Source organism: Mustela nivalis (assembly GCF_964662115.1).
Source record: "Mustela nivalis genome assembly, chromosome: 18".
In the NCBI taxonomy this organism is placed as follows: domain Eukaryota; kingdom Metazoa; phylum Chordata; class Mammalia; order Carnivora; family Mustelidae; genus Mustela; species Mustela nivalis.
Genome location: NC_139037.1, coordinates 42172184 through 42286845, shown reverse-complemented (window position 1 = coordinate 42286845; position 114662 = coordinate 42172184). Strand labels below are relative to the sequence as shown.

The following is a 114662-nucleotide window of genomic DNA, read 5'->3' as shown; positions in this document are numbered from 1 at the left end:
AGGCAGGGTGGGCGTGGGTGGTGAAAAGAGAAAGGAGAGAAGTGGGAGAAACAGAGATCCTGAGCATCATGGGACGGGAATGTGCAGACACAACTGTTGAGAGAGGGATGAAAGGGGAAGGGGCAGAAGGAGAGGGGGCAGTGGAGAAGGGACGAGGAGAAGAGTGGAAATGAGGTTGTTGGAGAGAGGCAGGCATCAGTCAGCGACACTGGGAGATCCCACCTGTCAGAACAGAGACTGCCAGGCCGCTCAAAGGAAGCGGACCACGGGGCGGGGACTCACCGTGATGTTTCCCCAGTCCTCCCAGTCTAGGTCGAAGCGGTGACCATGAACGCGGAGCAGCACGCGGCGGAGCTCGGGCGTCTGTGGGCCTTTCTCCAGCACCACTTCGAAGGGCCACACACCCCGAAGGCGGCCCATGCCCGTGCTCACCATCGAATAGGTGCAGGCGTCTGTAAGGTGGAAGGTGGTGCCATCGAAGGTGCGGAAGCGGAGTCCGTCTGAGGCGAGGCAGACGCCTGGGCGGCGCCGGGCTGCGCGGCAGGGTTTGCAGACCACCTGGCCGCCAGCGTGGCAACGGCAGCAGCGGTTGGTCGCGGGGTGAGGGGGAGGCAGTGGCGCGCCGGGTTCCAAGTAGCGGCCAGCCCTCAAGCAGCCGCACTGAGCCTGGGGCACGCAGTCTGCGCCACTCAGCAGAAAGCCCGCGTCGCATACGCAGCCCTCGCGGCAGAGCCCAGGGCCGTGGCAGCCAGGCGGTGTCTTCAGCCCCGCGCAAGTGGCTGAGCAATCCGGAGCGCACAGCGTGTAGTGTGAGTGTGCGGGGCACAGCGGGCCTGCAGGAGCAAGGCGGATTGGAGGATTGCTTCAAGGCATTGTCTACTAGGAGTCTCACCCTCCACCTCTGGGGCTAGGATGGGGCATCTGGGGCCCTGCAGGGGTAAAAGTCCACTTAGGCAGAGCTGCAGGAACCTTCAGATAGCAAAAGACCAGGTAGTTAACCATGGATCAGAGGCCTGATTATGGACCAGCCAATCTGTAGGGCCTGGATGGATAAGGGCTGGGCGGCTGGACCATGAACAGGTCTGAGTCCCTGAGAGGTAAGGGGTGAAGGGCTGGTCCATAATCGGGGCTAAGAAGAGGGAAAGATGAGAGCTGGCCTGGACTTTTGTTGGCTTAGGCCTGACACTTTAGGATGGGCCAAGGTTGAGGGTCTGGTGGGGAGTGGAGGGATGGGTGGAACCCAGCGCAGTGGGAAGTCCAGGGTCTCAGGGTTGTATTGTGCAGGGATGAGCTGACATCCTGGGATGGGCAACAGCCCAAGAGCTGGACCTCAGTCAGGAGTGGGACCAGGTTCCCCAGATGAGCAAAGATGGAGAGGCTGTACTGAAGCCCTAGGCACTCACTGCACAGACTCGAATTCCGCCAGGGGAAGACTTGGCCGCCCAGCAGCTGGCAAGTTTCACAGTAGAGGCTGAGCATGGGGCAGGGTCCAATACCCAGGCATACATCCACTATGCAATCTTGGACATAGGGGCCTGGTGCCAGCATCTCATGGCACAGCTGGAAAGGTCCCAGGGGGTCCAAGAGGATGTCACAAATGTGGGCAAAGTGAGCTGGGGTGCTGGTGGTTGGCAGGGTGACACAGGATGGTGGCAGTGGCGGCACCTTGTCAGCAGCATTCAGGCACTCAGTCGGAGAACCCACCAAATAGCTATGGCCAAAGGCCCAAACCAGTGCATCCTCAGGCATATTGGTGCCCAGCACAATTCCAGGCACCTGGAGGTCATCCGAGGGATCCCCATTGTAGTCAGCACACAGCCCCGCCACATGGCCCATATATGCTGCTGGAAGATCCACTACCACGCGGATCCCAGGGGCATAGGTCACACGCAAGCCAAAGGGGCAGCTGATTACAGTGTTCCAGCCATGGCGAAAGATGAGGGTTCTGTTGCTCAGAGCCTGGAATGGTAGATTCTGCCAGTCTCCATTCACCTGTGTGAAGAGGATATGTCAAGCTGGGGCTCTAGGGACCCAGTATCAGTACAAAGGATGCCTATGTCCCTAGGTACAAGCAGGGCCTCCAGAAGGCCTTGTTGAGGGACTAAGGATCTATTAGGACCTAAAACAAAAAAAGCAAAAGCAAACTAAAAGCTTGGGATGCTGTCCATGGTACTGATACTTTTTTCAACAAATACTTGGATGATGAGAACTGTGGATTCTCGGGTTTCAGTCTGTGGATCAGATCAGATCAGATTCCGGGATCAGATTTGGGGAGTGGAAACCAACAGCCTCTAAAAGTGACACAGGTGCACTTAGTCTGTGTTCAATAAATATTTGTTGAACTAATGCATGGATGAATGAGTGAGGCTCATTGGTCAAGTTAGGCTGTAGAGTTCTAGAGATGCTCGGATTTCTAGGTAATGGCAGGGGCTCCAGGGTGCTATGCAAATATACAAATGTTGAAGCTGCTGTTCCTGGTCTAACCATATTTGCCCACAGCTGCTGGGGCTGGGAGTATAAGAATTGGGGGTGAGGGTTTGTAAGTTTTGGGAACTGGGGATTTGGAATTCCTGGACTGGGTCTGGGGATGCCCAGGACTTGGGCTGAAATTGCGTCTGAAATACAGTTAACACATGTAACCTAGAATGGTGGCTGGATCACCATAGGTATTTAATAAGTGATCACCGAATGAATAAATGCGATTCTTGGGTCAGGACTGGAGTTTCAAGAGCCCAGAATCAGGACTGAAAGCTCTGGTATACTGGGGATCACAGTGAAGTCAAGGCTAGGAGTTTCTGTCCCAGACACTCAAAGCCAAGAATATCTGTCTCAAACACTTAGGTTGAACTATATGAAACTGCCACATTTGGGGCACCTGGGTGGCTCAGTGGGTTAAAGCCTCTGCCTTCGGCTCAGGTCATGATCTCAGGGTCCTGGGATCGAGCCCCGCATCAGGCTCTCTGCTCAGCAGGGAGCCTGCTTCCTCCTCTCTCTCTCTCTCAGCCTGCCTCTCTGCCTACTTGTGATTTTTGTCAAATAAATAAATAAAATCTTTAAAAAAAAGAAACTGTCACATTTGTAGGAAAAAACATCGAGTATTGGCAGATTCATATGGTCTGATTTTAATAACTACATGTGAAGTGAGGTAGTTAAGTGCCCTTGGATTTTGGAGTTAAGTTATCTGGGTTCAAATCTTCACTCCTAGTTTGGTTAGCTGTCTCACTTTGGCAATTTAACTTCTCTGTAAAATGAAAGAATAATATTCACTGGAAAAAAATGGAAGGATAAAGTAAGGATTTGTATCCTTCACTGGAAGGCAGTGTTCCTGGGACTAACTGAATTTAAATAAATTAAAATAAAAATAAAAAAATAAAATAAGACTTCTAAAAGCAAAAATATACCATATTGGTGGGCTGGAAAACTCAACATCTCTCCAAATTGGAGTTATAAATCCAATAAAATTACAATGAAAAAATTCCCCCCCAAAAGACAAAAAAAAAAAAGGCAATCAGTGATAAATTTAAAATATAGCCAAGGAAAACTGCTGATGAAAAATAACTGACAGTGTCTGGGTCCTGTCCTCTGTTGGTCGGTGAATACTCATCCCTCATCCCCAAAGCTCCACAGCTGCTCTCCCAATGTCTCTACCCAGTGTCTTTCCCACCTTGATGAGTAAATTTGCCACACTGAAGTGGTGTCAGAATCATTGGAGACTCTGAATTATGTTTCACAAAGGAAGAAGTTGAGGCCATGTGTTGTTTGTTTTGTTTGTTTGTTTGTTTGTTTACTATTTGCAGAGACAGCATAACAAACCCTGGAGCAAAACCGCCAAGGTTTAAATACCAGCTCTGTTATCTATGAGCTATGTGACCTTGGGCAAATGGCCTCATCTCTCTGGGCCAGTTTCCTCATTGGAAAATGGCAAGGTCAATTGTGTCTACCTTAAAAGGACTTTCGTGCATTCTTTGTTATTACAGCGGTGCCTAGTAAGTGTATTCCCTGTAGCCTTTTCAACAACATTACAACCTTTTTCCCTTTGCCACAAGAAGTTATGGGGGACTGGGTAAGAGGCTTCTGGATTTAGAGTTTGGTCCTAAAGACTTAAGGCTTGAGTTCTGATTTGGGGGTTAGTTAGTTTTGGGGGATTAAAGTTAAGCAGCTGGGTCAGAGACCATGGGGCAAGAGGAAAGAGGTGGGAGTCCTGGGTTGAGGGTCCAGTATCATAGGACAAAAACTCAAGATATGACCTTAGCTCTAGGTTAGGGGGATCTAGGGATCAGGGTTTGGGAGTCTTGAGGTAAGGACTCTAGGTGAGAGGTTATATAAAGTGGGATCCCTGGGTGAATGTGTGGGCAGGGTTGGGATTTTCTCACCAGGACATGACCGGGTTCCTTGGGGTCCAGCTTCAGGTGGTAACCAGACAGAAGCACTTCCAGGCTACTTGGGACTCCATCAGGACCAGTGCCCAGGAGCACCCGGAAGTCTGCCAGCTCCTGCGGTGTGGGAGAACTAAGGCCGCTCAGCAGGTACACACAAGAGCCAGGGAAGCGAAAACGGCGCCCATCGAAGGTGATGTAGTGACCTCCGCCGGCTGCCACGCATGTGGCCATGCTCCAGGGCACACAGGTGCGCAGGCCATGGGACAGAATGCAGCGCTCGCCTGGCCTGCAACCACCCTGGCTGCAGATCACGCTCCCTCCTGAAGCTGGGCAGACACAGCGGCGCATGCAGCCCACACCCTCCCATAAAGTCTCGCCTGGTCCCAGCAGAAGTCCCTTGTGTGTGCAGCCACAACCACCAGGTCCCCAGCGCTGCAGGACGCAGTCAGGACCGCTGTGGACATAGCCAGCGTCACAGGCGCACGTTTCCCCGCAGGGCAGCAGGCACGACGCTCCCAACGGACCCATGCACGTCTCGGGGCAGGAGGAGCCACACGGCTCATAATGGCTGTTTTGGGGGCACTTGATGGCTGGGGGCAGAGGAGAAAAAGGTGGAGTGGAGCGAGTGTTCACATCAGGACCTCCCAGTCTGGTTCCAAAGACCTAATTATTCAGCTACCCCCGAAATGGAGACATTCTAGCCCTCAGCTTCGAAGAGTCGTGACTAGGATCCTGAGATCCTCCTTCTTAGAATGGAGGCTTTCCAGAAATCTCCATCTCACAGAGTAAATAAGTTTCTATCATCAGAAAGCAGAAGTCCCCGTTCTAGAACATAAAAGTCTGGCCCTGGGACGCAAAACTCTCACCCCAGAGTCTGAAGTCCTTGTCACCTAGAGGACTTTTCGTCCACCAAATGCAAGAAACTTGCCTTTTAGAATTAACTATTTCTGGACCCCAGGGCCTGGAAGCCTTCACCCTAGGACCCAGAAACCCCACACTCCAAGACCTAGGTGTTCCAGCTCCCAGAAACCAGAAATCCCGCCTCTAGGGCGGAGGAGTCTCCATGCCCAGACCCAGCCTCTGGTGCTTCCGCAGTCCCACCACAGGGACCCTGCAGGCTTGCCTCAGGAATCAACTCCAGCATCAAGGAGTGCCACCCCCTAAGTTCCAGAATCCCCTTCCCCAGTAACTCATAGCCTTTTCCATCTAAGGCTCACTCACGGCAGCCAGTCTGGAATCTCCAGGAGTCGATGTTGACACCCAGGCGCTGACACGCGTGCGCGTAGACCTGGAGGGTTAAGCAAAGCGCAGGTCGGTAGTTGGGAAAGGGGCAGATCCAAGCCCTGCAGCTGATCTCGAAGGGCGCAGGCATCAGCACGTTGTGGCAGGGGCTAAAGGGCCCGTTCAGATCGGCCAGAATGGCGCAGGGCCCTGGGGTCTCGGCTGGGGACGCTGGATTGGCGCAGGGAGCAGCCCAGAGGGCGTGGCATGGGGCGTCGGGTGGCTGCAAGGCCCAAGAGCGCAAGAAAGCGCGCAGGTCCGGACCGCCTACATCGTCTATCGGGTCCTGGTTGAAGTTGCCGCACAGGCCCACCACGTGCGCCCGGTAGCCCTCGGCCAGTTGCAGAGAGAGCGCGTGCTGCCAGTCGTACACCAGGCGCAGCGCTGCTGGCTCTTGCTTCAGACCTGCCTCTGCCCATAGTTCTGAGCTGCGGAAATGCAAACGCAGCCTCCCTCCGTGCAGCGTCGCCGGCAGCCGGATCCGCTGCTGGTCCACCTGCAGGGTGACCCAAGAGCAGGAGTCAGGAGTTACTGGGACAGTGACAGTGACAGCAGGCATTCCTGAGCATTTGAGGGGAAGCGGGGGATGGAGACTGAGGGGCTTGGATTTGGGGATTCGAAGAGAGTGGGAACTTCGGGGAGGGAAGGTGGGAATGAGTTACAAAAAGCACTTGGTACAGAGTCCACCTCATGCTCCATAGGAGGAGGGTCGCAATGCCTCTTGTCCCCTAACACTGGCATCTGGAACCGCCAAATCCTGTGACCTTGAACGTCTCCTAGGACCACATGCAGCCACTGGCATGTCTGAAATATTTCCTCAGGGAAAATTTGGAGCCATTATTCTGGTCGGACGGTCTCTCCATCCACTAACCAGGAATCTTTTTATTTTTTAAATTATTTTTAATATCTTCTAACTAGGACTCTTGTTACCAATACCCAGATGTGACCTCGTGCAAAATCCAGAAGTCTTCCTTCTAGGAATCTAGATAAGTGATTCTACTAAGAAGTCTCCAGTTCACAGGAGAGCCTTCAGCTAGGACCCAATGTCTTTTCCCCAATTACCAAGAGCCTCCGCCAAGAACTTCTGGATCATTCAATATCTCTCCTCCCAATCCATGATTTCCATTTTTTCCCATCCAATCACTGAGAAGGTTACCAACCCATTTTTACTCTCATTCACCACCTCCACCCTGGTCCAACCATCATCTCCTGCTTGGACAATGGTAGCAACCTCCTCACTGCGCATCCTTCACAAGCCCCATGGTCATTTCCCCTCATGGCAGCCACAGAGATCCTGCTCACACCCAAGTGATATTTCACCCTCCTCCACACACAATCTTCCCTTGGCTTCCACCTTACACAGAATAGAAGACAAAGTTATTGCAAGAGCCCATACAGTCTGACCCCATGGTCTCTCCTCCTCCTTCCCACAATCCCTTCTCTTCATCCTGGCTTCTTGCTGTTCCTCTAACGTGCCTGTCAGATTCCTGCCTTAGGCACTTGCTGTTTCCTCTGCCTGGAGTGCCCATGGCTCTCTTCCTCACCTCTTTTAAGACTTGGCTCAAGTTTCATCTTCTTAGAGAGGTCCTCCTACTTAAAACTACACTCTCAGACATCCTGATGCCACACTCCTGATCCATTCTTTCCTGGTGGCAGGTGGGTTCCCCAGAAGTGTGTGGAAGGGAGTGTGGAGAACCATGGGCTCCTGCATCAGGTCCTAGCATCTTGTACTTCCGAGCTTCCCATATATGAGCCCATTGGAGCCCATTTCCACACATGAGCCCACAGTCTGATGAGTGAAATCTTTTCATCATCTTGATTTTCCCAGATGAAGAAACTAATGCCCAGAGAGTTTAAATAATTTGCCTGAGGTAATACAGATAACAGATGGTCAACCAGGGATATGAACTTAGGCCATCAGGTTCTGGAGTGCATTGTCTTTCTTTCTTTTTTTTTTTTTTTTAAAGATTTTATTTATTTATTTGACAGAGAGAAATCACAAGTAGATGGAGAGGCAGGCAGAGAGAGAGAGAGAGGGAAGCAGGCTCTGTGCCGAGCAGAGAGCCCGATGCGGGACTCGATCCCAGGACCCCGAGATCATGACCTGAGCCGAAGGCAGTGGCCTAACCCACTGAGCCACCCAGGCGCCCTGGAGTGCATTGTCTTTCTACAGTGGTGCTGAGGAGTGGCTTAGTACATCCATAACCTCATAGGTTTACTCCCTCTCGCAACCCTGATTAAATATATCCTAGTCCCCACAACCTTGCAGAGTAATGCCTCCCAACCTGAGGAGAAATTTCATACCTTCCACACCTTGGCTGCCTGTGGTCCAAGGTTAAATCCAAAGCTCCCAGAATGTAGAGGTTCCAGTTGTCAGTATTAGGGGACAATAAACCCAGCAAACTCTCCTCGTATGACACTTACCAGGAGGTGGACTCTGTTCTATGCTTTCTGTATTTTAACTCATTTCCACTTTACAGGAAACTGTTAACAGGTTCTAGAGATCCCTTAGCCCCAAATGCAAAAGTGGCCTGAAGACTGAGACGTTTTGTGTATTTGATGTTAAAACGTAATTGGTAGCCAAAGTTGATCTGAATTCGTGGTATGGCTCCTTAATGCCTTCATTTATCCCACTTAGTGTGCATATTCAGACCTTGCACTGCAGAGATATTAATGTTTATAATTATGTACTACTTATTGGGATTATTAATAATATACAGCATTTGTGTGGTATGACTGCTTGAAATTCCACAATCAGAAATGCACTGGGCCCCAAGCATTTTGGATAAGGGACTATGTGGACTTATATAAGATTGCCTCCACCATAGAGCTGACAAAAATGAGGGACAGGAGAAGGATACATTTTCCCAGGATTCCATACCTAATGGTTCTTACCTGCACAAAGCCGAACTCATGCTTGACAGCAGTGATGGTGACACCAAAGATACGCATTGTGACAGAGTGCATGGGCTGCCTCTCTCCAGAGGTGGCGATCCACAGCTGGAAGGCAGGGGGGCCACTGGGTAGGGCCTGAGGGCAACGGCTCAGCATGTAGGTACAGCCCCCAGGCACAGGAAAAGAGTAGCCGTCAAAAGTGTAGACGTATGGCAGTCCAGAAACCCAGCAGGTACGCCCTGTGATGTCCCCTGGCCCCTTACTGGAGATGTCCACTGTCTCCAACTTGGCCTCCGATGGCATTTTGGACTCAGACACAGTTTCAAGTTCTTGCCAGAAAGCCTCTGAGCCTGGTTTAGTCACTGCCATCACCTTGAGACCCAGCTTAGCTGCTGGGATGGTTTCTGTCTTGGGTTTGGACTCTGGTTCAGCTGCGGGCACGGGCAGGGGGAAAGGTGCGGGTGCTAGTTCAGCCACAACCCGGCCTTCAGGAAATGGTTCTTTTAGACCCAGAGGTTCAAGTTCTGGTTTTACGAAAGCCGAAGATTGAGGCTGAAGTTCATTCATGGCCATGGAGACAGGCCCTGGCTCTGCTTCAGGTGTGCTCTCTGCTCCTGGTTTGGGCACTGCCGTGGTTTTAGACCTGGAGATGGGCACCATTTTGGAGTCCTTTGGAGGTACTGGCTTGGGACTGAACATGATCTCGGTGGCTGGGGTGCTGGGCAAGCACTCAGGTTTGTGCCTCACAAGGTAACATGTGGTTCCACTGAAGCATATATGGTCCTTACAAGATCCTGGGAACTGGAGTGGCATCATCAGGGAGGATTCTAGAAGGGGATAGAATTCTGCGGGAGGGTTCAGATCTTCCGCAGTCAGAATATCTGGAGATGAGATGAGATGAAACATGAATGATGATGCAACAGAATCAGATCTTGGCATTTGATCCCATCCCTTTCCTGTCTGCATGCCCTAGGCCTTTAGGGCCCTTGGAGACTCAACATCTATAAGCTAGCAAGGTTCCCAATGTAGAGTGAAGCGGGCCTATATCATCAGAAAGAGAAGGGTGGGGCCGGAAAACAATACAGAAATGGTCAGCACAGGGGCGCCTGGGTGGTTCAGTGGGTTAAGCCGCTGCCTTCGGCTCAGGTCATGATCTCAGGGTCCTGGGATCGAGTCCCGCATTGGGCTCTCTGCTCAGCAGGGAGCCTGCTTCCTCCTCTCTCTCTCTGCCTGCCTCTCTGCTTACTTGTAATCTCTCTCTGTCAAATAAATAAATAAAATCTTAAAAAAAAAAAAAGAAAGAAATGGTCAGCACAGTGTGGGTATACAAGGCTGTGATGAGCTGGAGGGCACAGACTCCATCCAAGAACACTGATCAGTTACTACAAAATCTCTGTGCTGGTAAGTCTAAACACATCTGTGGGTCGACTTCCAGCTTGCCATGTTAAGCAGCCTTAAGAATGTATGTGTGTGTGTGTGTGTGTGTGTGTGTGTGTGTGTGTGTGTATTCTGTTGGGATCTAGCCACCCCGTTTCCTAGGGAGGGGAGTTATTTTTTCATAGCTGTTGAGGCATGATGCTTGACACCTACAAAGTGAACTTTTAAAAAATAACTTTGTTCTGTAGGGGTTTGCATATTTTCCATCAAAACATAATAAGGACTTTTGGTATGGATTAGAATATGAACCAAAGTATCAGCTCCCTGTGGTAGGAATATCTCTGTGTTGTACATTGCTGCATCTCTGGTGCCTAGAACAGGCCTAGCCAGAAGTACATCTAAAAAAAAAATCGTGGAAAATTAATAATAGCCAATGTTTACTGCATGCCAGACACTCTCCTATTAACTTTTTTTTTTTTTAATGCAACAACAACCTTATGAAGTTGTTGGTATGATTATTCACACTTCACAGAGGAGAAAGTTGAGGTTCGGGGAGGTGATGTGACTTGCCTAAGGTCACACAGCTTGTAGCAGGATTTGAATCCAGGCCTCTTGCCTCCAGAATCCAGCTCTGAGCCAATTTTTATAAACGAATTGAAGTCCATGTTTTCATTTCTAAGAAACCCCAGCCTTTCTGACTTCTCCCTCACTTTTCTGTCACCTTCCTTGTCTCCCACTGTTTTGGGGGGGACTGGAAGCAATTGAGTGGGAGCACCCAAACTGTATTCCGGCCCATGGCGACTGTCCAACTACTCTGTAGTCTGGGCAGAGCACTGAAGTGACAAACCTCTTTCTCAGCAGCCTGAGCGGGTTTGGGGTTTGCAGCTGCCACCTGCTCAGTGTGTAGCTTTGGATGGTGATTTCTTCCCTTCAGCCTCAACTGCTTCCTCTATAAAATGGGGAAAACAGGGGCGCCTGTGTGGTTCAGTCAGTTGAGCATCTGGCTCTTGGTTTTGGCTCAGGTCATGATCTCATGGGTCCTAGGATCTAGCCCCACATTGGGCCTGCTTGGCAGGGAGTCTGCTTGAAGATTCTCTCCTCTGCCCTTCTCCCCATTCTCTCTCTCTCAAATAAATAAATCTTTTTTTTTTTTTTAATGGGGGTAATAAAGAGGCCTGCCTCCACAGTGGCTGTGAGGAATATACTGTATAATGTACATACATTATATATAAGAGAATTTACCACTTAGCTTAAAACTCTAGGCTCTAAGTCTGTGTGAAGCAGCACAAAATAAAGCAACACAAAAAGGTGGCTGAAAGCTTGTGCTCTGGAAGCAAGTAGAGCTGGGTTCAAATCCTGACTCTGCCACTTTCTAGCTGTGTGAACTTGGCAAAAGATTTGACCTCCAACCCTTCCCCTCTCCAGAAAAAAGGAATTATTACAATACTGTTATATAGTCAACCTCAAAGACTAGAGGGAAGGTCAAGCACCCATTATTTTATCCCTTCCCCTAACCCTACTGTTTACAATTTATACTGTAGTAAAGAAAAAGAACAAGTGACCTTCAACAATAACTTCCTTTTTGAGCCCAGTGCCTGGCATATGATTTGGTGCACATTTAACAACTTATAACCATTATGATTCATTCCACAAATATTTACTAAGGGTTGAACACTGTCCTACCTTAAAATCATACAATTAACTGTGCATCTTGGAACTTCCTTAAAATTTTTTTTTTTTTTTTTTTAAAGCACTGACCCCAAGGAACTAATGGGAGACAGAGAAAGAGTATAAGTAAGTATATAGAAAGTGAGACGAGCTGTGGAAAAAAAATCAGGGAAGGGCTGCAGTTTTGTAAGGGATAGGGAATTAGGATTTTAAATGGAGTGGTCAATTTGGCCTTGGTAAGAAGGTGGCATTTGAGCAGAGACTTGAAGGAGATGAGGGTGCGATCCATAAAGATATCATGGGGATGGTCAGTGTTGAAGGTTCTAAGAAGGGAGAAGAAAGGTGGCTGGTGTGGCTGGGGTGGAGTGAGGGAAGGCAAGAATGAGAAGAGATGAGATCAGAGAGGTCATGGGAACACATTGTACGGGGCCTTATAAAACACTGTGCTTTTTGCTGGGTGTAATATTAATTGCATGGGAAGATTTTGAGCAGAAGATACCCGAACGACTCTGCCTCTCGGGCTGCTATGTGAGCAACTAAAGGTAGTGTTACGATTTTCCCCATCGCTGATCTCCAGGAATCCCATCGTCTGCTCAACTTCCCACCGCCTTGGGCCCCAGTGCTGCTCACCCACGCTTGGCTGCCCCATGGCCTGGGTCCCGAAGCCCGCGCCAGGGGCGGTGCCGAAACTAAGCACGCCCACCGGCGGCCCGGGAGTCTCCAGGAAGTGCACCACTCCGGGCTCAGGCCCATATGCCACCTCGGTCCAGACGAAACCCGGAGCGGGCTCTTGGCTTTCACCAGAGTGCTGCTCTGGGCCGCCGGGGATTAGGCGCCAGTGCAGGTTGGGCAGCGGCTGCTGATCAAGGAGCACCGGGGTGGGCTCGCGCGCCAGCAGCACCGCCACGTTGGAAAAGCCGGGCTGCGCGGTGAGCGCGAAGCTGCGGCTGAACGCGTCCACCGGAGGCAGGAGAGCGAAGAAGGGATCGTAGGCTACGCCCCCGCGGGCCGCCGCCGCCGCCAGGAAAAGCACCTGCAGGCGGGCGGAGGAGCGCAGCACCAGGGGGCGCACTGGGTCCACGGCGAAGTGCAGCACGGTTCCTAGGCGCAGAGCCCGCGCCCCTTTGGCGCCGCCCCCCCAGAAGCTCAGGCTGCCCAGGCTGTCCGCCACCACGTACACACGGTCTCTGGGTCCGGGAGCCGCGGGCGCGAACGGGGGTACCGCGTAGACGCGGCCCCAGTAATCCTGGGGCAGCAGTTGTTCGGACACGTGGCCACAGGCCTTATCTCTCGCTTGCAGGCAACTGTGGCCAGCCAGCAGCGCGACGGGACGAGTGGCCACGACGCGGGTGCCCGAGAGGTCGCCTGCGCTCTGCACCTGCAGCGCCTGGAACGGGTCGAGGTGCACGAGGAGGGTCCGGCCGGCAGCATGCTCGACGCCATCCAGCAGGATAGGCACCGGAGGCGTGAGGCTCAGACGTGTGGGCCAAGCGCCGGCCACCACCGCAAACTCCTTGTGCCGGTCGCTGGGCTGCAGCGACGGCGTCACCACCACGTAGCGAGTACCCAGCAGGCGGCGCGGAAGCGCTAGCGCCGTGTCTAGGGAGGTGCGCCCACGAGCGTTCACCACTGTCACGCCCACCGGTCGCGACGCCGCTAAGCGCACGGCGCCCCCCGCCGCCCGCCGCGAGCCCCGCAGCTCCACAGCGCTGGGCAGGCGCACCCACGCGGTAGTGCCTGGCAGCAGGTTCAGCGCGCGCCGAAAGGGCGGTCCCCCCACCGGGTGCGCCCTCACTTGCACGGCCGTCGGGGGCCCCTTCAGCGGTGGCGACACGTATAGGCGGAAGTCGGGCTTCTCAGCGCCCCCATTCTCCAAGAAAGCCGTGATGAAGTAACGGCCCTGGAATTCCACAAATGCAGCCGTTGGGCCTGAGGGAACCCGAGGGGAAAGGAGGGAGTCAGCATAATCTGTTAGATTTTGAGGTCAAATGCATCAGGCTCTAATCCTGACTGCTATGTCCTAGCCGTGTCAACATGGGCAAGGTACCACCTTTGGGCCTCAGTTTCCTCATCTGTAAAATGGGGGTGTTGCCTGAGCTATGGGAATATTAGATGAGATAATATATGTAAAGGCCAGGGAACAATGGTAAATATTAACTTAAAATAAAGTTGCATCCTTTGAACCATCTGTCCCAGAAAGTCCTGCTCAGCCTCCTTCCCACCACTGGTTTCTCCAATTTCCCGCCACAGAGTCTACACAAACATCCCTGCTTCCAGCTGGCCAGGGCCCTGACCCAAGAAGCTCCATGGTGGCCAGTCCCCTGTTACAGAACCATGCCAGGCAGCCCCAAACCCCAGTCTTCCCAGCCAGTCCCCTGCTGCAGCCCCAGATCAGCTCACCAGTCTTCTGCATCCCCCGTAAATCACTCACCCCACAGGCAGCCCAGGGCACCAAGGCACAGGAGGGCAGGAGAGACAGCAGCCATGGCCCAGGGAGAGGCTGGACAGATACCAGCTGTGCCGTCTCTCCTGCCAGTCTGCCTCCGGCCCCTGTACCAGAGGAGCAGGAACAGATGGGGGGCACAAAGGGAAGGCCAGAGAAGGGCTGAGGCCTTGGAGCCCAGGGAAAAAGGCAAGGCTGGAGGTCTCACCTGCAGGAGCTGGGCTGAGGCCACAGGGCGGGGGGAATTTATAATCCCAGATGTCTGAACCCAGACCTCCCTGGGTCCGCACGCCGGATGTCCCTATTAGCACCGGTTCCAGTCTGACCTGGTGCCATTGATCGGAATGAGGTCTAATTATGTGGGAGGGGGCAGGGAGACAGACAGAGGGAGAGAGAGAGGAGGAGGGACACAGAGAGAAGAAGGGAGGGGCAGATAGGGAAGGTGAATTAGGAGATCAAAGGGGGGCAGGGCAAGAATATCATGGTTTCCAAGAAAATTGGGACAGGACTCCTGAGCCTGCCAAGGACAGAGAGGCTTCAGGCTTGAACTTTTGGAGTTCCAGGAAGGAGGGGGCCAGGAGCCTGGGCTCCTGGATTCTGAGGAAGGAGGGGAAGTAGACGCTGGACTTCTGTGTCTGAGGGAGGAGGGGACTGGGGATCTGAACTCCTGGGTTGTGTAAGCGGACTTGCTGTGCTCGATGTCGGGGGTTGGCGGATATGGGGTGGAACTGCCCAAGAGAAGACAATGGCTTCCATGTGACTCCCCTCCTTCCAGAACATCCCGAGCTAGAGAACAATGGAGTTGCACCCTGCAAGGAGGATCTGGGACAGGGAGAGTCTGGCACTCCAGACAAGGAAAGATGAGGGAACTTGGATGCTATTTGCAGCCCCTTCCCTTGCAGGTCGTAGGAGCCTGCACCCCTAGTTCCCTTCTCCCCCCCAGAACCCTTCCCTTTGGTAAGGGGGAGGGTAGAAGGAGAATTCAAAAAGGAATTCTTTGAATGGCTTCATTTCTCACCTGCTTAAGATCCTTCTCCTGCTCTTCAGCACAAGCTGGAGAGGTGAAGGAAGGCTCCTCCGAGGGCACAGGGAACAACCTGGGCATGTAAAAGGGTGGGCTTTTCAGCGAGTGCTTATTTTCCTCCAGCCCCAGGTAGGGAACATAGATGCTCAAGATGGAGCTGCGGGCAAGTGGGGGAGGGGGCAAGGCCTGTCCCTCCAGGCTGAGTCGCTGGAACTTTGTCCCAGGAACCCAGGAGAGCCATGGAGGGTTCTATCCAGAGGAGGGTTGGGTTTGGCTTTACGAAGATTCCCTGATCTAGCGTGGGAGACTGAAGCCAGGACCCCAGGGGGAGGAGATGCAGGGACACAGGTGAGTGAGGCAGGAGCTGGAACCAGAGAAGGGAGGATGGCCAGGTAGGAGGGCTGCCAGCAGGCTGAGTGGAGGGCCGCCCTGAGAGGATCCAGGGAAGAGGGGCAGGTTTGGGAAGAAGCTAAGGGCCTGTGTGCCACCTGTGGTTGTGCGAGGCCTGGGGGCAGTCCAGGAAGCCAGAGAAGGAAAGCAGAAGCATGGGGGCATGCGAGATGTGCTGCCCCAGAAGGAGGTGAGTGGAGAAGCAGGAAGGGGGTCCGTTCCCAGCCCCGGGGGAGGAGGGGCCCCCCCACAGCGTTTAGGTCTGTGGAGGAAGAGGAAGTTCCTCAGATCTGCTGTTTTATCCAGAGGACTGGGGAGAGGGAAGGACACTCCAGGGGTTCCACAGAGTTAAAGCCAGAATATACCCAGAATAAAGTCCTTTGAAGTCTTACATTTTATACTCTCAATTCTTGCCAATTTTGCATTCACTTTCATCAGTCTATCCATGTGAGTTCTCATATAAAGATTTTCAAGTATCTATCAGTGACACCCATTAACCTACCCTTGAGCACATCCCCCAACCGTGAAGATCTTCAAGTGCAAATGAAGCTCTGGATTCAGCCTGTGGCTTTGGGTCTCCCTGGCCAGTGTCTTGGTGCCTTGGGGTTCTGTCACCCATGTATTCAAGGATCTTCATAAGCCTGCATCCTGATGACCAGACACTCTGATCCTTTCCACGGGCAGCCCAGCCTCCCACCAGAACTTGTTCTTTGTCATGTGGCCCTAGCCCCCCTCCCCACCACAGACAGATGGATCTTTCCGAAGTTCAGACCTGACCCCATTCCTCCGCAGTGGCTCCTTAGGGCCCCTGGAATGGAGCCACTGCTTGTCAGCCCGGCCGCTGACACCTCCCAGCTTCTGGAACTCCCCGCTTACGCTCCCCCAGCTTTCACTCTGTGCTCTAGCTACACAGAACTTTGGCTAGCTCTTCAAGAGTACAATGCTCTCTCCTCGTGTTTTGCACACATTGTTCTCTGTCCTAAGAAGACCCTTTCCTCTCCTGGCTCTTTTTGTAATATCCCTCAAGGATGCAGGGTCCCGTACAAAGTGCCAATGTGGAGTCCTTTGTCCAAAAATTATTATGAATGTCATGGGGGTGACAGCAGGGCATTCAACCAAGCACAGGGTCCTTCTAAATGTGAGGTGCTGTGGTGGGACTCTACAGGTCACAGTGCAGAAGCTGGCCCGGTCTTCAGGTCACCTCCCAAGCCAGGCACAGTAAGGAGCCCATTCTGGGCTCCCTTGCACTTCGACAGGCCCTAATCAGTCTTCCCTGTGCTTCTGCCATCCCAGCCCTCTCCACTTTGGGGTGCCATTGTTCGGTGAGCATGTATTTCCCCCAAGGCCTGGAGCTCTGTGAAGGCGGGATCTGGGGCTGGGATGGTCCACACTGTGTTCCCAGCCTCACTGTACAGGTCAGGGCAGCACCAAGCACTGATACCCATCCTTTTGTTTTGTGAAACAGGAAGGGGCTACCAGGGAGACATTAGGGAGGAATCAAAGGCAGAAGCCACACTCAGGTTCAACCCAGAATAGAAATATCCCTTTTCAGAGGACCCCTTTATCAGACTCCCCCACATACGTGCCCAGGGAACCAGCTGTGAAAGTTCGGCTTTAGCTGAGGCCTGGCAGGGAAGGGATCCCAGACTCGGGGACACTCGGGGCCTGTGTTAGCTTCACCAGACGCACACACATAGGTTTGATGTGGCAGGGGAGCGTCCTTGTATGAGAACTACAGTTACTTTGAGAAAATGCTCCAGGAGCCTGGAACTTTGGTTCCGGGATACCTGGTCTCAAAAGTGCGCAAGGCATTCTCACAGCCACAGTGGGGTTGGACCATAGGAAGAGGAGTAACCCTCACTGAGCTCAGGAAATTGGTGGACTCTGCTGGGCAGAGTTGGAAAGCTGCGTTTTAACTTTAAATTCTAGTTACATGGGATCATTTGTCCGTAGGAGTATTGTTCCTACATGGGGGTGGGGGACGACCCAGGCCCCCAGATGGAGAGGCAAGGGGGACCATGCTAGAGGAACTAGCGTGCCCCCATCTCTCTCCTCCCATTCTCTTTGCTTCCAAATGCATAATTAGCTACCGCTGGGTGTGTGTCCCCCTTCCAGGCCTATATTTCTTCGAAGGAGATTCCCCCTAACCAGCCATGGTCTCTGCCTTGCAGAACCAATGTCCACTCTCTGTTTGGTACCTAAACCTGGAAAAAGTTAATTCTTATGCTACAGAGAGGTCAACTTCCTCATCTGAGGGATGGATCGTTGCATAGCAGATACCAGGGTCCCACAACTCTTCTTTCCAGTCTCTGCAATCTTGCCCGAGAGCCAGATCATTGGATAGTGGTCCGTACTGTCCTCCTTTGCATAAGGAACAGAGGTCTCTGGTGAGGAAGCCTCAAATATCTCTGCAGTCCATCTACTTCAGGCCCCAACCTCATCTGGGTCAGCATTCTGCCTGGACTACTGCAGTAGCCCCTTCCCTGGTCTCCTTTCTTCGCTTCTGTCCCTGCACATGCAAACAGACCTGACCCTAGAGCTTCCTGAAGAGCAGGGAGCTCTACTCTCCTCCCTGTTCAAAACCTCCAATGGCTTCTCATGCCACTTCTAATAAAACCCAGACTCTTGCCGGCAGCTTACAGAGTCCTGCATCACCTGTCCCCTTCCCTCACCCCACCCCGCCCCCCAGCCCCTACACTTGGGCACACGCTGTACTATTTGCGTTGGATCTTCTTTCCACCTCCGGTGCAGTTAACTCCAACCTGAGCATCCTTCAGATCTCAGCTGAGTAGTCACTTCTTCTAGGAAGCCTCTCTCAACCTCAATTCCTGGGTCAGGTCTCCTGGTTCACGGTTCCGTGGATCTCTCCTTCATGCCGCTCCTCCCTCCCCCCAACCACGGTCACCACAGATGATTTACACTGGACTGTGTGATTATTTAACATTTGTTTCCCCACCAAATGGTGAGATATGTGAGGGCACACCCTGTGCCTGTGTTTGCTCAGTCTTGAATTCCCAGCATGCTGCACAAGTAGGCACACAATAAATTGTTCAAATTTAAAAGTGAGGGTTGAGGCAGGGTGCCCTCTGGCTCCCCCTCGTGGCAGCAACTGGTATTTTGCGGTTGGCACTAGATCTCAAATCTTCCCACTCCCCAACCCCCTTGGCCATCACACCTCACTCACCCTGATGGCTTCACCTGACCTCAGCCACCAAGGGCCGCAAACGAGAAGGACATCATTGTCCTTCTGGAGGACTTGGGAGTTAGACCAGGTCCCTGGGACTCAGATTGTTCCCATGGCTGGTGGAAGCTCATTTTTCAAAGCCTACACCCACCAAAAAAACCATTACAGAATCTAGGATGTTATCCCATGAGGACAAGGTCACGTGCACCTGGTCATGAGAATGGCCAGTCCAGTCTTGGGCCCTCTTCACCATGCCCCTCACACCAGCATCATTCCAGAGAACACCTGCAGGACTTAAGTCCATCTCCCCTACCCCTATTTTCTCTGCCTCTGGACCCACCTCCAAAGGAAGACTAGGGCCTGTTCCTCTTACTGCCTATCCCATTCCTGGATCTCCAATGAGGTGCGGTGTTACCAAGACTCAGGGTTTGGTCTTCCAAACCTCTAGGTTTGTGTCCAAGGGAGCCTAAGGCAGTCCAAGACAGAGTGAGAACCAGCCTTGCAGAGACACAGGGCTGACAGGTCCAGACGATCCAGGCCCTAGGTCCACAGAATCACAGGGACTACATTCCCTAACTATACTTTCTGACTTCCTACCCTCAAATCAGCAGAATCTGGCCCCTGCCCAACCAATCCCCTAACACCGTTCTACTGAGGTCACTATGGCCTGACATTACTGAACACAATAGTTACTTGTGTCTGACTTGTCTGGTTTGCGTCACTCTGTCCCTCCATCTACTTTTCCTATTTAGTAGTCTTTGCCAGGTTTCTCTTTGCCTGTTCCTTAAATATGGAAAGTCCCAGAGGCTGTCTCATCACCTCAGTGGCCTCATTCCCCATCTCTGCTAACGTAGCCTTCTTTTCGGTCCCCGGTTCCAACCTCAGACCAGGGCCCTGAGGCCTCCTTGCCACCACCCCGTGGATGTCTTCTGGGCCCCCCACATTCACCCGTCCCCCACTGGCCTCAGCATATTCCCTAAATCTGTACCTTCTTCCTGGTTCTATATCAGGTAGCTCCCTCCCTTGGCCAGAGACCTGGGCCTCACCTTGTACATTTTCCTCCCCCACAGTCCTTCAGCCCCATAACCTGTCCATTCAGCTTCCTCTCTCACTTACCCCTTCCTCCTTTCCCCTAGCCCTACCCCTGTCCAGTCTTGTCCTTACCCACTTGGGTCCCTGCCTTGGCTTCCCCCACACCCCCAGCTTCAGTCTTCTCCTCTGGTCCACCTCTTCATGACAGCTAGAAAGAGCTTCCTAAAGCCCATTCCTGACCCTGTTCCTCTCCCCCCGCCCCCCGCATAGAATCCTCTATGGCTCCCCAGCACCATCAGGCCAAGGTCTGAATTCCTCAGCCTGGAGGTCCTGTACCCTGCTCACCCCTCCTGCCTTACCTCTACCACAGTACTCCCCAGTGTCTGGCATTTACTCAGTCCTTGCTTGTGCTGGGCCCTCTGCCTGCAACAGCTTTCCCTTTGCTCCTTGTCCAATTATCTCCTTCTGATGTCATGCTCAGATCTCATCTTTCCTCCAGGAAGCCTCCCTCACCACACCCTAGGTTGAGCCAGGCACGTTTCCTGGGCTCCCGCAATCTCCTAGGTCTCCCTCATCACCACATTTCTGCTCACTCTAAACTGTCACTGTCTGAGCAGGGCTTGGGGCCACCTGGTTCATGGCAGCGTAACCCAGGAGAGGGCACGCCCAGGGGGTACCCTCATGGAATTCTGTCAACTGAATGAATGGCCATCCTCAGCCTCATTCAGGAACCTCAGACAGAACGGGGTTGGCGGGGCGTCTCTCCCCAGAGGAGGCTTTCCCAACTCCAGACCCCTGCATGAACCCCCCCAGCCCCCACAGACAGAGACAAGGGCAAGGGCCTAGGCCCCAGCTTAGAAAAATAGGACTTTCTTGTTGTGCCCCGGTGCCCCCGACACCCTCCCCATCAGAGTTTTAAAAACCGTGAGCAATTTGGTGAGTCTGAGGCCAGGTCCCACCGGGTGCCTGGCTCCTCCCACCCTTGGGGCCAGAAGGGCCGTAGAGGTGGGCGTGAGGCTAGGGTCCCGTGGGTTCGTGGCTGGGCCTCCAGGGCTCACAGTCCAGCTGGACCACGGTGTGGGCCCTGGGCGCGGCGGGCTCAGGGGCGGGTGGGGCCGGTGTGGGGCCCAGGGCGCCGTTGGTCTGCGAACAAACGCTGCTGACGGGTGCAGGCGCCTTGGCCTTGCCGGGGGGCTGGCCTCCGTGCACCTTGTAGCGCATAAGCAGCACGAAGATGAAGACCAGTACCGAGGCCACGATGACTCCACCGAGGGCAATGATCATGGTGCCGCCCAGGAAGGGTGCGTGCGGGGACCCGCATGGCCGCAGCGCCGGCTCAGTGGAGAAGCGGGCGCAGCCCACCGGCCGCGTGGCGGTCAACCCCGTGGCGCTGTCCTCGTATACCGCCAGCACGCACAGATCGTAGGTGCGGCCCGACGCCAGGTCCGATAACAAGAAGGAGCGGCTGTCGGCAGGAATCATCCTGGAGAGGGATAGGCAGGTGGGGGTCAGGTCTCTGCTCTGGCTGCCCAGCACCCACCCTGCACTGTGCCGCAACCCCTCCTGTCTGGCTCATTCCCTCCAGCCCCCTGTTAGGCCAAGTTCCTTCCCATCACGACTCAAATTCCCTTCCGTCTAATACCCAGTCAGCCTCCTGACTGATAACCCACGGGTCCTCTTAGGTTCCTGGCGCTTGCCGCTCAAATCCCCGTTTAATCTCCCTCTAGCCATAGTGCCCAGATTCTCTCTGGGGACGCTGCCCACTGCTCCTCTGCTCTGTGGGTTCAGGGCAGCCTCACTGCCCAGCTTCCCTACGATGCAATTTTCTCTCCAATCCCAGCTCTCCGTCTCCCTCTAGACCCCTGCTCAACTTTGCAGGTTTCCCCAAATTCCCCTGGTCAGCCTCGCCTCCATCTGGGGCCTGATTTCCCTTTTCAAGCTGCCCCACGTTGCTCCAGCATCCAGCTAGAATTCTCTCATCTAACCACCCGATTGTCGCACACTGCTGATGCCCGCCTTCTAACCTGCCAATGAATGTCCCCTAGCCCCACTGCCTTCTTATCATTACTGTATGTATACCCTGCTTTCAGTGAGCCCTCTCTGTTCTCATGAAACTGACGTACTTCAGCCATCACAGCTTTCTTTTTCTCCCTGTTGCCTTATTTCTTCCAGCTCTGGCTCTCAATTCCCTTTTTATCTCTGTTGCCTGGTTTTTATCCTTACCTTTCCCATTTCCTTTTATCCCTAGCACCCAGTTCTACTTTCCTTCCTTTGGCAGCAGAGCACCCTGTTGGGGATTTAACTTGTTTTACAATCTGTCTTATTCCTAAACTGCTTTAATGAGGGAGTTACAGGTGATTGTCTCTGAAAGGGTGACTAAGAGAGCATTTGTCTCACCCCCTGCCAGGCAAGGTGGACAGGATTTGTGGGATTTCTAGGTGTGGGCCCTCCATGGAGCCAACTCCCCCACCCGCCTCCAGGCAGTAAGGCCATCCAATAGAGGGAACAGAATAAGCTCGCTAGATTTCCAGGGCTGTAAAGGAAATCAGATGATGACCTCTTGAGATGTGGGCCTCTGGGAAAGAAAGGGGACCCAGGTCCTGGGTTTATAACATGCACACCCCAGGCATTGGGAGGCTGGCTCTTTGCAGCCAGGCCTTAGGGACTGCACCCTTTGCCCAGCCTGGCAGTGAGAAGAGGAAACCACCCACAGCCAGCCATGCAAGGGTAGCAGGGTGAGAAGTGCCAGCAGCAACTGGGTTAGAGCGACCATTCCTGACCACATGGGGCCGGCCACAGCAGATGTTCCAAATGCTCCCCAGCTCCGGGGCAGGAGATGTCCTGATCCTCCTACGCATAAGCCCCCGAGTTTCTTCTATTGCTTGCCACAATTCCATGGAGAAGGGAGTCCCCAACACTGGGCAAATTGAACGTGCCCTTTCACCTAGCAGGTGGAGTATGATCTAGGTTGAATTTGATTTAGAAAATAAAAAATGGAGATGTCACTGTATTGGAACTCTAACATCTGGAGCAGTTCATACTGCACAGACCCAAACCCTGATCTCTGTTCTGCTGCCTCCCTCATTTTGTTTTCCACAAGAACTCTGTACTTTCTTATTTGATCTCCTTTTCTTCTTACAACTTGGCTTCTATCTAATCCTGTCCTCTGGAAGCACCCAGTTCCTCTTTACCTTTTTATGCAATTTGTTTGTACCTCTCCAACCTTGTCCCCCTCCCCACAATTAACTTTCTATTCTTCTGACCTGATTACTTTTTACTCTTGCTGCCTGATTTCTTTTTTGTATCTGTTACCATTGACTTTTGCTGCCTTGTTTCTTTTTATCTTTTTATCTGCCTTGTTTCTTTTTATGCCAGATTTCTTTTACCGTCTCTGCCTAATTTCTTTCACTTCGCTGTCTGATTTCCTTTGTAATCATTTCAGCCTCATTTCTCAGCTGCGTTGCAGCCTGGGGTGTCAACAGATGTATCTCCAACCCTCCCCCCACCTCCTTCTGCCACCCACGCTGCCCACTGCCGGGCTGTGCACCTGTAGACGAGGATGTCGTCGGCTGAGCTGTTGTACTGGATCTGGTACATGCGGATGCCTGGGATGGGCCGCTGGTCCGGCCACTGGACAAGAGCAGCTGTGGCCCCATGCTCAGTCACCTGGACCCCGCGGTCGGTAGGGGGCCCAGGGTCAGCTGCCTTGGCAGAGGCAGAGGCGGCAGAGGGCGGGGTGAGGGCATCAGGATCCCCGTCCCGCGGGGGGTCACAGCTGGTGCTGTTGGCTAGCTGGGGAGGTGGTGGGGGACCCACAGTCAGCTCAACAGCGGCAGTGGCCTCACCGGCTGCATTAGCTGCAATGCAAGTGAAAATACCCCCGTCGCCCGGCTCGGTGACCAGTAGCTCCAATGTCCCATTAGGGAAGGCACGGGCACGGCTCGAGTTGCCCACCAGCCGGCCCTGGGGTGATACCCAGCGCACTCGGGGCTCGGGGTCCCCCACTGCCCGGCAGCGCAGAGCAGCTGGTCGGCCTGCAGGCACCGCCAGGGGTGGTGAGCGGTGAGTCACCACGGGGGGCTCACACACGAATTCCTCCTCACCCACAGCCCAGAAGTAGCGGCCACCCAGCGCAGGTGGGGAGGCGCAGGCCTCCAGGTCGTCCTCCCGGGCCAGGCGCCGCAGCCACACCAGCTCGCAGTTGCAGTGCAGGGGGTTTCCGCCGAAGGCCAGCACCAGGGCGGAGGCGGGGGAGCCGCGGGGCCTGGCCAGCAGCGGCAGGCGGGAGAAGAGCGGGTCGGGTGGGATGGTGGTCAGGCGATTGGAGGTCATGTCTAGCCGTGCCAGCTTGTGCAGGCGGGAGAAGGCGCCGGCGGGCACAGACGCCAGCAGATTGTGGTCGAGGCCCAATGTGTTGACGTTGCCCAGGCGACCCAAGGCCTCCCAGGGCAGCTGCTCCAGGTTGTTGTAGGAGAGGTCCAGGTCCTCCAGCGTCTCGGCGCAGTCGTCCAGGGCACCGGCCGCCAGGGCCGCCAGCTGGTTGTTGCTGAGGATGAGATGGCGCAAATTGACCAGGCCGCGCAGCTGACCCTCGCCCAGCGAGGTCAGCCGGTTTCCGTCCAGGTGCAGGGCCCGCAGGGCACGCAGGTCCGCGAAGGCACCCACGGCCACGTGGCGGATGGTGTTCCGCGACAAGCTCAGATGCAGCAGGCCGGTCATGTTGGCCAGGTCGCGGCGGCGCACGGCCGCAATGAAGTTGTCCGCCAGGCGCAGCTCGGCGGCCCGGCGGTCCAGCGAGGGGGGCACGAACAGAAGGCCTGCCCCCGGGCACAGCACGCTGAGGGGCAAGGACTGCGTCTGGCAGCGGCAGCGGCGGGGACACGGGCTGGGTGTGGCTGGCTGCGATGGAGACGAGGCAGGGGCCAGCGGCAGCAGGCAGAGGAGCAGTGGGAGGACGGCCATTGCGGGCAGGGGTGGCCTACAGGGGAGAAGGGAGGCATTAGGGCAGACTGAGGCCAGAAGAGGGGTGCCAGAAGCCATTGGGATGGTTCAAGACCCTAGAGAAGGTCACAGTGGGCTGGAAACCAAACAGTTGGGTCAAAGAGTGTCAGGCAGAGGAGCAGGAGTGGTCAGACCCATCAAAAGCCAAAGGAGATGGTCCAAGACTCAGAGGGACATGTCATGGAGGGTCAGAGGGAGCAGACACGAACAAAGACAGTCAGAGGAAGGGGAGGTAATTAGAGATGGTCAGAGACAGAGAATGAGACGGTTGATCAGAGTGGATAGAAGGGAAGCCAGAGGGCTTGAAACATGGTCAAAGACATGGTCAAAGACAGCCAGAGAGAAGAGGTGGTCAAGGTGGTGGGAATGACTAGAAGTAGTCAAACATGACCAGAGAAGGGAGGTGGTTAGAGATGGCCAGGAGAACAGAGGTGGACAAAGGAGGGGACATGGTCAGGGTGCTCCAAGAGATCTAAGAGACATAGTCAAGAAGATGGTCAGAAATGGTCAAGAGCCAGAGAGGCAGTCAGATAGAGGAGGAATGGGCAGACATGTCAGAGACAGCTGGAGATGAGGGTAGCTGTTAGGATGGTGGGTGTGAGGAGAGGCGATCAGAGAGAGGAAAGGCAGACAGAGATACTAGAGATGATGAGAGAACTCCAGTGCTCTAGAGAGAGGAGAGGGGGTCAGTAAGGGTCGCAGAGTGGCTGTTGGGACAGGCGGTGGGAGAAGGGCGAGAGCAATGGCAAAGGATGGTCAGAGACAGGCCAGGGCTCAGAGTCAGGGATGGGCAAGAGCAAGAGAGCAAGTGAAAGATGATCAGAGAGAGGCATGGTGGACAGAGATGCCAAAGATGGTCAGTGAGTGAAGAAGCAGACAGGTGGCCTGAGACAGCAGCGGTGGATGGAAGTGTTGAAGATGAACAGTGAGGAGTGGGGAACACGGCTGGTCAGTGAGAGGAGCACTGGCCAGGACAGGCATGTGAAGATGGTCAGATGAGACAGATGGTGGGAAGAAATTGGAGAACAGAGTGCGAGATCAGAGACCTGGAGGTGCCATAAACTGGGGAAGAGAAGGTCAGAGAGGGCCAGTGCTGGTCAAATCAATATCCAGAGAGTGTATGAGGCCCAGCAGGAGATGGGGGCAAACCCTTGGAGGAGGGGGGATGGGATATCTGTTTCCTGGGGAAAACCCAAGGGTGCCCAGGGGGACCTAATCCTCACTTCCCTCTACCCTCAGCCACAAAGTTTCTCCCAAGTCCCTCCCCACCAGCAAGCCTTCCCCGCCCCCCCCGCCCCCTCCCCCGGCCCCCAGTAGCCTTACCTGAGCTGGAAGTCGCCCCAGGGAGCAGAGTCCTCAGGCTCCAAGGGGTCAGGAGTCAGGACTCTGGTGGGGGGACCTGGTCATGCCTTCTCTGTTCCCAAGGCCTCTGTAGAGGGACTGTGTTGTGTCTCAGCCCAGATCTGTGGCCATGGAGTCTCTAGACCTTGATACTTGGGGTCCTAGATCTTTAAATATATGGCCTCTAGGGACCAATTTTAGAGACCCAGGCTCCAGTTCTGGTTGGTCAGAGCCAGTGGCTCCTAGCTCTGGTCTTGGGATGCTAAACAGCCAAATGGAGACTTTAGGTCTGAGTCTCAAGCCCAGTCCTGGGATCCAATACTGGGGTGCCGGGTTCAGAACTGGGGTGCCAAATAAAGATTTGGAGGTCTCTAGCCCTCAATTTCAGCATTCGGGTTTTCAGCAAGGACTTCAGGCTCTAGCACTGGCTTAGGCCCCTTGGAATGCCAGAGTTCAGATCTTGGAATTTGAGGCCTAAATCTCAGGGTTTGGGTCCCAAATAGGGGGTTCCGGAGTATAGATATGGGAATTTGGTCCCAGATTTCAAGGTCCCAGGCACAGCATTCAGAGTTCAGTTTCAGATTTGGGGCTTTAGATGAGAAATCTTGAGGTTCAGTTTCCAAATTTGGAGGTCCATATTCCAAGTCTTGGGGTTCCAAGTCGATGTTGAGATTCCAGCCCCAGATAGTAGGTGTTCAGGCGCCAGGTCTTGGGGTCCCAGCCCCAGATCAAGGTTTCAGGCTCAGGTTTCCAGATCTCTGGATCCAATCTCGGGGTGCAGGCCACTGATGTCGGGGTGCTGGCCCTGGGTTTGGGGCGGCTTGGTCCCAGCTTGCTTCCCTGGCGGCGGGGACTGGCCCGGAGGGAGGGAAGCGAATGCGGTGGGGGGGTGGTGGCAAGGCAGCCCCTGGGGCCGGGGTGGGGCGAGGCCTGGGCGAGGACGGACGGACAGACGGGGACACGCGGGGTGGAGACACCGCAGCGCAGGTTTGGGCGCAGGGGGGAGGGGCCGCGCTCAGAGACCCCTCCCCCGCCGGGGCCGGGGCGGGGGCCGGGCGGGGGCCGGGCAGGCGGGCCGGGTCCGGGCGCTCCCGCGGCCTCCTCGCCGGGAACCCAGGGCCTCGCGCGCGCCCGCGCTTAAAGGCGCAGGCTCCGCGCGTGCCCGTGCTTAAAGGTGTAGGCAGCCCTCATCTTTCAAAGGCGCGCGTCCGGGCCCCATCTCCCATGGAGTCGCTCTAGCGTTGCTTGGGAGCGAGAAAAAAAATCCTTGGATACGGAGGGGCCCAGAGAGAGACCTAGAGACTGAGACAAAGAGACACACAGATTGAGAGAGAGACAAAAGATGGGCAGGTTTAGATCCAGAGACAGGAGTAGAATGAGAGAGGTAGAGAGGCAGATAGACACACGTATTCAAGGATGGAAATACACAGAGACAGTGGGAGAGCCGGAGAGAAAGAGACTAGGACAAGACAGAGATAGACAGAAACAGAGACACAGAAAAAGTCAAAGAGACAGAGACACGGGTGGGCTGGGGGGTGAGGGTGCAGAGGCTGAACAGGGTGTGTTTCCAGTTCTTATTCACAGCTTTGAATATCCCTTCCATCCCAGAGCCTCGGGCCCCCAACCCTGTCTCCTGCACCACCTCCCTGGGATGTCCTTCCTTAGGTGGGGTTTCCTTACTTGGACCCTGCCCAGCAACAGGCCTGATCTTTCAAACCAGAGAGGAGACTCTGCTCCTTCCTCCAAGCCTCCTTGCCCTGGCTGCAAGGGGTAAACTTGGCTTCCAGACCCTGTTACCCTCTGGAATTATAGTTAGACCTCAAAACGCACTGGATATAGATATCCCATGAAGAATGGACAAGATAGGAAATGGGACAGAGGCAGGGGGCTGGACAGGTTGACCCAGAGAAGTGTGTCCACTGCCTTCCCCTCTCCCTGACTCAGGTCCACTGCCCCTTAGAGGACTCTCCAAGAATTATACTAACAAATGACTCACCAGGAGTGGGGTCTGCCTGTCCTGGCCATTGTGAGAGGGTACTGAAAGTGGGGGGGGGGGGATTCCGCAGGTCTTCTGGCACATGGTATCGCAGGAAGAGGGATGTGAGTGGTAGTCTGCAAGCCTGCCCTGAGAACTTAGTGATAACAACACAGGGGGCCTGATCTTTGGATCCCCTGCTCTGAAGGGAACATAGTCTTGGCCTTTGGTCATGGCCCTAACCCTGGGGGAACCTGAATGGTCACATACCATCCTCAGGAATGCCACCCCCCACCCCAAGTAGAGGAGTAAAGCCCCCTTGTTGGGGATAGGGACATGTATGCACATTGCCTTGCATCCCTAGCTCTGCTGAAGGTTTCAGAACAGACTTTTGGCTCCTTCCACTTATGTGTATTGAAAAATTGCAGCTAAAATTAACTCAGCTCTAGGGCCCGCCTTTCCGATCATTAGCAAAGTTCATCGGAGCTCCCCTCCAGCATAATGGACACCAGTTACTCAGACACTCAGAAAAAGGATGCAGAAGTCTCAGAGACACTACAGAAGTGTTGGAGGTGGGGAGATAGACAGAAATACCTGGAGACAGTCTAAGAGCAGATTTGACCCCAGGAAACGGGCAAGGGATTGGGAGGGAATGAGAGAGGGGAGGAAGAAAGTGAATAGACAGTGCGGACAAAGAGCAGATTACCCTTCTGGGCAACAGGGGCTCAGTTCAGCTGGGGAACATTAAGGAACCTTGTAGAACACATCAGAATTATGGTTCCTCCCCTTTCTCCCCCGCCTGCAAAATGTCTTCGCCCTACTCCTGCATTTATACCCTAGTCCTTATGCCTTTGGGTGATGGTCATCTCTTTGGTGGGAGGGAGTGGCACTGAGAGCCATCCGAGCTCTGAGGCAGAGATGCAGAAAGGGATACCTTACATGAACTAAACCAGTTGTCCTCACACTTTAGTTGTGTTGGGATCACCTTAACAATAGATCTCCAGGCCCCAGTCCCAAAGTTTCTGATCCAGTACTTCTAGGTGAGGCCCAAACATTTGCATTTCTAACAAGTTCCCAAGGGCTGCCAATGCTGTGGGTCTGGGGATCTCTGGGCACACTTTGAAAACCACTGGGCTAAACAAGAGCCATCTGCTTACTTGCAGGGAACTGTCCACTACAGCTGTGCTGAAAGCTGGTGGATTGAGGGGATTGAGGGGATTTAGCATTCTAAGTGTGTGCTAGAGAAACCAACATAATTAGAGACGCAAAGCAGGGCCCTGAAACAGAGAGGGTCAGAGGCAAAGATGCTAGTTCGATATTTACTGTAGGTATCTGGCTATGGTTTTGTGCTAAATGACACTGCAGCAGACGTGTGACCAAGGCAGTGTCAGATCCTGCTTTCACTGAGCTCAAATTTCAAAAGCAAAAAAGACACTCCTCCAGACAGCCCAGAGTGATCAGGACTGGGCTGGGAGAAACTTGGGCTGCACAGACTAGGACTGTAATGACAGAGACCCAGACCACAGTGGCCAGAGGGGTGTGATAGGAGACACACAGGGGAAAATAATTAAGGGCTTTGATGGCAAACCACAGGCCAGAGTGGTCAGGGCTCTGACAGAGGAAGCAGAGGGGATCCCAGAGGCAGAGTCTAACCTTTTAGGCTCTCCCAACCCCTGCTGAGACCTGAAGGATGAATACCAACAAAGCAGGTAGGCAAAGGGGCCCTCTGCATTGTTTGTCCTCATGCTATAGGACGTGCAGTCTGGGGGGTCTCTGCAGTACCTGGATAGTCCCGTGCATGTGTCTGTATGTGCTGTAATCCTTCATCAGATCCTGCAAGGGGATCCTGGTGGGATGGTCTTTGGGGTGCTCTGCTTAATTGCCGCATTTACTTAATTACAACATCTGGAGAAGGGGACAAAAGGAGCAGAAAAAGCCCCAGCAGGAAGAATGAGGTTAAACTGCCTGAGAGCTGAAGGGGTCTTGGGGGGAAGGGGACTGCTCATATACACACACAGAATCTGCCTAAACATACAAATACACATGGCAGACACATCCATATTCCTAAATGCACGTCACGTACTCAGAGGCTCACCAAACACAGACACAGCAGGCACATGGAACGCATGTACACCTGGTTTCATGTTCAAAAACAGGGGACATACACAAGTGCACATTTAGTCACACACCTCCAATACACACACGCACAGACCCATACTCAGACATGTGAGAAAGCATACGTGCAGAAACATACTCTGCTCACATTCTTTCTTGCATGCTTGGTGAGCTACATTCTCACACATGTACACGAGAAAAATATTCAGAAAGCCTATCAAACACCTACAAGGGATGGGCACACACACACGTGCATGCACACATGCGTGCACATGGACATTCAAATCAATGATGTCACTCTGTCAGAAAGAGTTTATAAATAAATTCAGGCCCCTTTCAAATTGGGGGTTGTTTGAGCAGTGATGCATAGAGGTGGGGTCTCTTTATCCTCAACTAATACCCACCAACCCAAGTCCAGCCTCCGGTGTTCACTGGAATTAGCTCAGCTTTGTAATTAGCACACGAATCAGTACTGGGGACTAGGAACTCACTTTATTATTTTTTAAAGATTTTATTTATTTATTTGACACAGAGAGAGAGAGAGGGCATAAGCAGGGGAAACAGAGAAGGAGAAGCATGCTCTCCACTGAGCAGGGATCCCGATGTGGGGCTCAGTCCTAGAACCCTGGGATCAAGACCAAAGCCGAAGGCAGATGCTTAACTGACTGAGCCAGACAGGCACACCCAGGACCCTACTTTAAAAATTAGGTCTGGGAGTGCCTAGGTGGCTCAGTGGGTTAAGCCTCTGCCTTTGGCTCAGGTCATGAACCCAGGGTCCTGGGATCGAGCCCCGCATCAGGCTCTCTGTTCAGCAGCGATCCTGCTTCCCCTTCTCTCTCTCTGCCTACTTGTGATCTCTGTCAAATAAATAAATAAAATCCTTTTTAAAAAAATTTTTTAATAGATAAAATCTTAAAAAAAAATTAGGTCTGAAGGTGCATTCCCATACGGATGGGTCAAAAGAGACAGGCAGGAAGATGTGTATATCCTCCCCACCCTCCCAAACATATACCTAGCCACCCTAAATCAGACTGATGGGTTTCTGGCAAGCATGGACTTTTTTTCAGGGCAACCACAAGATCCTGTGTATGAGGCTCTGCTTAATGATGTTCAAAGACCTAACTCAATGCTTGAGGTCTGCTTTAATGACTTCCAACTGTCAGCCTGGAAGAGAACTTCCATAAGTACATGGGAGAAAGTTTACATTTGTGCAAAGAATGGAGGGGAATATACTGGTAATTTTTTTTTTTTTTAAGTTGAACACATTCTTTTTTTTTTTCTTTCAGATTTATTTATTTCATAGACAGAGATCACAAGTAGGCAGAGAGGCAGGCACAGAGAGAAGAGGAAGCAGGTTCTCTGCCAAGCAGAGAACCTGATATGGGCCTCAATCCCAGGACCCTGGGATCATGACCTGAGCCGAAGGCAGAGGCTTTAACCCACTGAGCCATCCAGGCACCCCATATACTGGTAACTTTTAATTAGTAAACATAAAGCCTTTGGGCCACTGTATGAAACTGCTATATGAAAGCCTGGACACCACAACTGGGGATTAGAGGTTCATGTCGCAGAATGACAGGTGGCTGTCCAAGGTTTACTGTTATCAGGGGACTAGAGAGGAAGGGTCAGAGTATCCGTGCGTTCAATGTCAGCTACTGTAACAAAGAACCCTCTTGATTTCAGTGACTTCATACAATAGTTGATTTCTTGCCACAGGTGTCCTGCTTGGTTGGCAGCTGTCCTCCATCTGGTGACTCACACAGCAGACTTGTTAATCTTCTCCCTCCATTTTTTCCTGGGGCTCAGAATTATCTGCTTCCACCTGGCAAATGGGAGGAGACAGGGTGGAGAAGGTTCACCATCTTAAAAAACTGGCCCCAGAAAAAAACTTCAATAAACCTCCCTTCTGTCCATATTTTACTGGAAAGAACTAGTCACATGGCCATCCCGGATGCAAGGAGGGACTAGGAATTTCTTCCCAGGCTGGGTAGCCTCCTCCCAGTCACGATTATGCCGAGTGTATGGGTTATAATGGACCCAACATCAACCATCACCAGATATACAAGCTCAGGGCAGGCAGCCAGAACAGGCAGTGGGATCTCCTTCCACCGGCTACACCAAATCTCACTCCAGGGACACGTCTCGGCCCCACCCTGACCACCCACCCACCCACCTATACTGGGCCTTTGCCTTTGGGCTGGGTGACCACAAATTTTACTTCTTTGAGGGCAAAGTGAATCTGGCTTGACTTGATAAATGTTTAGGTCGATGCAGAAAGAGGATGGTGAGTGCCCCATCCCCAAGCACTCTCTCTCCAAGCATTTATTGAGCCCTTGCTGTGTGCCAGACCTGATGCAGGGAACGTACCTGTGAATCAGATATGGTCCAGGCTTTGGTGTTTTGTCTCCTCATAAGGCAGAAAGAGAATAGGTAATTTCTGAACTGTGTTTGGCGCTGTGATATTCCATTACGAACAAGATGGAGGAGAGGAGAGGAACAAGGACATCCCCAAGTCTACCTGCCAGTGCATGATGGTGGGGTTGGGGGTGGAGGTTCAGTGAAGGGATGAGGACAACATTTAAGGAGGAGGTCACCTGGCCCAGAGGGGGTGGGGCTTTCTAGGTGTGAATATAATCCCAGTATGCACAGATCTGTGTGCTAATCTGAAACTAATGATTCCAGCTTCTAACACAAATGGCTGTTGATTCAAGTGCTAATCAGAAATCTGAGCTCTGTGAATAGATACTGTGCTGATTCATGTGCTAATTATAAATTTATGCTGATTGTAAACTGTCCTGGAGCAAGGCTAAATCACAAATTTGGGCAGAAACTCATAATCCCCAACTCAGAGATCCACATGCAAATGGCCATTTTGAGTTGATTCATGTCCTAATTACAATCTCGGGCTAATTTAACAGAGCGATCAGAGGGTGTTACGGTCTTAGTGAAGAAAAGCACCCACTGGGAAGACTGATAGCCTAAGTTCATACCCCAGCTCTGCCACTGACCAGTTGAACTGACTTTGGGCAAGTTATTCCCTTCTTCGAGCTTCAATTTCATTCTCGCAAGTACCTCAAATGGCTTGTTGGGAGGATTAAATGAGATAATTCATGTACAAAGCTGGAAGCAGTGGTTCACATGTAAGTACTTGCTCTATGAGTACTAGCTGTAATGATAACAATAATATACAGCCAACAGTTCTGTCATTTCTCTCTCTCTTTTAAAGATTTTATTTATTGGGGCGCCTGGGTGGTTCAGTGGGTTAAGATGCTGCCTTCGGCTCTCTCTCTGTCAAATAAATAAATAAAATCTTAAAAAAAAAGATTTCATTTATTTATTTGACAGAGAGAGAGAGTAGACAGAGTGGCAGGCAGAGAGATAAGGGGAAGCAGGCTCCCTGCTGAGCAGAGAGCCCGATGAGGCTCTCCCAGGACCCTGAGATCATGACCTGAGCAGAAGGTAGAGGCTTAACCCACTGAGCCACCCACGCCCCGTTCTGTCCTCATTTCATTTAATCTTCATAGTGGGCCCTACCTCCAACTTATTCACGACTACCATTCTTCCTTGGGCCAGTGGCGGGGCCCCTTCCCTCTGGACTGACCTCCTCAGAGGTTTCCAGGGCAACCCTCAGCGTTCCACGTCCCGGCCGCTTCTGCTCCTCTCAGAACTATTCCCTGGTTTAGACATAACCGCTCATCTGCCACGTGGGGGCAGCAATACACCGCTCAGCCACAACGCGCGTGGTGCATTGTGGGGCACGTAGTCTCGTGCGTGGGTTAAATGGTGGTTCTGGCCTACCAAGCCCACTGCATTTCCCAGAAGGCTACGCGACACCCTCTGCCTCACCTTGCTCAAATCTGGTGGCTGAAGAGGCCTCTCCCCCTCTTAGAGCGCGCCTCCAGAGCGGCGCGGGGGATTGTGGGATGTGGGAACTGAGCCCGGCGCCCGGTGGGGGGACTGCTGCGCAAGCGCGGGGGGCTGGTCAAACCAGATGGACCTTAGCAGGTGGGTATAGGCCACTGTTCTGTCCCAGGAGTCGCAGCCGCTTTGAAGCAGCAGGGGGCGGGGTTATGTGGGGGGAGGGCGGGGGTCCTTTAAGAACCAGCGAGACCCCCACCGCTATATATGTCCTGGAGCCAGCCTGCGGATCTCCTCAATCGCCACTATCCCCTGTCAACTGTCGAGCCTGTTCATAGCGCTTTAGTCTTAAAAGAGGAAAAATCCCTTCCCCTTCTTTTCTCTCTTTTCCTTCACAGCTACCTCTCTACCCCCTTTAAAAGCAAAAAACCAAAAACTGCACCTTATTATGGTAATGTTCAACGATGCATAAAAACAGAATAGTGTAATGATCCCCCAGGTACCCATCACCTTTTTTCAGCAATTATCAACATATGGCCAGTCTTGTTGTATTTTTCTGCCTCCTTCCCCGCAGAATTAGTTTAAAGCAAAATCCCAGACATCATATGCTTTCATCCATAAATACTTCTTTGTGTATCTCTAAAATACACGTTTCTTTAAAAAAAAAAAAAACTTTATCGCACCCAACAACAAATAATTTCTTAATTTTATTTAATACCCAGTTTGTCCCGAAATTTCCCTGATTGTCATAGAAATGTCTTAACTGTTGACTGGCTTATATTAGAATCCAAACAAGATCTATGCATTGCATTTTGTTGGCACCTGTTTAAGTCTTTTATTCCAGGGTGGTTCCCCCTCCCTCTCATTTATCGCACAGTCTGATTTGGCTGGTTGCATTTGTTGGTGTCCTTTATTATGTTCTTCTGTCCCCTTTATGTCCTGCAAACTGGTAGATCTAGAGGCTGGGTCAGATTCAGGTTTAATTAATTAATTAATTAATTTTTAAAAAGATTTTATTTATATATTTGACAGAGAGAAAGCTCACAAGTAGACAGGCAGGCGAGGTGTGGGGGGAGTAGGCTCCCTGCTGAGAAGAGAGCCTGATGTGGGGCTTAATCCCAGGACCCTGAGGCCGCGACCGGAGCTGAAGGCAGAGACTTCACCCACTGAGCCAGCCGGGCGGTAAGAGTAGGGTGGTGATGGGTGATGTTGAGTTCTTCAGTCAGGAGGCACATAATAATGTCTGGATGTTTCTTTTGTGTTTGTGATATGAATATCCAGTGTTGGGTTTCAGTGTTGTCAGCCTGATCCATCCATTATAGTAACACAGCCAAACTTTAGAAGGGAAGTGTCTATATGCTCTCCCCTCCATCTCTTTCCCTCTTTTTTTTTTTTAAAGATTTTTTTTTTAAGATTTTATTTATTTATTTGACAGAGAGAATTCACAAGTAGATGGAGAGGCAGGCAGAGAGAGAGAGAGGGAAGCAGGCTCTCCGCTGAGCAGAGAGCCTGATGCGGGACTCGATCCCAGGACTCTGAGATCATGACCTGAGCCCAAGGCAGCGGCTTAACCCACTGAACCACCCAGGTGCCCTTTTTTAAAAGATTTTATTTATTTATTTGACACAGAGAGAGAGATCACAAGTAGGCAGAGGCAGGCAGGGGCAGGGGGAAGCAGGCTCCCCACTGAGCAGAGAGCTTGATGTGGGGCTCAATCCCAGGACCCTGAGATCATGACCTGAGCCGAAGGCAGCAGCTTAACCCACTGAGCCACCCAGGTGCCCCATCTTTCCCTCTGTTTCACAAAAAATCCCGACACTTTTATGTTGCTAAAACTCTTCCATGTAGCTAAACTCAAGAGGCAATCCTGTCCTTAACGCTGGTTCTGCAACAGCCGGCCTATCCTGTGCTGTCCAGTATGGTAGGCACTAGCTACACAGGGTACTGAAGGTTTAACTAGTCCTAATTTAGATGTGCTATAAGTATAAACACACACTGGGATTTCGAAGACTTATTACTAAAAAAAGAAAAAGAATGTAAAATATCTTAAGAGTTTTTAAAACATTGGTAATAGGTAGGGGTGCCGGGGTGGCAGGGAAGCATCCCACTCTTGGTTTTGGGTCAGGTCGTCATCTCGAGCTCCTTGCTGAGCATGGAGTCTGCTTCAGATTCTCTCTTCTCTCTCTGCCCCTCCTGTTCGTCCTCTCTCTCTCTCTCTCAAGTAAATAAATCGATTAAAAAAAAATTTTTTTTAAAGATTTTATTTATTTATTTGACAGAGAGAAATCACAAGTAGGCAGAGAGGCAGGCAGAGAAAGAGAGAGAGAGAGGAGGAAGCAGGCTCCCCGATGAGCAGAGAGCCCGATGCGGGACTCGATCCCAGGACCCTGAGATCATGACCTGAGCTGAAGGCAGCGGCCTAACCCACTGAGCCACCCAGGCACCCTAAAAAAATTTTTTTTAAATATTTTATTTATTTATTTGACAGAGAGAGAGATCACAAGTAGGCAGAGAGTCAGGCAGAGAGAGAGGAGGAAGCAGGCTCCCTGCTGAGCAGAGAGCCCAATGCGGGGCTCGATCCCAGGACACTGAGATCATGACCTGAGCCGAAGGCAGTGGCTTAATCCACTGAGCCACCAGGCACCCCTGATTTAAAAAAAAATTAAAAAAAACAACAACATTGTCAACTTGCTGAAACAAGAGTATTTGGGATGTATTAATAATAAAACATATGACTGGACTATTTTATTAAAATACTTTCACCTTTTTTTTCTTTTAACTGTGGCTACTGGAAAATTTTATTTTATTTTATTTTTAAATTTATTTAAGTAATCTCTACACCCAACACAGGGCTCGAACTCATGGCTCCCATGATCAAGACTCACGTGCTCTTCCGACTGAGCCAGCTATGTGCCCCCCCCCAAATTTTTAAATGATGCACATGGCTTACATTATATTTCTATTAGAAAGCATCGTTTTACACCTAGTGGTTTTCAAAGTGTGATATCTGGGTCTGCAGTAGCAGCATCATATGACAACTTGTTAGAAATGCAAATTATGTTGCTCTAGACCCACTGAACTGTAATCTCTAGGGACAAGACCCAGCAGTCTGCATTTTAACAAGTCCTCCAGACCAGTCCTGTCTGAAAACTCCCCTTCTGGTTTCTGTGACACAGCTCTCCCAAACCCACCCACTTCTCACTGCTCCACTGTTAACACCCTGGTCCAAACCCCATTCAGTGTACCACCTGGACCACCACAATTGCTTACAGACCGGTTTCCCTGCTTCTAATCTTGTGTCCTATTTGTAGTCCTCATACAACACTTTGTGGTGGTGGCGGGGAATTGTCTTTCAAAAACATAGATCATACTACTTCCCTTCTTAAAATCTTCCAGCGACTTTTCATTGCACTTATATTAAAATCCAAGCTCCTTCTTGTGGCCACTGCACCCCCTCCCCAACCCCACATAGTCCTTCACCCTCCTTTTCACTCCTTCTGCCCCAGCCGTCCCTTCTCGCTGTTCCTCACACACTTCCAGCTCTTTCCTGGCTCGGGGACTTTGTGATGGCCATTCCCTCTTCTGGGAACATGGTTCTCCCAGATCTTCGTCAGCCTGACTCTCTTGTCCTTGAGGACTCTCAGCTCAGATGCCCCATCTCATTGCTGCCATCGTGTCACTGCAACTAAAGCCTGACTCCCCTGTACCCCCATTCACACAATATCACCCGCCTTTCCTTCTTCCTGGCATGTTCCACATGCTGTCCTTTGTCTCCATTTGCTTTTCTGTTTCCTCTACCATAACGGAAGCACACAGGGCAGGGACTCCCCTCTCTGGTTTACCACTTTTTGTCCCCAGCTCCTCACACAGCACCTGCACACAGTACACAGTAGGTTCTCAGTAAAGGTCTGTTCACTGACCCAGTAACTACTCTCCTCGGTCTCTCCTGTCGCTTCTGTCCTCTCTGAAGTAAGAGGACCACTGGCAGCCACAGCATTTGAAAATTCAGAACACCCCACAACACTCTTGGTGTTTGCCTTCTGCCATGTTGGGTTATCTGACAACATGGAGCCCACTTGTCTGTTTGGGCACAGTGGGCAGGAGCTGCTCTACCTCTGAGGGCCTGATGAAGATACAGATATTAGAACAGAGGGATGTTGACGCATGGAGATGGTTATGCACCAGATGGAGGAGATGGGGGGCTAAGCGGGAGCCAGCGAAGCAATCAGAAATTAGCAACAGTGGGAAGCCACTGTCGCTCCAGGCTGGAGGAAGAAAGGGAGGAGGTGGCATCAGGAAAGCCCAGAGACAAAGTCACCTAAAAGAAACTGGAGGCCCAGTGGGACTGTCAGGCTGGCTGGAGCTGTGAGGAGGCACAACCACGGGGAGAGGGATTGAATTGCCATGGCCCCTTGCTCCCACTCTCCAGGCTCCTGTCACTGCTTCCCACTGGCAGAACCCCAGATAAATCCAGATAAAGGGGGAGACTGGGAACTGTGGCTGGGATGCAGGCAGAAAGGGGAATATGAACAGTTCTGGGGATAAATACAGCCTCGATCAGCACAGCATGGATTCCCTGTAAATCAGGGTCCCCCACCATGCTCTGTTATCCCACACCAGGCCCTGCTCACTGGCTTACACTACATGTCTGACTACTGTAGCATGCAGGTTAGGGTAGAGTTTGCAACCCCAGTGTTTCAGTTATCTTTTGCTACATAACAAATTGTCCAAAAATTAAGCAGCTTAAACCAACCATTTTCTTTTTCCTCTGACTCTATGGATCAGTTATTCAAGAAGGGCTCAGTGGAGTTGGGCTGTGCGCACTTGGTGTCCATCATATGGTTGAAGTCAGATGCTGAGTGGGGCTGGAGGCATTTGAAAACTCAACTGGAGGGATGCCTGGGTGGCTCAGTGGGTTAGGCAGCTGCTTTTGGCTCAGGTCATGATCCCAGGGTCCTGGGATTGAGTCCTGCATGGGGCTCCTTGCTCAGCACAGAGCCTGCTTCTCCCTATGCCTGCCACTCTCCTTGCTGTGCTCTTTCGCTCTCTCTCTCTGATAGATAGATAGATAGATAGATAGATAAAATCTTAAAAAAAAAAAAAAAGAAGAAGAAAAGGAAACTCAACTGGTCCAGGTAGCCAAGGTGGCTCACTCATATAGCTGGCAATGTTGACTTCAGATGAAAGGTCAGTGGGCTGTTGATCAGAGAAAACACACGGGGCCACTCCAGCATGGTGCTCTCACGTGGAAGCTGGCTTCTTTCTCCCAGACCATGTGTCCCAAAAGTTCCAGGGCATTTTTTTTTTCTCCTGAATTTATTTGGTCAGAGAGCCTGTATCAGCTGTTGATGGCAACTGTCACTCCATTTCCTTCTTCCACATTCTTTTGACCTCATCGGTTCCCAACACCTGCTCAGATTCAAGGGCAGTGAGGGGGTGGGGGGAGTGGAATAGACTCCACCCTTGAAGGAAGTTGTGGTAAAGTCAGATGGCAGGAGGCAGGGAGAGGGGTGAAAAATTGGAGCCGTTTTTGTAGTCTTCCAGAGTCTCTGCTTTATGGAGTGTGTTAGGTAAGGTAAATTACTAGCTACCATTAACCAAGGAACCCCCAGATTTCAGTGGCTTAGTACAGTCTATATTTCCTTCACACCATAGTGTGATGCAGTCAGGATCTGTGGCTGAGTCACCCAGGGAATCAGGCTCCTTCCATCCGTTGGCTCTGGGCAACTTTAGTTGGCTTGCGCCTCCTTGCCCCCCCCATCCTCTCTAATAGTGGTTGTTGAAAGAAGTGAGGGTCACAAGTGGGAGGTTTTTAGGGTGACACCCAGAGGTCCAATGAAACACATTTGCTGGGGCGCCTGGGTGGCTCAGTGGGTTAAAGCCTCTGCCTTCGGCTCAGGTCATGATCCCAGGGTCATGGGATTGAGCCCCACATCGGGCTCTCTGCTCTGCAAGGAGCCTGTTTCCTCCTCTCTCTCTGCCTGCCCCTCTGCCTACCTGTGATCTCTGTCTGTCAAATTTAAAAAAAAAAAATCTTAAAAAAAAAAATTAAAAAAAAAAAAAAAAGAAATGCATTTGCTCACGTGCTGTTGGCTTACATACCTGACTGCAAGGGATGATGGGAAATGTCCAGCTGTGTGCAAAGGAGCAAAGGGAAGCCATTTTAGTGACAAATTAGCCAGTCTCTGCTGCACATTTTAGAACGTGGTATCTCTGAAAATAGGAAAGTTTTATTTATTTAGTTTTCTTGTCTATTGCCTGTCTCCCTCCACATAGGATGTAAGCTCTGTGAGGGCAGTTTTGTTCATCATTACATGTCTTTCACCCATCCAGGAGCCTGGACAGATAGTGTTGGATAAATGAATACATGCATGAGTGAATAAAAGTTCAAAAACTTCAGAGGATATAATATTACAAACCCAGTAAGACTGATATATTTTTTAAAGATTTTATTTATTTGTTTGACAGACAGAGATCACAAGTAGGCAGAGAGGCAGGCACAGAAAGAGGGGGAGGCAGGCTCCCTGCTGAGCAGAAAGTCCGATGCAGGGCTTGATCCCAGGACCCTGGGATCATGACCTGAGCTGAAGGCAGAGGCTTTAACCTACTGAGCCACCCAGGCCCCCCAAGACTGATATTTCTAAGGGAGTTTTAGAAACAGAAGAAATCTCTCATGGGTAACGAGCACTTAGGTAGGACATAGGTTAGCAGGATATGAACCCTATTACAGAATTCTACATAACAGTGGCTTAAACAAAGTAGAAGTTTATTTCTCTCTCACCAATAAACCAAGTATAAACAGTCTAGGGCTTCATGGTATCAGAGATCCAGGCTGCTTTAACCTATGGTTTTGCCATCACTTGGGGAACAGCCTGACCTTCGTGGTCCAAGATGGCTCCCACCACATCCGCATTCCAGGCAGTGGGAAGAAGAAAGGGGAAACGGACTCACCCCACAGCTCTTTCTTAGCATAGGTGAACTGAGAAATGAAATCTTAGCTTTGGTGCCTGATTTATTTTACCCTCTGTGGTGTGACAGTTGTCTCCTTGGTTCCTTTCCAGGGCAAAGAGCAGAGGTCTGACAGCAAGGTCAGGTCACAGATGAACAGGGAATATAGGTGCTCGTTCCGGGTTCATACAAATAATTTACAAAAAGGGGCAGGACGAAAACTTGTGTATATGATATGGTCAGAAATCTGAAGTATTTGCATGTACATTGTCATATCTATTGATTCTGCTTATTCTTGTTCATGTTGTCTTAGACTTGTAGGAAGACTTTGAAGACCAAATACAGTTATACGTTACTCCAGAGGAGATATTAATCCAGGACAAGACCTAGGTTTACCTGGCTTAGGGCATATAAGGATAAGCTATTAGTTCACATGAAGGCTACGTGACTTCGAGCTCACTCTTACCTTGAGTGTAACAGCATTCAGTGTAACAGCTTAAAATGAAGAGCTTATGTTCAGACTCTCCGGTCAGGGTGGGTCTGGGCATTTACTTCTGCCTCTCTAGTCCCAAACTGTCTTCTGGATTGGAAAATGCCCTTAGAACAATGTGAAAGCATTTCTTCCGAAGGCATTTGTGCTCTGGGTTCCTCTCTTGTTTTATTTTGGGTTTGGGGTAGTATTTCCTTACCCTCTTACCAGTGCTTTGCTACTTAGAGGAACTCTTCCCATATATTTCATCCTGCATTTTCATTTGTTCCTCAGTGAGATGGTGCTTTCTGGTTTCTTAGACCACCATTACTGGCAGCAGAAGTCCTGTCTTTTTATCCCTCTGCAAATTTGCCTTTATGTATTTGTTGTGTTTTCTGAAATTAAAATATTTTTTAATGATTATACAAGTTAAAAATATTCCCTGTATGGGGTGCCTGGGTGGCTCAGTGGGTTAAAACCTCTGCCTTCAGCTCAGGTCATGATCCCAGGGACCTGGGATCAAGCCCTTCATCGGGCTCTCTGCTCCCCAGGGAGCCTGCTTCCCTTCCTTTCTCTGCCTGTCTCTCTGCCTATTTGTGATCTCTGTCTGTCAAATAAATGAATAAAATCTTTAAAAAAATACTTCCTGTAAAAACAGAAATTTTAAAAATAAAGAAAACAGAAGCAACCTAAATCTCACCACCCAGAGATTCCACTGTTGATATTCTCTTGAATGTCATTCAGTTTTTGCTGTGTAGATAAACACAATTTTACATGCATAATTTGATATAAAAGGCATCTTGTTATATACATTATTGTTATCATCTATTTCTTTCAGTTGCAACCCTGTTTTCCTCTTACCCTCCCCGATCTCCTATCCTGACCCAGGTCACCAGTGTTACCAATGGTGGCAGCCTAAGGTGTCTCCTTCCACAACTTTATGCATCACCTCTCAATATGCAAACATATATCTACATGTTTACAAGGGATTCTTCTGGTCACTGTTTGGCCTCATACTATATTCTCTTCTCCCTACCTTACTTTTCTCAATTAAAATCCCTTCAAATGAGCTTAAAGAATTCTAATTCATTTATAATGACTGCATTTATGACATAGATGAACCACAATTAATATACCCATGGATCATTGCTCTAATTATATTTTAAAGACCTTCATTTCACAAATAAAAAGTCAGTTGTTGTGGTCTAGGATGTCTGTCCATGCCCAGTGTCAGGGTCATGTTCCTGCTAAGAGGAAGGACAAAGAAAGGGAGCCCACATCTTTGCCTCGAGGGACACAACCTGGAAGTTGTTTCTTCCCACGTTCCACTGGCCAGAAGACAGTGACAAGGCCTCACTGGCCTCCAAAGAGGCTGAGAAACATAGCCTTGGCTAGGAGACCAGACACCCAATTACAAATTCTATTTTAATAGAAGGGGAGAAAACAATGCCCATCACCGGGATCCTGCTTCATTCACCTTGCAAGTCAGTATTTGCCAGCACTTTCCCAGAAGTCAAAGTGGGAAACATCTGTTTACTTGTTAACATTGCACCTGGTAGGAAATAAAGACATCATGAAACCTCTTTACTAGTTCTTTTGGTGCTTACAATTTTCATCTCTTTAAAACAGTTTGTTTTTTTTTTCAGGTAGAATTTACATAGAGTAAAATACATCCTTTTTAGTATATTGTTTTGTGAGTTTTGACAAGTGCATACAGCCATGTAATCTTCACCACAAGAAAAATAGAGAATTTTTTTTCAATTTTTATTTTTTTATTTGAGAGAGAGAGAGAGAGCACAGAGGGAGAGGCAGAGGCAGACTCCCCACTGAGCAGAGAGCCTGGCATGGAGCTTGATCCCAAGACCCCAAGATCATGCTCTGAGCTGAAGGCAAACATTCTACTGACTGAGCCACGCAGGTACCCCCCCCCCTTTAAAAAAGATTTTATTATTTCTTTGAGAGAGAGAGAGAGCACAGAGGGAGAGTGAGAGAGCGAAGCAGACACCCTGCTGAGCAGCTAGCCTGCCAGGACCCTGAAACCTTGACCTGAACCGCAGGCAGATGCTTAACCGACTTAGCCACCCAGGTGCCCCTCAAGAAATTTTTAATTTAGAGAATTTTGAAAAGATGAAACATAAAAGAGTATGAGGAGTCCTCTACAGTCTATCTGCCCCCCGACAACCATCCAACTTGGGCCCATCCTTTCCCACTCATTCTCCTCCCCTGTGTGGTTATGTAGCATTGTATTTTATCTGGAAATAGTTAGGTATTCACATCAGAATTTTATCTGAAAGTGAGAAGAAGAAAGAGGTGCCTTTTCCAGGCAGGCTACCTGGCTTACAACTGCCCGCACTGTGACTGTCTTAGGACTCCTTCCACAAGTTGAGGCTACCTACACCCACCTCCTGGCTCTGGTCATTAAACCAAGGTTACGCCTGACCCAGATGAGGCAGTCACGTTCTTCACTGCATACAGTAGAAGCACTAACTAACTTAAACAGCAAAGGGGATGTGTTCAAGAATGTTAGGGCCCTTCCACCACGTTCTTTGTCAAAGCAAAATGCACTGAGGCTTCTTCTGTCTTCTCCCTCTTTCATTTTGATGATGTTGCCCTCATCTACTTGTTCTAAGATTCCTACATTCAAATTCCAGGGAATGAGGAAATCAGGAAGAGTGGAGTACATCCGTCCGCAAAGGTTAGGACTTCTAAATTGCTCATTTATTCCCACATTGCTCATCAGCCAGAACAAAGTTCTATGACCACTCTACACACAAATGCAGCCAGAAAATACAGTTTCTAGTTTGGTGGGCAGATGCCCTGCTGAAAATTTCATGGAAGAAGAAGCAGCATGAGGATATTGGCAGACACTAGTATTCTTATCTGACAAGTGATCAATTCAAAAAGAAATGGTGGGCATGTCTGGGATCCCTTAGACCTCTGCAGGGTTCAAGAGCCATCCTTCATCCACCCCATTACTGGTGGCCATTTATTGCAATATTGAAAGAGTATTTACTGAGCACCTACTGTGCTGAGGATATAACAGTGAAGAAGGCAGGAAGGTTCCTGTTCTCATGGAGTTCCATTCTAGAGAAAGTAGCAGACAGGAAAAATGGGATCACACAGTTCAGAGAACTTCAGGTATGATAAATACAGGAAGAAAATGAAATTGATGGTGGGAGGTGGCTTGAGTGGTGGTGGGCAGGAGAGGCCTCTGTGAGGGTGTAACATTTGAGCTGATATCTGGAGGGTGAGAAAGGGCTGACTCTACCTGAACTTTGAGAAAAGCATCGTAGGCAGGGGGAACAGCAGGTACAAAGGCCCTGGGGTGAGAATGAACTTGACTCAAGAAACAGAAGGCCAGTGTAGCTGGAGTAGGGGAAGCGAGGGAAAGAGGGGTAGGAGGGGAGGACAGAAAGATGGGCAGGTCTTTATGTAAGTATATGTTTTTATTTCTCTGGGGTAGATGCCTGCTTCTGTGGGATTGCTGGATCTCTGAGTAGGTGAATATTTACCTTTATGAGAAACTACCAAACTCTTTTCCAAAGTGGTGGTTCTGTTTTCCATTTCCACTAGCAGCGTGAGATTTCCAATTGCTCCCCGTCTCTGCGGACACTCGAGAGGGTCAGTCTTTTTCATTTTAGTCACTCCAGTGGGTGTGTAATGGTATTTCATTGTGGTTTTAATTCGTATTTCCCTAATGACTAATGATGTTGAACGCTTTCGCGCATGCTTATTGGCTATCCGGGTCTCTTCTTCTGTGATGTATCTGTTCACAATTTTTAGCCACTTACAAAATTGGTTCCCTGACTTTTCAAAAAGCCTCCCCTGACCACTATGGGGAGGAGGGATTGTAGGGGGCAAAAGTAGAAGCAGGGAGAGTAGGGAGGGGCTGTCGCTTCCACAGAGACGAGCTTGTCACAGGCTCACCACATTGCCTGCTTTCTGGCAGAGTCAGCCTGGGCCTTGCCCAACTCTTGGGCTGCTTGCCAGGACAGATTAAGACACTTCACAGATCTCATGGGAGGTGAAGCAGCCCTACTTCCTGGAGCCTGGCACTGGGTGAGGGGTGTCTCCCAGTCAGCTGGGTGCCCTCCATCTCACCCTTTTTTCATCCAATGGCCCATCCACCCACGGAGAGCCCAGGCCGACCAGCCTGGATCAGTGTTCTGTGCTCTGTACCAGTACAGTCGTACCAGTTGCTAACATATTTAATACTTTATTTTTATTTATATTTATTTATTTATTTATTAAAAGATTTTATTTACTTATTTGACAGAGAGAGATCGTAAGTAGACAGAGAGGCAGGCAGAGAGAGAGAGAGAAGCAGACTCCCTGCCGAGCAGAGAGCCCGATGCGGGACTCGATCCCAGGACCCTGAGATCATGACCCGAGCCGAAGGCAGTGGCTTAACCCACTGAGCCACTCAGGCGCCCTAATACTTTATTTTTAGTTGGTAAAGAGCCCACCCCCTCCCACCCTCACCCCCACCCCCACCTCCACCCCCACCCCAGATATCTGCCACCACCCGTCTGTTCCTTTGGGATACCTCAGACTTCCCCACATCTCAGCCACTAAAAGGTAGGGGGCTCCAGGACACAGACCCGGCTGTATGGCCACATTTGCTTGATTGGTTGGTGCCCGAGTATAAGGGCTATTTCTGGGGACAGCTCGGGCCTGGCTGGAGTTCGGGAGGACCAGACCGGGAGGCCGAGTCTGAGGGGTTGAGGGAGGTTGGTTATCAAGGTGAGCCCAGAACTAGAGACTTGAAATACTAACAATAACAGTAATGAGGAGGATGGTGATTAAGAGTCACTGAGCAGATAGAACATGCCAGGCAGACATTACTCTGATAGACCTCACAAAATCCTCACAATAAAATTGGACCACAGCAGCCATGCCCCCAACAGTCTGCTCCCCTAGCCCAGCCAGAGTGAGCTCGAGAGCACTGAGTGCTGGAGTCAGATGAAGCCCTTCAGGCTCAGAGTTTCCCTTGCTCTCTGAAAGCCAAGAGGCTCATTCAGCTTCCGCCATCTCGAGGCCCCTCTGGGGCCTGTTCTCTCTGCGCCCACTGCAGGCCTGGTGGTGGTGGTGGTGGGGATGTTGTTTCTTTAGCGACCAGACTGGGCCAGGCCTGGGTGCTCACGGCTGATGGCAGCCAGTGCTGCCTCCGACTGGGCCCTGGCCCTCCTCTGGCTTCCAAATCCCCCCACCAGGAAGGGCCACTCAGAATCTGTCCCATGACAGACATCCAGTTTCCCCTTTTCTCTCCTGAGACCAGGCCCAAGGAGCTATGGGGTGTGACGCGCCGATGGGGGAGGGGAGCTTCCTGCCTTGGGCCCATCCCCCCAGTGCCCTAACCTCAGGTTCCTCCTAGCCAGCCCCAGCTGAAGTCCCAGTCTCCTCCTGGGTCACCTTCCCTCCGTCCTCACTTCCAGCTACTTCCTCATTCGGTGGTGCAGCGCAGCCCAGCCCAGTGGTCTGCATGTTGTCCCCCACTCACCTCCTTCCAAACCCCCAATCCTGTGTCTGTGCTGTCTATATCTGTGTCCCTGTCTATCCCTCTCTCTTCTTCTTGGCCTCGCCACCCCTTTCTCCTTTCGTATCTTTCCTCTTGGCTCTTTTTTCCTTCTCTCTAAGGGTCAGATATCTGTCTTTGTGTCCTGTGTTTCCTTACCAAATTTATTTGCTACGTGACCTTGGGCAAGTGTCTGCACCTTTCTGTACAGTGAGGATGACGATGACAAGAGTGTCTACCTCAGATGGCTGCTGAGGGATTAAAAGGGTTAACACCTTAGGACAGAATGCAGCTCATTAGTGCCCATATTCTGAGGGCTCTCTTAATATCCTGTAAACATCACAAAGTTCTGATTATCAAATAATTATAGCTGGTGCTTATAAAAAGCTGACGAGTGTCAGACCCTGTTCTAGAAACATTAATCCATTCGCTCCCCACAAACCCCTACAAAATAGGCACTATTTTACTCCTTATTTTACAGATAAGGAAACTGAGGCCCAGAGAGGTTGGATGACTTATTTAAGGTTGCCCAGCCAGGAAGAGGCAAAGGTGGCTTCAGTCATAGCTACTAACTTCCTGGTACACTGATGGTTGGCCCCCAGTTGGGCACATGGACCCTTTCCCCTTTTATGTCCAGTGGTTAGGGGCTACAGCATGGCCCCCGGGGGGTGTCTTGGCCTGTTTCTTCCTGGCTTTATCTGTCTCTGTCCCTCCTCCTCTACTGTCCCCTCCTCCCTCCTGCCACCGCCCACCTCAGACTTCCTCCTTCACTTGGACGCAACACCACATCCCACTGGCCCTTGGACTCCGATGTCCAGCGGTGTTGCCTGCGTCATGGGGGTCCTTGGACCTTCCACCAGGCTCCTGTTCCTGCCTCTCCTTCTGACTGTGGGTGGTGAGTTGGGGGCTATCACAGCCACCTCCCCAATCCTTGGGCTCATCTTGGGTCAGAGCAGGGAGCAGGGTAGAGAGAGAACCAAAAAGGGAGATGGGGGAAAGCAGAGCCCCAGCCCCCCAAAACTTATGGCTGTCTCTCAGAGCCTGAGACTCCAAGATGTGGCCTCTGGTAGCAGCGGCGGGGGTGGGGGGAACTCTACTTGGTGTTGCAACAGGACAAGTCGGGGTAGAAGTAACACAGTCAGTGACCTTGACGCTGGCCCACAGGTCCCACCAGACACGGCTTTCCACTCTTATCTCCTGGCTCTCGGGACCCATCCTCCCCAGCTTCTGCACCCACCCTCCAGTCACAACCCCCTGCCTCAATTTACCTTCTTTTTCTCTCCTCAGGTTTCAGCTCTGTCCAGGCACAGGACGGTAGGCCTAGACTCTGTAGTCCCCCTCCCTACCTCCCAAAGAGCTCCCCATCTCTGTCTGTTTCCTAAGCTCTCCAAACCTTCCCCTGTTGACACCTCCTCCCAGTTCCCAGTGACAACCCCCAACCCCTGTCTCACATTCTCAGGATGCAACTGCTCTGTGATGAGTCCCGGGGTGCTGGCGGGGATTGTGCTGGGGGACCTGGTGCTGACCCTCCTCATTGCCTTGGCTGTGTACTCCTTGGGCCGGCTCTTCCCTCGGGGGCGAGGGGCTGTGGAGGGTGAGTGGGGCTGGAGGGGATAGCCTGGGACTCTCTGAGGGAGGGGTAAGCTCCCAAGTCACAACCAGCCAAAGGGACAATGATGGAAGGGCTGATTTTGTAGCAGCAAAAGGATCCCGGTTCACCGCCTTAACTCTGCATTCTGCACTACCCCCCAACCCCCCAACAGTGACCAGGAAACAGCGCATCACTGAGACAGAGTCGCCTTATCAGGTGAGAAAACCCTGCTTCTCTTCCTCACATCTCACTCCTACCCTGTGGGTGTCTGTCTTAAACACTTCCCCAGTCCTTCTAGAACCTAGACCCTAAAGCCAATTTCTCAGCAGCATTTCAAACCCTCAAAGGCTCTTGGAGAGCATCTGTCCAAAACTACTGCTTTTCTTTCTTTCTTTCTTTCTTTCTTTCTTTCTTTCTTTCTTTCTTTCTTTCTTTCTTTCTTTCATTCATTCTTTCTTTTTTTTTAAGATTTTATTTATTGGGGTGCCTGGATGGCTCAGAGGGTTAAGCCTTTGCCTTTGGCTCAGGTCATGATCTCAGGGTCCTGGGATCAAGCCCTGCGTCAGGCTCTCTGCTCAGTGGGGAGCCTGCTTCCCCCTCTCTCTGCCTGCCTCTCTGCCTACTTGTGATTTTTCTCTGTCAAAAAAATAAATAAAATCTTTAAAAAAAAACTACTTATAAGATTTTATTTATTTGACAGAGAGAGACACAGTGAGAGAGGGAACACAGCACAGGGAGAGAAGATGGGAGAAGTGGGCCTCCCACAGAGCAGGGAGCCTGAGGAGGGACTTGATCCCAGGACCCTGGGATCATGACCCGAGCTGAAGGCAGATGCCCAATGACTGAGCCACCCAAGCACCTCCCAAAACTGCTTTCAATGATCAATCATGACCTTATGCTCAGCTTAAAACATGTGAGGAAATACAGGGAGGGCTTTACCTTCGCCAGGGCAAATGCAGGCCTTAGCAAGAAGGCAGGCATGGAATTGTCTGGGACAGGATGATTTCTGGGAGAAGCTCTGGAAAGGCAGAGGACATGATTCAGCCCTAATTTGGTAATCTGAAAAGAGAAGTTTTAAGAATTTTTTGGAAGATCCTGTATCCCTTTGAGAAGCTGACGAAAGCGAGAGACTCCTCAGAAAAATCCACACAAAAATTTATGAAATTGTGAGTATAATCTAGGGGTGGTACAGGGATCTTGAAACTCTTCTTAAGAACCACCATGCAGGGGCACCTGGATGGCTTAGTGGGTTAAGCACCTGACTCTTGATTTTGGGGGTCATGATCATCAGGTCATGATCTCAGGGCTGTGGGATCTAGTCCTGGCTGGTTCTGTGCTCAGTGGGGAGTCTGCTTGGGATTCTCTCTCTCTCTCTCTCTCTGTCCCTCCCCTCCCACTCTTGCTCTCTGTCAAATAAATAAATCTTTATTTATTTATTTTTTAAAGATTTTATTTATTTATTAGACAGAGATCACAAGTAGGCGGAGAGGCAGGCAGAGAGAGAGAGGAGGAAGCAGGCTCCCCGCTGAGCAGAAAACCCCATGTGGGGCTTGATCCCAGGGCCCTGGGATCATGACCTGAGCCGAAGGCAGAGGCTTTAACCCACTGAGCCACCTAGGTGCCCCTAAATAAATCTTAAAAAAAAAAAAAAAATCTCCCCATCCTCTCCTTCCAGGTGTGCACACACATTCTCTCTCTCTCAAGAAAACAAACAAACAAAAAAAAACCAAAAACAAAACCTCCAATCAGAGGTATCTTTCCATTGCTTGCCTCTTTATCAATGCCTTTCTCAACTCTTTAGGGGGTCAAGGGCTCCTGTGAGAATCTAATGGAGGCCAAACAGACCCCTTCCCATAAAGGTGCATATCCAGACCAGTCATTTGCATATGATTTCAGGGACTCAGTCTGAGGGCTGCCTCTTCGGGCCATTAGACCCCTCTTCCCAAAACTGTAAGCCTTGTTCTGTGAAGTCTCTTACTTATTTGCAGCCACCTTTGCTTTGTGTCACTTGTGGATAAAAAGTCTCTTTGTAAAGCATAAGCCTCTTGAGTTTGGCTTTGTGAGGTCCAGAAGAATGAGGGAACTTTTCAGTTATCAGGGACCATGAAACTTTAGGGCAAGACATTATTCCAATTTATTCATCCTTAGGTGGAATTTGTGGAGCCCCTACACAGCAACAGAGTTTACATCCTAGGAGATGGACCTGAAGCAAATTAAGAAATAAGATAATTTGAGGAGGAAATAACAACTGGTGTGACAGGGCCTGGAGTGTGTGTGTGGTGGGGAGAAGTTAGATGACAAAATCAAGAAACACTTCTCTGAGGAAGTGACATGAGCTGAGACTTGAAGGGGGAGAAGGAACCATCCATGGGAATATCCAGGAAAGCGGTGTTTGGGCAGAGAGAACAGCTTGTGCAAAGGCCCTGAGGCTGGTGTATAATGATGAGGCAGAGGAAACAGGGAAACACTAAAAGCAGTTGATTAAAATACAGATCTTTTCCATGGCTGCAAGGTTGAAGAAGCTTCTAGGAGCCGTATAGGCCACAGGGAGAAGGCTGAATTTTTTTTAAGTTTATTCAGTGGACCTTACGCACTAACGGTTCCCACCCTGTCCCTCCCATTAGGAGCTCCAAGGTCAGAGGTCAGATGTCTATAGTGACCTCCACACACAGAGGCCATATTACAAATGAGTCCACATTGCAGCAGTCAACAACCTGATGCCTGGATCCAGTCATTCCTGATACCTCCCCAGCACCCTATTCCTACTCCCACCAAGATACAGATCCTCAGAGTGCCCTACCCGAGGGGTCAGACTTCTCTCCACTACTGCCCCCAAATAAACACGGCACACAAAAACACTGTTGAGTTATTCCAGATCTCTCGGCTGAGGGGGCAGGGCTATGTGGGGTTCCGGGAGATCATGGACCCAGAAACAGCTAAGTGGGAGGGAGGCTTTGGGCACCCTGGGATTCTGTGAGGAAGAATCAGAACCAGAGGTAGTTCAATAGCTTTATTCCACCCCAAAGTGGGGAGTACGTTTCCTGTGTGGCAGCACACGAGGCAGGATGAGAGGGTCCAACATCAAAGGTTTCACTTACAGGGGGGTCAGCCCCTGCCAGGCATGTTGATGTAGACTTTGTCATCTTCTGGGGGTGGGGGAGAGAAAGCATGAGGCCTGACCACCTACCACCCACCCACAGCCCCACCTTCCTGGGGACCCCCTGCCTCAGGGGTTTCCTCCGGAGTTCCCCCCTGCACCGCCCCCAGGGTTTCCCCAGAATCTCCTCCAGGGCTTCCCTGGGGGACCCCTCCCTGGGGACCCCCTGCTCTAGGGACACCTCTCCCTCCGGGCCCCACCCTGTCTCTGCCCTCACCTAGGGTGGGCCGGTGGCGCGGGCAAGCACACGCAAACACGACTGCGATGATGAACAGCGACACCAGCGCTTCGGCGGCCATGAGCCCTGCCAGCACTGGCAGAGAGAGGGGCCCACATCCGGAACAGGAACCTGGAGGGTGGGGGCCAAGACAGGAAGGCGGTTGAGGGAGGTTCCAGACCCTCAGGGCTGCACTTGGGGCCAATGGGGCTGAGGAAGTCCCGGGAGGGGAGGCAGGAGTGTCTAGATACCCTGAGGTTGATTTGGGGATGAAAAGGGAGGTGGGGGCCTGGAGAGAAGCAGGGTGTAGGGTCGGGGGGATCCTAGCACAGAGAGACATACATGGTGCTTTGGGCATAGTGGGTACTCCCAAAGAAGGCTGGGGGGGTGGCCGAGTCCTTGGGGCTTCATTTTGGTGATGAGGGCAGTGAGATGGGGACCCAGAGAGGACTGTAGATCCCCTGCGGGTTCTGATTTGGGGGTGAGAGGGGAGCTGGTGACCTAGACAGGATCCTCAGGCCACACTTCAGGGATGAAAGCACAAGGGAAGGGGTGCTAATTTCTCACCTGGGGTTATCAGAGCGGCTGCCACCGTGAAAAGAGAGGGAAAGTGGATTAGCAGGGAGAGGTGGTGTCCTGAGAAATAACCTCCATTTGGGAGAGAGCAAATGAGAAAGAGGCCAAGAGATAGAAAATCAGAAGTGGAAGTAGAGAAGATCCAGCAGTGAGAAGGTGAGATCAACAGGCTCCAGACTCAGCTTCTCTCCCATAAAGAACCAGACTCTGCCTCCAAAATGGATCTCCAGGGAGGAAGGGGTCCTAGGAAGATGTGCCCTCAGCACTCCTCCCTTCAGAGGCCGCCCAAGCCACCCCTCTCATAGGGACTCTGCCTGCCACTCCCCCTGCCCCCCCCCCCATAATCACTTTTGCTCACCTGGGAGCAAAAGAAGGAGCAGGATGACACCTGAAGGGGCCATGGTGGGCAAAAGGCTTTGGTCCAGAGAAGTCCTGAGGAACAGTGGGGGAGTAAAGAAGCAGAATAGCGGATGTCACCCTGCTGGTGGCAATGTCACCTGCTTCCTGTGTGAGGGTGTGGGAGGGGGAGAAGTAAAAAGTGGGTCCCTGTGACTGCCTTTGGGGATGAACTGGGGGTAGGGTCAGGCAGGAGAGGATGGATGGCCGGGGTTGTGGACATTGAGGAGATACTGGGGATATTTTGGAGGTGGAACCAACAAAACTTGCTGGTCATGTATGTATGGATGTGTATGAGAGAGAGGGATTCAGGATGACCAAAGCTTCTGGGCTAAGCTACTGGAATTACCGAGCGTTCCTTGACAGGGAGGGAGTAGGAGGGGAGAGTAGATTTAGAGGAAAGTGCCAAAGTCTCGGGACACTGAGTTGGAAATGCCTCCTAGATCTCCCTGCAGCACTGAATGACCACAGCTGCATCTGTGAATTTAGGGATACGTTTCTGGCCTGAGATGTAAATTTTCGGGTTGCTGGTTTATGAATGAATAAAGCCACAGGACTGGATGAGATCACCCAGGAAGTGAGTTCAAACAGAGGAGTGCCCCTGGCCCCCAAGAATGGGTGAAGAGGTGGAAACAGTCCAGGAAACTGGGAAGGAACAATGTGTGAGGGAGGAGAATCAGGACAGCCCAAGTCTTAAAAGGCTGGGAGAAATGATTAACATGGCCACCGAGATGGGAACTGAGAACAAGCCTCCCCTGGGAATGTCAGTTGGCTTAAGGGCTGGGAATTCCTGTCCGCTTAATTCACAGCTATACCAAGGCCCCCAGCAAAGGTCCTCCCTTTTTACTTCAGTAAAAAGGGCCCCCCTTATTACTTCAGTAATAAATAATCTTTAATGACGAATGAATAAATGAGAACTGACCTCTGAACGAGGTGATGTGGGGAAAGGGAGAAATTTGCGTCTACCGATGTCACTCTTACCTACAAACCTTCCCTCCCTTGGGACTAGGAGTCCCCAGAATCCCAGCCTCCTCTTACCCTGGGACTAGGGAATACTATTCCCTTCCAGCCCAGGCTCCAGAAATCAAAGCCTCCCCTTCCAACCCAGGCCCCCAAAATCAAAGCCTCCGGTACCCCCTTGGACAGAGACCCAGAAGTCCAGGCCCTCAGTGCCCTCCTCCTTCAGGTGTCGGCAATCCCTGGCCGCTTCACCCTCAGACCAGCTCCCTCTTTCCAGGTAGGAGGCGCAGGAGTCAGGCCCTCAGTATCAGCCCCGCCCATTCAGAGACTGGGCTAGTTCAAGCGCGACACGGGGACTCCCGAGTCTGTGGGAGGGGCCCTGCCCTTGACTGGGCGGTGCCAAGAAGTCCAGTTTAAAAACTCGCGGGGCACAGGTCCTAGATTGGGGACCCGGCGGCGGCTCCGCGGGGGAAGAGCGAGGCTGGCGCAGCGCCGAGGCCGCGGCCCTGGGGGCCAGCAATCCGCGCCACGGAATCCGCGAGGTAATGGAGGGGGTGGGGAGGAGAAGCATGCTCGGCCCCTTGGGAGAGCGAGGGCTGGGAGTCCGGCTCTCACGAACCCTGCGGGACTGAACGGGAGCATTAAGCCTGGGTGCTGTGAGTGAGCGTACTCGGTGTTTGAAGAGGGTAGGGGTCCGGGACTTCTGCTGGTGATGGAGGAGGGGCTGTGATTCTGGGATCCTGGGTCCTGGGAGAGTTAAGGAATCGGGGATTCGGAATTCTGGGTCGGGGGGTGGGGTGAAAGGGCTGGGAGCCCCGACCCCTGGGAACTGTGGGAGGAGGGGGCTGGCGGCCCGGTCTCATAGCTCTAGAAAGGAGCTAGACGGAGTCTTGGGGGCGTGGTTGTTTAAAAAATCAGCCACGAGTCGGTGTGGGTAAGGAGGCGCTCTGCCGTAGGGGGCCCACGCTGGCCTTGACCCTATCCGGGCCCCGGGAATTCCCGAGTCGCCACCCACCCCGGGTCCCCGGGTCCCCGGGCGGAGCAGGAATTCCCCACGTGCGGGGATTCCGAGCGCTCCACGCCTGGCGGCGCGAGCTGACTCTGAGAGGGCCACCTGCCGCGCGCCGCCGAGAGAGGAAGGGGTGGATGGAAGATTCCCTTGCGTGAGCGCCGTGACGTCAGCACGTCGTATCTGGGCTGTTTCCGAGTCCGCCCTCCCCCGCTTAACCCTTCCTCTGTTGGAACCCGGGCTTGGAAGGGTGAGGGTTGAGGGTTCGGACTTCCGGGGTGGTGCGGACCAGGCTTCTGGAAAGGTGCAAGGGAGGGCGAGGCTGAGGGCCCGGACTCCTGGGTCCTGGGGAAAGGGGTGTTAGGCTCTCGGAGTTCCGCAGAATGGGGCCTGGACTCTTAGAACTGAAGAGGGGATGCGGTCTGGACTTCCGATCCCCGACGAGCTAGGGGGCTATTGATTTGTCCTTCCTTGGGGAGAGGGCCCGGGGACTCGGACGCCTGTTTTCCCGGGAAGTGTGTCGAGGGCAGAGAGGTGTTGGGAACCTGAATGTGCAAGTCTCCTGGGAGTGATTCCCAGCGACCCCCAAGGCCTCGGGACTGGGATATCTGGGGGCTGGGATTTTTCACGGAAAGTGTGGGGAGGTGCTGCAGAGGAGCGCCCTCCACCCCCTTCCTCAGTTTCCACGACGCTGGTGGAAAATTGGGTCAGAGGGGAAAGTGCGGAGCAAAGGGAAGGAAACGGCGGAGGCGGAAGCTGCACCTGAAAGCTAAGATTGGCTTTGGAGTTCTCAGGCATCGTCAGTGTGCCAGTTTTTCCGCGCAGGAGGGTGAGGGAGGGTGCCCGAGTCCACTCCCCTGTAGTTGGGTGACTTAAGGAACTCTGATTGCTTCCCTCCCCTCTCCTTCTGCCCCCCCCCCCCCCCCCCCCCGCCTCCCCCGCAGTGAGCCGGAGTGAACGCAGCCACTGCCCATCACAGACCGTGAAGAAGCTCCTGGAAGAACAGAGGCGCCGTCAGCAGCAGCCTGACGCTGGTGGGACACCGGTAAGGCCCACGAAGCCCTCTAAACTGTAACTCGTGAGGCCGTGTCCTGTTGGGCAGATACTTGATGACTTGTGAGCCCTTGACCCTCGGAGCAGATCAGAGGTGTAGTCCTGACTTAGATGCGCTGTGGGCGGGGCATGGATGCTGAGGGATTTGTCCCATAAATTACCCCTTGTTCCTTTTTTTTTTTTTTTTTTTAAATCCCTCTACAGGGACAGTTTCCATCTCCCCTGGCCCAGTCCCTGACCCCATCTGTGAATGAAAGTGAGGCTGGTAAGTCTGGAAACTCACCTGGTTCCCTCAGCTCACCTCCCCAGCTTTCTTCAGGGACTCAAACATTCCAAATCTTAGAACTTTGGGGAACTTGGGAGTCAGACCCTCTTTCTTGCTGGGACTCGGTAGCAGTTTGATCGCCCAGATTCTCTGGAGCCCATAGGTCTATGTACACAGTCCTTCAGTGTTCGAGGGGCCCAGGCTCCCAGCCTTTTGCAGCTCCTGGAGTCTAAGCCCTCAGCCCTCTGAGTCCCAGCCCTTTGGTGTCCCACAAGTACTAGCTCTCAGGATGCTGGGAGATTCCAGGCTCTCACCCCCGTCCTCCAGCCTTGGTCATGACTTCCCCAACCCTGGTAACCAGGCCTGCCCCTGCTCCTCCTCTCACACACAGGCCATTCTCGCTTCCCAGTACACCAAGAGACTCTGGGTTCTGGACTTGGCAGCCTGGCTCCCACCACGGGCTTTCCAGACTGGGACCCCAACACGCATGCTGCCTACACAGACAGCCCCTACTTTTACCCTGCTTCTGCTGCTGAAGGCTTCCCGACTCCTGACTTCTACCCACCCTCCGACCCAGGGCGGCAGTGTCCATTTTCTGTGGGGATGGAGGTGAGATACAGAGTGGAACAGGATGCTGAAGGGCCCCTAAAATTCCCAGTTGCCCTTGTGCTAGATTAAGAGCCCGTTCTTCAGATGGGCAAAACTGAGGCCCCAAGGTACAAGGTCACTCGGTACAAATGGGGCATCCAGCCACCCTACTTGGCGTTCTGTGTGTGTGTGTATGTATATATGTCAAGAAAAGGAGTTCTCAGCTGATTGGCTCTGCCTACCACGTGTATCCTTCAGGACCCTCTGGATACCCGGCTGTATGGAGAACCTTCCCTGCCACAGGCAGGATCCTGGAGAGGTTCTGGACTCCCCTTAGGACCCCCACAGTTGCCCCCTGTGGCCACCGGACCATCCCTGGACACAGCCCGTGCTCACATGCTGGCTCTGGGGCCACAGCAGCTGCTGGCCCAGGATGAGGAGGGAGACACGTGAGTATGGGGGTTGCAGTCTGCCTGTTTCTGGCTTAGCTGGGGTTCTGCGCTCACTGCTTGTCCTCTATCTGTCCTCAGGCTCCTGCACCTGTTTGCGGCTCGGGGGCTACGCTGGGCAGCGTATGCCGCAGCTGAGATGCTCCAAATGTATAGACATCTGGACATTCGGGAACATAAGGGCAAGGTGAGGGCCAGGGGCCCAGACTGCTGGATTTAAAGGCAGGAGGTCTGGGGGCCTGGATTATTGGTTTTTCAGAGGGGAGGAGACCAGGGACCCAGACTGACCTTCTTATTTCCTGCAGACCCCTCTCCTGGTGGCTGCTGCCGCCAACCAGCCCCTGATTGTGGAGGACCTGCTGAACCTCGGAGCAGAGCCCAATGCCACTGATCATCAGGGACGTTCTGTCTTGCACGTGGCTGCTACCTATGGGCTCCCAGGAGTCCTCTCGGTATGACCAGTGGGTCAGTGGGGAGAAGGGGTTGGACTGGTTGTTCAGATCCTGGCTTCCAGGGCTAGGAGGCCTGGGGAGACTCGACTCCAGCACTGTGCCTTCTCCTCCCCAGGCCGTGATTAACTCGGGGGTTCAGGTTAACCTAGAAGCCAGAGACTTCGAGGGTAAGCTGGGTGGTGGGCAGGGTGGGTGTGGCAGGTGGGGCTGGGTGGGGGAGGTCGCCTCAGATGCAGAGCCCTCACCACCTCTATCCTGCAGGCCTCACCCCTCTCCACACAGCCATCCTGGCCCTCAACGTGGCTATGCACCCACCTGACCTATGTTCCCGGGTGCTGAGCACCCAGGCCCGAGACAGGCTGGCTTGTGTCCAGATGTTGCTGCACATGGGTGCTGATCACACCAGCCAGGTGAGCTGGGCAGTGGGCAGCCGGCCTCTAGAAGGGTGTGTGGGATGGGGCACCTGGACATTCGGGGCATTCAGACAAATGTTGACTTTGCCTCTGGCCAGCATGTGAACTTGAGCACATGGCTATGTTTCCCTGGGCCCCAGAGAAAAAGATCACTGACCTTAGGTTGTACTTACTATTCATCAAGCATCGAGTGTCATGGATTAGCTAATCGAATCCTCACCAACCCCCTTTGACAAGTGCTCTGTTATTACTTTTACCGCCTTACTAATAAAGAAACTGAGGTATAGGAGTAAAAAATCTTAGAGCTTGTAAGAGTCAGAGAGGGGATTAGAATCCGAGCCTCATGCCAGACTCTCGCACTCTCCTCTCTCTCAAATAAATAAAATCTTTAAAAAAAAAAAAAAAAGAATTTTGAACATAGATAAAATAGAGAAAATAGTATATCCACAAAAAATTATGTCTCTAAAGTGAAGAACTCTTTTAACCTCAATACCATCATTTCACCTTAAAAAAAACTTAAACTCATAATATCAAGTATCCTGGCTGTGTTCGAATTTCTGATTGACTCTAAAGTGATATACATTTTTTTTTAAGATTTTTTTTTTTTAAATTTGTTTATTTGACAGACAGAGATTCACAAGTAGGCAGAGAGGCACGCAGAGAGAGAGGGGGAAGCAGGCTCCTAAGACCCTGGGATCATGTCCTAAGCCGAAGGCAGAGGCTTAACCCACTGAGTCACTCAGGTGCCCCTGCATTGTTTTTTCATTAAAAAAAAAAAAAAGAAAAAAAACCCTTCAGACCCAAATAAAACCCTCATATTGCCATTGTAAGACTTTTAAAGGTGTTATTAATTTAGAGCTTTCCCCCTTCCATCTTCTGGTCTCCTCTTCATTATCTATTTGGTGAGCCAGATAGGTTGTTTTGTCTTGGAGAAACACAGCATATTTTTAATGAGGGCACATAATAAGGTCCCATTGTGGAAAATATCTTTATTTGCTCCAAAATATGAAGAGAACAACTCAATATGGAAGTATGTATGGGTTTGTTGAGTCCCCTGATTAATGCTGTTCAAGTCCCATCCTTATAGATCAAGTACAGTCTGTGTGAGATGTGGGTACATTTTAGCATGCCTAATGGAATGTGGGGTGGCTAGGGCAGCTGCAAGTGCAGAGTGCCTTTGGAGGATTAGGTAAGAACCTTCTTCTCAAAGACACTTGGGCTGGAAAACTGTCAAAAGAAACATAGTTCTGTGATGCATATGATGTGAATGGCATCCCCTTAAAGGTGATAGTCTTATATAGTGCACAACATAGATAACTGCGTAAGGAACCCCTGGGTGCTTGCAAAGGAGAAACAAGGTGTCTAAAGGCTCTTGGATTCCTTGGGAGGGGCTCTGGGTGTAAGAATTGGCCTGACCTCCGCCGTTCCTTTCTCTACAGGAGATCAAGAGCAATAAGACAGTTCTGCATCTGGCTGTGCAGGCTGCCAATCCTACCCTGGTTCAGCTGCTGCTTGAGTTGCCGCGGGGAGATTTGCGGGCCTTTGTCAACATGAAGGTGGGGACCTAGGTTGGAATGGGCAATTGTGTGAGATGTGACAGAGAAGAGCGGGGGGCTTGGAGAGGCCTGTGGGCTGTGGCAGTGGCAGGGACAATGTAGAGAACCCAGGTGGGGACCAGATAGGATGTGGATGGTTGTAGATTGCAGGAATGTATGGGACATAGACCGAGGGGTGTGTGGAATGTGATTGTGGAGGGGATTCCGGGATGTAAGTAGGGGCACATGGAATATGGCTGGGAAGGCAGCAGTGTTGGACTCTGGAGTGTACTGTGGAAGGCCCAGGCCAGCTGAGTCTGTATCTTTATCAGCCCTCCCCTCACTGTCCCCAGGCCCATGGGAACACAGCCCTCCACATGGCGGCTGCCCTGCCCCCTGGACCACCCCAGGAGGCCATCGTGCGGCGCCTGCTGGCAGCTGGGGCGGATCCAACATTGCGAAACCTGGAGAACGAGCAGCCTGTCCACCTGCTGCGGCCTGGGCCGGGCCCCGAGGGGGTGAGTGCTGAGCCCACCCTGACTGCAGAGTGGCCTCTGACCTAACGAGCTGAACCCCTGACCCTACCCACTCAGGACTTTAGAGGGTCTGTGGCCCTGGCCTCTCTTTTTAGCCTCCCTGACTTCTCCCCTGTCTTGTCCGCAGCTCCGGCAGCTGTTGAAGAGGAGCCGTGTGGCACCCCCAGGCCTGTCCTCTTAGGACTCAAACCCAGAACCTGGACTGATTTTCCAGTCCCCACCGTCCTGTGGGACAGCCAGCGTATGCTAATGTTGCAAATCCATGATAATGTATGTGAAATGTCCTGCCATCAGGGTCTTACATTAAAACCCCAAAATGGCTGCCCGGGGTGGGGGTAAACGATCCCCAATATTTGGGGTGGTGTAATACCCCTACCCTACCCACAAGGAGCCGTCTTGATGATTTCTGTGAAATCGAGGCCCCTTGATTGTTTCTGTGAAACACCCTAGACCCCTAACCCTTCCTCCTTTGGGATCTTCTGGGACCCCCTCCCCTACTCAAGTCCAGTTCAACTTACCTAGAATCCCAGATGTGATTTCCCTACACAGTACTTGGGGTACCCCCAGAATAGCTTCCACTGTCATCTGGTAGAGCTCCCGAGATGACTCCCCAAACCCATACCATTCAGGTCCTTACCCCTGAGACATAGGAAGGACTCTTCCTAGATTGGAGTTCCCTAGGTCCTATGCTTTCTAATTCAGAACTCAACTGGCAGGGCCCCTATCCCAGATCTCCGCATTTCCGGTGAATCCCTCCCCTATTTGAAATACCTTATTAAACTCAGTTTGGACTGCGCTGTCATTGTCTTAATCTCTGGGGGCATTGGTGCGGAGGAACGGCGGTGGTGCTTGACTGAGGAGGCATGTTTGGATGACTGCGTGGGTGGGGTATGTAGCAGACTGTGGGTGCCAAGTCTGCATCCTTCACCCTGTCAGTACCTGGTGGTCTGACTGCCTGTGGACATCATGAGACCACTGGTGTCTGCTCTATCTTGGGTGTGAGTCAGGTAGCCTTAAGTGCCAACGAGTTGATGCCCTATCCCGCCTAACAGCCCTCAAACCAGACTTAAAGGAGATGGTATAGAAGGACTCCAGGTCCCACACCTCTCTGTGAGGGTAAATGTGGAAGTGTGTGTTCTACACATGCTCTCAGAATTCCCCAACAGAATTAAGCTTCAGTTCCCTGTACTGGTTCTGGCTTGATGACATCCTTTCCTGACTGCGTTCCCTTCTCTGTGTCCTTTCCCACCTCTCCTACCAATAGATTGTCCTCAAATCCTGCTTCTGGAGAGACCCAAACTAAGAAGACCTCCCAATGGCCCTTTCTCATAACTGCCCCACAGTCTCTGCTCTGGACTTCATCCCACTCTTATCACCAAAAGAGGCCCACTGAAAGCCCTCTGACTCATCTTAACCCCTCACTGCTCAGAGCCTCTCATAGACAACAAACAAGCCTACTTGGGGGCATGTACCCATGTCTCCATCCCAAAAGTGAAGGCTTGAAACAACCATCACTATTCGCTAATGATCCTACAGTCTGAGCTGGGCTCAACTAGACAGTCCTGCTTTGGTCACTCATGCAGCTGCAGTCAGCTAGGGGCCTGTTTGGGCTGGGCAACTTTGCTCACATATCTGACAGCTTAGCTGGGACCACTGGGAGTGGGTCAAGCACCCTTCTCTCCATGTGGTCTCCAGGAACGTGGGTGGTTCCAAAAGGAAGTGTGCTAAGAGAGTACGTACTTGCTTGCCTCACACTTGCTGACATCACATTGGTCAAAGTCATTCACATGGCCAAACCTAGAATCTGGGGAGGGAGCACTACTCCAGGGCTTGAATATTGGGAGGCGGGGTTTCTGGAGCCCCCTGTGTTAGTCTTCCACATCTACAGCCCTGTACCAGCATGCACTTCTCTTCTGAGGATGTACATTGTGGCAGCTGACCTGTGAAGAATTCATAGGAACGTTATTCTATAGATTCTAAGAACTTAACTGGAATGCATCTTACAGTCATTGTAGGGCAGTTTAATTTCTGTATTTCTTCCTTCGCATAAAGGTATTTTATCTATCTAACTATTTATACACCTATCTGTCTTAGAAAGTGTGTGAGTGGGGAGTGGGGCAGAAGGGGAGGGAGAGGGCCAAGCACACTCTGTGCTGAGTGTGGAGACCAACATGGGGCTCCATCCCAGGACCCATGATCACGTCCTCAGCTGAAACCAAAAGTTGGATACTCTAAGGACTGAGCCACCCAGGCGCCCCCATAAGGCAGTGATGGCATCTTAGAGCCTACTGACATATAAGATTATATATATATATATATATATATATATATATATATATATTCCAAGATGTATCAACAAACACATGCACACACATATTAAAAATGAAAGAATGATAAAATGTCTCTAAGAAACTGTATTATTAAAAGAAAAATTAACAAATTGTTTTCAATGGGAAAAGAAGGGCAGCTTAATGGCACAAGAGCATCAAATGAACAAAAGCAATCGCCTGCTGGAATTCCAGTAACAAGTCTTTTTAAACGAATTACCCTAAGTATCACCATTAATATGTAAACATTAGTAAGGAATCACACACTGAGCATACTGAGCAAAATGGCCTTTCACTTCCTGTCCCATGGGCTTGGAGCTCCTTATTCAGTTAGCCTGTTGATCACCCTTGACTGTGAAAACAGAAAGCCAGCATTTCCCCCCTATCTGTGGCGCTAGCCATAGATTTCTGCTAGGTACAGTATAATGCAACTAAAGGTTTAACCAGTATCAGAATAATGTTGGAAACTGGGTTCTCCAATGAAGCTGTGGCATTGTATGCAACTTGCGTCATGTGGGCATTTTCTTCCCAATGTCTACTAAGTCTATATTTAATATACATGACTTGTAATTACATGTATATATTATGATGAGACACTCTGAGCTCATAGGCTCTTTGGAAGAAAATCTAATTCTAGGAGCTTCCTCCCTAGGCCATCTGCGATAAAATTGTGTACTAAGCTGACATTAGAGTATGACATATTACTGCCACCTGCTGGGAAGTTGTGTTAAAAGGGAAATCTACAGTGTGTAGAAAGTGAAAGTTATCACTTGGAGTTTTGCAGTGCACACCCCGAACAGCATATGGGACAGCCTCAAATTACTGGACAGCAGGTTAGCAAAATGAGTAAGAATATGGTTGCTGGAGCCAGGTTGTCCTGGTTGAATCCCTAGCTCTGACCCTTCCTAGATGGTGACCATTGGCATGTTATGTAACTTCTTACCTCTGTTTCTTAACCTATAAAAGGGAAGAGTGATAGTACCTCCTTCATGGGATAGAAGTAATGATTAAGTGTGTCAATGTATATAAAAAGCTCTGGGAGCAAGTGACTGGCATAGGGTGAGTGGCTTATGAGTATTTGCTGCCATATTGTTTTAAGACTGTATTTATTTATTTGAGAGAGAGAAAGAGAGAGAGCATGGGGGGGGGGCAGAGGCAGATGGAGAGGAAGAGGCAGACTTCCCCACTGAGCAGGGAGCCCAATGCAGATTAGAGCCCAGGACCCTGGGATCATGACCCTGGGATCATGACCCAGAGCCAAAGGCAGACACTTAACCAACAGAACCACCCAGGCATCCCTGCTTCTATATTGTTTTAAAACTTATTTAACAAATACTTATGAAATAGCAGGCACAGTTCTAACATCTCCACAAATACTAACCCTTTTAATTTCCGTAACAACCCTGTTGGGGCAGGGAAAAGCATATGCAGATGGTTAACCCCAACGCCATAAGATGGGGAGCATGAGGGTTTAAATTCCAATAGGCATTTGCAGACATCACATTCCCCTCTCTGGGACACATAACTGGAATTTACATACTTCAGGGGGATTCCTATTGCCTCCCAAAGAAGGGATGAAAACTTGTGAATAGGAAGAGGGGTTCAAGATTCTCATTCCCTTCTTGGAATCGTAGTTGGGGGTGGATGGTATGTGTGAATGAGTGTGAGGGTGAATAGAAGGCAGGAGAAACTGCCAGAACACAGCTTCCTCAGAGTCTATCTTGGGATTTAGCAAATAGAGGTCCAAAGTAATAAACCGTTCAGCACCACGGAAAGCTCCTGAGTGGGCAGGGGGTGCCTGTCCAGTCTGGTCCTCGCCCCCTGCACGCCAATCCCTGCCCTCCTACAGGCTCCGCTCAGATTTTTAGATCTCAGATCGTAAAGCTCCTTCCCATTGTTTGAGGAGGTGAAAGAGGCCTGGGCAGGGATCCATAGCAGCGTCCAGAGCTGTGATTACACACCGATTCCCCCACAGAGACGCAGGATGGCATGGTGGGGGAAGGATTTTATTGGCTTGTTAGTGGGGAGCACATGGGAGGGTGAATTCTAGGGAACAACAGACACTGGGACCAAGCTGGTGATCACCTTAAGGAACAATAAATTAACTTACAAAATAAATTAAAGTGAGGGAATCCCAAGCAGGGAGACAGCTGGGAATATCTGGGGATTTCTTGGGAATGGAATTTGGAATTGGAAAGGGGAAATAAGAACTTCCAGCCCCCTCAAAAAGGGTGCAAAATGAACATTTTTGAGGCCCCCCACAAGGCTGGGAGTTGGGGTTCTGGGGCTCCAGAAAGAGGGAAGGTCTGGGCTCAGCCAAAGGAGGTAAAGGGGGCTGGTTCAGGGTCGTTCCTCCAGGAAGCGGTAGGTGGGGTTCTCGTAGCCATGACGCTGCAGTTCCCGCAGCTGCTGCTCCTCCAGGGTCAGCATTGGGTCCACCTGCAGTAGAGGCCGGGAACAGAGAGGCATAGGGACCCGACCACAGATCTCACAGTTCCTTTGCATCCAGGGTCTGGAATTCCTCCCCCATCCCATGTCTTTGTGTCTCTCACCTCCACCACTCCATGGCTGATAGCCCCATAGGGCTTCTTCCTGCGCAAGAGCAGCAGGGAGAGGACGATCAGGGAGCCCCCACCTGCTCCCATGATCAGCAGACCAGACACGGCCTCTCGGGACACTCCTGTCCCTGCTGGTGCCTGCGTGGAGAGGACATGGGGCAGAGGCCATCTCTGAGGCTCACCAAGGCCCTGTGTGGCTTTGGGAGTCAAAACCTAGCCACTGACTTCTGACCTCTCCCCCTAAGTCCCCAGAATAGTCCTCCTCTTACCAGCTCATCTCTCTGAATCTCCGATGAGTGGAAAGGAAAACCCCTTGGAACAGACACATTCACCTGGGGAAGCAGGAGGTGTCAGCGACTCAGGAGTCTGGGCCCGGCTTCCTCCGCCCCTGGGCCCCAGTAGGGCATCCCCCAGCCTCCTTCTTCCCTAGGATCCCGAAATCCATGTTCTCAATCCCTTCTTCCCTCAGACCAATGAATCCAAACCTCTAACACCCTTCTTCTTCAGATGCTGGAGTCCAGGACCCCTCTCCCATCGACCCTCAGGCTCCCACAGGTCTGACTTACCTTTCGCTCATACTGCTCCAGGGGGGACATCTTCTCTTTCCCAGAGGATGCAGCATCTTGTTCTGTGGACCCTAACCCCCAAGTCCTATCTTATTCCTGAGAGTCGAGAATGGTGCTATGCCTGCCTGAGGAGGCGGTCAGAAGGGGCTCCGGACTCTACCCAGCAGGTCTGGAGTTCCCAAAGGATGGACCCTTTCCCATTCTGGGCTCAGGGACTAGCGGGATTTGGTGGCTGGGGTCTGTTCTGGGAGATACTCACCTTTCGGAAGGGCCATGGGGGTGTCTGCGGGCAGCCAGAGGAGGCAAGACAGGCAGAACAGTGAAGAAAGGAGGGCATCATCGAGGAAAGGGTGGAGACACACCCTCCCGGGGGCCAAGGCAGGAGGATCCTACAGACGTCTGCACAACCTTAGACATCTGTTCCTATCCTCTCCCACTCACTGTGTTGGTAAGACACCCCCAGACTTTAGGGGATTAGCATGGAGGTTGGGTGCCTGTCCCCTGAAGTCTGGGGCTATCATATTTGGGTTAACTCACCATCCTTGGAATCCAGAGGCTGAAGCCCACCCTTGTCCTCACTGCTGCCCGCTGGGGCAGGGGCTTCTAATTCATTGGGATCCAGGTGCTCAGAGTGGAGGAGCTCCTCTGAGGGGAACATGAGGAAAGGGGGTTGAGATCATGAACCTAGGGATGCCTCAAAACAAAGCTGGGGGAGCAAACGGCAACCTAATAGTAGAGTGATTGGGTATAGCCACAAGTATGATCTGGGAAAGTGGGGAGCTAGATGGAGACACCCCTGGCAGGGAGGACTGAGGTTGAAGTTTCAAGAGAATGGCTCCTTCCTTCCTTCCTTCCTTCCTTCCTTCCTTCCTTCCTTCCTTCCTTCCTTCCTTCCTTATCTTCTTTCTTTCTTTCTCTCTTTCTTTCTTTATTTCAGATTTTATTCATTCAGGGGTGCCTGGGTGGCTCAGCGGGTTGAGCCTCTGCCTTCAGCTCAGGTCATGATCCCAGGGTCCTGGGATTGAGCCCCGCATCATCATCGGGCTCTCTGCTCAGCAGGGAGCCTGCTTTCCCAGCCCCCTCTCTCTGACTGCCTCTCTGCCTACTTGTGATCTCTGTCTGTCATATGAATAAATACAATCTTTTATTTTAAAAAAGATTGTATTTATTCATTGGACAGAGACAGACACAGCGAGAGAGGGAACACAAGCAGGGGAAGTGGGAGAGGGAGAAGCAGGCTTCCCAAGAAGCAGAGAGCCTCAGTCCCAGGACCTAGAGATCATGACCTAAGACAAAGGCAGATGCTTAACAACTGAGCCACACAGGCACCCCAAGAGAATGGCTTCTTTAAAGAACAGGATTAGGTGTGGAATATCCAGTAGGAAGTCACAACAGATCTGGGGCTTCGGTAGGTCACAGTTTCTGGTGTTTGTTCTCTCATGGGGGGGGGGGGGCTTGCCTTCAAGTCTGGATTGGCTTTGCCACTTTCCTTAACCAACAGAAGGTGGGCCCCTGCCTTAAGAAGCCCTGGAATGGAAACTGGGGGTCACAGGCACTCACGGATCTGGGGCCGCAGCTCCTGAGCCAGGTGGGGATTCTGGTCAAGGAGCCCCAGGCTCTGATTCATCCTTTCTTCAATGACTTGAAGGTGGGTCTGCACCTGGGGGGGAGGATGCAGTGGGGAGAGATAGGGAAACTGAGGCAGGGTGAAGCAGGAAGGTCAACAGGGTCCAAGGAAAAGTAGCATATACGATGGACAGGAAGTAGGGCTCAAAGGCCAGGAATTGGGCCACAGGAGGGAAGAAACTGAAGGAGGAGAAGCAGAATAAAAAGAAAAGGAAAAGATGTACAGCAGACAGGAAGTGAGGGGCCTAGAAAAGGAAGTAAGGCAGAAGGGAAAGGAGTAGTCACCAGGAAAAGTGCCCAAGAGACAATGTAAGTCCAGGATACAAGGAATACAGCACGGAAGACAGGAAGTCAAGGTGAGTGAGAAGGAGGAGCAGAAAGTAGGGTCTGAGGGATAGAAAATGAGGTTTCAGGGGTTGCAGAGAAGGAAGTGGGATTAGGGGGGTCCTTTGGAAATGATGTGGCTCAAGGGCAAGATTTGGAGTTCAAAAGTGTAATGGAGTAGTCAAGACACGAAGAGAACATCCAAGAGGTAGGAATTGGGATCTGAGGACACAGAACAAGGGCTGCAGGGGACACAAGTGGGGTGAGGGAGAAAGGAGAGCAGATGGGCAGGAACAGGGTGCAAGGCCCAGGAGGGGGATTCTGGGAAAAGAAGTAGGAATCCAAGGGACAAGATGGGGGGTCAAAGGCACAGGGACAAGATGGGGGGTCAAAGGCACAGGGGTGGCGGTGGGGGAGTGGGGGTGAAGGCAGGAGTCGGGATCCAAGGGGCTGGAAAAGGTCCTAAGGCACGGGGGTGGGGGGTTGCCAGGGATAGGAAGGGCATCTTGAGGGATGGGGTCCTAGACACTGGGGTCGGAGGGCGAACGGGCTGTTTGGGGGCTGAAAGGATCAGAGACCTGGAAGCGCATCTGCTGGGCCTTCTCAGGGTCCACAGCCGCCACGTGCTGGTAGTGCCGAAGCGTGTGCCGCTGCTCCTTCTGCTCTGCCCGCAGGTAGCGCCGCAGGGCCAGCAGGACACGCTCCGCCTGCGGAAGGGAGAAAGGCTGCCTGCCGGGGCCTGCCCAAGACCTTTCCACCCTCTGGCCTCCAACCCCTCAGCTCCCACACCTGAGGCGGATCCCCCTGCAGCGCCGCCAGGAAACCTTCCAGGGCCGCCCGGCGCTGGTCGTTGATAAGGGCGATGACTCGGGTGGCGTGGGTCTCCACCAGGCGCTGTCGCTCCCCAGACACCTGCTCCTCCAGGGTCTGCAGGATGGACTGGAAGTGCTGGCGAGGGGGGTGAGCACAGGGCCAGGAAAGGTGAAAACTGGTGAGAGTCTGGGGCATAGGCAGTCTGGAAAGGCAGGGCTCTAGGGCCACAGGGTAGTGGAGGAGGGTGCCATGGGTCTAGGCATGAGTAGAATCCACCCTAGGGTGGGACTAGGTCCCGGGACACTGACTGGAAGGAATGGGGATACTGGGCCAGGCAGAGCCAGGCAGGACCAGGCCAAATGGGAGCTGATCTGAGGAGGGAAACAAAACTGTTTAGGAACAATCTAGGAACTGAGCTGGCTCACATTCAAGGGAAATACTTTCCAAGTATTATGGGATAGGGAAGGCTTTAGGCCTGGGTAGGGCGAACTGGAGATGGTCTGTGCCTGAATAGGACAGAGAGGAGTGGAGCAAGAGTCAGGGTGTGGGGCTAACCCCAGCCAGGACTAAAGGTGACCGGTGAGTCATGAGGCCGGGCCTACTGAGCCAGGATTGAGAAAAAGTGAGATTAGAGGGGTGGGACCAGAGTCAGGGGGCAGGGCCTGAGAAGGCCCTGGCTGCGTCTTTAGGGGCTCAGCTGGGGAGAGAAGCATAGAGCCGGCCCTCAGAGGTAAGCATCAGGTTAAGAGGAAGCTAAATATGGTCAGTCTGAGGAGAAGAGAAAGGCCTGGTCAGCCATAGGCCCAGAGAGGTGGGGGCCAGATGGAAGGGTGGGGCCAGGAGAGACCAATATAGTAGGGGCAGAGCTGAGGGAGGCCGGACCAGGCCAAAACCAGGTTGAGACCAGGTATGTCCCAGGTAGTGGGGTAGGGTGAGTAAGACCCACTGGAGGGTGTCCTACCTCGTTCAGGGCCTGTCTGTCAGCCTTGGGCAGGTTCTTGGACTGGTTGTCTGCCATAGCCCATTCACGCATCACCTGGGGTCAAGGGGAGCTTCAGGATCCTGGAATCTTCCTTGCTTTACCCAGTGAGTCCCCCCAAACCCTCTTCAAGACTCTGGAGTCTCCAGATCCCTTAGGTTCCACTGGTTCACCAGAGGTTGAGGCTCAGAAGGAATTTAAAGTAGAAGAATACAGTGTACCAGAGTTTTCATAGAATCTTGGTGGCATCTTAGTGGGATTCTAAGTGGGTCAATGATCCCTGATCATTAGAGGTGGTGTGGAGGGCTAGGGGTTGCTGGGGGCTTGAGGAGTCTTTGGAGGCAGCCTCAATATGCGCCTGAGGAATTCTGTGTTTATTTAGGGAGTTCTGTGTTGTAGGAAATCCTGGGGCTCCCAGGATCATTACCTCATTAATCTGGCGCATCCTACGTTCCTCCAGGTCCATCTTGGCCCGCAGGAACCCCTCATGCTCGCTGATTTCTCCAGGCATGCCAAAGTACACATCCACACCGTCTGTGGGTCTCGCGGTGGTGGTTGCTGCAAGGCCAGGAATCAGGGAATCAGCTTGAAGCCCATCGCCAGGTCACCTTCCCTTCCCAGAGAACTGAATTTTGTAGAGCACACTGGAGGCCACCGTATGTCCACATAACCATAACTGCTGTGAGGCATCGTGAGAGATCTAGTTCTGAACTGGGCCTGTTCTTGCAAAGCTTAGGAATCCATTACACCATCCTTCAGCCTTCCCCAAAAGAACCCTGAGGAACAACCAGATGGCTCCTCCACCTCTAGGTACCCCCAAACCATCTTCAACCCTTTGTATCCTTCACAGGACGGCCCTTCCTTTTCTTTACCCAGAGTTGCTCCCATCCCTTCCGTTCCCCTTAGTTGGGTCTCTCCCCAACAGTTCCCTCCTAAAGATACCCCTACACCAAGGCTCCCTCAAATCATCCTTCATCCAGGGCAGAGGGAACTAGGGGTCCAGAGACTGTCTCACCTTTGCTGACCCCTGCAGGGCTGTGGGAGCTTGAGGGTAGAATTCTTTCCTCCTCTTCTTCCTCTTCAGCCCGTGGGGGCTCCACGAAGTAATCATCCACTGGCTGTAGGAAGGAGTCCTCCTCTTCCTCCTCCTCACCGCCCTCTACTCTGCCCCCTAGGGGCCAGGACCGGGTGGAGGGGTCACTGAGGGAACAGAACACTCAGGGCAATGAGAATCTGACCTGCACCCCCAGACTTCTGTTTCCTGCCTCAGGAGCCTTGGGATGGGCATGGAGGATTCCCTCCTACTCACCCAACTGCTGTCCCAGACGGATCGGGGGTCACCGGAGGGGGACAGCACACATACTCCACACCTCGGAACCGATCTGTGCCACAGGGCAAAAGCATGCCGGAGCCATGCAGGATGAGGCCCTGGGAACTGCAGGCCTGTGGGAAGAGTAGGCCCAGATGTCAGGATTGTGGGTTAGGAGAGGACAGAGGGGAGCATGGATACCTAGGTCTTGGGGACTGATGGGGCTGGAGCCTGGAGTCTGGATTCTGTTCTACTGGGAAGAGGGGGCTGAGGTCCAGACTCAAGTTCTGGAGGGGATGGGGCCTTAGGGGACTGAACTCCTGGGTTCTGGGGGGTGAGGATGGGATGGGCCAGGGTCCTGACCTCCTGTGCCTCCTGATGCCTCCGGGTTGAACTCTCGCACTGGTCCATGCGCTCCTGATGCAAGAATCGGCAGCCTTCAGGCACCAGCAGGGCCTCGCTAACGAATTCACCTGCTGGAGAATGGGGGCACCACAGTGAGACCTTCCCACAGACATTAGCTCCAACCTCCTCAGAATCCAGGCATTTTATCCTCGAAGGTTTTCTGCCCCACTCTGGCACCAGGCATCCAGATACCTAATATGAACCTGAGCCCAGGGCCCAGAATCTCACCCCTGGGAGACACCCATCCCCCCGCACTTCTAATCCCCTCCCCCAACCTGTGACTCACGCAGGCAGCGGAAAGGCACAACCTGGTGGTGGGGGTGGGCACAGCGGCCACCCCGGGCACCCCCGCACCAGCGCTCCATGGGGATGGCCTGTGTCGCCTGTTCCACACGTGCAATCTGCAGCTCCGGGTACATCTGGGGGCACCGGGTAGGGGCGATCAGCTCGCAGCCTCGCCCCTGCCAGCCGTACTTCTCCACTGGCCATGTCCCTTTTCAAGGGTCTAATAATCTCCCTAGGCTCTGCTTCTCGGTAGAACCCGTCTTAGATATCTAAGCCCACCAGGCCCCCTGGCCACGCCCCCAGTAGCTTTCCCTCAGAAGCCCCGCCAACCACCCAGAGATTTAATACCCACCTCTCTTCGTGTCACCTCTGTCCTCTCCCCCAATAGGTTTGGCCCACCTTTAAGCCTCACCTTTTCCTCGGTTTGCTTCTAAGGAAGCATCCCTTCTTTCTGTATTAGAACTGCCTTTTTTTTTTTTAAGATTTTATTTATTTATTTGACAGAGAGAAATCACAAGTAGTCAGAGAGGCAGGCAGAGAGAGAGAGAGGGAAGCAGGCTCCCCGCCCAGCAGAGAGCCCGACGCGGGACTCGATCCCAGGACCCTGAGATCATGACCTGAGCCGAAGGCAGCGGCCTAACCCACTGAGCCACCCAGAACTGCCTTTTTGTAGCTAAGCCTCCTAGCTTTCCTATTCTCATTGAGCCCCACCCCTTTTCCTATCTTGCAGTCCGCAAGATCTTTTTCTTAGCCCCGCCCCTCATTTGACCACGCCCACCTTTCCCCCTACTTTTGAGGAGCCCATCACAGAGTTCTAAACTCCGTCTTTTCACTAGATACTGCCCTTAGCTGGCCCTCTTTGCCCAGTTCTCCTTTCCTGACCTAGTTTCTCAAAAACAGGTCCTGCCCTATCCTAAATGTGCCTCTTTCTTGGCCTCGCCCCCAGCTCCTGCTGCCTAGTTAGATCCCTCATTCTCCTTGGACCCTGCCTTTTGTACCACAAGCTCCTTTGGGGCGAAGCGGTCCAGTCTCGGAACCACTTTCCCACTGACCACGCCCCTCTCAGTAGGTCCCGCCCACCTGTCTGCAGTATTCCAGCACGCGTTGCGGGTCCCGGAGACAGCGTCGGGAGCGTTGTGGGTCTGGCTCCCAGCGGCCGGTGCGCAGGTCCCGGTGAAGCGTTAGGTGCCCGCATAGTCCGGCAACCTGGGCCGACCCCGGGGCCTGAAGGTCGGGTCGGAGGGGTCAGCGAGGGCCCCGGGACGTTGGCACGTGGGTCCCTCGGACCTTTGCTCCTTAGGACCCAGAGGTTCAGACTCCCAACACCAGCCCCCTTCACAAAGCACCGCGCACCCGCCTCCTAAGAGGTACTGTTCCCGGGGAAACAGCTCCCACAGGGCGGGGACGCCCCAGCTCTCCTGTTGCTATGGCGACCCGGGTCCCCCGGGAGTCTCGCGGCCTTGTTGCCGCGGAGACAGGCTCCGCCCCCACCCGGGCGCAGCCGCACTGGAGCCCGAAGGGGTTAAAACTGAATCGCGGGGGAGGAGGCCAGAACCCAGGCGTTCTGGCCCCTCCTCCCTCCATCCCTAGCTCAGGGTCCCATTCTCCAGCGCAAAGACGACAAGGCCTGGCTTCAGGGCCCTGCAGGCCTGGACTCCAATCCTTCCAGGGCTGGAGAGCTACATCCTGGGTCGGGGGTCGGAGGCTGAAGACCTAGACTGGGAGGCTGCGGGGGCCCTCAAATGGGTCCAGAGGATGCAAGGGGCAAACATTCTTGGATGCAGGTGTCTTACTGTCTGGTGGGTCCCGTGTTCAGGTGGGAAGGGGTAGGGGCTGAGTCACCTAGGTCAGGAGGGTCTGAGGGGGCTAGACTTTCGGGACCAGCGGCTCTGGAACAGCCAGTTCCTAAGCCAGGGGCGGGAGGCAGCTGGGAGGACAGAAGATGGGGGAGCTGGAGCCAGAACTCCTGGGTTCATGAATGCCTAGTGCCGTTAGGGGCGTATAGGGGCCGGCCCCTTGGCTGGAAAGACTGCGCTTTTTGCCCTGGACGTGTCTGTGTCCGGGTCCAAGGCCCGGTCCCGCCCCTTCCCCCATCCCCCAGGACCCGGCCGGGCCTCACCTCGGCCGCACCGGGGCTCCCACCGGCCAGGCTCCCGACGGCGAGCTGCGCGCGCAGAAGGAGCAGCAATAGCGGCAGCAACAGCGGCAGCGGCGGCGGGTCCCGGAGGCGGCCCAGACCGCGAGCGGCGGGGCTGGTGGGCCCCATGTCCCGGCCCTCGCGCCCTCACGTCCCCTGCACTCCCGCCCGGCCCGGCCCGGCCCCAGCGGTGACAGGAGCTCCCAGCGCCACCGCCGCCGCCGCCACCTCCTCCCGCCGCCCCCGGGCTGCGCCGGCGCCGCCAGCCCCGCCCCACGCCGGCCCCGCCTTCCTAGCCAGGACAATAGCGTGGCAGCTCTGCGCAGAGTGGAGCAGCTCGGGAACCCCGGGTGGGAGCCAGCGCCAAGCCCCCGCCTCCTAGAGATTCCGGGAGTCCCACCCCATGCAAGGGCATAGCCAGGAGTCTGGGTCATAGGCTCCGCCGTTTTGAGCCCTTCCTCAGGACCCTCACGCCCAGCTTTTTCTTCCCTCACACCCACTTACAAATCAGCCTTCTCTAACAGGCGTGACAACATTGGAGATTTCTCCCCCCAGCAAGTTCCTCCCTTGAGGTCCCAGGAATACAGGCCTGGGAAACTTCCCTAATCAAACACAGCAGCTGAGACCCAGTCCCCTTCTCCCTCAGATCCAGGAGTCTGGGCTGCAGGGGTCTTCATTTTCAGAACTAGAGACCAAGGACCCTCGCCTCTCCCGCCCACCCCTTTCTTCCTAAGACTCAGGAGTCTTGGCCTTCTGCTCTGCTTTCCAAGGATCCCAGGTGTTTGGACCTTTAATTCCTAGCTCAAGGATTCATAAATCAAAGCCTTTCTTTAAGGATGACCCGAGTCAGGTGCCATGCACCACAGGACTCAACCCATCCTTGCTTTAAGGACAATGGCATCTCTATTCTCTCTAGCTTCTCCCCCCCCCCCTCCTCTTCAGGGCTCACTGCTTTGTCTCCTCAAATAACTAGAATTCTGTCTACCCCAAGCCCACTGGAGCAACCCTGTCATGTATGTGCATCTGTGCATGTATGTTTGTGTAGATGTATGTCGAAAGAACCTGGAGTGCTACATGGGTGGCTCATGGTTTTGTTCCTACTCTCACTTCATTGCCTAGGGTAGAGGAAGGGCCTTAGGGCAGGTTTTTTAAAATTAAATTTTTAAAATTTTTATAAACATATAATGTATTATTAGCCCCAGGGGTACATGTCTGTGAATCGCCAGATTTACTTACACACTTCACAGCACTCACCATATCACATACCCTCCCCAATGTCCATAACCCCACCACCCTTTTCCTATCCCCCTCCCCCTGGTTACCTTCAGTTTGTTTTGTGACAGTAAGAGTCTCTATGGTTTGTCTCCCTCCCCATCCCATCTTGTTTCATTTATTCTTTTCCTACCCCCCAAACCCCCCACGTTGCATCTCCACTTCCTCATATCAAGATCATGATAGTTGTCTTTCTCTGATTGGACTTATTTCGCTAAGCATGATACCCTCTAGTTCCATCCATGTTGTAACAAATGGCAAGATCTCATTTCTTTTGATGGCTGCATAGTATTCCATTGTGTGTGTGTGTGTGTGTGTGTGTGTGTGTGTTTGTGTGTGTGTATCACATCTTCTTTATCCATTCTTAGGGCAGATTTAATGGAATCCTTCCTTGTGGAGGGTGATAATGCTAGGAGAATCCCCAAGACACATTCACTTCTCAACTTCTTTTTTTTATTAAACATAAATATTCTCATCCCCAGATTCCACCCCCACACAACCCAACCTACTTCCCTCCTCTCATGTCAGTTCTCACCCTATCCTCACTCCTTGAATTCAATTTTTCCAGGGTCTTGAAGGAATTTTGAAGGAATCAAGATAGTGGCCATCTTGGGTTCCCAGAGAGTGAACAGCCATCTTGGCTGCACTTCCATTGGCCAAGCAAAATGCCCCTCAGAGAGAACCAGGACAGGGCCTGGTCTGGCTTCTATCTAGATCTTCCTATGTTGCCTGTCTGCTCAGTACAGGTGGTCATTTTAAAATCTCTTCTTTCAATGTCTGGAAATAATTTCCATCCCTGCCTCTAACTCCTATCACCCCTGTCCCCATCCCTTTACAAAGAGCCCATCTGCCATCTTGAATCCCTTTTACACAGGGGAAATAGTTGGTCAAGTGGCCATCTTGCTCCTTTTGGGGCAGCTTCTTTGGCTGACCTGATTATACACCAGTAAGTCAGACAATTGTATGATCTTTCTCTCCCATCAATGTTCAGTTTTGGAGGAGGAAGGTCACCAACTTGTTCTGGTTCCTCAGAAATCAGGACAATCCATTATGGCAAGTTGAAGATTCCAGGACTCTTCATTTGGAGAGCTGTCATACATGAGTCTGGAGACGTGGGTGGCTGGGTATGGGGAAAGCAGCATATGGGAAAGGTGGAGTCCTGGGGGCCAGATCTGGGGGTCCAATGGATGTCGGTTTGCTGTAGCTGGTAAAAGCTCGAGGGTGGGGTGTGGTGAGATAACCTGCCCGAGCTCTATAAAGTCTGCAGGGGGGGACCATGCCTAGGTGTGGGTTGAAGTCACAGAAGGTAGGGGTCCCTGGATGTCCGAGGGGGGAGGGGGGCGGCAGGAAGAGGCCCCCTCCAGGGCCTTCACCAAGGCTCAGGCTCACACTGACTCCTCGGACCTTGTAGTAACCATTGGTTGGATCCTGAGGGGACAAACGGGATTCTATGAGTTATATGAGGATATGGTGGGGGGAGGTTAGGGTCCCTAATGGAGAGACACACATAAAACATGACCCTGAGACTTAGAAATAGGAGCAAGCTGAGACCCAGAGACAGAGACAGACATATAGACTGATAGGAAGATAAAGTGGGACAGAAAAACAGTGACAAGAGACAAAAAGACAGAAGGAAATGGGCAGAGAAAGGCAGCAACAGGGGGTTATAGGCCTGCTAAGGGTTGGTGGTAATGAAGGAGATGCAGTGGGGAACAGAGAGATTGAGACCAAGACATTCATTCATCTGCCCACCAGCCCCAAGGCTTTGATTCTGTGTCATGCCTGATGCTGTTGCTGGAGGTGACTACCACGGGGAGAGGCTGGGGTCCCCTGCCTTCATGGAAATCCCAGGCCAAAGAGGAAATGGCAAATCCCCAGTGTCAAGAGGCGTCAGGGTAGTGATGGGGGAAGGACAGGTGGAGGGATAAGTCTTAATGGGGAAGCAGAAGCAGGATTTCAGGACTGGGATAGGAAGCCAGGACAGAGTGGTCCTAGTTGTGACAGGTGGAACACAGCATGATCAGGACTGTGAGGAGGGAAGCATGGGCTTTCCAGAACAAGAAATGTTTGAGCCGAGACCAGAGGAATGAAGGACAGAATTAGGTAGGTATGGGAAGGAAAGTAGTGTTTCAGACTAATTGAGTGGCATGTGCTGTGTATAGAGGAGACAGAGAAGGGCTCTGGACTAGAGGCTGAGGTCAGTGGAGCTCAAAAGTGGGGACCCCAAAGGAGAGGCAGGTTTGGGGAGATATGAGGCCAGTGTGGGATCTGGTAGGTGGAAGGGGCCTAGCAGAGGCATCTAGGAGGCCTGGGGTGGGACTGTGATGGGAAAGCTCAAGAGGGAGGCCAAGGCTGGACAGATTTGTGGGCATAATCAGCAAGTATGCCAACAGGCTGCAGAGGTGAATGAAGTGGCCCAGAAGGCAGGAGGAAAGGGTGAAGGGGGCTAGGTCCCAGGTCTGGACCCAGAATTAACAAGGAGAGGACCAAGCTGGGAGAGAGCTGGAGACTCAGTAAAGGGAACCCCTCCCTTCCCAACACTCACCTTGGTCTCCAGAGCCCCCTCCTCATCCAGAACCAGGTCACTGTGGTCCGTGTGCACAATGGGTCCCTGGGGTAGGGTGCTTAGTGAGAGGGGGTACTCAGAGAATCCTCCTGGCCCAGTGCAAGACCCTGACAACCCCCAGCTGGACAGTGGAGGCCAGGCAGAAGGGACCAAGAGCAGCTGGAGCTCAGGTCTGGACTCAAGACAAAGGGCCCTGGGGACATATTTGGTCTAGGGGATAACTGGGTCAGGGGAATATTTGGACTTGGGGGACATTGGAGCCTGGGGTCACTTGTTTGGACTCAGACCCTCTTTGAGTTGGGGGGCCCAGTTGGGACTGGGTTTCTCATTGTTCAAAGGCTGAGTTGTGTCTGGGGACCCTAGTGTCCTACCCGGTCCTCGCCGCTGCCTATCTCCTCCTCCTCAGGGCCCCGAGAACTGGAACCGTCACTGCTCCCTGGGATTCGCACCAGGTTCTTTTGCTTGGAGAAAGAGGCTGAGGCCAGGGACAGTGGGACAACAGAAATAAGGGATAGAGCAGGGTCACAGTTTGTGGAGACCAATGAGCAGGAAGAAAGAGAACTGGGTTGGGTCAGGAGGCTGGGAAACAATGAGAACCTGGGAGGGTAAGGACCCTGAGAAGATGGGCATAGGGCTTGAGGGAGGAATCAGGACCCAAAGGTGAGCCAAGACCATAGAGGTGGGACTGGGGGCAGGTCAAGGCCAGATCTGTCGGTGGAAGGGGAGCAGGCTTGGGGGAAGGTACCGAGGTGGGGTTCAGTCACTGACCCTTGCCATGGCGCCAGCAGCAGAGGGTCACCCCGATGACCACCATAAGAAGAGTCATGGCGGCAGAAGCCACTCCAGCCACAATCCGGACAGTGGGCAGCAAGTCTATGGGGAGGACAGGGAGTGTTCTGATGAGGCTAAGTGTGAGGCTCAGGAGGAACCGGGGAACAGGGACTCAGAGCTTGCTTGGGTTGGATTCTCTGGGTTCAAAAGGTCACCAAGTTTGGGGATACCCAAGTTTGTAGTCCCTAGCTTAGAGTCCTTCCAGTTTAAGGGCATTTGAATTTGGGGTTCCACAAGTTTAAACTGCCTGGCTTTAGAGAGTCTGGGAGTTTGAGCATTTTTAAACTTTACAATGCCCCATATTTGGAGCCACCCTTCTTTGGGGTACCTAAGTATGAGGGGTCTCTCAACTTAGAATTCCACATTTAAAGGAATTTACTGTTTTGGGGGGACTCAGGATTCAAGGGACTCCTAATTTTGAGGCTCTTAAGGTTTGAAGCTGTCTGCATGTGGGGGTCCTTGGCTTACAGATTGTGGCGTTTGGGGGCTTGGAGTCTTCAGGCCCAGGATCTCACCTCTACGTCCCAGGCTGACCTGGGTACCTCCCTCACCCAACCGGTTCCTGGCACTGCAGTTGAAACCCCGGCTAAAATCGGATTCCTGGGTTCCCGAAATGTGTAGCACAGAGATCAGGGCTGGGCCCTGTCCTTCGCCGCCTTCTGGAACTGGGAATGTCTCCACCAGGAACCGACCCTGTGACCCCGCCTCCAGAAAGCCCTCATCCCATGACCAGACCTGGGGGCACAAAAAAAGGTAAGTCTTAAGGAGACTGGAAGGGGAGGGAAAGGCGGGCAGGCTGTGGATCACAGCAGTTTTGGAGGTCCGACTGGGAGGTCAGGGAGGCCGGTCATGACAGCGGTGACATTTCCTTACCACGGCATCTGGAGCTGGGGATGCGAAGACTAGACACTGGAGGCGGGCAGGGCCCCTCAAGAAGGCAGGCGCAGAATGCAGGGCGGTCACAATTGGGGGAGCTGGTTTGGAGATTGTGGACGATCAGATAGAGGCCGGGCCCTCGGAAACTCCAATTCTCAATAAGCCGGGGCCAGGTCTTGGCCCTCTCCACTAATGCCAATCAAGCAGGCCACGTCCCTCAATAAACTCTGAACCTCTCAGAGGCTCGCCTGGGTTAGGTCTCGCTCCCACCCCAGATCGGGGTCTACAAAGCTCGACTTTTCAAGGCCACGCCCCCCCCCCCCCCCCCCCCCCGCTTAGAGCTCGCCCACTCTGCGGGCTCCCAGTCCAGGGATCTGCCCGGTCTTCTAGAAACCGCCCCTTTCTCACCGTTCACAGTCAGCCTAGCCTCCGCCGCGCCGCCCCCCAGGCCCGAGAGCCCTGGCTCAGCCCTGCATACGTAGTCGCCTGCGTCTTGGGGCCCCACCGACGGAAGAAGCAGCGTGGTCCCGGACCCCAGCACCTGGGATGGGGTAGGGGCGTCAGGGGCAGGACCTTGAGGGGAAGCCCCGTCCACCGCCAGCCGCGGCCACAGGGCCCAGATCGGGTCTCACCTGTGCGTCCCCGCTGCGGGTCCAAGTTACCCGTGGGAGCGGGTTCCCGCGCCAGGCGCAGCTGAAAGAAGCATCTTCCCCTACGTCTACTGACATGGGCTCTGGCCTTGCCTGCAGAATTGGCCCGACTGGAGGAGAGAGAGAGGAGGCGTCGCACGGCCGGGGAGGGATGCAAGGATGCAACTTCTGACTCGGGATCACTCAGAAACGACAGCCTCAAGGGCCCAAGGATAGGCGTCTGCTCCATAACCACTCAGCTCACGCTCCCGACTCTCACGCCCAGGCCTCGCCCTCGCCCCGCCCCTCCTTGGCACCGACCCAGCACAGCCAATCCCGGCCTACATCTCATTCCGGCTCCGCCTCCTCTCTCTGCCCATCTTAGCCACGCCTCACTCAAGCCCCTGACCCGCTAAGGTCCGCCACACTTTGGCCCCACCCCGGGCCCCGCCCTGGCTCACATTGCACGTCGAGCGCGGTGCTGCGGTTGGCGCTACCCACAGCGTTGCTGACCTCGCAGGACACGGGCTCAGTCAGGAATGAGGCGTCTGCCACGACCTCCAACATTGGCCCGCGGGCCCCGAGCACCGGGGAGCCTCCCTTTGCCCACCTGCGGAGGGAGTGGGGCTGTTGATGTTGTCTCTGCTCCCCAGGCACGCCCACTTACGTCCCAATCTCAGTCCTCCCCAAACCCGTGCTCCAGTGACCTTCGTCCTCACCTATAGCCAGTGACAGGAGGTTGAGCTGTGGCATGGCACAGGAAAGTGACCTTCTCTCCCTCCAGCACAGTCTGTGGTTCTGCAGACAGAGTCACCACTGGGGGGTCTGTAGAGGTGGGTCATGGTCAGCGGTGAGCAAGGACCTGGAACACCTCCATGGAGCACCTGAGTCCAATGACCAGCCTCTCATAGGCTGGGTCCCCAGTCTCTTCCTTTTGAGCTAGGAGCCCAGGACTCCAATTCCAGTTTCCCCAGGACCACAGGTCCACAACCTCCTCCTTCCTAATATCCTGGACCCTAGTCTCGGGCCCTCTTTTCTGGGTCTGATTGTACTCACACTGCAGGCTCAGTGTGATAGCTGTATCCTTCCCCGATGGCAGGGCCTGGCTCCTGGCCCGACAGACCAAGGTGGCTCCATCATCATGGCTGGAAGGAGTCAAGGATAAGATGCTCTCCACTGACCCAGTGGTTCCTTCCTTCAGCAGGGTCTGGAGGTTATGAATAATAATAATGATTTCACTTACCCTGTATGCAGTGTTTACTACCTGACACTTCTAAGCGTTTTATTTAATCTGCACAATTACCCCATGAAGTGACTATAATGGTCCCTATTGTACAGATAAGGAAGCTGAGAGATGGAGAGATTCAGCCACTTGAACTCAAGACCAATCAACCAGCAAGTGGCTGAGCCAGGATTTGAACCTAGGTAGTCTGGCTCTGGAGTTCTTGTCCTTAATCACATACCAAGAGTCCCAACACTTGAACCTCTTCCCTCACATGCCCCCTCTCCCCTGGATAAGCGTGTTTTCCCTGAATGGGCAAAGGCTGCATAGAGATTTGGACCTGACCTGGCGGAAGGTGGTCCCATCCAGTCGGATCCCATCTCGGAACCACAGCAGCTCAGGGGTGGGGCGGGCATCCCCACGGCTCCGACACGTCAGATTCGCAGGAATTCCAGCCACCAGAGACACAAAGGGGCCGCCCAGCACCTGGGGGGCTTCTGGGGGCACTGTGGGGTAGATTGGGGTCAGAGCTCTATCCTGGGCCCAGAGACCCCAATCTTCCTGGCTCTAACTGACCACCCCTCTGGGTTCCCTGGACTCTGGTAATCAGTTAGCACTGGCTGTCCCCCTGGGCTTCCCAGGGACAAGTGAGGGTCCTCACCCAGCACATGCAATTGGGCTGGTCGAGAGCGGAGGCCTGCTTGTGTGGCCTGGCACTCATATGAAGCTTGATCCTCTAGCTCCACGGGCCTAATGTAAAGATCGTGCTGGCCGCTGGCTGCATTCCCTGAAATCCAGTACCGGGACCACCCTGCAGTTGAGGAAGAGGCAGTCACACCAAGGCTCTGAGTTTCTGGCTCCCAGAAACTCCCTCCCCCCGCCCCCAGACATCCCACACTAGAAAGACACCCAAAAGTGGGTGCTGGGCCAGAGAGACTCTAACCCCCTCCCAATCCAGAGTCACAGCAAACTGGGGGTGGGTGAAAAAGTCAGAAAAAAGCAAAAGAGCAACTGCCATAGAAGTCCGATTAGATACTACCTCTGGAGTGAGCAGAGGGCTATGATAGGAGAAAGGAGAAAGGAAGTCTTCTGGGGAACGGCCAGTGAATGTGAGTAGTAGTCACGTGAGGGTCTACTTTAGAACTACTTGGCAAATCTTTCCTTTATGTTTTAGGTGCGTTTCTGCATTTACGTAATATTTCATAATGCAAATAAAAACCCCCTACTCCCCCCAAAGAAGCTAAAACTTCAGTTCTTCCAGATGTTCATCTAAACCCAACAATTTCCCAAATTTGAAAACATCAAAATAGAAACTTCAGATAAGGCCCAAGCCCAGCACCCCTACCTGGAGCCAACCCCTCCTGAGCAGAGAAAACAGTCTCACCTGGCAGGTCCCTTTCGCCCCCTAGAGCCAACCCATCCTTAGTCCACTGAACCAGCCCCCAGTATTCGCCCAGGGCACAGGGCAGCCGGGCCTCATCTCCCAGCAGTGCCACCAAGTCATCTGGTTGTTGCAGAAAATGGGGCGACAGACCTAGGAGGATCGGGGGAGGGAACCAGGGTTGAGTTTAAAAATGAGCTTAGCTCGGTCATTCAGGACCCAGGAGTCCAGCCTCCCAGAGTTCTCTTCCTGCAGAACTAGGTGTCTAAGCACACCCCCCCACACACACCCCGTTCCATCTACCCCAATAAAGAGGCATCTGGCAAACAATCCTCCCCCCAATTCACCCCCCCCCCCAGGTACCTGCATGCCCTCGGAGGCAGAAGAGGAGGACGAGGAGGGCGGGGACCAACATTCTGAATGTGTGTCCCCCAAGATCCCGTAGACTTGCTGTTGCACTGGCTTCCTTGAAAACTCCTTCCTCAACGGCACACCTCTCACCACCCTGGTCGGAGCTCCTTTCGCGCCCGACTCTTCGCCCTAGGCTAGGAGCCACCCCGTTTCTGGCCTGGAGCTCCCCAAGTCTGCTCAGCCGCAGGCTCCAACAATCTGAAACACCGGCGGTTTCCGCGCGCTTGGTCTCGGAGAAACCGGGGAGGGTCTGATCCCACTCGCCCCGCCCCCTGGGAGACCTGCCTCTTCCCATTGAGAAACTCCCGCGGCCAAGACGCGGATGAATGGGGGCACCGCAGGCCGGGGTCTCCCGGCAGGCGGGCGCCCCAGCCAAATTGGGGTCTGGGAGCCGGAACACCTGGGTCGAAGGAGGGCGTTCTGGTTGGGTTGGACACCTGCACCCTGCCAGGCTTGTGGGGGGCATGACGGGGGAGAATGGAAGAAACTTGCTCAGACTAGGTCCTGGAGGGAACGCGCCGAGTGGAAACGAAGCTATAAATGGGAGCCCCTGGGGCTTCGCTAGTTTCCGCGCCTTGGGGAGGCGGGGCTCGGGGCTCCCCTGGGTCTGCGGGTCAGGAAGAGGACACCGAGGTGCCTGGGGGCAACTGGGACTCCTGAGAAGAGGAGGGGGTTCAGTTCTATTCGCCTTAAAACCCCAGCTCAAAATATCCCTCCCCTGCCTTGTTACTGCTGCAAACCATAGCACTTCCAAGGATCCAGGAATCCAGGCCCCCAGCCCTTCCTTCCCGGAGACCCCGCAGTCCAGGCTCAGCCCCTCATCCCACTCGACTGTGGTTGCCGGGCGACGGCTGCGAGGCGGCGGTGCCCAAGCTGGGCCAGGCAGGGAGGCTGGGAACCGCGCAGCTTGTCCTGACGGCTGCATGCCGCCCAGCTGGGGCGTTCCCACGCTGCAGGCCGGCCGGTGCGCTGCGCAGCTGGCGGGGCAGGTGGGCGGGACCCCGAGCCGACCGAGGGGGGTCTGGGGGCCTGGGACCCTGGGTCTGACATTCCAGAGCCTGCAGGGATTGGGGGGGGGGGGCACACTCAGGTTCTCTGGCGTTCCTGAGCTCAGGTTCTTGTCTCTCCAAATGGCAGGGGCTTGGACTCCAGGATTCTAAGATAGGGCATTCAGACTTCCGTTGACTGAGAAACTAATGGCCTGCGAGTTTCTGGGGAGTTGGGGACTGAATTAGGTCTCCTGCCTGCAGCGTGGTGCAGTTGGGAGAGGAGGATAGGGCTCAGAAAATCAGGTCTTAAGTCTTAGAGTCCGTGGATTAACCACCAATCTCTCCCACCCCCACACAGGCCCAGGAGGATTTGAAAATCACAGACAGTGAACATCTGCCCTAAGCCCTGTGTGTGGTGGGGGGAAGGGTTGGAGGCCTAAACTCCTGGGTCCTTGGGGAGAAGCAGCTTCAGCCTTGGGCTGCTGAGTCTGAGAGGGGTGGGTCCTCAGGACACAGACTTCTAGGTCTGGGGGCCTGAGCTGGCTTCTGTTTGGGGAATCCAGACCCTGGATTTTGACAGAGGATGAGCTCAGAGCCAGGACTCCTGAGTCTTGGGGAGGAAGTCAGTTAGTAAGGCTGTTTTTCCAGACACCTGACATCGCTTCCCCTTCCTGGCTCTCTTGGGCCCCAGACATGGAAAAATGGAGAGTGGGAGGCCCCAGAAGTATCCAGAGAAGGAAAACAGCCAAGGTGGATGGTGGAAGGTTTGTGCTAATTAAAGTTTCCAGCAACTGACAGCTCTACACCCCGGCCCTGAGGGACACCATCTGGTGAGAGCCCCTACTGACAGAAAAGCCAGCTCTGCATCCAGTCCATTCCCCAGGACGTGTGGGGGGCAGTTGGGAGAGGGAATATGGGGGAGGGTGAGGAGTCAGTAATGGGAGGGAAGAGACTAGAGGGAACATCAAGGATGGAGCTGTGGGGGTTCAGGCCAGATGCCTCATTTTCTTCCTGGAGGAGGACCAGAGAAGGGAGTGGGAATGGGAGGAGGGGGGGAATGAGCCGTTCCAATTCCTGCAGGAGATAAGTAGGAAGAAGAAGCTTATCCCGTGTGTGTGTGTGTGTGTGTGTGTGTGTGTGTTGTGTGTGTTTGTGTGCACGCTGGGGTGGGGTGGGTAGGGCAGGCCAAGCAGCATTAGGGTTATAAAATTCTAAGACGGGACAATCAGGAGGGCTCAGCGATGGAGAAAGAAATAAAAGAAGTGTAGTCCCATATTGACTGAGAACAAATATTACTGATGGTCTGGTGTGTGAGAGAGACAGAGCATGGGGAGTGGGGAACAGAGATGAGAACAAAGAAAGACAGAAAGCAGAGACACATAAAGGCACAGAGACAGTGACATAGGTAAAGGTTGCCTGAGATGTAACCACTAATGGAGGGAGGGAGGGGGAGAGAGGGAGAGACAGAGGGAAGCTTTGTGAACCAGAATTCACATGGCCACAGGGTTCCCAAGCTGGGCTCTCTCCTATACCCACTTAGGGCAAGTGGTCTTGGACCCTGCCTTTCCCTCCACCCACTCTGATGGCCCTGCACGCTTGTCTACCTTTGACACTCTTTTACACATATGTACTCTTGTGTATACTTTCACAGATCATGTTGTTGTTTTTTTTTTAAGATTTTATTTATTTATTTGACAGAGATCACAAGTAGGCAGAGAGGCAGGCAGAGAGAGAGAGGAGGAAGCAGGCTCCCCACCAAGCAGAGAGCCCAATGCAGGGCTCGATCCCAGGATCCCGGGATCATGACCCAAGCCGAAGGCCGAGGCTTTAACCCACTGAGCCACCCAGGTGCCCCTCACAGATCATGTTTCACTCTCACTTCCTCCGTGCTCACATGCTCCTGCACTCATGCACACATATGCACATAGATATCTGCATTTCCACAGTCTCTCAGACACACTCTTGCACACTCTCCCCCAGAGACCCCTGATGGCAATGAGGACATGTCTACTCTGGGAAGGTAGAGACTTGCCAAGGTCATGTGCCAGGGGAGGGAAGAGCTGGGGAGTCCTAACCCCACACTGGGTCCAGCTGTCCACTTGGGTCTGACCGGCTGCCCCTTATCCCTGGCCCCAGCCAGGCCCTTGGGATCATGGGGACTGGGGAGGCACCGTGGAATGTTCCTGGCATGTGCTGACAGGGGATTTCATACCCCAGCTGGGCTGGGAGGAGGCTGCTGGGCAGAGGCCTGGAGCTGGAGACTTGGGACGGCAGCCGGGGGAGGCAGGGTCTGGGTTTCTGGGCCACTGACCACATCAGCCTCCTCACTCTCCTGGCCTCCGGGAGCCCGCTACACTCTGAGCTGCTCTCCCCCCTGAGGGGCTGTGAATGGGGAGAGGAGAGCAGGGGTGGAGGTGGCAGGAGAGAAGAAGGGTGAGACTGAAGAGGAGGAAAGGAGAGAGACAGAGGGACCGACTCACGGGAAGAGAAGAAAACAGAGAAAGAGGAGACAAAATGGGCGAAGAGAGACAATAAGAAAAGCCAGAGACGTAGGGAGAAGGACCCAGCGAAAGACAGAAACAGAGAGGAGGCAGGCAGTGGACCCTTTGGGAGCCACAGGCAGAGGACCTGAGATGGCTTTGAGGACACCCGTCAGGGCTGCCCTGCTCCTCATGGGGCTGCTGACCACAGGTGAGTGGGATCCTGGCCCTGTGACTCAGTGGCAAGTGGCCCTCATTTTCCATTCATGTTCTCCAGACTGACCCCTCTTTCCTCTCCTGCTGACACCCCTGTGTCCCCAGGCCTGGCCCAGTTGCCGCTTCCTGCCTCAGCCCCGCGAGGCTTCTGGGCTCTACCTGAAAACTTGACGGTGGTGGAGGGGGCCACTGCTGAGCTGCGGTGTGGGGTCAGCGCCCCCGGCAGTGCGGTGCAATGGGCCAAAGATGGGCTACTCCTGGGGCCGGATCCCAGGATCCCCAGGTTCCCGAGGTATCACCTGAAAGGGGACCCTAGTAGAGGTAAGTGGTCAGGGCCCGAGACCCTGAACCACGAGCAGGGGCTGCCTAAGGTCCTGACCTGCGACCCTTGGTCTCGCCTGCAGGTGAATTCCACCTGCTTATTGAAGCGTGTGACCTCAGCGACGACGCAGAGTATGAGTGCCAGGTCGGCCGCTCGGAGACAGGCCCTGAGCTTGTGTCTCCCAGAGTGATCCTCTCCATCCTGGGTACGGGTGACAGACCCCCAGGATGCATGCATCCAGATTTCCATCCCTCTCCTGTCCTGGGGTCCATGATTCAAGCCCCCAGTCCCAGACCCAAGGTGCACATCTGATGAGCACTGAGACTCCAAACCCAAATCCTCATCTTTTTCTCAGTGGTGGCAGCTTACCTCACACCTTTTCTCACCAGTGCCCCCCAAGGTGCTCCAGCTGACCCCCGAGGCAGGGAGCACAGTCACGTGGGTTGCTGGGCAGGAGTACGTGGTCAGCTGCCTGTCTGGGGATGCAAAGCCAGCACCCGACATCACCTTCTTACAGAGTAAGTGTGGGTGAACTGGCAGGAGCCCCTGGGGAGGGGAGGGTGTCCTCCTAGAGGTCCCAGAAAATAAGATATTCCTGAGCGATGGGGATGCAGGAACGGACTTGGGGAGATATTGAGGCCAGTGTGAGACCCTGGAATGGGAGGGAACCTACAGGGAGAGACACCAAAGTGATTGCAGGACTGGCAGTCTGGGACTCAGGGAAGAGGCTGAGGCTCCAGACGGAGATATGGGTGTCATCACGGGTGCAGAAGCAAGAAGCAGGGTGATGGAGGTGGGTGACTCAACCCGGCCAGGTGGTGAGGGCAAGGGTGAGGCCCAGGACCTCCAGCATTCAGGGAGGCCTCGGTGGAGGTCAAACCGAGCTGGAGCTTTTCCCCTGGAACCAGGAGGGAGGGGGCACTGTGTCCACCCTAAGGATTTCCAGGCCATTCTCCACAGAATCGACCTTGGGGGGAACCTGGCATCCCTCTAGCCCTCTTGTTGCCTCCAGGCGGACAAACAGTTTCTGACACCTCTGCTAATGTGAACGCGGGGTCCCAGGAGAAGCTCTTCACCACGGAGGCCACAGCCAGGTATGAAATTTGCGATGCCCTCCCCTCAGCCTGACCCCCAAGTTTCTCTGTGAGAACTCCAAGCATGGAGATTAGAGTCAGGCATGAACATCTGGGACCTAATTGTTCACAACAACCCTCCAAAACTAGTTCCAGAGCATCAAGTACAAGGATTTGGGCCAGGAGAGGGCCTCTGGAATCCCAATTTTCACTGCTGACCACTGCCCCCCCCCCCAGATCTCTTCCATGGAATTCTAGATCCTAGAGGAAATCAGCAAAGAGACTTAGACCAGGTGTGGGAACCTGGGATCCCCCACCTCTTCTCCCTGAGTCCCCAAATTTCAGATGATGACTCTGACTCTAGAACTCCAACTTCTCATCCCAGGGTGACACCCCAGAGCTCAGATAATGGGCAGCTACTGGTCTGTGAGGCGTCCAGCCCAGCATTGGACACCCCTATCCGGGTCTCAGTCACCATGAATGTTCTGTGTAAGTGGGGAACTGAGTCAGCTGTGGGCACGGAGGATGCGAAGCAGGATTTAGGGGGTCCTGGGTGAGTGCAGAGATTAGGGAAGGTTCAGGTTATCAAGGAGAAACACGGGGTTTCAAGGGCAAATTGTGGGGTCTGGAAAGAATGGATGGGCTCCCCAGACCCACTGAGTGATTGCTGCTTCCCAGTCCCCCCAGGACCCCCGGTCATTGAATGGCCGGGCCTGGACGAGGGGCACGTGCGGGCAGGACAGAGCCTTGAGCTGTTGTGTGTGGCCCGAGGGGGAAATCCACCAGCCACACTGCAGTGGCTGAAGGTGAGGACAGAGGCCGGCCTGGGGATGGGAGGGGTAGCGGGGAGGTGGGGGGAGGAGCTGGCCCTGAGCAGGTGCGGCTCTCTCTCCATCTCCAGAATGGCCAGCCCATGTCCACAGCATGGGGCACGGAGCATGCTGAGGCGGTGGCCCGTAGCATGCTGGTGATGACCGTGCGACCGGAAGACCACGGGGCGAGGCTCAGCTGTGAGGCCCAAAACAGCGTATCTACGGGGATCCAGGAACGCGGGGTCACGCTGCAGGTCACCTGTGAGTCCTGATCCCAGCTGCCCATCTGTCACTCCGTTCCCCAGAGAACCATCTGTTTGTGCCCCCAAATCATGCCTATCTGATGCCAAAGACCTTGTTATCTGTCCCCAGTCCCCTGTCGGGGCCGGTCTGTGAGGCATCCAGCCAAGTTTCACGTCTCTCCTCTGCCCGTCATCCCTGCAGTCCCCCCCAGTGCCATTACCATCTTGGGATCCGCATCCCAGTCCGAGAACAAGAACGTTTCGCTCTCCTGCGTCACCAAGTCCAGTCGCCCACGGGTCCTGTTGCGATGGTGGCTGGGCTGGCGGCAGCTGGTGCCCACGGAAGAGATGGTCATGGATGTGAGGCAGTGGCCAGACTCCTGGGTCTGAGGGAGGAGGGAGCCGAGGGCACAACTCCTGGATCTGGGAGAGGATGGGCCTGGCAGCCTGGGTGACTGAGTCTGGCCTCCAGGGTCTCACAGAGGAGGGGGTGGAGATGCTTTCTGTGTCCTTGCTAGGGCCTGGGGTGAGCCCAGACCTTGGGTACCGGGGATGGGAGTGCTGTTGTTGCCAAGTCTGCAGCTCGCTCCTTGGCAGGGCCTGCATGGCGGCCACATCTCCATGTCCAACCTCACGTTCCTGGTGCGGCGAGAAGACAATGGTCTGACTCTCACGTGTGAGGCCTTTAGCGAGGCCTTCACCAAAGAGACCTTCAAGAAGTCACTCACCCTGAATGTGAAATGTGAGTGAGCCTCCACCCTTGCCCCCCCCCGGGGTGCCCCATTCCTTAGAGACCCTCCCCCCAACCCTCAGGCCCAACGCAGAGAGAAAAGCCACTCTTCTTGCTTTCCTCACAGATCCTGCCCAGAAGTTGTGGATAGAGGGCCCCCCAGAGGGACAACGCCTCCGGGCTGGGACTCGAGTGAGGCTGGTGTGTCTGGCCATTGGAGGCAACCCAGAACCCTCTCTTACCTGGCTCAAGGTTGGTGCCAAACAAGGGCTTAGGGAGGTGGCCAGAAAGGGCTGTGGGGTGGGGTTGCGGAAGACAGAGCCCCTTTCTGTCTCCTCCAGAGTCTTCGGAAATGTTGGAAAAATGTGAATTTCTTGAAAAATACTAAAGAGTTTGAGTTTTGGTAGGGAACTGGAAAAGACACAAATGCCATTAGGATGAAACGGAATCCTAGGAAAACTCTGGGAATTCTGGAGAAAAGGCAATTAATTTCATCAAAAGTAAAGGAAATTCTGGTTAAATCTTAGGGATTCAGGGGCGCCTGGGTGGCTCAGTGGGTTAAGCCGCTGCCTTCGGCTCAGGTCATGATCCCAGGGTCCTGGGATCGAGCCCCACGTCGGGCTCTCTGCTCATCGGGGAGCCTGCTTCCTCCTCTCTCTCTGCCTGCCTCTCTGCCTACTTATAATCTCTATCTGTCAAATAAATAAATAAAAAATCTTAAAAAAAAAATCTTAGGGATTCAGACGAAATGGCTGGAATTTTAGGGAAGGAACAAGTATTGCAGGTCCCAGGACAATGATGGGCAAAGGCTAGAAATTTGGGGGAAAGACTAATTATTCCACAGAACTTGAAAATTTATTAATATAAAATTCCGTTCATGGGATTTGGAGGTAAGAAAGTGAAATTCCATTAAAATTAAAAGAAATTCAGGACACCTGGGTGGCTTAGTCAGTTAAGCATCTGCCTTTGGCTCAGGTCATGATCTCAAGGTTCTGGGATTGAGTCAGGATCCCTGCTCAGCAAGGAGCCTGCTTCTCCCTCTGCCTGCCACCCCCACTGCTTGTACTCTCAAGCTCGCTTTCTCTCCCTCTCTCTCTCTTGCTCGCTCTCTGGTACATAAATAAATAAATAAAATCTTAAAAAAAAAAAAACCACAACAAACCTTGGGGTGCCTGGGTGGCTCAGTGGGTTAAAGCCTCTGCCTTCAGCTTAGGTCATGATCTCAGGGTCCCAGGATCAAGCCCTGCATCCAGCTCTCTGCTCAGCAGGGAGCCTGCTTCCTTCCCCTCCCATCCCCTCTGTCTACTTGTGATCTCTGTCTGTCAAATGAATAAATAAAATCTTAAAAAAAAAAAAACCTTGAGGGGCGCCTGGGTGGCTCAGTGGGTTAAGCCGCTGCCTTCGGCTCAGGTCATGATCTCAGGGTCCTGGGATCGAGTCCCGCGTCGGGCTCTTCTGCTCAGCAGGGAGCCTGCTTCCTCCTCTCTCTCTCTCTGCCTGCCTCTCTGCCTACTTGTGATCTCTCTCTGTCGAATAAATAAATAAAATCTTTAAAAAAAAAACCTTGACTAAAATAAAATAAAATAAAATAAATTCTGAGCGAATTCTGAGAAAATCCTGGGAACTTAGGGGGTAGTGAAAATTCCAGGGGAAAGACTAGGAATTATAGAAATGAAATTTAATTGGGTGAGTTGGGGGAAAATGCCAAGAATTTGGTCAATACAAAGGATTCTAGTAAAAGACTAGTGTAAGGGACACCTGGGTGGCTCAGTGGATCAAAGCCTCTGCCTTCGGTTCAGGTCATGATCCGAGGATCCTGGAATTGAGCCCTGCATCCGGCTCTCTCAGCAGGGAGCCTGCTTCCTCCACTCTCTCTGCCTGCTTCTTTGCCTGCTTGTGATCTCTGTCTGTCAAATAAATAAATAAAATCTTAAAAAAAAAAAAAGACTAGTGTAATAAGGGAATATTGGGAAAAGATTCAGAAATCTGTGAAAGACTATGAAATTAAGGGAACAATCGAAGGAAATTTGGGGGGAAAGTGGGAATTTTAAGAAAAAGAACTAAAGATAGGAAAAGATGAAGAAATTCTGGGAAAGGCTTGGGGATTCCATGGGACTTTCCTGGCGTGTGGTTGTTTGCTTAGTTGGAATGGATTTTGAGGAGTGGAGGGGAAGGTCAGCAGGGGGCACCAACCATTGCTGGCCTCCAGAGAGCCGTGAAGGTGGGGCGCAGAGATGGGGCGTGGGACTGGAGGTGGGTTCCCTCTGCAAAACCTCAGGGCTCTGGTGACCCAGGATAGGCTCTGGGGCCCCTGGTGGGAGGTGCTCTATTCTAGTCCCCATTCCTCTACCTTAGCTGGGTTCCAGGGGAAGGAGGCCCCTTTTCCTCATCACACGAATGGGGCTGTTTCTGGGGTAATGGCAGGGCAAGGCGGTCCCCCAGTCAGTGTTTGTCCTCAGGATTCCCGGACGGTGACCGAACCGCGGCAGCCCCAGGAGCCGCGGCGGGTGCAGCTGGGAAGTCTGGAGAAGTCAGGGAGCACGTTCTCCCGAGAGCTTGTACTGATCACGGGTCCATCCGACAACCAGGCGAAGTTCACGTGCAAGGCGGGTCAACTCAGCGCATCCACGCAGCTTGTGGTGCAGTGTGAGTGCGCTCCCAGCCAGGGTCTGGGGGAGGGCTTGGTCGCGGCAGGGAACTAAGCCAGAGCCAGGCTGCGGGACAGTGCATACATACCGAGAGCCAGGACGCTGCTGCAGAGCCTGGGATCTAGGCAAGGCGGATGCAGTTCTGAGTCTTTCTCTTCTGGTCTGTTCTTGAAGTTCCCCCTACCAACGTGACGATCTTGGCCAACGCCACAGCTCTGCGCCCAGGGGATGCGTTAAACTTAACTTGCGTCAGTGTTAGCAGCAACCCTCCCGTCAATTTATCGTGGGATAAGGAAGGGGAGAGGTGAGAGCACCAGTGGCCCCTCCTCTGTCTGGTTCTGGTCAGGCCCCTTCACGGTTTGTGCCCTCCTCCCCACCCCTGGCTGGTGTCCTGTCCTGTACCTACCACTCCTCTGGCTCTGATTTCATCTCTGTGCTAGCCCTGACCTGACCCTACCACCCCTCCTCCGGCCACAGGCTGGAAAGCGTGGCCACACCACCCCGTAGTGCCCCATTCAAAGGCTCTGCAGCAGCTAGGAGCATCCTTCTGAGACTGTCATCCCGAGACCACGGCCACCGAGTGACCTGCCAAGCCCACAGCCCTGAACTACGGGAAACCATGAGCGCCTTCTACCGCCTCAACGTGTTGTGTATGTGGAACCCCTCTTGATTTCCTCCCAACCTTACACTACTTGGGTCTTTACCTTGACACCGTCCTTTATCTCCATTCTAAAGCTTGAAACTTTCCTGATCTTTATCATGGACCCTGGCTCTACACCAATTCCTATCCTGCACAACCTCTGTTTTGCCTTCTATTCTAACCCCTGCTGTGAACCCTCCTGAACTTCTCTCCAACTTTTTTTTTTTTTTTTTGCATTTTAAAAAATTAACGTATAATGTATTATTTGCCCCAGGGGTACAGGTCTGTGGATCATCAGGCTTACACATTTCACAGCACTCACTATAGCACATACCTTCCCCAGTGTCCATAACCCAGCCAGCCTATCACTACCTCCCCACCCCCCAGCAACCCTCAGTTTGCTTCATGAGGTTAAGTCTCTCTTATGGTTTGTCTCCCTCCCAATCCCATCTTTTTTTTTTTTTTAAGATGTTTTTATTTATTTGTTTGACAGCTAGAGATCACAGAGAGGTAGGCGGTTGGGGGGGGGGAAGCAGGCTCCCCACTGAGCAGAGAGCCCAACGAGGGGCTCGATCCTAGGAACCCGGGACCATGACCCGAGCCGAAGGCAGAGGCTTTAACCCATTGAGCCACCCAGGCGCCCCATCTCCCAATCCCATCTTGTTTCATTTTCTCCCTCCCTACCCCCCATGACCCCCCTTCCTGCCTCTCAAATTCCTCATATCAGTGAGATCATAGGATAATTGTCTTTTTCTGGTTGATTTATTTCACTTAACATAATACCCTCTAATTCCATCCACATCATTGCAAATAGAAAGAGTTCATTCCTTTTGATGGCTGCATAGTATTCCAGTGTGTGTGTGTGTGTGTGTGTGTGTGTGTGTGTCCACGTCTTCTTTATCCATTCATCTGTTGATGGACATCTAAGTTCTTTCCATAGTTTGGCTGTTGTGGACATTGCTGCTATAAACATTCAGGTACATGTGCCCCTTTGGATCACTACATTTGTATCTTTAGGGTAAATACCCAGTAGGGTGATTGCTGGGTCATAAGATAGCTCTATTTTTAACTTTTTGAGGAATCTCCATACTATTTTCCAGAGTGGCTACACCAGCTTGCATTCCCACCAACAGTGTAGGAGGGTTCCCCTTTTTCTGCACCCTTGCCAAGTTCTGTCATTTCCTGACTTGTTAATTTTAGCCATTCTGACTGGTGTGAGGTGGTATCTTATTGTGGTTTTGATTTGTATTTCCCTGATGCCGAGTGATGTTGAGCAATTTTTCTTGTGTCTATTGGCCATTTGGATGTCTTCTTTGCTGAAATTCATGTTCATGTCTTCAACTGTTCATGTCTTCTGCCCATTTCTTGGTTGGATTATCTGTTCTTTGAGTGTTGAGTTTGCTAAGTTCTTTTTTTTTTTTTTTTTTTTTTGAGTTTGCTAAGTTCTTTATAGATTTTGTATACTAGCCCCTTTTCTGATATGTCATTTGTGAATATCTTCTCCCATTCTGTCAGTTGTCTTTTGGTTTTGTTGACTGTTTCCTTTGCTGTGTAAAAGCTTTTTATCTTGATGAAGTCTCAATAGTTCATTTTTTGCCCTTGTTTCCCTTGCTTTTGGTGATGTTTCTAGGAAGAAGTTGCTGAGGTTGAGGTTGAAGAGGTTGCTGCCTATGTTCTCCTCAAGGATTTTGATTGATTCCTGTCTCACATTGAGGACTTTCATCCATTTGGAGTCTGTTTTTGTGTGTGCAGTGTAAGGAAATGGTCCGGTTTTATTCTCCTGCGTGTGGCTGTCCAATATTCCCAGCACCATTCGCTGAAGAGACTTTTTTTTCCATTGGGCATTCTTTTTTGCTTTGTTGAGGATTAGTTGACTATAGAGTTGAGGGTCCCTTTCTGGGCTCTCTATTCTGTTTCATTGATCTATGTGTCTGTTTTTGTGCTAAGTACCATACTGTCTTGATGATGACAGCTTTGTAATAGAGTTTGAAGTCTGGAATTGTGATGCTGCCACCTTTGGTTTTATTTTTCAACATTCCTATGGCTATTTGGGGGCTTTTCTGGTTCCATATAAATTTTGGGATTATTTGTTTCATTTCTTTGAAAAAAATTGATGGTATTTTGATAGGGATTCATTAAATGTGTGGATTGCTTTAGGTAACATAGACATTTTTCACAATATTTGTTCTTCCAATCCATGAGCATGGAATGTTTTTCCGTTTCTTTGTGTCTTCCTCAATTTCTTCCATGAGTACTTTATAGTTTTCTTCCAAAGACTTTATACAGAGTATTTGTCTCTTTGATTACATTTATTCTTAGGTATCTTATGATTTTGGGTGCAACTGTAAATGGGATGGACTGCTTAATTTCTCTTTCTTCTGTCTTGCTGTTGGTGTATAGAAATGCAACTGATTTCCATGCATTAATTTCATATCCTGACACTTTACTGAAATCCTATATGAGTTCTAGCTGTTTTGGAGTACAGTCTTTGGGTTTTCCACATAAAGTATCATATCATCTGCAAAGAGTGAGAGTTGGACTTCTTCTTTGCCAACTTGGTTGCCTTTTATTTCTTTTTGTTGTCTGATTGCTGAGGCTAGGACTTCCAGTACTATATTGAATATCAGTGGTGATAGTGGACATCCCTGCCATATTCCTGACCTTAGGGGAAAAGCTCTCAGTTTTTCCCCATTGAGAACGCTATTTGTTGTGGGTTTTTCATAGATGGTTTTGATGATATTGAGGTATGTACTCTCTATGCCTACACTGTGAAGAGTTTGGATCAAGAATTTTGTCAAATGCTTTTTCAGCATCTACTGAGAGTATCATATGGTTATTGTTCTTTCTTTTATTGATGTATTTTATCACATTGATTGATTTGCAGATGTTGAGCCAACCTTGCAGCCCAGGAATAAATCCCACTTGGTCGTGGTGAATAATCCTTTTAATGTACTATTAGAGCCAATTGGCTATATTTTGGTGAGAATTTTTACATCTGTGTTCATCAAGGATATTGGTCTGTAATTCTCCTTTTTGATGGGGTCTTTGTCTGGTTTTTGGATTAAGGTAATGCTGGCCTCATAAAATGAGTTTGGAAGTTTTCCTTCCATTTCTATTTTTTGGAACAGTTTCAGGAGAAGAGGTACTAATTCTTCTTTAAATGTTTGGTAGAATTCCTCTGGGAAGCCATCTGGCCCTGGGCTCTTGCTTTTTGGGAGATTTTTGATGACTGCTTCAATCTCCTTACTGGTTATGGGTCTGTTCAGGTTTTCTATTTCTTCCTGGTTCAGTTTTGGTAGCACATACGTCTCTAGGAATGCATCCATTCTTCCAGATTGTCAAATTTGCTGGAGTATAGTAATATGTTCATAATATGGTTTTATAATTGTATTTCTTTGGTGTTGGTTGAGCTCTCCTCTTTCATTCATGATTTTATTAATTTGGGTCCTTCCTCTTTTCTTTTTGATAAGTCTGGCCAGGGCTTTATCAATCTTATTAATTCTTTCAGAGAACCAGCTCTTAGTTTCACTGATTTGTTCTACTTTTCTTTTGGTTTCTATTCCATTGATTTCTGCTCTGATCTTTATTACTTCTCATCTCCTGCTGGGTTTAGGTTTTCTTTGCTGTTCTTTCTCCAGCTCCTTTAGGGGTGGGGTTAGGTTGTGTATTTGATAACTTTCTTGTTTATTTCATTTTTTTAAAAAAAGATTTTATTTATTTATTTGACAGACAGAGATCACTAGTAGGCAGAGAGACAGGCAGAGAGAGAGGAAGGGAAGCAGTCTCCTGGTCAAGCAGAGAGCCCAATGCGGGGCTCAATCTCAGGACCCTGGGATCACGACCTGAGCCAAAGGCAGAGGCTTTAACCCACTGAGCCACCCAGGCACCCCTCTTTTTTAAAAGATTTTATTTATTTATTTGACACAGAGAGAGAGATCACAAGTAGACAGAGAGAATGGGGGAAGCAGGCTCTCCACTGAGTAGAGAGGCCAATGTAGGACTCGATCCTGGGGCCCTGAGATCATGACCTGAGCTGAAGGCAGAAGCTTAACCCACTGAGCCACACAGGTGCCCCACCTTTCTTGTTTCTTGAGAAATAGCTTGTATTGCTATATACTTTCCTCTCAGGACCACCTTTACTGTGTCCCAAAGATTTTGAACAGTTGTGTTTTCATTTTTATTTGTTTCCATGAATTTTTTAAATTTATTATTTAATTTTCTGGTTGACCCATTCATTCTTTAGTAGGATGCTCTTTAGCCTCCATGTATTTGAGTTCTTTCCAACTTTCCTCTTGCAATTGAATTCTAGTTTCAGAGCATTGCAGTCTGAAAATATGCAGGGAATGATCCTAATCTTTTGGTACTGGTTGAGACCTGATTTGTGACCCAGGATGTGATCTATTCTGGAGAATGTTCTATGTGTACTAGAGAAGAATGTGTATTCTGTTGTTTTGGGATGGTATGTTCTAAATATATCTGGTATTCCCATCTGGTCCAGTGTGTCATTTAAAGCCTTTATTTCCTTGTTGATCTTTTGCTTAGATGATCTGTCCATTTTGTTAAGGGGGGGTGTTAAAGTCCTCCACTATTATTGTATTATTGTTGATGTGTTTCTTTGATTTTGTAATTGTTATTATTCATTATTAATTGGTTCATATAATTGGCTGCTCCCATATTAGGGGTATAGATATTTAAAATTTTTAGATCTTCTTGCTGGACAGGCCTTTTAAGTATGATATAGTGTCCTTCCTCATCTCTTACTATAGTCTTTGGCTTAAAATCTAATTTATCTGATATAAGGATTGCCACACCAGCTTTCTTTTGATGTCCATTAGCATGGTAAATTGTTTTCCACCCCCTTTAAATCTGGAGGTGTCTTTGGGTCTAAAATGAGTTTCTTGTAGACAGCATATCAATGGGTCTTGTTTGTTTATCCATTCTGATACCTTATGTCTTTTGATTGGAACATTTAGCTCATTTACATTCAGGGTAACTATTGAAAGATATGAATTTAGTGCCATTGTATTGCCTGTAAGGTGACTGTTACTGTATATTGTCTCTCTGTTCCTTTCTGGTCTGTTACTTTTAGGCTCTCTCTTTGCTCAGAGGACCCCTTTCGATATTTCCTATAGGGCTGGCTTGTTGTTTGCAAATTCTTTTAGTTTTTGATTGTCCTGGAAGCTTGTCTCTCCTTCTATTTTCAATGAGAACCTAGCTGAATATAGTATTCTTGGCTGCGTATTTTTCTTGTTTAGTGCTCTGAATATATCATGTCAGTCCTTTCTGGTCTGCCAGGTCTCTGTGGATAGGTCTGCTGCCAATCTAATATTTCTACTGCTGTGTGTTACAGACCTCTTGTCCTGAGCTGCTTTCAGGATTTCAGGATTTTCTCTTTGTCGCTGAGACTTGTAAGTTTTACTATTAGATGACAGGGTATGGACCCATTTTTATTGATTTTGAGGGGGGTTCTTTGTGCCCCTTGGATTTTGATGCTTGTTCCCTTTGCCATTTATGGAAAGTCTTTGCTATAATTTGTTCCAATATACCTTCTGACCCCCTTTCTCTTTCTTCTTCTTCTGGGATCCCAATTATTCTATTTATTTATTTTCTTTTTTAGAGAGAGAGAGAGAATGAGAGAGAGCATGAAAGGGGAGAAGGTCAGAGGGAGAACCAGACTCCCTGCAGAGCTGGGAGCCAGATTCAGGACTCAGTCCCATGACTCTGGGATCATGACCTGAGCCAAAGGCAGTGGCTTAACCAACTGATCCACTTAGGTGCCCCAGGGATCTCAATTATTCTAATATTGTTTCATCTTATGGTATCACTTAGATCTCGAATTCTCCCCTCATGGTTCATTAGTCGTTTATCTCTCTTTTTCTCAGGTTCTTTATTCTCCATTATTTGGTCTTCTGTATTACCAATTCTCTCTTCTACCTCATTCATCCTAGCAGTAAGAGCCTCCATTTTTTATTGCACCTCAGTAATAGCTTTTTTTAAAATTTCAACTAAGTTAGATTTTAGTTCTTTTATTTCTCCAAAAAGGGATTTTTATCTCTCCAGGAAGCGATTCTCTAGTATCTTCCATGCTTTTTTTGAGCCCAGCTAGCACCTTGGTAATCATCATTCTGATCTCTGGTTCTAACATCTTACTAATGTCTGAATTGATTAGGTCCCTAGCTGTTGGTACTGCTTATGTTATTTTTTTTTTTTTTGAGGTGAGTTTTTCCACCTTGTCATTTTATCTAGATAAGAATAGATGAATGAGAGAACAAAATACTAACAGGGTAGCAACAACCCCCAGAAAAATATACACTAACCAAATTGGAAGAGACCCAAAACTCGGGGGTGGGGGAGAAGAAAAAAAAAAAAAACATGTATATATATATATATTAGACTGCTGAAAAGAACAGAGCTACACACTTGATTTGGGGTGTTTTAAAGAAAGAAAAACTTACATATATACAAAAATAAGGGTAATCATGATGAAGGGATAGAATATGTCTGTAAAGATGAAAATTTTAAAAAAAATTCTAAAAAAGGAATTGATAAGAAGTAGTTGAAAAAAGAAAAAAAAGAGGAAAGAATGCGATCAGGCTGGAGACTAGAACAAAGCCATGCACTAGATTTAGGGTATATTTTGATCTAGTAGAGGAAATTGTATCCCAAAATTATAAAGAAAAAAAAATCTTTACGTATACAAAAAAATAAGGTTAAATACAATGAAGGGATAAAATATAACTATAACAATGAAAATTTAAAAGGTTTTTAAAATGGTATTGATAAGATAAAATTGTTTAAAAATGTTAAAATAGGAAAGAGGAAAAAAATTAAAAGATAGAATAAGAAAAAATAAAATTTTAAAAATTTAACTTTGAAAGACTAAAAGATCATGGGAAAAAAACATGAATTCTATGTGTTGCCTTCCCCTAGCTCTGGAGTTCCACAGATCTCATTGATTGGTGAACTTGGTCTTGGCTCGCTGATCTTGTTGATATTCTGGGGGAGGGGTCTGTTACTATGATGCTCAAATGTCTTTGCCCCAGATTGAATTGCACTGCCCTTGCTGGGGGCCAGGCTAAGAAATCTGCTCAGGTTTGCTCTCTGGAGTTTTTGTTCCCTATAAGTTTTCCATAGAGCTTTCCTGTTTCCTGTTTTCCTGAACATCCTCCTTAGAGGATGGGAATGAAAATGGCAGCCTCCCAATTTCTAGCCCAGAGGAGATGAGAGCTCAGGCCCCACTCCTCAATGTGCCCTCAGAGAAAAGCCATCAATCCCCCCCATCTCCCTGGTCTCTGGCCATGTTCCAAGATCACCCAGCCTGTGACGGAGCATTTCTATCTCTGGCACACTACCCGTTTGGAGTCTCCAAACCCAGCAGATTCCTGCAGAGTGCTTTCATGCTGCTCCTCCCAGAGGAAAAAGGAGGGGGTCTCCCCAGGTTTGCCACTTGTGGGGTCCCTGCTCGAAGAGCAGTGGTTCGACTGTGCCACGGATCACAGTTTAAGGTAACTCTGAGCTGAGAGCTCACTCCTCGGCTCTGTCTCTGTAGCTGGCTTCCTGCTCTGATACTTGGGAGCTCTGCTACACTCAGACACCCTTGATCATTCTGTGACCTGGCAGAACCTGAGACCAAACTGTCTCTGCAAGGGTTTTACTTCCCACTTAGCCTCTGGAGTGACGTCCCTCAATGGAGCAGACTTCTAAAAGTTCTAATTTTGTGCTCTGCTGCTCCACCACTTGCCAGGAGCTGGCCCTCCTCCCGAGGTCTATCTTCCTGTATATCATTTTGGATTCACTTCTCCGCATGTCCTACCTTCCGGAAAGTGGTTGGTTTTCTGTTCTAGAGTTGCTGCTCTTCCTCTCTTCTATCTCCTGTTGAGTTTTTAGGTGTTCAGAATGGTTTTATAACTATGTAGCTGAACTCTTGGGACCTGATATTTCGGTCTCCTACTCCTCAGCCATCTTGCTCTGGAGGCCTTCTCTCCATCTTTTCTTTTTTTATTTTTTTAAGATTTTATTTATTTATTTGAGAGAGAGACAATGAGAGAGAGCATGAGTGAGGAGAAGGTCAGAGGGAGAATCAGACTCCCCATGGAGCTGGGAGCACTATGCAGGACTTGATCCCAGGACTCCGGGATCATGACCTGAGCCAAAGAGACAGTCGTCCAACCAACTGAGCCACCCAGGCGTCCCTTCTCTCCATCTTTTAACCTGACTCTAGCCTTTACTCTCTTCCTAAGCTAGATCCTAACCTCTATCCTGAACTCATAATAGCTGAGCTCATCTCTGAATACCTTGTCCACAACCTTCAGTCTATTCATGACTCCAACTTTAACCCTTATACCTCATCTCAAATCCATCCCAGAACCCAACCTTTACAACAATCTTGACTCTTGGTGGCGCCCTTCCCACAGACCCTCCGGAGTTCCTGGGAGAGCAAGTGTTTGTGGTGACTGCGGTGGAGCAGGGCGAGGCACTGCTGCCAGTGTCTGTATCTGCCAACCCTGCCCCTGAGGCCTTCAACTGGACCTTCCGTGGCTACCGCCTCAGCCCAGGTGCGTGGAGAGGCCACAGAAAGGGGTGCAGGTCTCCCGTACCGGAGAGACAGGCTCCTCACACTGATCTCCCCCAGCTGGTGGCCCGCGGCATCGCATCCTGTCTGGTGGAGCCCTGCAGTTATGGAATGTGACCCGCGCTGACGACGGCTTCTATCAGCTGCATTGCCAGAACTCGGAGGGCACCGCTGAAACTCTAGTGCGGCTGGATGTACACTGTGAGGCCCCATCATCAACCTAGGAAACTAAGGAGTTCTGGGAACCCCGCCCCCCTGCTAACCACACCCACTCAGGGACTCTTGCCCAATGTGGAGTCTCGTCTTGTGGAAGCTCTGCCTACCTAGGGATGTCCACTCATCCTGAAAGCCTCTCATTTTGGGATCCTCCACTGTGATGGAGTCATTCCCACTTTGGGAACTCTACCCACTAGAGAGACCTTACGTGGAATCTGCTCAGACAGGGGACCACCTACATGGGACTCAGTCTCATCAGGAAGCCCTGGGGTGCCTGGGCAGGTCAGTCAGCCAGGCATCTGACTTTTGATTTCAGCTCAGATCATGATCTCAGGGTCCTGAGATTGAGCCCTGGCTCCTCTGTGCTCAGGGTGAAGCCTGCTTAAGACTTCAGATTCTCTCTCCCTCTCCCTCTGCACACATGAGCTCTGTGTATGCAGGAGCTCTCTCCCTCTTTCTCTGTCTCTCAAAAAACAAACAAACAAACAAACAAAGGAGTGGGGAGGCACCTGGGTGGCTCAGGAGGTTAAGCCTTTGCCTTCGGCTCAGGTCATGATCTCAGGGTCCTCGGATCCAGCCCCACATCAGCCTCTCTGCTCAGCGGAGAGCCTACTTATCCCTCTCTCTCTCTCTGCCTGCCTCTCTGCCTACTTGTGATCTCTGTCTGTCAAATAAATAAATAAAATCTTAAAAAAAAATAGAAAGAAAGGAAGGAAGCCAAACCCACTGTGGAAGATCCACTTCCATACAATCCTGGAACTCCACCAGACCTCCTCTTGTCACCACAGAGGCACAGTATGGTGGAGGGTGGGGGAATGCCTCACTAACCCTGAGAGCTTTACTCCAAGTGCTCTGCATAAAGGGCAGACTGCATACCTGTGACTTTCCTGAGCACCTCTAAGACACCTCTCCCACCTGGGGCCTTCTCCCACCATCATCTATCTGTATGGCACAAGTGCCTTCCCCAATTCCTTGCCTCTTCAGATGCTCCCACTATCCGAGCTCTCCAGGACCCAACTGAGGTGAATATTGGGGGTTCTGTGGACATAGTCTGCACCGTTGATGCCAATCCCATCCTTCCAGAGATGTTCAGCTGGGAGAGGCTGGTAAGGATCCAACCTTTGGTCAATGGAGGTGGGGGCTGGTGGATGTGGTTTCTTGACTGTGAGCTCCTTGGGGGGAGGGATCACAGCTATATGATCCTATATAATGATATATTTGTTGGGACATCCTCCAAGAACTAACTAACTGTTGAATGGCAGATGAATGGATGCATGAGTGGGTAGGTAAACAAATGAGTGGGTGGCAGGTGGATGGATAGGTAGGTAGATGGTACATAAATGGAGGGAAGAACATATGGACAAACAGACAAGTGAATAGATAAATGATGAATAGATGAGTGACTAAATAGTTGAATGAGAGAAATGAATAGATAAATTGACTATATTAGAGGGTACATAGATAGATAAATACACCATTAGTAGGGCACCTGGGTGGCTCAGTGGGTTGAGCCTCTGCCTTTGGCTTGGGTCATGATCTCAGGGTCTTGGGATGAAGCCCCGCATCAGACTCTCTGCTCAGTGAGGAGCCTGGTTCCCCCTCTCTTTCTGCCTGCCTCTCTGCCCACTTGTGATCTCTCTTTCTGGCAAATAAATAAATAAATAAATAAAATCTTTAAAAAAATAAGCCATCAGTGGAAAGATGTCTGTGAAAGAATGATGGATGGATGTATGGATGGATGGATGGATAGGCAGATGGATGGATGGATGCATGGGTCAATGGAGAGACGGATAAACAGTAGTAGTTAAATCAACTGATGAACATTTGCATGTACTTATGGGTATGTGCATGTATGAGTAAATAGAAGGGGTGAATGGGTAGAGAGATGGAAGGGTGGATAGGTGGAAGGCAGAACGAAGATAAATGAATGGATGAATGCACAAAAGGATGACGGAGAGGTAGATGAATGGATAGATAAATGAATAAATCAATGCAGAGATGGATGGTTAAATAGATGGTGGATGGGTAGATAGGTCATTCTGAGCATGAATGATTGGGTAAATTAATGGGTGAATAATTTTCTTGATTGGTGGATGAATGGATGGGCCCAGGAATAAATGCGTGGATAGATGGATGGATGACTCAGGGAATGGAAAGATGGGGGAATGATTTCTTTGCTAGATCTATGGAGGATGACTGTGTCTGGAAGAATAAAGATGGACCCAGTTTGGGGGAGAATGAGGCTGGGGCCAGACTTGATGGGGGGAGCATCTCCTGTATCTTGTGCCTCAAGGGAGAAGAGGAGGAGGACCAGAGCCTGGAGGACATGGAGAAAATGTCAAAGGGAGCCACAGGGCGTCTTCGAATTCACCATGCCAAACTGGCCCAGGCTGGTGCTTACCAGTGCATTGTGGACAATGGAGTGGCACCTCCAGCCCGAGGACTGGTCCGACTTGTTGTCAGATGTGAGTAACACCCAAACTCTGATTTTAAGGCCTCCACTAAACTCACATCTCTCATGTCCTTCCACATACCTCATTTGACCAACAACCCCTTCTAGTTCCTCCCCAGGTGGAGCACCCCACTCCCCTAACTAAGGTGGCTGCAGCTGGAGACAGCACCAGTTCTGCCACCCTCCACTGTCGTGCCCGAGGTGTCCCCAACATCGTCTTCACTTGGACCAAAAATGGAGTCCCTCTGGATCTCCAGGATCCCAGGTGACTGAAGGCCTAGCCAGGGAGCACACTAGTCCTAACTTTGGTCCTCCAACCCCAGTTACCTTTCCTGAACTCTGTCCCACTCCCCGCCCTAGGTACACAGAGCATACATACCACCAGGGTGGCATCCACAGCAGTCTCCTGACCATTGCCAACGTGTCTGCAGCCCAGGACTACGCCCTCTTCACTTGCACAGCCACCAACACCCTTGGCTCCGATCACACCAACATTCAACTCGTCAGCATCAGTATGGTGGGAGTGGGCTGTGAGGGTGTTGGGCAGATGCTCCCTGGGTCTATCTGCAAGTCTAGTTGGCCCAGAAAGGCAGTGTTCCCCAAACCTGAGAAGTGTTTATGAACGGAGATGGAGTTTTAGCCTGCCTTGAAAATACTAGTGGAGACTGGATCTTCAGGGAACCTCACAACAAGGAAAAGAAGTGGGGGATTATTGGCCCAAGTAATTAAAAAGTAGGTTGTCAGGAGTTGCTGGATTTAGGTTCAGCTATCATCAAGAACTATCTGACTCTTAGGTCTGCTTTTCTGTGTTGGTTTTATTCTAAGGCTCTTCATAGAGGCTGTTAGACTTCCCAGGGGAAATGGAATTTTTTTCTCTTCCTAACAGTGGTATGAAATTACTAGACTTATGATTTATTGGCTCTATTCAGGTCACATCCCACCCCTATACCAACCCTGTGGTCAGGGAAGGCGACATCCTGGTTGGCTTGGCTCAGTCATGTATCTCTCCTACAAGGAGTGGGGTCATTTCCATCAGAAGTACCTGGTCTGAGAATGTGGACAAGTGGTTTTCCAAAGGATACTCAGGGTTCTGCAACCAGAAGAAACAAGGAATGAATGTGACATAGGCACCAAAAAACTCACACAAGGAACGTATGTCATATACAGCCAGGGCTGATAATTGTCAAGTCTATTTGCAAATTTGCCTACATGCTAAAATTTATTTGTAACTCCCAAATCAATACTCCTGCTGCTTTCTTGGTCATTTGGGAATATGTACAGAGCAGATAAAAAAAATTGAGTCACCCAATGAACATATTTTCGGTTGGGTTAGAACAAGGTGACACTCTGCTTTCTTGCCCCAGCTTTCACACTATAAGGAAATGTCCTCTCTGTAGTCTATTTAGTCCCACATGTATTGCACTTTTGTGCTTTTTGTTAGTGATTTTGCTATTTAAAGTGGCCCTTAGCTATAGTGCTGATATGCTGTCTAGGGTTCCTAAGGATAGGGAGAAAACACTTCTGTTGGATAAGCTTCATTCAAACATGAATTGTAACACTGTTTGGCAATGAGCCAAACACTGTGAGCTCAATGTTAATGAATCAATAAGATACATTAAATAATGTGTCTTAAACAGAAACACACAAAAAAACAAGGTCATGTATTGATTGGTTGATGAAAATTTTGTGACGGGAGGTTCACAGGAACCTAACTGTATTTCCCCCAGAAGCAATGATTTGATGTTCTGTAATTCAGTGTTCATACCAACTTTATAGAACATAACCACCGCTAATTATAAGAATCGACTATATATTTAAAATCATTCTTAGAAAAACCTGGAAGGAATCTCCTTTTGTAGCCTCTGACTACTCCCCTCATCCTTTTCCTCAAAGGCCGCCCGGATCCCCCAACAGGATTAAAGGTTGTGAGCATGACCCCGTATTCAGTGGGGTTGGAATGGAAACCTGGCTTTGATGGGGGTTTGCCACAGAGGTTCCAGATCAGGTGGGTCCCCGTCAGGGCAGGAAGAGATGGAAGCCAGCAGGGTTGGGGCACCTCCCCGAATGACTACTCTCCTTTTCATGCAGATATGAGGCACTGGAGACTTCAGGGTTCCTCTATGTGGATGTCCTACCACCCGAGGCCACCACCTTCACCCTGACTGGACTGCAGCCCTCTACACGATACAGAATCTGGCTGCTGGCCAGCAATGCCCTAGGGGACAGCGGAGTAACTGACAAGGGGTCCCAGATCACTATCACAACCCCAGGTGGGAAGGGACAATCTTGAGCAGGTTGCAGAGCTCCTCAGGGGACTTATGAAGTGATACAGGGATGTAGATACTCTTCCCTTTTTATAGATGAAGAAACTGAAGACCAAAATGCTAAGCAAAGTGCTGAGGCTCCCACAGCTAGAAGGAGGTAAAGATGAGACTGGAACTCAGGCAGATGAACTCCAGGAACCAGTTTTTAGCCACTAAATGATTCTGTCTGAATGTGGTTAATGAGAAGGGGAAATTAGAAAAATGTTTGTATTCAATGGAAGGAAAACATGGAAATTGTGGGGTGCAGCTAAAGCAGTGTGAGCAGGACATTTACAACATTAAGTGCTCGTTTAGATTTTTAAAAAGGTTTCAGACTGATGCTTAATTTCCATCTTAAGAAATTAAAAAAAGAAGAGTAAATTAAACCCAGGGCAAACAGAAGGGAGGAAATAATAAAGAACAAAAATCAATGAACTAGAAAACAGAAAAACCATAGAGAAAAATCAATGAGAACTAAAGTTGTTGCTTTGAAAATGTCAAATAACTTTTATAAAGCAAATCAAGGTGAAAAAGAGAGAAGACACAACTATACCCGTATCAGGAACAACAGGGGGCATTACTACTAATCCTACAGGCATTAAGGGGAAGTTAGGGATAATTACAGGCAACCTGATGCCAATAAATTCAGCAACTTTGATGAAAGGGACAAATTCCTTCATATGACTAATGAGAACACTTGAGTGGCTCATCACACAAAGGCTGGTTTAGGTAAGCCGGGATTCAGGTCCCAAGCCCTGCCGCTTCCTAATCATGAGACCCTGGGCAAGTTACTTAACACTTTCGAGCCTCAGTGTCTAAAGATAAGGTATCTCAGATATCTGTGCCTGTTACTGAAAGTAAGGTCTCTCTCAGTCAGTTGTGAGGATTAAATAAATTAATCTATCTACAGTGCTTAGAATGGGGACTCGAATAAAATAAGTGCTATGTAAATATTGATTTAAAGAAACTTCTGTTTACTTTGCCCCATTAAAGCTCCCTCTTTCTGTCTTTCCCTTCCTTACAGAGCAGCCTTCTTCCTAATGAAAGTAAGGAACTTCATCCTTTCCTTCTCTTTCTTTCACCCATTACCATCTTCCCTCTAAATACTAAAGCATGAGCACACTCATTTACTTGCTCTAGAACTAATACCTCAATTAAGACATTCTGAGGGCCCAGCATCTTTTTTGGTCAACCTCCAACATTGATAATTTGGGCAAAAGGGATCTTCCATACCATAAAGCACTCATCAACGATAATCATCATCTTCATCATCATTATTATTATTGGCATTAGAATGGCTATTAATAGTATTGCCATTATTATCAGCAATTTGCAGGTCTCTTTGAAGTAGTCCTAAGAAGCCATAAGTTAGTACCTCAAAATGGGTTGAAAAGCTTAATAGGAAACTGTGAAATATTTAAGGCTTACCCAGATTCTTGGTGTTAATTCACAATCACTGTATCTACCCCCACCCCCAGGTCTAGACCAGCCTTCTGGAGAGCCTGACCACCAGCTGCCCACAGAGCAGCCTGAAGGTAAGTTTTCAATCCCTTGAATATTCCTCTCTCCCCTGAGGATGGAGCCTTCTGGTTTCCAACCCCACCAGCTCTGTATGTGGCCACAGCCACTTAAGACTTAGCTCTGTCCAGGGCGCCTGGGTGGCTCAGTGGATTAAAGCCTCTGCCTTCGGCTCAGGTCATGATCCCAGGGTCCTGGGATGGAGTCCTGCATCAGGCTCTCTGCTCAGCAGGTAGCCTGCTTCTCTTTCTCTCTCTGCCTGCCTCTCTGCCTACTTATGATCTCTGTCTGTCAAATAAATAAATAAAATCTTAAAAAAAAAAAGACTTAGCTCTGTCCCTAAGCTCTTTCTCTTTCTGGATGTGACACACTTTCTCTCTGCTTAATGCAGTTTAATACTGAAAGAATTAGCTGATTCTATGCCCTGTGCAGAGCCTGTATCAGTTGGCTTAAAAAGAGAGAGAGAGAGAGAGAGAGATTCATTTATTTATATTAGAGAGAGAGAGCAAGCAAGCAGGGAGAGGGAAAATCAGAGAATCTTAAGCAGATTCCCCACTAAGCATGGAACCAGAGGTGGGAGCCTGAGGCAGAACCCCACACAAGGCTGAGACAGGTCTGGACATGGGCAGTCGTGGAGCCCTAAGCAGTACTCGATCTCACGACCCTGAGATCAGGGCCTGAGCTGAAACCAAGAGTCAGATACTTAACTGACTGCACCACCCAGGTGCTCCTTTACATTTGGCTTTTTTTTTTTTTAAGTGTAATTTTTGCTTTAGTCATATCTTTTTTTTTTTAAGATTTTATTTATTTGTTTGACAGAGAGAGATCACAAGTAGGCAGAGAGGCAGGCAGAGAGAGAGAGAGGAGGAAGCAGGCTCCCTGCTGAGCAGAGAGCCCGACGCGGGACTCGATCCCAGGACTCTGAGATCATGACCTGAGCCAAAGGCAGTGGCTTAACCCACTGAGCCACCCAGGCGCCCTACATTTGGCTTTTGATGCAAAATCAACCACTTCAAACATGGGCACTTATAATAACAACCATAGTTTCTCTTGATTCTATGAGTGGCTGAACAGTTCTGGTCTGGGATAAAGGTAGCTGGATGTACGGCTGGGACCGGTTGATCTAGGAGGTCTCCTCCTCACATATCTAACAATTTGGTTCTTGGTTGGGACAATGGAGATAGCTGGGCCACATGTCTCTCCTTGACTTGTTCACATGGAGGTGGTCAGAGGAATCCCAAGAGCAGCAGGACTGGGCAAACACTTTCGAGCTCCTGATTCTGTCACATTTGATATTGTCTTATGGGCTGAAACAAGTGACATGTCTCAACTCACACTCATTGTGTAAGGGGACTACTCAAGAGTATAGTTACAGGGGCGCCTGGGTGGCTCAGTGGGTTAAAGCCTCTACCTTCGGCTCAGGTCGTGATCCCGGGATCCTGGGATCAAGCTGACATCGGGCTCTCTGCTCGCCAGGGAGCCTGCTTCCCATCTCTCTCTGCCTGCCTCTCTGCCTATTTGTGATCTCTGTCTGTCAAATAAATAAATAAATATCTTTAAAAAAAAAGAGTGTGGTTACAGGGAGAGAATTATGACCATTTTGCTAACAATTCCCCTTCAAAGCCTGAGAAGAAGGTTGCAAGTGACAGAAATTCAGCTGTTGTGCGCAATAAAAAGAATTGCTTGGCTGGTGAGGTTGAAAACTTCAATAGGTGCTCATGATTTTCATGAAGGACCTATTTCTCACTCTCTCTCAACTTTACCTTCATCGTTGATGGCTTCCTTCTCAGATTCTTTCATCAAGAGGGCAAAGAAGTACCTACGCTACTCCACATACCTTCAACTTTGTTCCACTTCTCAGCAGCCAGCACAGAAGTGTCCTAAATGTTCTGGCAAAAATCTACGTTGGGCCAAATGCTGGATGGGTCTTAACTGATCACTGCGGAAAGAGGAATGGGTGCTCTTAGCAGCCAGGGAGGTCCACATGTCCTCTATGGAGATCTATGGGAATATACAGCCCAAGAGTGAGGAAGGGGTTATTTCCTCAAAGGAAAATGAGTGCTGTTAGCGGAAGATGGGGAGATGGATGCTGAGCAGATGTCTGCTTAGAAGGATTTAGTCTTGTCCTTAGGGATATGGCAAAGGACTCCAATATTACCTTGAATGGAAGTTTGTGCAAAGGGGAAGTCATTTGAGAAGAAAATCAGTTGAGAAGACAGGACATTTAGGACAGACATTTGACTCTTCCAAAGCTTAGGGATGTGGCTTTAGCTCAGTGATTCTGGAAACAACTCCACTGGTTAGTTTGTGTGGCTGAGGGGTCCAATACCAGGGTCTATGGTTGATGGGCAAGGCTGAAAACATGGGAAGAGGTCTTGAACGCCCAGCTGGAGCTCCTACCTCAGGCTACACACAGGGCTCACGCAAAGGTAGGAATCACTGTTAGTGGTTTGACTTTTGAAAGAAGCCATCTGCCCTGAGGTGGCAAGAAGGAGTGGACTTGGAAATCTCTGCCCATGTCCTTCCTTGACCTATGAAGAAGGGCTTTGCTTAGTCCGAATTGGGCTTTCTCAGAGAATGCTCCTTAGGGCCTAGAGCCAATTGTTTTAGGTTCACTGGAGATATGTTCTTCCCCCAGGACCCCCAGGGCTGCCCCTGCTGCCTGTGCTGTTTGCTGTTGGGGGTCTTTTGCTGCTTTCTAACATCTCCTGTGTTGGGGGATTCCTGTGGCGGCGGAGACTGAGGCGTCTTGCTGAAGGTGAGGAGAGACCATTCTTCCCCTACAGGGATATTGGCCCAACGGTGACAGAGAGCCCTGGGGCTGCTCCGTATTAGTCTCCTAGGGCCTGTTGGCCAGAGGAAGGGTGTCTCTGATCCCTTTTTACCTACTTTCCTCAGGCATCTCAGAGAAGACAGAGGCAGGGTAAGTGGGAATATTTTTCTGTAAGAAAGGCTCTGAGGAAGGAGGTTTGGGGATGAGAGGTGTCAGAGTCAACACCCAGCTGCCCTCCATATCTCTGTCCTGGAAGGTCAGAGGATGATCGAGTCAGGAATGAATACGAGGACAGCCAGTGGACTGGAGACAGGGACACGCGAAGCTCCACGGTGAGTGGGGATAGTCTCAAAAGTTCTGCTGACAGGGAACTGCAGACTAACATTCTGTTATTAACTTCAGGGTAATCGCGGTCTTTCCTGGGAACTATGGAGCCAGAGGATAGAAAAGATTTTATCTGTGTTTTTGTGTGTGTGTGTGGGGGGGGCTGTTGATAGGTTAGCACAATGGATGTAGAGCCATATTACCACTCCATGAAGAACTTCAGCCCCCAGCTACCACCAACACTGGAGGAGGTATCTTATCCCCGAGGTGAGTCATGACCATATCAGAACTCCCTCTGCTCATAGATACCCCTGACATCTGGACAGGTGCCCTGATCATCCCTTCCAACTCCAGGTTTCACACATCTTGAAGAGGAAGATATGGCTTTTCCTGGACACCTGTATGATGAGGTGGAAAGACTGTATGCCCCAACTGGGGCCTGGCGACCCCTCTACGATGAAGTACCAATGGTGAGTTGATTTGTATCAGCAGAAGTCTTTCCTGGCTAGTGGTAGAAACCCACCTCCTACTGTTCATATTAGTTAAGGGTAAGCTAGACACCGTAGCACAAAAGCCTGGCTATGATCCTATTTCCTCTCACATGGCAATCAGAGGTGAATGACCCTGTTGCACATGGTTATTCCAGAACTCAACTTCTTTCCACTGCGTTCCTCTGCCATCCTCTAGTGCATTGTTCAAGTTTGCATAGATAGGCTAGTTCACTGTGGGTTTCAACTGGTGGGAGAGGGAAAAAGAGAGTGTGGTGAAGGTACAACCCTGGCCTATGGGCCCAGGCCCAGACATGGTTCACTCTACTCCTTCCCACTCTACTTCCTACACAGTCAAATAGTCACACCTAACTGTAAAGGAGACTAAGAAATATAGTCCATCTTGGCAGCTGTATGCCTCACCAAACTTCTATTACCAAGGAGGAAGGAAGCTATGCATTCTGCTGGATAATTAGCCTTCTCCACTACACTGGTTAAGCAGACAGATATAGAGAAATACATCTTTAGCCCACTCAATTGAAAAGTCAAGGAACAAAATAGACTCCAGGCTGTACCCAGATGGACCCAGTTTCCTCCCTAGAGATGTCCTTAGAAAATGCAGATTTGTATCCTATTAGACTGGTAACCTCCAGAGCAAGAGAGTGTCTCTTTTCCAATAGCTCTAAAGTTCCAGAGCTCACACTCTATTAGTCTAGCTTTGGTCACATATTTATTGCTGGACGACTGAGGCAGGGGAAAGACTGTGCTAATCAGACAGGTCAGGACTGGTGTCCAGCTATGGCATGAGAGAGTAGGGGCCATCCACTGGACTGAGTAAGAGAGGAACAGAGAGTCCGAGGGAAGTGAGGATGGTGACTGGGCAAGGCGATAACAACGGACCCTTTGTCTATCAACAACCCCCACCTACTGTAAGGGGGGTAGCACAGAACGCTTGACTTTCTGTGTGGCCTTAGCTGATGCTTTGGGATCTCTGGGCCAAGGATTTCCCTCTGTAGCTCTGTCCCAGACGGTGCACTGTTCTCACAATCGTGGGGGGAAAATGGGCATTACAATGCTGTCCGTGGTGCTGAACCACACATGCCCTCTGAAGCGGAGATGCAGTCTGCACACTTTCTCTGTAAAGGTCCAGAGAGTAAATCCTTTGGGCATTGCAGGACATGCTGTCCTCTTCGAAACTACTCAGCTCAGCTGCTGTCATGTAAAAGCAGCCACAGATAGTACATAAGTGAAAAAGTGTGGCTCAGTTCCAAGAAAACTTGATTTTTAGACACTGAAATTTGAACTTCATATAATTTTCATATGTCATAAATATTCTTCATTTGATATTTTACCATCAATTAAAATATGTAAAACCATTCTTAACCCCAGGCAGTATGAAAACAAGCAGCAGGCTGTATTTGGCCCATGGGCAAATCAGCTCTAAAGTTTGTTGAGCTAAAACAACTCTTTCCTCTGAATCCTAGGGCAAAGCACATCCCCAGTAAAGACCTCTCTACATGGTGATTTTTGTCTTCTATTTTGATGAAAATTTTGAAATTTATAGGATGAACAGAATCTTGACTCACATTCCACTCCAATTCCCTATATCATGCACTTTTAAAAGTTTCATATTTCTGACATTTAAATTATTTTTCTGACAGAAATCATGAGTTATCTTAGACGTGCTTAAAAATAACTACTTAGTGAGGTTAGGAGGTGAAAAAAGATGGAGATATAGATAAACCAAGATCGACCAAGAGTTGATATTGTTGAGGTTAGGTGATGGATACAGGGAGGTTCGTGATGGAAGCTCACTATAATTGCTCTCCTCTTTGTATTTGTTGGATCCCCCCATAATTAGAAACTAAAACTTTTTTTTTTTTTTTTTTTTGGAAGTTGAGAGGGAGTGTGTATCCTTCCTAGAGCTGTAATGATGACCCACAGGGCATCTTTCTATGGTTCCAACTCCACCTTTGCTTGTCAGGGCCCCTGCGACCCCTGCTGGCCTGGGGAGACATATGAGGACTCAAGAGGAATCTATGATCGGGTGGCAGGAGACTTGGACCCTATGGAACCTGATTCTCTCCCCTTTGAGCTGAGGGGACATCTGGTGTGAGAGCCTTCTCAACACCCCTTTCCTACACCAGCAGGACACAATATTCCAATGGCCCTTTTTGCTCCAACATCGGCTGAGCTTGTTAAGTGGGCTCCACAAGACACAAAGGGACAGGACTATTTTCAGGAGAGTTGTGTGTAAGTGACAGCGGATGATTCAAGCTGGTGTCAACAAAGCTCGTATAAATAAGCCAGCTCTGGGAACTGACTTTAGAAACTAAACTTCTAAAAAAAAAAAAGAAACTAAACTTCTCCAATGGGAAACAATGAATCGTAAAGACATCTCAATAATGAAATGCTATTCTAGGGTCTTTATACTTTTTAATAGTCCAATTTTCAAAATTTGGCAAAGATATATTAAAAATAGTTCATTTTGAGTTACACTACACCCAAGATAGCTAATAATAAGTGGAATTTGTGAGCCATTGTTATATCCTGCTTGTCTTGTTATTTTCCATAGGTATCTAAAATATGATGTATAAACTATGACACACATGTAAACATAAATAGACTCTACAGAAAAAGACAATAAACAAGCTAGACACAAAAGACTGCACATTGTATGATTTCATTTTATAGAAATTCTAAAGCAGGCAAAGCTAATTTAAGGTGACAGAGCAGATCAGTGGTTGCCTGGGGCCATGAGAAGGGAATTGACTGCAAAAGGTCACAACAGAACTTTTGAGGGGTGAAGGAAATATTCTACATCATGATTATGTTTGTGGTTTCATAGGTCTAAGCTGGGGCGCCTGGGTGGCTCAGTGGGTTAAATCCTCTGCCTTTGGCTCAGGTCATGATCTCAGGGTCCTGGGATTGAGCCCTGCATCACATTGGGCTCTCTGCTCAGCAGGGAGCCTGCTTCCTCCTCTCTCTCTGCCTGCCTCTCTGCCTACTTGTGATTTCTTGCTGTCAAATAAATAAATAAAATCTTTTAAAAAAAGATTTGTTAAAGCTCATTGAACTGTACACTTATGATGGGTGGATTTTATGGTATATAAATTATACTTCAGTAAAGGTGATTTGTAAAACAGCCTTAATAATTAAGCATCCCAGCAAGATAATGCTTATTGTTTATACTGAATAGCAGAAAAACTGAGAGATCTGCCGATTTTCATGGAGAACAGAGTATAGCTAAGTATA

At 51.0% G+C, this 114662-nt stretch overlaps 8 protein-coding genes and 1 long non-coding RNA gene across 21 annotated transcripts; 3 read left to right on the top strand and 6 right to left on the bottom strand.

Moving 5' to 3' along the window:
• Nucleotides 1–6: 6 nt before the first annotated feature.
• On the bottom strand, nucleotides 7–14332 carry LOC309852379 (IgGFc-binding protein-like). Of its 3 annotated transcripts, XM_082708790.1 has the most exons (9): nucleotides 14252–14332; nucleotides 14032–14150; nucleotides 12231–13529; nucleotides 8556–9436; nucleotides 5601–6156; nucleotides 4374–4969; nucleotides 1404–1992; nucleotides 283–833; nucleotides 7–93 (listed from the first exon to the last, which is right to left on the bottom strand). In XM_082708790.1, exons 2-9 carry the CDS (start codon nucleotides 14084–14086, stop codon nucleotides 67–69), a joined length of 4554 nt encoding a protein of 1517 aa, XP_082564916.1. In that variant the 5' UTR covers nucleotides 14087–14150; nucleotides 14252–14332; the 3' UTR covers nucleotides 7–66. The 3 variants fall into 3 exon arrangements, with proteins under 3 accessions (XP_082564916.1, XP_082564915.1, XP_082564917.1); XM_082708789.1 differs by lacking the exon at nucleotides 7–93 and having other exon boundaries at nucleotides 147–833; XM_082708791.1 differs by lacking the exon at nucleotides 7–93 and having other exon boundaries at nucleotides 647–833; nucleotides 1777–1992.
• Nucleotides 14333–20527: 6195 nt separating this feature from the next.
• Nucleotides 20528–27087, bottom strand: LRFN3 (leucine rich repeat and fibronectin type III domain containing 3). The gene is made up of 3 exons (XM_082708793.1): nucleotides 25998–27087; nucleotides 23221–24651; nucleotides 20528–21156 (listed from the first exon to the last, which is right to left on the bottom strand). The coding sequence occupies exons 2-3, from the start codon at nucleotides 24633–24635 to the stop codon at nucleotides 20691–20693; spliced, it is 1881 nt and encodes a 626-aa protein (XP_082564919.1). The 5' UTR covers nucleotides 24636–24651; nucleotides 25998–27087; the 3' UTR covers nucleotides 20528–20690.
• Nucleotides 27088–31344: 4257 nt separating this feature from the next.
• LOC309852378 lies at nucleotides 31345–33804 on the bottom strand. Its single transcript, XR_014305191.1, has 3 exons — nucleotides 33707–33804; nucleotides 32473–32623; nucleotides 31345–31927 (listed from the first exon to the last, which is right to left on the bottom strand). It is a non-coding gene; the product is annotated as an uncharacterized lncRNA (long non-coding RNA).
• A 97-nt stretch (nucleotides 33805–33901) lies between these two features.
• On the top strand, nucleotides 33902–51342 carry TYROBP (transmembrane immune signaling adaptor TYROBP). 4 transcript variants are annotated; one of them, XM_082708787.1, is made up of 5 exons: nucleotides 34014–34110; nucleotides 48183–48209; nucleotides 48355–48489; nucleotides 48659–48702; nucleotides 51111–51342. In XM_082708787.1, exons 1-5 carry the CDS (start codon nucleotides 34029–34031, stop codon nucleotides 51174–51176), a joined length of 354 nt encoding a protein of 117 aa, XP_082564913.1. In that variant the 5' UTR covers nucleotides 34014–34028; the 3' UTR covers nucleotides 51177–51342. The 4 variants fall into 4 exon arrangements, with proteins under 4 accessions (XP_082564914.1, XP_082564913.1, XP_082564911.1 ...); XM_082708785.1 differs by lacking the exon at nucleotides 34014–34110 and adding an exon at nucleotides 47624–47790; XM_082708788.1 differs by lacking the exon at nucleotides 48183–48209 and having other exon boundaries at nucleotides 33902–34110.
• Nucleotides 51343–51481: 139 nt separating this feature from the next.
• Nucleotides 51482–54363, bottom strand: HCST (hematopoietic cell signal transducer; the record flags this gene model as incomplete). The annotated part of the gene is made up of 4 exons (XM_082711113.1): nucleotides 51482–51632; nucleotides 51861–51992; nucleotides 53967–54092; nucleotides 54243–54363. 4 exons carry the CDS (start codon nucleotides 54361–54363, stop codon nucleotides 51592–51594), a joined length of 420 nt encoding a protein of 139 aa, XP_082567239.1. The 3' UTR covers nucleotides 51482–51591.
• On the top strand, nucleotides 54237–60888 carry NFKBID (NFKB inhibitor delta). 4 transcript variants are annotated; one of them, XM_082708782.1, is made up of 12 exons: nucleotides 54239–54334; nucleotides 55746–55846; nucleotides 56059–56119; nucleotides 56511–56728; nucleotides 56966–57156; nucleotides 57238–57343; nucleotides 57462–57608; nucleotides 57724–57775; nucleotides 57870–58018; nucleotides 59461–59577; nucleotides 59910–60074; nucleotides 60220–60888. In XM_082708782.1, exons 4-12 carry the CDS (start codon nucleotides 56723–56725, stop codon nucleotides 60271–60273), a joined length of 987 nt encoding a protein of 328 aa, XP_082564908.1. In that variant the 5' UTR covers nucleotides 54239–54334; nucleotides 55746–55846; nucleotides 56059–56119; nucleotides 56511–56722; the 3' UTR covers nucleotides 60274–60888. The 4 variants fall into 4 exon arrangements, with proteins under 4 accessions (XP_082564907.1, XP_082564908.1, XP_082564910.1 ...); XM_082708784.1 differs by having other exon boundaries at nucleotides 54243–54334; nucleotides 56529–56728; XM_082708783.1 differs by lacking the exon at nucleotides 54239–54334 and adding an exon at nucleotides 55038–55051.
• Nucleotides 60889–64406: 3518 nt separating this feature from the next.
• On the bottom strand, nucleotides 64407–73648 carry APLP1 (amyloid beta precursor like protein 1). Of its 4 annotated transcripts, XM_082711215.1 has the most exons (17): nucleotides 73404–73648; nucleotides 72365–72508; nucleotides 71286–71418; nucleotides 70958–71070; nucleotides 70595–70728; nucleotides 70301–70485; nucleotides 69713–69843; nucleotides 69268–69342; nucleotides 68283–68441; nucleotides 68072–68200; nucleotides 67104–67203; nucleotides 66081–66188; nucleotides 65803–65826; nucleotides 65544–65614; nucleotides 65247–65309; nucleotides 64972–65115; nucleotides 64407–64858 (listed from the first exon to the last, which is right to left on the bottom strand). In XM_082711215.1, the coding sequence occupies exons 1-17, from the start codon at nucleotides 73548–73550 to the stop codon at nucleotides 64760–64762; spliced, it is 1959 nt and encodes a 652-aa protein (XP_082567341.1). In that variant the 5' UTR covers nucleotides 73551–73648; the 3' UTR covers nucleotides 64407–64759. The 4 variants fall into 4 exon arrangements, with proteins under 4 accessions (XP_082567341.1, XP_082567343.1, XP_082567342.1 ...); XM_082711217.1 differs by lacking the exon at nucleotides 65247–65309 and having other exon boundaries at nucleotides 73404–73645; XM_082711216.1 differs by lacking the exon at nucleotides 65803–65826 and having other exon boundaries at nucleotides 73404–73645.
• A 1476-nt stretch (nucleotides 73649–75124) lies between these two features.
• KIRREL2 (kirre like nephrin family adhesion molecule 2) lies at nucleotides 75125–83073 on the bottom strand. 2 transcript variants are annotated; one of them, XM_082708780.1, is made up of 16 exons: nucleotides 82562–83073; nucleotides 82202–82351; nucleotides 81479–81628; nucleotides 81163–81323; nucleotides 80652–80802; nucleotides 80315–80420; nucleotides 80057–80205; nucleotides 79599–79726; nucleotides 79375–79507; nucleotides 78964–79064; nucleotides 78606–78825; nucleotides 78028–78132; nucleotides 77631–77734; nucleotides 77239–77304; nucleotides 76083–76121; nucleotides 75607–75813 (listed from the first exon to the last, which is right to left on the bottom strand). In XM_082708780.1, exons 1-16 carry the CDS (start codon nucleotides 82902–82904, stop codon nucleotides 75742–75744), a joined length of 2178 nt encoding a protein of 725 aa, XP_082564906.1. In that variant the 5' UTR covers nucleotides 82905–83073; the 3' UTR covers nucleotides 75607–75741. The 2 variants fall into 2 exon arrangements, with proteins under 2 accessions (XP_082564905.1, XP_082564906.1); XM_082708779.1 differs by having other exon boundaries at nucleotides 75125–76121.
• A 2968-nt stretch (nucleotides 83074–86041) lies between these two features.
• Nucleotides 86042–113743, top strand: NPHS1 (NPHS1 adhesion molecule, nephrin). Its single transcript, XM_082708778.1, has 29 exons — nucleotides 86042–86289; nucleotides 86400–86615; nucleotides 86699–86821; nucleotides 87006–87134; nucleotides 87629–87710; nucleotides 88075–88178; nucleotides 88368–88495; nucleotides 88591–88762; nucleotides 88946–89103; nucleotides 89341–89485; nucleotides 89601–89725; nucleotides 91933–92119; nucleotides 92296–92425; nucleotides 92599–92771; nucleotides 101176–101316; nucleotides 101394–101534; nucleotides 102534–102655; nucleotides 103843–104014; nucleotides 104110–104266; nucleotides 104362–104513; nucleotides 105895–106006; nucleotides 106090–106271; nucleotides 107783–107839; nucleotides 110461–110580; nucleotides 110721–110745; nucleotides 110852–110927; nucleotides 111093–111186; nucleotides 111274–111389; nucleotides 113392–113743. Exons 1-29 carry the CDS (start codon nucleotides 86232–86234, stop codon nucleotides 113521–113523), a joined length of 3729 nt encoding a protein of 1242 aa, XP_082564904.1. The 5' UTR covers nucleotides 86042–86231; the 3' UTR covers nucleotides 113524–113743.
• The last annotated feature ends 919 nt before the right edge of the window (nucleotides 113744–114662 follow it).

Coding starts and splice junctions, on each gene's coding strand:
- APLP1 (XM_082711215.1), bottom strand. CDS start 73,550: ATGGGGCCCACCAGCCCCGCCGCTCGCGGTCTGGGCCGCCTCCGGGAC. Junction 71,419..72,364: donor TGCTGGAATACTGCAGACAG/GTGGGCGGGACC, acceptor CGGTGCCCCCAG/ATGTACCCGGAGCTGCAGAT. Junction 68,442..69,267: donor ACAGACAGGCCCTGAACGAG/GTAGGACACCCT, acceptor CCCCCTCGCCAG/CACTTCCAGTCCATCCTGCA.
- TYROBP (XM_082708785.1), top strand. CDS start 47,706: ATGTCCAGCGGTGTTGCCTGCGTCATGGGGGTCCTTGGACCTTCCACC. Junction 47,791..48,182: donor TCTCCTTCTGACTGTGGGTG/GTGAGTTGGGGG, acceptor TTCTCTCCTCAG/GTTTCAGCTCTGTCCAGGCA. Junction 48,490..48,658: donor GGGGCGAGGGGCTGTGGAGG/GTGAGTGGGGCT, acceptor ACCCCCCAACAG/TGACCAGGAAACAGCGCATC.
- KIRREL2 (XM_082708779.1), bottom strand. CDS start 82,904: ATGGGAAGAGGCAGGTCTCCCAGGGGGCGGGGCGAGTGGGATCAGACC. Junction 79,508..79,598: donor CCCGCAGCGGGGACGCACAG/GTGAGACCCGAT, acceptor ACCCCATCCCAG/GTGCTGGGGTCCGGGACCAC. Junction 79,065..79,374: donor GGCTAGGCTGACTGTGAACG/GTGAGAAAGGGG, acceptor TCTCCAAACCAG/CTCCCCCAATTGTGACCGCC.
- LRFN3 (XM_082708793.1), bottom strand. CDS start 24,635: ATGGCCGTCCTCCCACTGCTCCTCTGCCTGCTGCCGCTGGCCCCTGCC. Junction 21,157..23,220: donor GACGACATCCTCGTCTACAG/GTGCACAGCCCG, acceptor ATCCCTCTCCAG/GATGATTCCTGCCGACAGCC.
- NFKBID (XM_082708781.1), top strand. Junction 59,578..59,909: donor GGGCCTTTGTCAACATGAAG/GTGGGGACCTAG, acceptor CACTGTCCCCAG/GCCCATGGGAACACAGCCCT. Junction 60,075..60,219: donor CTGGGCCGGGCCCCGAGGGG/GTGAGTGCTGAG, acceptor TCTTGTCCGCAG/CTCCGGCAGCTGTTGAAGAG.
- NPHS1 (XM_082708778.1), top strand. CDS start 86,232: ATGGCTTTGAGGACACCCGTCAGGGCTGCCCTGCTCCTCATGGGGCTG. Junction 86,616..86,698: donor GAAAGGGGACCCTAGTAGAG/GTAAGTGGTCAG, acceptor TCTCGCCTGCAG/GTGAATTCCACCTGCTTATT. Junction 88,763..88,945: donor GGTCACGCTGCAGGTCACCT/GTGAGTCCTGAT, acceptor TCATCCCTGCAG/TCCCCCCCAGTGCCATTACC.
- LOC309852379 (XM_082708789.1), bottom strand. CDS start 14,086: ATGGCTGCTGTCTCTCCTGCCCTCCTGTGCCTTGGTGCCCTGGGCTGC. Junction 4,970..5,600: donor GAGATTCCAGACTGGCTGCC/GTGAGTGAGCCT, acceptor CTCTGCCCCCAG/CCATCAAGTGCCCCCAAAAC. Junction 1,993..4,373: donor AGGAACCCGGTCATGTCCTG/GTGAGAAAATCC, acceptor CTCTTCACACAG/GTGAATGGAGACTGGCAGAA.